The sequence below is a fragment of the Paramormyrops kingsleyae genome, chromosome 17 (assembly GCF_048594095.1).
Source record: "Paramormyrops kingsleyae isolate MSU_618 chromosome 17, PKINGS_0.4, whole genome shotgun sequence".
In the NCBI taxonomy this organism is placed as follows: domain Eukaryota; kingdom Metazoa; phylum Chordata; class Actinopteri; order Osteoglossiformes; family Mormyridae; genus Paramormyrops; species Paramormyrops kingsleyae.
In genome coordinates this window covers 6515932-6656585 of record NC_132813.1, presented here as the reverse complement: position 1 = coordinate 6656585, position 140654 = coordinate 6515932, and the positions used below count along the sequence as shown (strand labels likewise).

The following is a 140654-nucleotide window of genomic DNA, read 5'->3' as shown; positions in this document are numbered from 1 at the left end:
CACTGAGTGCCCTTCTAATGGACAAAATGTGAGGGAGTGTCTCACTGAGTGCCCATCTAATGGAGATAATGTGAGGGAGTGTCTCACTGAGTGCCCTTCTAATGGACAAAATGTGAGGGAGTGTCTCACTGAGTGCCCTTCTAATGGACAAAATGTGAGGGAGTGTCTCACTGAGTGCCCATCTAATGGAGATAATGTGAGGGAGTGTCTCACTGAGTGCCCTTCTAATGGACAAAACGTGAGGGAGTGTCTCACTGAGTGCCCTTCTAATGGACAAAATGTGAGGGAGTGTCTCACTGAGTGCCCATCTAATGGAGATAATGTGAGGGAGTGTCTCACTGAGTGCCCTTCTAATGGACAAAACGTGAGGGAGTGTGTCACTGAGTGCCCTTCTAATGGATATAATGAGAGGGAATGTCTCACTGAGTGCCCGTTTAATGGAGAAAACGTGAGGGAGTGTCTCAGTGAGTGCCCTTCTAATGGACAAAGCATTAGGGAGTGTCTCACTGAGTGCCCTTCTAATGGAGAAAACGTGAGGAAGTGTCTCACTGAGTGCCCTTCTAATGGAAAAAATGTGAGGGAGTGTCTCACTGAGTCCTCTTCTAATGGACAAAACGTGAGGGAGTGTCTCACTGAGTGCCCTTCTAATGGAAAAAATGTGAGGGAGTGTCTCACTGAGTCCTCTTCTAATGGACAAAACGTGAGGGAGTGTCTCACTGACTCCTCTTCTAATGGACAAAACGTGAGGGAGTGACTCACTGAGTCCTCTTCTAATGGACAATACGTGAGGGAGTGTCTCACTGAGTGCCCTTCTAATGGAAAAAAGTGAGGGAGTGTCTCACTGAGTCCTCTTCTAATGGACAAAACGTGAGGGAGTGTCTCACTGAGTGCCCTTCTAATAGAGAAAATGTGAGGGAGTTTCTCAGTGAGTGCCCTTCTAATGGAGAAAATGTGAGGGAGTGTCTCACTGAGTGCCCTTCTAATGGAGACAACGTGAGGGAGTGTCTCACTAAGTGCCGTTCTAATGGACAAAATGTGAGGGAGTGTCTCACTGAGTGCCCTTCAAATAGAGAAAATATGAGGTAGTGTCTCACTGAGTCCTCTTCTAATGGACAAAACGTGAGGGAGTGTCTGAATGAGTGCTCTTCAAATGGAGAAACTGTGAGGGAGTGTCTCACTGAGTGCCCTTCTAATGGAGAAAATGTGAGGGAGCGTCTCACTGAGTGCCCTTCAAATGGAGAAACTGTGAGGGAGTGTCTCACTGAGTGCCCTTCTAATGGAGAAAATGTGAGGGAGTGTGTCACTGAGTGCCCTTCTAATGGAGAAAATGTGAGGGAGTGTGTTACTGAGTGCCCTTTTAATGGAGATAATGTGAGGGAGTGTCTCACTGAGTGCCCTTCTAATGGAGAAAATGTGAGGGAGTGTCTCACTGAGTGCCCTTCTAATGGAGAAAATGTGAGGGAGTGTGTCACTGAGTGCCCATCTAATAGAGAAAATGTGAGGGAGTGTCTCACTGAGTGCCCATCTAATGTAGAAAATGTGAGGGAGTGTCTCACTGAGTGCCCTTCTAATGGAGAAAATGTGAGGGAGTGTCTCACTGAGTGCCCGTTTAATGGAGAAAACGTGAGGGAGTGTCTCAGTGAGTGCCCTTCTAATGGACAAAATGTGAGGGAGTGTCTCACTGAGTGCCTGTTTAATGGAGAAAACGTGAGGGAGTGTCTCAGTGAGTGCCCTTCTAATGGAGAAAATGTAAGGAAGTGTCTCACTGAGTGCCCTTCTAATGGAAAAAATGAGAGGGAGTGTCTCACTGAGTCCTCTTCTAATGGACAAAACGTGAGGGAGTGTCTCATTGAGTGCCCTTCTAATGAAAAAAATGTGAGGGAGTGTCTCACTGAGTCCTCTTCTAATGGACAAAACGTGAGGGTGTGTCTCACTGAGTGCCCTTCTAATGGAGAAAATGTGAGGAAGTGTCTCACTGAGTGTCCTTCTAATGGAGAAAATGTGAGGGAGTGTCTCACTGAGTGCCCGTCTAATGGAGAAAATGTGAGGGAGTATCTCACTGAGTGCCCTTCTAATGGAAAAAACGTGAGGAAGTGTCTCACTGAGTGCCTATCTACTGGACAAAACGTGAGGGAGTGTCTCACTGAGTGCCCTTCTAATGGAGAAAATGTGAGGAAGTGTCTCACTGAGTGCCCTTCTAATGGAAAAAATGAGAGGGAGTGTCTCACTGAGTCCTCTTCTAATGGACAAAACGTGAGGGAGTGTCTCATTGAGTGCCCTTCTAATGGAAAAAATGTGAGGGAGTGTCTCACTGAGTCCTCTTCTAATGGACAAAACGTGAGGGTGTGTCTCACTGAGTCCTCTTCTAATGGACAAAACGTGAGGGAGTGACTCACTGAGTGCCCTTCTAATGGAGAAAATGTGAGGAAGTGTCTCACTGAGTGTCCTTCTAATGGAGAAAATGTGAGGGAGTGTCTCAGTGAGTGCCCGTCTAATGGAGAAAATGTGAGGGAGTATCTCACTGAGTGCCCTTCTAATGGACAAAACGTGAGGAAGTGTCTCACTGAATGCCCTTCTAATGGAGAAAACGTGAGGGAGTGTCTCACTGAGTGCCTATCTACTGGACAAAACGTGAGGGAGTGTCTCACTGAGTGCCCTTCTAATGGAGAAAATGTGAGGAAGTGTCTCACTGAGTGCCCTTCTAATGGAAAAAATGAGAGGGAGTGTCTCACTGAGTCCTCTTCTAATGGACAAAACGTGAGGGAGTGTCTCATTGAGTGCCCTTCTAATGGAAAAAATGTGAGGGAGTGTCTCACTGAGTCCTCTTCTAATGGACAAAACGTAAGGGTGTGTCTCACTGAGTCCTCTTCTAATGGACAAAACGTGAGGGAGTGACTCACTGAGTGCCCTTCTAATGGAGAAAATGTGAGGAAGTGTCTCACTGAGTGTCCTTCTAATGGAGAAAATGTGAGGGAGTGTCTCAGTGAGTGCCCGTCTAATGGAGAAAATGTGAGGGAGTATCTCACTGAGTGCCCTTCTAATGGACAAAACGTGAGGAAGTGTCTCACTGAATGCCCTTCTAATGGAGAAAACGTGAGGGAGTGTCTCACTGAGTGCCTATCTACTGGACAAAACGTGAGGGAGTGTCTCACTCAGTGCACTTCTAATGGAGAAAACGTGAGGTAGTGTCTCACTGAGTTCCCTTCTAATGGAGAAAACGTGACGGAGTATCTCACTGAGTGCCTATCTGCTGGACAAAACGTGAGGAAGTGTCTCACTGAGTGCACTTCTAATGGAGAAAACGTGAGGTAGTGTCTCACTGAGTGCCCTTCTAATGGAGAAAACGTGACGGAGTATCTCACTGAGTGCCTATCTACTGGACAAAACGTGACGGAGTATCTCACTGAGTGCCTATCTACTGGACAAAACGTGAGGGAGTGTCTCACTCAGTGCACTTCTAATGGACAAAACGTGAGGGAGTGTCTCACTCAGTGCACTTCTAATGGACAAAACGTGAGGGAGTGTCTCACTGAGTGCCTATCTACTGGACAAAACGTGAGGGAGTGTCTCACTCAGTGCACTTCAAATAGAGAAAATATGAGGTAGTGTCTCACTGAGTCCTCTTCTAATGGACAAAACGTGAGGGAGTGTCTGAATGAGTACCCATCTAATGGAGAAAACGTGAGGGAGTGTCACACTGAGTGCCCTTCAAATTGAGAAACTGTGAGGGAGTGTCTCACTGAGTGCCCTTCTAATGGAGAAAATGTGAGGGAGTGTCTCACTGAGTGCCCTTCTAATGGTGAAAATGTGAGGGAGTGTCTCACTGAGTGCCCTTCTAATGGAGAAAATGTGAGGGAGTGTCTCACTGAGTGCCCATCTAATGGAGAAAATGTGAGGGAGTGTCTCACTGAGTGCCCTTCTAATGGAGAAAATGTGAGGGAGTGTCTCACTGAGTGCCCTTATAATGGAGAAAAGTGTGAGGGAGTGTCTCACTGAGTGCCCATCTAATGTAGAAAATGTGAGGGAGTGTGTCACTGAGTGCCCTTCTAATGGAGAAAATGTGAAGGAGTGTCTCACTGAGTGCCCTTCTAATGGAGAAAAGTGTGAGGGAGTGTCTCACTGAGTGCTCATCTAATGTAGAAAATGTGAGGGAGTGTCTCACTGAGTGCCCTTTTAATGGAGATAATGTGAGGGAGTGTCTCACTGAGTGCCCTTCTAATGGAGAAAATGTGAGGGAGTGTCTCACTGAGTGCCCTTCTAATGGAGAAAATGTGAGGGAGTGTCTCACTGAGTGCCCATCTAATGTAGAAAATGTGACGGAGTATCTCACTGAGTGCCTATCTGCTGGACAAAACGTGAGGGAGTGTCTCACTGAGTGCCCTTCTAATGGAGAAAACGTGACGGAGTATCTCACTGAGTGCCTATCTGCTGGACAAAACGTGAGGGAGTGTCTCACTGAGTGCACTTCTAATGGAGAAAACATGAGGTAGTGTCTCACTGAGTGCCCTTCTAATGGAGAAAACGTGACGGAGTATCTCACTGAGTGCCTATCTACTGGACAAAACGTGAGGGATTGTCTCACTGAGTGCCCTTCTAATGGAGAAAACGTGAGGGAGTGTCTCACTGAGTGCCCTTCTAATGGAGAAAAGTGTGAGGGAGTGTCTCACTGAGTGCTCATCTAATGTAGAAAATGTGAGGGAGTGTCTCACTGAGTGCCCTTTTAATGGAGATAATGTGAGGGAGTGTCTCACTGAGTGCCCTTCTAATGGAGAAAATGTGAGGGAGTGTCTCACTGAGTGCCTTTCTAATGGAGAAAATGTGAGGGAGTGTCTCACTGAGTGCCCATCTAATTGAGAAAATGTGAGGGAGTGTCTCACTGAGTGCCCTTCTAATGGAGAAAATGTGAGGGAGTGTCTCACTGAGTGCACTTTTAATGGAGATAATGTGAGGGAGTGACTCACTGAGTGCCCATCTAATGGACAAAACGTGAGGGAGTATCTCACTGAGTCCCTATCTAATGGACAAAAAGTGAGAGAGTGTCTCAGTAAGTGCCCTCCTAATGAAGAAAACGTGAGGGAGTGTCTCACTCAGTGCACTTCTAATGGACAATACATGAGGGAGTGTCTCACTCAGTGCACCTCTAATGGAGGAAACGTGAGGTAGTGTCTCACTGAGTGCTCTTCTAATGGAGAAAACATGAGAGAGTGTCTTACTGAGTGCCAATATAATGGAGAAAAAGTGAGGGAGTGTCACACTGAGTGCCCTTCTATTGGGGAAAACGTAAGGGAGTGACTCACTGAGTGCACGTCTAATGGAGAAAATGTGAGGGAGTGTCCCACTGAGTGCCCTTCTAATGGACAAAACTTGAGGGATTGTCTCACTGAGTGTCCTTCTAATGGAGAAAACGTGAGGGAGTGTCTTACTGAGTGCCCTTCTAATGGAGAAAATGTGAGGGAGTGACTCACTGAGTGCCCTTCTAATGGACAAAACTTGAGGGAGTGTCTCACTGAGTGCCCTTCTAATGGAAAAAAAGTGAGGGATTGTCACACTGAGTGCCCTTCTAATGGGCAAAACGTGAGGGAATGTCTCACTCAGTGCACTTCTACTGGAGAAAATGTGAGGTAGTGTCTCACTGAGTGCCCTTCTAATGGACAGAACTTGATAGAGTGTCTTACTGAGTGCCCTTCCAATGGAGAAAACGTGAGGGAGTGTCTCAGTGAGTGCCCTTCTAATGGACAAAACGTGAGGGAGTGACTCACTGAGTGCCCTTCTAATGGACAAAATGTGAGATTGACTGGCAGTCTCACGTTTTTCATTTTTTTTGCAGATGCGAACATGGATGGTTCACAAAAAATTCAAAATATTTGAAAAATTGGAAATTAAGCAACCCCTCCTCAAAACCCCAACTTTCTGTGGCCCCGTGGAATACTGGGCAAGAATCAGTACCGGTCTACGATCTGGGAGCTGGGATCCCTACTATAAAGGGTACGCATAGTCTCAAACGAGACAAGAAAATGTGATGAAGTGCCCAAACAGCTGCCCCTCCAGGGGGTAAAGTGTAAATCATTGCTGTATAGGGTGTCCGTCCATGTGTGAGAATGTGGGGGATTGTCCTAAGGGAAGCACCTCCAGTGGATAGAATGTGATGCAGTGCCATATAAGGTAATATAACATTATGCAATAAGTGCCCCTTTTATTCTTTTTGCCCTTGCCTTACGAACAGCTTGATTCTGCCACTGGTCATACCTGTAAAATGGATTACAAATAAATAGAGATGCACCGACCGCCTGCCAGGGACCTGAATCCGCTGTTTTTCAGCGTCCTCTGCCCGGACCGGAGACCGTCTGATCAGTCTCATGTATTTCCAATACCGAACGGGTCCGTTTTACGCATGCGCCATACGCCATACGCACAGCGGCGCAGGCAGTAACCTCAGAGCCGCGAGCACGCTCAGGGCCACACAATATGGAAGTATGGAATTTCTTCTGTGTGAGTGAAGACAACGCAAAGCTTGCAACTTGTAATACATGTAAAGCCAAATTAAACCATGGGGAAAACATGGCGGAACATCGGAGGTAAACTTTAAATTAACTATTAAACATATGTTATATAATCTTGAAAACGAATAATCATTAAATTGCAAAACTGGCTAAGTTTTTTTTCCTATGACAGAGTAAAACCAATTTACCGAAACTTCTACCCTCTGCGCTATAATGTCTGTACAGTTCGAAGGTATGAAAAAGCCGGATCTTAATCTAGCTGACTAGCGATGTAAGCCTATAAGAACTGTATGTGCATAACATGCGATGTTGGTATTAATAATATTATCCTGCACATATTATTTGGAAGAGTAGTACAGTAAAATCCCGTAATAACTTCAAGGGACCTGGCAAAACAGTCAGTTATATCCAAAGTCCGTTATATCCAGAGTTGCTGTATGCCCAGAACACAACTACAGGACACCATTTACTCATGCCACACCCCAGCACACACACTTGTGGTACAGATTATTATATTGTACATGTAGTAACCCAACTTTTCCTGACCAGATGCGTGACTATTAATCATCCCGACTACGTATCTGCGCTGGATATCATCGGCACGCCACGCACCTTGTAGGCGGAGCCTGTATGTCCGTTATAGCCGAACAGAACTACAGCTAAAAGCGGTCCTGGGGACCGAATTGTTTGTCCATTATAAGCAAGATTCTGCTATATGCGAGTTTGCTATATCCGATGCTTTTTCTGCATGTTCGAAAAGGCGCACGGCCGGGACCAGCGGACCTCGTCCGTTATAGATGATATTCCGTTATAAAAGAGTCCACTATAACGGGATTTTACTGTATATAAACTTCAGTTTCGGGTTTGTAACCTATGGACATATTTTATTTAAATGGACTTAGTTTTATTTAAATGTGTTGCACCTGCTCTTGTTTGGTAAAGAAAATGTCAGATGAAGTTGGCAGTACAGCATCTAGCTTTCAGTAAATTGTTCTTTGTAACTCTTTCCAGTTACTTTATTTTGAGACCTGTTTAAGTGAGAGAAGATCCTGTAACTTAGTGGAGTTTGGAAATTGTGAAGTCTATTAATTTCTTATTATGAAAATAAAGTTTTGCATTGGAGAAAAATTTGTTTTTGTTTGTATACGCTGTGAATTATAGTTCTTAGAAAATCGGTATCGGAAAAAGTCGGTATCGGCAGGTCACACTTGCAAAAAAAATCGGAATCGGTCATAACGTTGTAGTCGGTGCATCTCTAATTACAAAAATTTAGTTTTATTATGCATGAAAAAATTTAGCCAAAGCCTTCCTGGTAAAGTCTGGTTAACAATGAAAAATTAGTATAATTTCAACATCAATTTATTCATGGACACAAACAGGTAAAGTTGGCAGAAGTAGGAATATATTAGATTGTTTTTTCATTTGTTTTATCATATAATCTGATAAACCGCCTGCCTTCGTCAGAACGTTACTGAGGTCAAGGTCAGATTTCCATCCACTTCCAAGATACTGATCTGCCGTAAGTTCCGGTGGCGGTGGTTGAAGGTGAATGCCTGTACGCCATTGACGATAATCCTGTACAAATGACTTTCACAAATGACAATCATCTGAAAAGAAAGAATGAGGCCTCAGAGAAGAAGCAGATATCTGAAGACATAGAAGCAAAGCATGACTAGTGACACGGCCTCCTGCATATCTGAGGTTACTTGAGTTTATTGTATTTAAATCATTGATAGCTTTAATATTCATAGTGACACTCATCTATTCCACCCATTTTTCCCACACGGGCTCTTCCTGTACTGGGTTATGTTGAGTCTGGAACCTATCCAATGAAAAACAGGACACAAGGGAGGAGACATCCTGGAAGGAGTGGCAGTGTATCACAGAGCACATGTACAATATTTGAGCCAAAAACTCCCTCTGGTGGTGGATGCAGCTAATACCGTGTGGTGATTTGGATAACGTGACATGCACTTGATTTAGGAGGCGGGAAGTTCGTGAATTCTACAGTTGGTCCAGAAGGCAGAAACATGAAATAAAATTTATTTATTTGTTGTACACTGTTATAGCTTTAATTTTTAAAGATCATTCTGTGACTGTGACTCTTTATACTCAACTGGTTCGTTGAAACAAAATTTTGGTCTGGATTTGTACTCTCTGGACCTGAAATCTTCACCTCTGCTTGGAACACCATGAAAACAAAGTTTCAAATACAAATAGTCCAAGATACACTAACCAAAGAATAAATACTTTGCAAACACCAGCATCAAGCATGGACTCGTTATGTGACCATTGCAGTTAAAGTGGGGAGTAGAGAACCTGGAGGAAATCCACAGTGACACAAGGAAAACATAGAAACTGACACATGTAGAGTAAGTGTATGATTCTGTGTGCCCTGCGATCACATCCAGGATGTACCCCTGCATTGTGCCCTATGCTGCCTAGGACAGGCTCCAAACTCCCCACGAACCTGTACTGGAGAAGCAGTTGGAAGATGCTTCAGTATCCAACCACAGAACACATGTGACACAAGACCTCCAGCAAATTCAGTGGGAAAGGAGTAGAGGTGGCGCCCGTTACCGTGAACGTCTGGCCTCGGCTGAAGGGCATGCCTCCGGAACGTTCTTCCATGCCCCATCTGCCTTGCACCTGGTTGTTGCGCACCACTATATTCTCATCAAAGCGGGGGTTCAAATGCAAGGCGATCCCTGGGCCATAGCTCAGGTTGACGTGGAACCTGTGTATAGATGTCAAGAAGACATTATTTTTGTTATTTCTCCTGTCCTGTGTCTCCTTACCTCTAACCCCCAATGATCAACAAAGGGACAAAGCACATGATTCAGAGAACAAAACCTCTCTTATAAACTGATATAATGACCTCAGGCTGAAAAAATTGCTTTCAATGCATAAAGTGACTGTCATCACCATTGATGTGTGCAAATAGCTAATTAAATGCGTGAAGCTACATCCTGGTCTCACACACACCATGGGGCTGTGTGTGGTTCAGCGGGTTAGTATGCTGCGCCTGTGATCAGAAGGGGGTTGGTTCAAATCCCATGGTTGGCAGAGTGATTTCAGTGTTGGGCACCTGAGCAAGACCCTTAACCCTCAATTGCTCCAGGAACTGTCTGATCTGGTTTTCTCAATTGTATCTCACTTTCGATAAACGATCTGCTAAATAAATCAAATGTAATATAAATGATCTGTGTCACACAGGTGTGAGATCCTGCTCGCACCAGACCTTTTAGCGTCCGGATGGACCACGCCCTGGATGGTGATGTTCCTCCCTGCACGAAGTCCACCTCGTATGGTGGCCTTGTACGGAATGACCTGGGTGCACAAAAACAATTGGAGTCACCAGGACACTCTGGCCACGCCCACTGTGATGTGAGCACCATGGCAACGATGGTTATTGGATGGTAAATCGAGGGGGGTGTACTTACAAAGGAGGGAGAATATCTAGGCATGGCCTGTAAAATAAAGAGTTACGGCAACAATATTAAATTAAATCAGTCAGGTAGGAAGACAACTACATCCCTGTAAGGGAATATTTTCTTAGCCACCTCTTCAGATGATGTATAATGTCTGACAGAATAACAAAAACATATCTGATTGTGGCCTTTCTTCCCAAGAAGTAATCCTGACAAGCCACCTTTGCAAAAAAAAAAGTACCACTGAAAAGGGAATATGGGAAAGGTAAATGAAAAAAAGAAAAAATTCAAAACAAAGAAATTTCTTCAACTTTTAGTTCTATTGTCAGGCTATGAGAGCAGATTGGTAACTGAAGAGCAAATTTCTAAAAACTCACTGTTTAATAAGAGTTCTTCATTGGATTACAATGAGGACTGAGTGAGTTTTGGTTCTCAGTACTGTAACATACGATGATGAAGCCTGAGTTTAGGTCATTCACAGTCTCATCTCAAAAATCACAAAGAAAGGACTGAGGGAGTTCTGGAAATTTGCTCTTTAAATGGAAAGAAAAACGTAGAAGAGGTGAATTGAAAAAGACAAAATGCCCAAATAATTGTATCTACCAGCCCACAATATTTACTCATTTCATAGTCATGCACTAAGGCTGACATTCAGGATGTCCTAGTCCAGTGTTTCCCAATCTGCTCCTCAGGGGAATCACAGACAGGCCACATTTTTGCTCGGATGGGAGGTACATGCCTTAATTTTGCGTTGATGTAATTTTTACAGGCACGTTTCTCTGCTATTACAGCATGGAGTGGCTTGAAAGTGTCATGAAAGTGTACATTAAATATATGATCTGTGCAAAACATCTTTAATAAATCACTAACTTTTCACTCAATTTATTTTTTCAGAATTTGCATGGAAGATTAATGATGTGTCATGTCCTGCTTCCTCCCTGGTGTGACTCTAACAAGCTAAATAAACCTGGTGCTCGTTGGTCTCACCTCATGTTCCAGCCCTCATATTAACCACTCCCAGCTGCCTCTTGTCTGTTCCCTCATTAGTCCTGTATTTAAGTGCTTCCCGATCCTGTGTTGCCCAGTTCCATCATTGCCATTCTGCCCCGCTGTTGTCTGCGCTCTGTCTTGATTCTCAGGTTGCCTGTTGTTTTCCCTGCTTGGTTCTTTTGAGTTTGAATAAAGCCCCTTTTGTTGTGCTCCCCACCTCACCTGCTCCACTGTCCTTCGTCCTGGTCTCACAACATGATGTGCACTTTGACAACATTTCCATGCCATGAATGTCTGATATTAACCCCGTCTAATCCCCTCATTTCCCCTCAGACGTGGCTTTAAACAGCTGCCTTGTGTTTGCTCCTTTGTTAGTCAGGTACATTAGCCATATTTCCCTTGCATAGGTGCACTTACGATACATGGAATCAATACAGAAAATGCGTAGCGACCATGACGTGTACACATACGCGTTGTGAGTGTCGAGTATAAATCGGCTGTAACCTGTCAACGTGTGTGAACCCGACCTGTTTGTCTTAATAAACACCCCCTATGTACGGTTTTGTTTGAACGCAGTCTGCATTTGGGTCGTGCCTTGTTTGATGAGGCGACAAGAATCTGCGTTCAACAGCCTTGATAATGGATATGTTAATGGAAACAGTGTCAGAAATCACGGTCAGAAATTCAGTCCCACTCCGGCCCTGACTACTTTGCTCCTATTACTTCACTTGCTCCAAATCAGACATATAATTCAGCATATCAGACAACACAGTGAACCTCTTCGTTTCAGTGGTTATTATTAAAAGCCAAAATATCATATAGGAACCAGTATATTGCATTGCAGACTGAACCCTTTAACCCTTAAACAGAGAAGTATTAGCCTGCCCTTGGTATAGCTTAGTACTGAAAACCCTTTAACACGGACATTTGTCCCGTGTTGATGCAGAAAAATGCATGTTTACACTTTATGGTGCCTAAAAACAGGTATTTTTACCGTGTCTAGAGCAAGGTTCTAGCTATGGAATAATCACTGGGGGAGACCAAGGCTGTAATTATAATATATATTGAGGGGGACAATGTTAGCACATCTGAATACTGGGGGGGACGTGCCATCTCCATCTCCGACCTCTCATTTCTTTTATGAGAAATGAATACAACAAAAAAACAATCCCCTATGTGACAGATGACAACTCAGACAAAAAAATAGTAAGCTAACTGTCATCCTTTGGTAATTAAATTCAATTAAACCTGCAGCTAAAACAGTAAGAGAACACCTTTCAAATTAGCCGTTTCATTTCTGTGTGTTAAATAGTAAAGCTAAATTCTGGTACCTACCGGAAATGCACCATACTGTGACTGAAATAGTAAAGAAGGTCATTTTGTTAATAATACAGTTATTCATATTCATTAGAAGCAAACACAATTGTAGTGTTTCTTTAGTTCACTTTTTTGTATTTGCCTCTCCAATATGATTTCCCTTGTTGTAAATGGTTCATTTTGTTTTTCATAGAGTTCTCTTCCCAGTTGCCCTAAGGCGTCTCATGACATCTAACGACAGCACTGCAGAGCGCCACTGCACTCCTTCAGTTAGCATTGCTAGCGTGTGAATACTTACAGGAAAAGCTTGTGGAGGAGGACAGTAAGACTAAAAGAGAGGGACCAAAGAAACACGACTTTTAGTAAGTCTGGTCAATGACCCAACACATAAACTCTGAAAATAAAACTGTTTTAACAATAGCATGGCCAAAAAAAGTTTCAAATTTCAGAAAAAGGCAGCAGTGAGCAGAACCAAAATGGTAATTTTTTTAAATTAAAAAATTATGAAAGCATGATACACCAGTTTTGTCTGCACACTGCCATACGTGAAATTGCCCTTAAGTTTATACATTTGAGAATTATTAAAGTGCAAAAGTGTCAGGTGATCCACGACAACCAAAGCATTGACACTAAGTCAGGGAAGCCCAAATCCAGTCCTAGAAGGCCGGAGCCCTGTGTAGCTTAGTTCTTTCTCTGTTCCACCACAAATGATTCAGCTCAAGAGCTGTATGATAATTAGCAGAAGGAGTTGAATCAGGTGTATTAAACGATTCAAAAAATGTGCAGAGTTTGACACCTCTGCTTTAAGTCAATCCTGACAATGCAGTATAAGTCATTTTCATTTTCTTGGGCAACATAAGTTAATCATTTTGATCATGTGCGTTTTCGGTAAACTCATTCCAAGTTGAAACATACAGGAAATGCTTGCTGTGGTGGCATATATGGAGCCTGCAGAGGGAAAAAACACCATTAGCATTTAATGTTACGCAACATTTCTTTTCAGATCCTACAAATTCATTCAATGTGCAGCTAGTCTTGTTCAGTAATTTTCAGGTTGCCACTTGCCTGTTGGCTCACCATGGGATTTTGGAAGCTGATGGAGGCCAGCTCAACTCCACCATCCACTGCGATGGTGTCCACTTGACCGAAGAGGATACGGTGATTAAATTCCATGAAGTGGTTCCCATTGGCCATCAACTGAGGATGAAGTAATTACACTAATTACAGTTGACCTTGAGGTCTATTTATTTGATTTCATGAAATAAAACCAAGTAATATCAGTACTTTAAGGCATTTTTGATGGGGCATGAAATGTGCATATAATATACTCTTGACTCCCCCAATAGCAATTAAAATCGGCAATAACACAGTAAATAGAATAATAATTATATGATCTATTCTATATGTGATGGTAATGACATATAGGCATGGACTGATGTTGTAATGGGTTTCATTCTTCTGACCTTGTATTTGTCAGGACTGACCATGATAGTCAGTGTGAACGTGGAGCCCCGAGGGAAAGGAGCCTCGTACTTTCGCTCCTCTGCGCCCCACGCTGAGCTCCTGCAGGTGTTCAGGACCACGTATCCGGGATAATTATCAAACCTCGGGTTGAAGTGAAGCGCTACGTCCGCTCCGGCCCTCGACCCGCACTGCAAGTTCACATGGAACCTGGAGCAAAGTACGAGATACAGAAATGAGATTTCACTCGCATTTCAGCTGACAATCCCTTTTCTCCCCATGACTTTACGACTTGTGTTAGTACAGGGTTTCTGCAGGTTTCAACAAGTTAAATTGAAGACTTAAGACCATTTTGAAACCATTGTGATCGCAATTTAAGACATATTTCACATCCATGCTGGCAAAAAAGTACGAAGGATGCGAAGGAAGATAAGAGTCCCGGAAATACTGGCAAAGTAAATTAATTTATTCACATTCATCATGAACAAACATTAATTAATTAATTGTTGTTGTTGTTGTTATTATTATTATTGCTGAGAGGAGACGGCCACAGTAGCCCACACACCATATCGCAAAACTAACTGGGCATGCTCCGATAAAACTGGGCTACACAGTTAATGGTTAGCAGGTAGTAATTATTGGTTCCATGTTGGTTTGGTTTTGTCGATTCGTTAAAGCGTAATAATTTTTTCTCCCAAAGCAAATTTAAAAGCGAGACTTCAGTTAATGCAGCTTTATAAAAGTACAGTAGCCTCCCCGTAGACACGGGTGATGCGATCTTAAGACAACGGATAACAACAAACCACCCGCGGACCCCATACACAGCGTGATTTCCGTGTAGCCTTCATGCGTATGGTAAAGTTGAACTGATAAATTACGCACAGTAAGACATTACCACACAGTAATAATAAAGTACATTGTATATTATTATATAGTGCTGTACAGTGCGGTACTCGTTCGAATGAAAGGCATACTGACGTGTTAGACTAATTCACAAGAGACAATAATGCAGTACAAATAACATGTATCCAAGTAGTGACGGAGCAATGAAAATCATGCTTTTTACACTCCCCAAAGGACAAAATAACAATGAAAAACGTAGGCAACTTAAACATTATGCAAAGAAAAATAATGTATCAGGTAATTACCCATACATAACTTGTAATATGAAAAAATGTTTAATAATGTCTTATCTCATTCCGGGGTAGCCTACTCAGCGGTTTACAGGCTGAACTCGCGTGGAGCGCGATTTTAAACTTGTGAAGCCTGCTGTAAACTTTTTTCCGACAGCAGTAAACTGCAGACAGTTATAATTGGATTCGTGATTTTAGTTAATAATCCAGTCAATTTCTAAGACCTGTCAAAATCGTTGGCCTCTGTCATTTTAAGGGCTAAAATTCAGATTATTGAATTTCAGACTTTTTAACGACTTTAAAGATAGCGGAAACCCTGTACTAGTAGAACCCGGTTTAGACTTAAATCAAGTCAAATTAAGTCCTGAACCTCTTCGCATTTAGTTTAACTTTTCCGGTAATGGTGATCGTTTTCCCATCTTGAAGTCCACCTTGAATAGAACCGGTGAAGGGGACAGTCTGTGGAAATACGTGATGATATATTTAGTATGATACGTTAAGGATGACATATGATATGTTTAACATCGGATTGTGTAATTGGCATAGTCATACTGTAAAGTCAAAAGCTGGGAATTCACATTGTCTAACATTAAAATACTGAATTAAATGCAAAGTGAAAATTACGGAGATCATATTTTGCCCATCACTATAAATCCGTTAAATAGCATGTTTACTAAAGCCATATGTAATTTTACTTACCGGGTTAAAAAACGGTTGCTGGTTGCGATACGCCATCGTTTGTATAACAGCTGCTCAAGTGATACAGGTTTAAACGCAACTTATCCTAAGGCTATACCTCACTTCTGCTTCCCGAAGTTTCGTTTTCCTGGGCTTACCTGCGTAGTGGTGTCGTGACGTAAAGAACTAAGGACTGGAGGGCAGGCGTGGTGGTGAAACAAAGAGGAAAGGTTTATTGCTGTAAATGGACAGAGACTGGAAACGAAAGGATCACGAAGGATCACAGACGGGTGGACTTCCAACCAAGAAAGGCAAAAGTAAAAGGCAGGCACGATGTCAATGACCGGACTGGGGCTGACGAGACAAACAGGTACTTAAATACAAGGACCTACGAGAAGTAACAAGCAACAGGCGTGGCTCAGCAGGGCCGTGTTAGGGAGGAGACAGGAGGGTCCGCATACCCTACCGCAAATAAATGCTTACCTTCGTGTGAGAAAGTAACAGAGCAATTTTACTTTAAATAATAATATCATTGTATAACCATGACGCTGTTTCTTACACAACTGCACACATAGTTAATGTTAATGAGTTACTCTGGTTCCGCTTTACGTTTTTGCTGGCATATCTTACTTCTTTAAAAAAATATAGGCCTACTCAGTAGCAAAAAAAGTTAAGTACCCAGATGGAGGGGTTGGAAAAGTAATGCATCTGCACGTGGTAAAAGGTCATGTGACTGTATCACAATCATTATAATATCAGATTAAATGGACAAAAGATTTGCCAGTATTGGCACACTGTTGGCCCCATGTCAGTAGGGTTTGGCACCCCCCCCTCCCCGGGCCTATTCTCTCCTGCGTAAAGTCGGCCCACAGCTGTTGTAACTGGCCCTTGAGATCCTGCAGATTGGCACTGGGTCTAAGTTGACATCTGAGCTGATGCCACACATGTTTGACTGGGGAAAGATCGGGGGACCTGGTTGGGCACCGGAGGACCTCAACATGACGCAGGCAGTCCATAGACAGAGGTGCCATGTTTGGATGGGCTTTGTCCTGTTGAAGGACTGTACCAGGGTGCTGTCTCAGGAGGGGTTAGACATTCGGACACAGGATGTCACTGACGTGGCGCCGTGTTGTCAGGGTCCCCCAAATCAGTACTAGAGATGACCTGAAGTCACCTTACAGTATGTCTCTCCACACCATGATGCCAGGAGTAACTCCGGTGTGTCTCTCCACAACATTGGTAGGATTGGTCCTCTCTCCTCAGCACCACCATACGCACACACAATGGTCATCCGGGGTAATGCAGAACCAAGATTCATCGCTGAACATGGTACGACGCCACTCGACATCAGTCCATGCCTCCCAATCACGGCAGACTATGCATGGAAAGGTGAACCCATAGTCATGCATGTTATAGAGACACAGTGCAGGATGACATATGGTGTTGTAGAGAGTCCAATACCTGTGTTCAGATGGCTTGCGCAGATGTCGTGGGGTTCTGTAATGCTTGGCGCCACCTCCTGTAGTGCCAGGCAATTGCACGATACAACCACCCAACCTCATGCAAACCCACAATGCAACCCCTATCAAACTCCACCAAGTGCTGGTAATGCTGTCTAATGCATCTGTAAGGCATCTTCTGTGTCTGGTGACTAGACGTGCCAGCTCCTTGCAAATTGAATCATTTACATACCTATCGCTGATCTGCAAGCGTAGTAAATTATATCCAAATTGGACCATTACAACTTTTTTGTCACTGAGTGTATACTGTATCCACCACTATGGGGCGTCATGTGACAGGCACTCATTTTCGTGTACAAAAATACAATTTGTGCCACAAAACACATTATTTAATGACAAAATCAAATAGTGCCTTGCTGCATTCTGTCCACAAAAGTAAAAAGACTTCACTTTCTTTTGTGTACAGAAATGAAAAGGAATGTTTCATTTTGTGTACAGAATTGATATCAGCACTGCATTTTGTGAATGAAATACATTTTGTGAATTAAAGTCATTTTGTGGACGAAAAGCATTTTGTGAATGATAGAAAGTCATTTTATAAGTGCTGATATTTGGTATTTAAGGAGGGCTCTACAAGACAGTCAGGGGGATGTTCCATAGCCAGTAAGCTGCACATTGCAGGTGGGATTAGTTTTCTCAGCATGTGTAGCCTTTACTGAGGATACCCTCTGTAATCAGAGCTCCTGCGTGGTACTGGGTGCTGATCAGTAGCCAGATTTGTATCACAGCTACTATGAGTATCTTCTTCTGGGGTTATGTAACTATGGTCTATTGTCTATCGTCCCAACCGCTCCACGGACGATGCCATCGCAACCACCCTTCACCTGGCCCTCACCCACCTGGACAAAAAGGACACATATGTTCGAATGCTGTTCATAGACTTCAGTTCAGCATTCAACACAATCATTCCTCAGCACCTGACAGAAAAGCTAAGCCTGTTGGGCCTGAACACCTCCCTCTGTAACTGGATCCTGGACTTCCTGACTGATAGACCTCAGACAGTCCGGATCGGGGACAGCGTCTCCAGCACCACCACACTGAGCACTGGGGCCCCTCAGGGCTGTGTTCTCAGCCCGCTGCTGTTCACTCTGCTGACTCACGACTGTGCAGCAATGTACAGTTCAAACCACATCATCAAGTTCGCTGATGACACGACCGTGGTGGGTCTCATCAGCAAGAACGACGAGTCAGCATACAGGGAGGAGGTGAAACGGCTAACGGACTGGTGCAAAGTCAACAACCTGTCTCTGAATGTGGACAAAACAAAAGAGATGAATGTTGACTTCAGGAGACCACGGAGCGTCCACTCACCGCTGAACATAGACGGATCCTCTGTGGAGATCTTCAAGAGCATCAAATTCCTCGTTGTTCACCTGGTGGAGAACCTCTCCTGGTCCCTCAACACCAGCTCCATAGCCAAGAAAGCCCAACAGCGTCTCTACTTTCTGCGGAGGCTGAGGAAAGCCCCTCTGCCACCCCCCATCCTCACCACTTTCTAAAAGGGGACGATCGAGAGCATCCTGAGCAGCTGTATCACTGTCTGGTATGGGAATTGCACTGTAACAGACCGCAAGACCCTACAACGGATAGTGAGAACGGCTGAGAAGATCATCGGCGTCTCTCTCCCCTCCATAACCGACATTCATTAAACACGCTGCATCCGCAAAGCTACCAGCATTGTGGATGACCCCACGCACCCTCCTGCCATCTGGTAAGAGGTACCGAAGCATTCGGGCCCTCACTACCAGACTCTGCAACAGCTTCTTCCCGTAAGCCATCAGGCTTCTAAACACACAGAGACTGGACTGAGTCACACACACACACTGTTGCACTTGTCTCGTGTTTGTTTACCTGCTGTTTTTGCTGTTTTGTCTGCACACGTGCACTTTACCTTACATACGTGCAATTTACATTTTTTTTCATTTTCCCAGTCCTTTTATGCAGCACCATGGTTCCGGGGAACGTTATTTCATTTCACTTTGTACTGTACCACGTATATTGTTGAAATGACAATAAAAAGCAATCTTGAAGTGATCACTCAGATTAGGTTTAGTTTGTACTCTGCAGTAACTTGCACCAGCTCTTGGCCGGGGGGGGGGGGGGGGGGCGGGGGCGGGTGGCCAACCCGTATATGATAGCGTGAGCTTTTGCAATGTGCTGTTGGGTCATTTGTACATGGCTTTGGAAAATAGCATCTGCTAAATATTTCAAATCTAAACAAACACATACACATCAACCCATTTCTTCATACTTTATTTTACTCTGTAAAATTATGAGTACTTTAATCAGCTCGACATTTTCCTTATATATATAACACATAAAGAAAGCATGTGAAATCTGTAGCTCACCCAGTAGAAGGTTGTGCGGCCAATAAAAAGTTGTGGGTTCAAAATCCAGTGAGTACACTTAAATTTTAACCTTTCCAAGTCACTTTGGATAAAAGCATTAGGTAATGTAATGTATAGGCTGGGGTACATCTTGAATGAGGTCGGTCCATTGCAGGGGACCGAGAGATACCAAATAACCAAACTGCATGTCTTTGTTCCGCAGGAGAACATGCAAACTCAACAAGGTGTGAGAGAAAAAGCACAGACAAGATTCGAACCCCCAGCCTTGAAGGTGTGGAGCACAGTTCAAGCACCAGTGTGCCACACTGAGTCATATGACACTTGAAATGAAATAGCACTTTATTCATCATGAGTATGTAAGAACATAAGAAATTTACAAACGAGAGGAGGCCATTCGGCCCATCAAGCTCGTTTGGGGAGAACTTAACTAATAGCTCAGAGTTGTTAAAATCTTATCTAGCTCTGATTTAAAGGAACTCGGGGTTTTACCTTCCGCTACACTAGCAGGAAGACTATTCCATACTCTAACTACACGCTGTGTAAAGAAGTGCTTCCTCAAATTTGTTTTAAAATGTTCTTTAATTAACTAGGGATGGAAGAAATGGCTTGATAGTTGCCAATGTGGACTGTCACTGCCCTCTGGAGGTGAACTTTTGCAACAGCACTAGCGAATCAACACCGGGACAGGAGTATGAGTACTTGGGCTAGCAGATCGTACAGCAGAATCTCCTCACCAGTATGATCACCAGTAACGTGGGTATAATGGTTTGGTAGATGAAATCCTTTACAGGCAAAACCAATTATGCAGGAAAGATGAATTGTAGATATTTAATGGAGCTGGACCTTAAAGGGTCAAATGAAATGACAGGTCACAGTTTGAACATGGCAGATAGTAAAGTCATATAAAAACATTTACCAACAAATGAGAGGTGTATACATACTGTATAAAAGCAGCATAAATGAAGTGTTCTTGGATCTTGCAGCAAGCAAATGTTTAACAAATCTTTATATAAATGGTAAAATGCAAATAAAATTCTAAAATGTAGATTAAAAATGTCTAGCACATTGCATCTACGAAATAGATTACAAATATATTGTATTATGTATGAAAGAAAACGTAGTCAAAGCCTCTGGCAAAAATGGAAGGATAATTTCAATTACTTTTGAATTTATTTCAACTTTGACTTGCAGATGCAGGTCTGTCTTCCTCAGAACATTACTGAGGTCAAGGTGACATTTCCATCCACCTCCATGGTGTCATTTGGCTCTGAGGTCCCATGGCGGTGGTTGAAGGTGAATGCCTGTACGCCATTGACCATAATCCTGAAGAACTGATTTTCATACATGATCATCATCTGAAAAAGAAGAAACAGACCTCAGAGAAGAAGCAGATATCTGAAGACAGAGAAGCAAAGCGTGACTAGTAACACGGCTTCCTGTTTATCTGAGGTTACTTGAGTTTATCACATTTAAATCATTGGTAGCTTTTAATATCCATAGTGGCAGTAATGTTTTCTGCTCATCCATTCATAAGGGCTCCACAGGACTGGGAGAAGCCTGGAGCTTAACGAAAAACAGAACAAGGCAGGAAACACCAGTCACTTTCCGACCTAAGTTCATGAGCTTAGTTCCTGGGTCAACTTGACTGGGAACTTTTGTATTTCTTGGCGACTGTCCTTTGCTGCTTTCCCAGTTTTATGCTAAATGAGCATGGGAGATACTCATAGGTTAAACTTCACACTTGCTCAGTTTTTGCTCCACTACTTATTTTCCTCACACCTCCAGGTGACAACCAATCAGCAAAGTTTATTAGCATAAGCCACACCCAGTAGTTCTTGGTCAAGCAAAAAGTACCTACTCCAGAGCAGAGACCAAAAAAAGATCCCAAAATGACCTCAGTCAAAAGTTTGGACATACCAAGCAGCCGGCAGAGTAATAATCTGTCACATCGCATGACCTGGTCACTTGACCTAAACATGGTAGAAATGGTTTTGGAGCCGTTTGACCAGAGAGTGAAGGAAAAGCAGCCAATGAGTGCCCAGCATGTGTGGGAGCTCCTTCAGGACAGCTGGAAAAGCATCCCAGGAGGCCACCTCATTGAACTGGTGTAGCAGAGGAAGTAGGGCCAGCCAGTCCCTGGAGAGATAGGGGTTAAGAGTCTTGCTCAAGGGCCCAATGGTGGAATCACTCTGTTGACCCAGGGGTTTGAACCAGTGACCTTCTGAGTCCCAACCCACAGAGCTGCCTCCCCCGTCAACAAATTGATTTTTTTAAAATACATTTTTGTTCAGTGCATAATTTATAGTTTTGATGTCTTTATAATTACTCTAAAATGTAGAGAACAGTACAAATAAATCTCTCTGTGGGTACGTGTGTCCAAACCTTTGACTGCCATTGTATAAGTGTAAATAATCTTTGGTCTAGGGAGTTGTAAATTAAATGATCATCCCTGCCAAATATCCCCTCATTGCCTTACTTGTATGTTCCTGCTAATGAAACGACAGACCTTCCAGTCTAACCGCTGTTTGGTTCCCCCATTCTGCACTGCATTAAAAACAGACGTGATTCTATAGTGGAACTCACTGCATGGGCCTCAGGAACACTTCCAAAAACCACTGACTGTGAACACAGTTCGTTGCTTCATCCACAAATGCAGGATGAAACTCTACCATACAAAGAAGACACCATATCTAATCACGATCCAGGAACACCTCCGACGTCTCTGGGCCCGAGCTCATTTAAGTTGGGACTGAGGCGAAATGGAAAACTGTCCTGTGATCTGATGAATCAAAATTTCTAATTCTTTTTGGAAATCATGGACGCTGCGTCCTCTGGGCTAAAGAGAAGCTTGTTATCAGCAGACAGTTCAAAAGCCAGCATCCGTGATGATATGGGGGTACATTAGTGCCCATGGCCTGGGTAGCCTGCACATCTGGGAAGGCACCATTAATGCTGAATGATATATACAGGCTTTGGAACAACACATGCTGCCATCCAGACGACGTCTCTTTCAGAGAAGGCCTTGCATATTTCAGCAGGACGATGCCAAACCGCATTCAGCGTGTATTACAATTAAATATGGGTTTATATGATTTGTAAATCACTGCATACTGTTTTTATTTACATTTTACACAGCGTCCCAACTGGGGTTGCATTCAGTATAACTATTTATTCTGTCTTGTGGGGGTGGCACATGTACCCCTGCATTGTGCCCTATGCTGCCTAGGACAGGCTCCAGACTCCCCACGAACCTGTACTGGAGAAGCAGTTGGAAGATGCTTCAGTATCCAACCACAGTACACTTGTGACACAAGACCTCCAGCAAATTCAATGGGAAAGGAGTAGAGGTGGCGCCCGTTACCATGAACGTCTGGCCTCGGCTGAAGGGCATGCCTCCGGAACGTTCCTCCGTGCCCCATCTGCCTTGCACAAGGTTGTTGCGCACCACTAAATTCTCATCAAAGCGGGGGTTAAAATGCAGGGCGATCCCAGATTGGGAGCGCAGGTTGACGTGGAACCTGAGCAGAGATGTCAACAAGGCATTAATTTTTATTTCTCCCGTCCTTTGTGTCCTTACCTCTAACCTACAATCACCTGTTCGAGGACGAAACACTATGATTCAGAGAAGGAAGCCTTTCTTATGAACTGATGCAATGACATCAGGCTGAAAAAACTGCTTCCAGTGCATAAAGTGAAAAGTGACTCGTCAATGTCACGGGAGATTAACTACTTAAACTTGTGAAACTGCATTCTGACAGCCCTATCCTGTGTCACACAGGTGTGAGATCCTGCTCGCACCAGACCTTTTAGCTTCAGCATGGACCATGCCCTGGATGGTGATGTTCCTCCCTGCATAAAGTCCACCAGGTATGGTGGCCTTGTACGGAATGACCTGGGTACACAAAAAACAACTGGTGTCACCAGGACACTCTGGCCACGCCCACTGTGATGTGAGCACCATGGCAACGATGGTTATTGGATGGTAAATCGAGGGGGGTGTACTTACAAAGGAGGGAGAATATCCAGGCATGGCCTGTAAAATAGTTACGGGAACAATATTAAATTAAATCACAGTCAGGTACAAAGTCAACTACATCTCTGTAAGGGGATATTTTCTTAGCCACCTCTTCAAATGATGTGTAATGTCTGACAGAATAACAAAAACATATCTGATTGTGACCTTTCTTTATGTTTCCCATGAATTAATCTTGACAAGCTTTTGGGATAAAAGAAAGAAAATTTCTACCTTCACCTTTAAAATATATATATGTGCAAAAAAAGTAGCCCTGAAAAAGGAATATGCAGAAAGATGAATTTAAAAAAAAAAAACTTTCAGTTCTAGTCTATGAGAGCAGATTGGTAACTGAAGAGCAAAATTTCCAAAACTCACTCTTTAATAAAAGTTCTTCATTGGATTGCATGAGGACTCAGTGAGTTTTGGTTTTCAGTACTGTAACATACGACGAGGAAGCCTGACTTTAGGTCATTTGCAGTCTTGTCTCAAAAAAACACCAAAAATGGACTGGGTGAGTTTTGAAAATTTGCTCATTTGGGGAGAGGGAGGAAGGAAGGGAGGGAGAGAGAGGGGCCAAATAATTTTCTACCAGCCCACAATATTTACTCATTTCATCGTGATGCACTTTGGCTGCCATTCAGGATGTCCTAGTCCAGTGCTTCCCAATACTATCCTCAGGGACTCACAGACAGTCCATGTTTTATCTTGGGAGGGAGCAAAAATGTGGACTGTCTGTGGTTCCCCGAGGACCGTTTTGGGAAACACTGTCCTAGTCACTTAAGACCAAACGCTGAGGATTTAGCTGCTTTTCTGACAGCAATATCTGATACATAGCATGTGCCAGCAAAAATCAGTATCGTTTCCTGGTTACACTGAAAGAAACAGCTAAATACATGCAATGGTATAAAGCGAAAAAAGTTTAGAAAAGCCCTATCTTGGCTTATAAAGATTAAATAAGGTACCAAATTTATTTGTTGCCTAACTGACTTACAGGAATTTATGAAACATAGTCTATATTATGTGGGCACGACTCCGGCTGCGAATTAAAGATGTCTTTTATATAAGGGTTTTCCACAAAAAAATACAACCAACAACGTTTCTAACTAGGCTACAGACCAGAATTAAAAAATATCTAAACAGTCTCAATAGAAACATTTCACCGTCAAAATGAGAGAAATATAGGGAAACATTGAAATTTGTGGCGCGGCTCTGCATTTATTCCAACCTCAGTCAGAGCACTCATTGCGCTTCCATTCTGCCGGCGTCCCAAATAGAGGTCTGTGCGGGACTGATTTTTCATCCCGCTCCCACAAATTTCTGTCCCGCTCCCGCAAGAAACTCTCAAATGCAGACCCGCGCCGCAAGCTTTTGTGCCGCGTCCCGTGAGCGTCCTGCCCTGTTGCAGACCTCTAGTCTGAAGCTATAGCGCCACCTGCTGACCTGCCATGCCGACATTAAAACAAACATGCGCAATCATGATTATATGCATTGCATTTCATCAGAAAATAGGAAATGCACCATGACCCAGAAGCCAGACTGTCAGGGTCTGGACCGTCCAACCCCACCCTCTATGACCCTTCCCCATTTGGCCAGCAGGCATTGCTGGTCATGCTACCTTTACCCCTCTCTGTCTTGGTTCCTAGTCTTCCTGATGCATTTTCCCTGTTTCCTGGACTATGATGTGTGGTTCACTCTGTAAACCCCAGGGGTCACGGGTTCGAGGCTGGCCTATGGCTAGCCTCATCTGATATTTAGTGTTTATTTGGGTTTCCATTTCTCCAGTGTTTATATTCTGTTTCGGTTTCCTTGGTCTTAGGTTTTCTCTGTGTGTATTTTTTGTCCCGAGTTAAGTTTCCTAATGTAGTAATTCCTAGTGTATGGTTAGTGTTCCTAGCTTCAGTGTTTTCTATGTCTCTTTGTTTCATGTTTAGTGTTACTGTTTGCAACTGTTAATTGTTCCTTGTTTGCTCCTGATTTCTAGGTGTATTTAATTTCTTGCCTAAGTTCATTTACCCAGTTGGCCATTATATTAGGTCTGTGCTAATGTTGCTGTGTGTTAGTCTGTTTCTTCCTAGTGTTGCCTGTTTCCCTTTGCATGTTAGTTTAGTGGTTTTCTTTTCATGTTTTTTCTCAAGTTTAGTTCTGACCCCTTGTGCTCCCTTTTATTTTGTGATTTCCCCGCGTGTCCTATTATTGTTTAAATAAGACCCCTTTAGCCTCTGAGCTGCAAGTGTATCGTCACCCTCATTTCTGCCTGCGCCACGACAAACTGAGCCTATCATTTCATTTATGAAAAATCTATATAAAAATACATCTCCATTGTCAAACCTGTGTGACAGATGACAACTCAAACACATAAAAAATAGAAAGCCGACTGTCATCATTTTGTAAATAAATTAAATCTGCTGCAAAAATGGTAAGAAAACATCTTTCAAATTAGCGGTGTCTTTTCTGTGTGTTAAATAGTAAAGCTAAATTGTGGTACCTACCGGAAATGCACCATACTGTGGCTGAAATAGTAAAGAAAGTCATTTTGTTAATAATTTACCAAAAGGTCTGCATACGTTAACACACTAAACACTTCACTGAAATAATATTTATGTAACACACCGTTATTTGCATTCATTAGAAGCGAACACAATTGTACAGTATCTTTAGTTCACTTTTTAGTATTTGTCTCTCCAATATGATTTCCCTTGTTGTAAATGGTTAATTTCATTTTGTTTTTCATAGAGTTCTCTTCCCAGTTGCCCTAAGGCGTCTCACGACATCTAACGACAGCACTGCAGAGCGCCACTGCACTCCTTCAGTTAGCATTGCTAGCGTGTGAATACTTACAGGAAAAGCTTGTGGAGGAGGACAGTAAGACTAAAAGAGAGGGAGAATAAAATACAACTATTAAATGTCTGGTCAGTGACACAACACATGAACTCTTTTAACAATAACGTGAAGAAGAAAAAAAGTTGTGCTGCAAGTCAAAATGTAAAATTTCAGAAATGGCTGTTGTGAGCTGAACCCAAGATGAATGTCACGGATAAAATTTGGTATCAGGGATCAGTGATAAATTAAAGACTGACCCACCGTGCCAACACTAAGACAGTCATACGTGCAATCATGATCACATGATCAGAAACTGGACGATGCACCATGAACCAGAAGCCATGATGATCATTTCATTTATGAGAAATCACTATAAAAAATATTCATTGTAACACTAATGTGACAGATGACAACTCAAATAAATGGAAAAAAAAACTGAAGCTGACTGTCATGCTTCGGTAATGAAATTCAATTAAACCAGCAGCTAAAATTGTTAGAATTAAACACCCTTCAAATTAGCGACATCTTTTCTGTGTGTTTGATAGCCAAGTATTGCAGAGCGCCACTGCACTCCTTCAGTTAGCATTGTTAGCGTGTGAATACTTACAGGAAAAGCTTGTGTGGGAGCACAGTAAGACTAAAGAAAGCAAGAAAAAAAAAAAACAACTATTCAGTATGTCTTGTCAATGACAACACATGAGCTCGGAAAATAAAACCGTTTTTACAATAACACACCAAAAAAAAAAAACATTTAAAATTTTAGAGAAAGCAGTGGTGAGCAGACAGCTTATTTATGATCCAAATCATAGTTTTGAAAATAAAAAAAAAAGCTTGTGAAATCATGCGAGTATTGCATGAAACCACTGCCTTTGCATGATACACCAGTTTTACTCACACGCTGCCATATGTGAAATTGCCCTTAAGTTTACACATTTGGAAATTACTGAAGCGCAAATGTGTCAGGCGATTGGCAACAATTAAAGCATTGAAACTTTATGTCAATTCTGACATTGATTTGATCATCTGTGCATTTTCGGTAAAATCATTCCAAGTAGATACATACAGGAAATGCTTGCTGTGGTGGCATATGTGGAGCCTGCAGAGGGAAAAAAAACGCCATTAGCGTTTAATGTCACGCGACAAAACTCATTTCTTTTCAGATCTTACAAATGAATGCAATGCGCAGCGAGTCCCATTTCGCAGGTTTCAGGTTGCCGCCTGTCACAGTGGGGATCCACGGAGCAGCTCAGAGACAAAGGGGTTTAATAACACTAAGCACACCAGGGAAAAGCACAAAAAAGGGACCGCAAGCACTTAAATACACAAAGAGAATCAGGGCAAACAAGGGACAGGTGTAAATCATAATCAAATAAAATAATCAAAAGGACTACGGTCAACAAAGGTGGGATGGATTGCAATTAACAAGCATGGAACTGTGAAACATTAACAAACACTAAAGGCCAACAACAATAGGAAGCACTAGACTGGGAACAGTTGCGCATGCAGAACATAATAAAACAGGGCACAAGCAGGATAACTTAAAATGGGGAAACAAAGATAAGTAATAACAGACACTAGGAAACAAGACCAGAAAAATATGTGAAATAACAGATGAGGCAGTCCTCCAGCCAGCCTCGAACCCATGACTGGAGGGTACAGTCTCTGAGCCGCACGCTCATCCCTTAATGGCTGCCAGGGAAACAGGGAGACACACTAGGGCTAAGGGCTATAAGGCAGAGGAGGAAACTGGATGGCCAGCAGCACCTGCTGGCCAAACGGGGACAAAACATGTAAGAGAGGGATGGATAGATGCCGACACTGACAGCCACCTGCCCGTTAGCTCACCGTGGGATTTTGGAAGCTGATGGAGGCCAGCTCAACTCCACCATCCACTGCGATGGTGTCCACTTGACCGAAGGGGATGCGGTGCTTATATTCCATGAAGTGGTTCCCATTGGTCATCAACTGAGGATGAAGTAATTACACTAATTACAGTTAACCTCTAGGTCTATTTATTTAATATCATAAAATCAAACCAAGTAATATCAGTACTTTACGGAATTTTTGATGGGGCATGAAATGTGCATATAATACAAACAACAAACAAATTTATTTTTGTATAGCGCATTATCACAACATTACATCGTCTCAAACCGCTTTACAGCATCCCCACCACAAAAAAAATAGGAATGACCCTTTACTACCCCAACCCCCCCGTATAAATTAAAATCGGCTGTAACACAGTAAACAGATTAATAATTATATGATCTATTCTATATATGATGGTAATGAGAGCGTGTTTTATTCTTCTTACCTTGTATTTTTCACGACTGACCATGATAGTCAGTGTGAATGTGGAGCCCCGAGGGAAAGGAGCCTCGTACTTTCGCTGCTCGGTGCCCCACGCTGAGCTCCTGTAGGTGTTCAGGACCACGTATTCGGGATAATCATCAAACCTCGGGTTGAAGTGAAGCGCTACGTCCGCTCCGGCCCTCGACCCGCACTGCAAGTTCACATGGAACCTGGCGTAAAGTACAAGATACAGAAATGAGATTTTATGCGCATTTCAGAGGACACGATCCCTTCCCCCATATACCTTTACAACTAGTTCCAACACTTGCACCCGTTTTAGACTTCAATCAAGTCAATTTCAGTACTGAACCTCTGCGTATTTTCTTTAACTTTTCCGGTAATGGTGATTGTTTTCCCGTCTTGAAGTCCACCTTGAATAGAACCGGTGAAGGGGACAGTCTGTGAAAAAACGGGCGCATAACGTCAGATGGTGTAACTGGCAATCGTACTGTAAAGTCAAAAGGAGCGAAATCACGTAGTCTAACATTGAAATACTGAATTAAATGCAAAGTGAAACTATGGAGATCGTATGACAAGACAGAAGAAAATAATTTCGATTGTTCTCGCCTTTTTTTGCTCACCACCATATATCCTTCAAACAGAATGCTTTCTAAAGCCATATTTAATTTTACTTACTGGGTTAAAAAACGGTTGCTGGTTGTAATGTGCCATACTCCTGAGTTGCTTAAGTCCGAGGATGTGGAAACAACTAGTTCAGTATCTAAAGTTTCCAAACGGCATGGCTTACGCCCACTTCCGTTTCGTTTCTCTGTTCAGCATGAAAGTGAAACACTATTTACATGTGTACGTTTTAAGTAATTCCGACAGCATTTAAATAAATTAATTTAAATAAATTCCGGCAAAATTCTTTATCTCAGATATTTAAGAAATGCTTAATTTCCTCTGGGAACCTGATCATGAAATTATGATTTGGGACATAACCAGAGTGGAGGTGTGGCGCTATAACGGCATACAATGTGTCTGAGAAAAAGTTGTGACGAATGAGTGGAAAAAAAATCCAAAAAACAGGGGGATCGTCAACTTAAAAAAAAACGGAGTAATTTCTCAATGCCACGTCTGTGGTAAAAGTTCATTTTTTGATCACATTGCCCGCCAGAATTCGTCATGGTGTTGACCCAGGATGCCAGTTACAATTTTTAAACTAATAGCACCACAGTTAATAAAAAACGTACATTTAATAATTGTCTCTGATCACTTATCAGTCTTTCACAGAGGGGATGTAATCCATAGTAGGCTACCCTCCCTAAGGTGGGTAAAGCATAACCCTTATTAATAATTGGGAGCATTTTTGGAAGCAATTTGGCTTTCATAACCGGGAGGGTCTTCATCCTAATAGGAGTGGGCATCTTTCCTGCTATCGCCAAAACATGGCAAATGATTTGCCTGTCTGACTTCTACGGGCACCACCCAGGCCTCAACTTGCGATTGTAAATCTATGGCTGTTTATATTCTAGCCTTTAGTTTGCATCTTGCATTGACCCAGGTGCTCCATGACACGGCCTCCCCTAAATCTAACAACTAATACTGTACATTCAGAAGGAGTTTGACACTGGGGGGCAGGTTATAGACAGACACATTTTGGACAATGTTGTGCTTCTAGGAACAGTTTGGGAAAAGCCCTTTTCTGTTTCAGCATGACTGGGCCCGAGGGCACAAACCAAGGTCCACAAAGACACAGGTGAGTTTGGTGAGGAAGAACTTGACTGACCCCCACAGATCCCTGACCTCAACCCCATGGAACACCTTTGGGATGGACTAGAATGGCGATTGTGAGCCAGGCCTTCATGTCCAACACCAGTGCATGACCTCAGAAATGCTCTCCTGGATGAATGGGCAAAAATTCCCAGACATTTCAAAATCTTGCAGAAAGCCTTCCCAGAAGAGTGTACAAAGTGCAGAACTGGTATAATGAATGCATCTGTGTTCAGGCAATGTGTGTGACCAGCTTCACATAGCAGTCATCAGACCTCAACTAAAAAAAGCCAAGTTTGGATCCACAAGAATTTACAGCCCTGTGTCTTTCTGTAGTAAACGAATACATGCTTTTGTATACAGCAGGTTAGAGTACTGTAACACATACACCTCATTAATTAAACACCATTGTTTAATCCATACATGCTGGTGGGTGCAGCCTATGCATACTTACTTGTTACAGAAGCATAGCATGGGGCAAGCAGGAAAAGAGGTAACAATCCACTGGCAGCTCAAACACAAGGGGGTTCATTACAGAAACTAAAACACAAGGAAGAACTATAAAGCAAAAGGACCACGAGGGGTCAAAAAGCAAAATGGGGGGAAAAAAACCAACCAACTACAAGGAAACAAGGTCCAGGAACAAAGCAACACAGGGAGCAAGAACAAGCAAGGGAACAAAGCAACACAGGGAGCAAGAACAAGCAAGGGAACAAAGCAACACAGGGAGCAAGAACAAACAAGGGAACAAAGCAACACAGGGAGCAAGAACAAACAAGGGAGCAAGAACAAACAAGGGAACAAAGCACAAACTCATACCACAGAACAGCATAACATCTAAACTTCCAACACAATGACCAACTCAGCAATTGAACTAAAGCAGAAACATAAATACACAAACCGAACCAAGTAACGACGCAGGATGAGTGAGACATGAAACAATTAACCAATCAGGGAGGGTGTGGGACAACGAGCAATCAGGTAGAACACACAAAGACTGGCGCAAGAAAACAGCCAACAGGTGAAACTAATAATTAAAGCAAGGAACTGAGAGACCAACAGGGAAACTAAGAAACAGTAGAATATACCAAAGACAAGTAATACATAATCACAGGCACCAAGCAAAACCCAGAACAGAACGCAAACCACAAAACTCAGGAAGTAGAAAAACTAATACAAAGGAAACAAAATCTACCAAAGACAGAAACAGCAGGATTTGAACACACGACTACAGGGTTTAGTAACCACATGCTCAGCCCATAGAGCCATGTGGCGGTGCAGGGAGCAGGGGAAACACACTAAGGACATCAGGGAGGACAGGATGGCCAGTGACACCTGCTGGTCAAATGGGGAGGAGGCACGAAAGGCTGGGACAGACAGGTGCTGACCCTGACACATGCCAAATTATACCTCAGGCAATAAACTAAGTTGTGTTCGATTTTGAATGCGTGAAGATGCTGGAATCTTTTGCACGGGGTCAGAACTGTGTGATGGACAGAAATGCAGCTGAGAATTAAGAAGTATCTACTTTGCCCAGAGAACATAAAATTATTTACCAACCATGAACACAGCACCAGAGACTTCATATTGCCAAATCACGCACCAGGCAAGGTGGTAGTGGTGGCCAACACCCTGTCATAAACTAAAAGGCAACTGATACAAACATGGCATTCTACATGTGTGATCAATAGTATTCCCACAACCCCACAAACAATAGAGGTCATTAGGGCAGTTATTACTTGTTTATGGTGGGGGTGGGTATCAGCATTGTTTCAAAAAGCAATAGCCATAGGGAGGTAACCTTGCTGTGTCAGACCCCTGAGATACCTGACATACAGACAACCACAGATTCACTGGTTGTTTTTAGTCATTTCAGAGCTGGGTCTTCAGTGTATGGGCTCCGACTTCCAACACGGCTTCCTTTGGTCACAAACTGATGCTACCACCCATAACAGAGGAAGACGGAGTCACATGAGGAGGCTTTATTGTCTTTCAAGAACGGAAACAAAACCTGTGTGTACAATATGGCTGCCACATGCAATACAAAAATATGAATTCTTACATGACATAAAAAAACATATTGACCCATTCTAAAAAATGTATAATTTATGTTTAACCATTTTGTACATGGAAAAAATACATAAAGATCTGTACACTGCTGGGGAAGTTGTACCTATTTAAAAATGTTATGATGTTGCAGTGAAATATAAAATGTTTATACAAATATTAAAAGAATTATGTTAGCTGTACATTAAATAAAACAATATTTATATATTTATAGATCTTCTCCAAAACTGCAAGAATTAACCCCTAGTTATCCCAAACAGTACATTCAACCACGTGGTAGCCATTGGGTAATTGTAACAATCATGTGCCGAAACGCACGCACGCGCGCGCACACACACACACACACACACGCACACACAACACTAGTGCACAAGAGGTAATGATTTAAAAATTAAAAAAACACTGTCATGCCAACGAGTTGTAGTTGTTTCTTCCCACTTGCTATTAGTTTTTTTTTAATGATTTTTAAATTGTGTATCTTAAAACACGTGCGGTCAGTGGCCTCCCATCATCTAACAGGGAGAGAACTCGATCCACAGTCTCAAAAACAACAGTCCTGTAGACAAAACGCTGCAAAACCAGACAGACCTCTTGGCACTGCGCTACACGTCCGCCAACCGCCTCGCTGCGCTGGCGACTCCAAAACAGGAAGAAACAGGAAGACAGGAAGTGCGCCCACCCCCATAACACGTGACCAGGGTGGCAGTATGCGGCGGAGCGGGGTTTGGTCAAAAATCGCCACGAAAATAGTTCTATTGCCAAAAGCTTTTCAGGAAGCCAGGGTTCCACTGGAGCCGGCCCAGGAAGTAAAAAACAAAGAAACAAGATAAGCACAGACAATTGCTACAATTGCCAAAGTGAAGGCAGGATACAGAGGTAGGCTTGCAGCGGCTGAGAAAAGGAACATTAAACAGAACATTTATATGAATAAAGTGGCCGGTGTCAGCAGCTGAGAAGAAACCTAGCAGGAAAGACTAATATAAAAACAAATGAACCAAACAAGTACTTAAAAACAAAAACCATCTTTGCCAGTAAGGGGCTGAGACAAGGTTTCCCAGAATCCCCCTCCCCCCATGTAGATTCTCATCGGAAGCACTGCCTCTCTCTGCCAGCGATGCACAAGTCAGGTTCACAGCTTGAGTGGCATGCCAGGCTCTGCCTGCGATTCGCGCTGCCGGCTACAACCTACATCGGGGCGGGATCGGAGACGGGGGAGGACAAAGACGGGAAGAGGAGAGAGAGAAGAAAAGAGAAGCAAAGGCGGAGGTTAGTGGGAGAGAATCAGGAAGTTAGTGACGGAGCGTTCAGAGGAACTGCACGTGACGAGTTAACAGAAAGTTAGGGGGAAAATATGAAAAGTCAGAGGAAGGTCTTAAGTTGAAACTTTATCTGATTAAGCGCCCGATCAGGGGAATCAGAAGAGGAGTGTAACCAACATACAGTAAAACGAGGAAAAGAAAAACCCAGAATCACACACTGTCCCGTCACAGTACGTGCGCTTCACTGCACAGAAACGGTGCCTTTCACACGCACTGCCCCCACTACTCGCCGCACACTGGGGGGTTTTAAATTAAGACTTTCTGTGAAAACAGGAAACCACATCCAGAACCTTCGGGTTCCGCCCGACTGTTCTTTCCCATCTCATTTTCTTTAGTGCTGGTTCTGGTGCCACCGGCCAGTCTGGCAAGAACTTCTCTTGGCATCCAGCCGCCCCGCCGCGTGTGTGAAGCCGCGAAGAGGTGGCCTCCGGGAACGGCAGGTCTGAAGCAGACGCTGGGCCAGCGTAAGTCGATTCACACATTCGTGGGTGTAACAGCACTGGGACACAGTGGTTTATGTGGCACCAAACCCAATCTTAATAATAACAACAACAACAACTATAACTAAAAAGGTTTCACAGCTGTGTTTAAAAGTACAGTCGATTCCATTGCAGACTATCCATGGTACAAAAGACAAGAAAAACAGCACATGATAAAAGTTTCGGTTAAGTTTTAGTTGTCCCCACCCCCAAAAAAAATTAAAACTCAGCAGAATGCAGCAGGACCTTTAATCAGTCTGTTACACGGTATCCGTCCGTTCAAAGAAAGACCATCTCTGTCCGTTCCTGGCGTAGAGTCGAGCACATCATCAGCACTAAAGGCTTCAGGTACTGTACACCATATGACATTCAGTGGGGGTGCCCACTTGGGATTTGGGGGTGGGGGGTGTTGGGGCATCCCAGTTTTTTCACAAGGAGCGGCCCCCACCCCAATCACCAATGGTGCAAACATATATGTGGTGATTCCCTGCTTCCGGTCCTGTATGGGCCGTGCATCCAAGGCTAGAGCACAACTGGGAGGGGGGGAGGGGGGTGGGGCACTGCATTCAGTGTCCAGTGCGTTGCCATCCCGCCTCTAGGATACGTACTCTGCAGACTTCCAGAAGTGTCCCGGGTGCGAGAGCCGGCGGTTGAGTTTGGGCAGCCTCTCCAGCATGTCGGCCAGATGGGTGAAGCTGGGTCTGTCGTTATACTCGTAGGCCCAACAGGCAGAAAGGATCTCCTGGTGGGGGGACGGGGGACGGGGGGGGGGACAGAACAGGTGGGCCGTCATTTAACACAGTTCGTTTTCACACCCGTATGTACGTGTGAAATGCATCTTCTGGCGGTGTGCTTCTTTCGCACGTCTGACGGCTGCGAAATCGCGACCTGCCGTTGGAGACGCCGCCATCACACACTAGCCGCTTCCCAGGAACCTGCTTAACACCAGTTATTCAGAGCTGAAGCCTCCTGCTCCATGCTGCTACTCTCCCGGCTCAGACGCCCGACCCGACCTCTTGACCGGAGCTCTCACCGTGACTTCCTTGCCCATGCTGATCTCGGCCAACACCTTTTTGATGCCCTTTCCGCTGCCAACCAGCCAGATGGTGGCCTCCGCGGGCTGCTTGGTAATGGGCCAGTCCCGGGCCTGTAGCTCGTACCAGATGGTGCTAGAAGACGCAAGCAGAGAGCCGGTCATCTCATTTTATTAAAGACAGAGCCTGCTGGATATGAAGTCCTTAACATTATCTCAGAAACTATGGGCATCGGCTCATACCCGAAGGCATAGACGTCGGCGGCGTTGGAAAACGGGAGACGATCCTCGTCATTCCCTGGGCCCATCCGCTGCACAATCTCCGGGGCCAGGTAACAGATCCATCCATTGGGCAGTTTCAGCTCGTTTTCCCGCCTAGACATACGGACGCACGGACAAACACATGGACCACCCTCTATAGGAACGATGCATTTCTGCAACCATTAGCCAGGGATGCTACGGTAAAACACGATTTGCCACCTGTGGGTAGTGGATACCATTTAGCGCAGTGGTTCAGAACCAAACAGGCCCAAAGCGAGTCCTCACCTTCCTTCCTGGACGACTCCCGATATCCCGAAGAGCCCAAAGTCAGTGATGACCACCTTGTTAGTGTCATAAAACACATTCTTGGACTTGAGGTCCTTGTGGACGATTCCCTTGGCGTGAAGATAGCCCATTCCCTTAGGAAAAAAAAATACCGTCAGATGTCCTCCTTACGGAAATGAAAGGAGATAAGAAAAGTTCTATCCGTTACTATATGGGCCAGTTGCTCACTTTCACAATTTCCTGAGCGATCTGCCTGGTCTTATTGATGTCCAGTGTGTTTTTGGCGTCTCTCACGACAGAGTACAGTGTCCGTCCTTTACAGAAGCTGAGGAATAATCAGGGAGACAGTTTCGGTGACCAGAGAGGCACGCCAAACCACTTCAGATGTCCATACTTGCCCACATTAAAAGGAGGTTTTTATGTTGCGTAATCATCAGTTTTTAATTGTTACTTTGCTTTGATGCTTGGCAGACATTTTTATTTATTATGAATCATTCCAAGCTGGCTACAATCCTAGCTATTCTTCCCACAAGAATAACATCAGGAAAAGCCACATCCCTCAATCCCTCCCTCACCTGGTAATGATGGCCAGATGTGGAGGCACCATGCAGGCCCCCATGAAGAGCACCACGTTCTCGTGCCGTGTCTGCCGGTAGTTCATCACCTCCTTCTTGAAGAGCTTCAGGTGGTCCTGGTTGTTGCCGTCGATCTCCAGCAGTCGGATGGCCACCTCGCCATGCCAGCGGCCCCGGTGTACCTTGCCCCAGCGCCCCTTGCCAATGAGCTCGCCCAGTTCCAGCTGCTCAAACGGGATGTCCCACTCCTGCAGGTACGCGCTGGTCTGACTGGGCTTGCGCGAGATGGGGCCTTTCCAATGGCCGCCCCGTGAGCTGGGCAGGTCGTCCAGTTCATCTCCTTCACCTTCGCCCTCCGAGCTCACTTTGTCCTGCCCCTCCCCCTCCCCATCCTCTCCTGGGTCTTCCTCCTCGTCTGCCCCTTCCTCCCCCTGCGAGACAAGCACACCCGGCTCATACTGACGTACAGGCACTCTGCTATGGTTCTTCTGAAGCGTTTTCAGGCTGGATACCTTTATATAAGTCCACGACGAGGGTGTATTATGAACAAGATAATGTTTTCCAGCTTTCCACTGATTCAGCTACATAGTTTGGCTACAAACAAAGCTGCTAGGGATTCTTAGAAAAAACTCTCTGGCAAGAGATTCAGTCGGATTTGATTCTCGTTAAAACCTCAGCATTAATGCACTGAGCCCCCCTCCCCCACTTTTTCCTGTGGCTTTATATCCTCCCAGGTCCACAAGGGTCTAAAAACCCAACCTCACCCAAACTCCACTGAATCACTCAATACATACATACACCCCTCCCACACACACACACATCCACCTACCCCTGCCATGGCTTGTTCATGCTGCAGTCCATGCTCATCTCCCTGCTTCTCCGTCTCCCTGAGGAGGCAGGCCACAGGGTTTACAACAAGGCCTTCCAGCGCAGGTGTAATCACATGACCCACAATTGAATGCATGGGGATTTTTCAGAAGAAAAGAATGTCTGAGGATTCCAATGAAAGACCAGACCAACAACACGAGGAGTCATGACTTACCCAGAGTCCAGACATCCCTCACAATTTAAAGCTGCAGATTGTGGTAAACTGGAGACATCTGTAGGAGGATAAAGGTGTGTTTTTGTAAATAAAACACATGTCAGTTATTCTACAAATATGCTGGCAGAATTTGCTTTAGCTTAGAGTGTGGAAAACACTGTACACCAGGCAAGACACAGGGTCAGACCGGGGCTGTTGCTCATTTTCACTACTAGGGCGAGAGCCCAGCTATGCAAGCTGAACACGCAGACCACACAGTGACAAGAACGTGTCAAACCATGCCAGTGACTTTTCAGGAAAGCAAGCTCTGGTTTTATAAATCGCCAACAAGCAGGAGAGGGGCAAGCCTTCATATCTGGCGAGAGCAATAAAAATATGTACTTTACATGGGCAGGACATGAAACTCACCGGGGAAGACAAACTGCTGTCTGTGCTGAAAGTAGCAGGCGGCTTGAAAATAGATGGAGGTAAAAAAAGAAAAAAGAAAAAAAAAACACCATAGGGAAAGATAGAAAGAATGAGAGAGAGCAAGAGAAAATCAGAGATACCAGGTTAGAGAGGCAGTTAGTGACTCAGATTCCCACATTCCAGCAGCCCACGGTCTGGTTTATGTTAGTGCTGTTAAAGAGGATCAAGTGACAGAGCAGACACTCACTCGAGCTCAGCAAGGCACCCCCTACAGGAGGAGAGCATACAAAACATGGATGGGGGTGCTGGCGAGGACTCACCGGGAAAGTGGAAGCGGTTGTCACGGGAACCCTTGGGTGAGGGGTTGGGGGGAGGCGTGGCACTGGGGGGGTTGCTCTGCTGAAAGGCGGCAGGGGAAGAGGGCGTGGAGGAAGTGGTGGAGGAGGGGTTACTGCTGGAGTCCAGCTGGTTGGGAACTGGAGGGTGATCCTGAGGGAGAGAGAGACACTTACGAGCTGATAACGGAACACCCGAACGGTCACATGGCCATTCTGTAAAGCAAAAAAAAAAAAAAAAACGCTTCTTATGTGTACCCAGTAGAGGGCGCTACCAGAAAGGTACAGGATAAAATCAAGGGGGCATGAACGTAATGTTCAGAAACGACTACACAACAGTTATCAAACACCTTACGGATGATGAAATCTGAGGCTTTATGACATTTCCTTCGTGGAGTTACGGAGACCCAGTCTGTCATATGGGGCTGGTAAACATAGGCGTTTACCTTTTTAAGCGTCTTTGGTAACGTTCCAAACTGCGGGGAGTCGGCAGGTCGGTCCGTAGGGTTGTTGATGTCCGACGGTACAGACTCTGTCCTCCGGATCCTTCGGACTAAATTGCGGACTAAATTATTAGCAAATCGGGCGATATTATTAAAATTCCTCTCTTTATTGATTTGTTTAACAGTTATTGAAGAATTGAATTACTGCATCCAATGCAGCTTCTTTAAATTGCAGCTTTAACCCATTCAGACATCTCCTCACCAATTCATGAATCAATCAATTACATTACAAATATGCATTAATTAATGGGTGCTTATATTTTTTTTTATTTCTCAGGGCTTGAAATTATGGTCAAGAAGAGAGGTTTTTGACTTACATGAAATAATCGATATCTTGCAGGGAAGAGCATCTTTTGTGCATTTGTTGTGGCACTTTAACCTGCAGAGATAGGAGCACCAATTAAGACACGCAATGCTAGGACTGATGTGCATGCCATCCAATCAGGGCCAACTAAGAATGGCACCGCCCACACTCTACCTGCAGTGTTTGCACTTGACGCCGAACATCATGTTCTTGTGGCAGACCTCACACACCTTGGACAACCAGGACTTTGTGGAAAACCTTGAAAAGCAAGAAGGAGTTCAGGAGAACGCAAGTGTGAGAGGGCAGCACTGAAAGGAAAAGCCCCAACAGTCTCTGTGGCGAAACCTTCAGCTCGTCCTCACCTGTGGGTCACAGGCAGATCTATGTCTCTCCTCACAGGCTGCTGGGAACTCCTGTGTAGCAGCAGGTTATCTGGGGGGTGGATGAGGAAGATACAGGGTAGAAGGTCAGAGGTCAGGGGTGAATGGCCCACGACAGGAGGTCCAGAGAAGCCAAGCAACTTGCTTGAAGAACCCCAAAGCCCATGCTGCTTATTTTGGAAGAATTTTTTCCTTGCACGACGAATATAAAACTCAGTCTTTCTTCGGTTGCCAATTATAATAACATTAATGTTTATATACGGTATTTCAGTTTCCCACACTGGGGACTGTCCTCAGGGTGTGATAGAATGCGTGTGTCCCCATAATGTGATAAGTATCCATTATTCTTTCCCTTATGGGGACCGGTTTCCTAATCCTTATAAGAGGAAAACACTATTTTGTAAAAATCAGTGACTGCTATGAAAAAAGTAAAAACTCTTGTATCTTGCTTGGTTACCTATGGTTATGGTTAGGGCTGGGTGGGGTTAAGGTTGTCATAGTTAGCGTTAGCATTTTTCCCATAGAAGTGAATGAGTGGTCCCCATAAGGATAGGTATACCCGACATGTGTGTGTGTGTGTGTGCCCTGCGATGCACTGCCATCCCATTTATGGGGCCCCCTGCCTTGTGCCCTGTGCTTACTTGGTAGGGAGCTGAACTGCAGCTATGAAGGATGGAATACTGTAACTGTATAACACAGAATACAGCGGTGATATGCACAGACTTGGAGGGGCAGGTGATGTGGCTGACCATGGGGGGGTAGGGGGGGGGTTCCCCTGCACGGTATACAGTAATCAACCCTAATATCGTGATAACAGATGGACAAAGGAGGCGACGACTTTGGTCATTTTCATCAACGGTGTCTATTGAAAGGCACACGTGTCCCTTTCGAACTAAAGACAAGCGAATCGAATCTCTTTCACGCGGGACCAGCTGTTCGGTGAGGCCGGATGGGGCCGGCCCCCACGGCGCTGTGGACGGGCACCCTGCCATTTCCTAAGCAATGTTTGGCCTCCAAACTTACAAGTACATAGGCAACGCCAATCCACATGACTACACAAACCTGAGATCACGACATCCTCCCAATCACCCTGTGATAACACAGGCATACACTGCATTGGTATTTGCATGCTTTTGCATTTGATTAAAGAGCCTGCTTAGCACCAAAATGAAAGATCACGTAGGACAAGAGAAAGGGGGCGGGGCAACAACACGGGCAGTGCAGTTCTATGTAGCAATCAACATATGGTAGCGAATAGGGACACAGTGGGGGCGTGTCCTGGATGGAAAGCAGCAGCTATTTTAAGGAAGCACTCACTTTTAACGACGAGGCGCTCCTCCAGGAGCGTGGGCGTGGCGGGCAGGGTGTAGGAGGCTGTATTAGGGGTGGAGACAGCGCCCGGGGTGCGGACAGAGAGCAGCGGCGAACGCGACGGGGAGTCTTCGACCACAATGCCACTGCCATTGATCTGCACCTTCAGCAACAGCTTGTTCTTCTTCGTGCACCTGCTGAAAGGGAGATGGCACCATTTAAGCCCGAACGAACCGCAGTGTCTCCATCTCAGCCAGACTGACCGTGTCTGCCAGCTTTCAATCAGAGCACCTGAACAGTCACAGGGTCGTTTCGTAAAGCAAAATACAGCTTGTTATGTGCACCCAGTAGGGGGTTCTACCAGAATAGTATAGGGTCATTACTCAGTTTTTTTTTCTTTTTCCATTACCATTACCCAGTTAAGTTTCAGAGGTCCAGAATCTCTGGAAGGACATGGGGCAGTGTACAGTCCAAACAGGACAACAGCTCGCTACAACACACACACACACACACACACACACACACACACACACACACACACACTCCATGGGCTGAATCTGAACCCATGACTGTCAAAGGTAATGTCAATACAAACAGCACCAATAAGGAGACCATCTATTGACAGTGTAAGTTCTGGAAATATCCATGTTGACACGGGTGGGGGGGGGGGGATCAAACAGTTACTCCGGCTCAAATGGGTCCAGTCTGTAATTGGGAGACGCCAGACTTCTAGGCGACCTACCTGTTAGCGACCGGCTCCTCGATGCGGTTCCCCAGCTGTGACTCGTGACTCCGGCTACGCGTGAGCGTGATGTTTGGCAGCAAGTGCAGCAGCTTACGGGACGGGGCCGGTGGCGTGCGGGGGGGCTTCAGCTGGGGCCGCCTCTTGGATGGAGGGGTGATGGGCGGCGTGGCGGCTTGGCTGAAGGCACGGGGCATTCTGGGGGAGGGCGGGAAGGCGTCGAGCTGGCCGTCGGCAAAGATTTGAGGACCCAGGCTGTCGGACACAGAGCGGAGCTGGAGGCCGGGATTGAAGGGCGGGGAGGGGGTGGAGGTGGAGCCGGCGGGGCGAGCCAGGGGGGAGGGGCTATGGGGCCGTAGGGACCCCATGGGGCACAACAGTTGGTCGGTGGGAACCGAGGAGCCGCTGTCTCTCCGCACGGACTCTGAAATCCACAGACCATCTTCTCTAAGTTCCCCTCCTGTGGGAGGCAAGCGAACAAGTCACGCTCGGAACCACACAATGCCTCACTGCGACCTGTCACTGCACGCGTAATACAACTTTACCTCATGACACGGCTTCCTGCAAACAGCACTGGTCACATTTCCTGCAGGAACTGACTCAGGCACAGATCATAGCCTAGCAGAGACCCCCAAGCACAGACCTGTTTCAGCGGCGCTCTTCAGACAGGAGAGGGCAGCAGTGAGCCGGGAGCACTCCTCCGAGCTGGAGCCTAGCTTCCTCATTGTGTCACGCACCTGGGATCCGGACATCTGTAGCAGTGTATCCAGGGACAGTTTCCCTGACACAGCCTTAGGGGAGAGGAAGGGGGAAGTTTTAGGCAAGATGAGGTCAGAGTATGAATCCACAGTTGGCCGACTAAAGGAGTAACTGGCAAAGGCTACACCGATAAACACCACAAACTTACATGATTAATTACAGACTGTTGAAGTGTCACAAGCAGCATGTTGTAGATTTCCTTTTAAACGTTACTTATTTGAACAAAATCAAGAAGACCTGAGGTCTGATATTCACATGCAAGCAGGATAGCTGGTCAAGGGAATGCGTTTGGACTGGGGAAGGGGATCAGAGCACTGGGGAGAACTCAGATCCCAGCTACAAGTTGAGTAAGGGTGGAGCACCAATGTTACCTGTCCGACCTCCACCTCCCCAAAGACAGGAAACACCCCCAAACCTCACACTTATGTCCATAAATCTTTTCCAGAGCATTTATTTTAAAGAGTCATTTATTAAATACACACTGGAAGCTGTTGTTGTTATTCGTGCATAGTTCATATGCAGAGAGCTATGACGACAGCAAGTCAGCACAGGTACACCCAGCTCAGCCCGGCCCAGACCAGCTGGGCCGCTCCAACACCCAGCGCTGAGCAGCACGAAATTACATCAGCGTGACGGGGGAAGAGACGGCAAAGGAGCTGCCGCTTCAGCGGGATCCTTAACTGCCCATTGGACCATTGAGGAAATGATGAAAATGAGGGTCTAAAACACATGACTCAAACAGGAGTTTAAGATTTACAATTACAGAACCTGATTGATTTCTTCCTCTCTCTGGCCCACAAAGCACTCATCATCATCATCACCACCACCACTATCACCGCAGTAATGTTTTTAAGTACTGTAACTGTAATCGTAATTTTGTAATGTATTTAAGTACAGTTAATGTCATATACTTAAATATATCTACTATACTTAAAATATATGTATACTGTATAGAAAGGTATACTATTGCTTAAACATATACTCACTGTATGTTTTCTATATCTTCTATATATGCACAGTTTTATGGGCACCCAGAGGTACAGTTCACTACATGTTGTACTTGTATAACTATGTACGTGACAAAGGCATAAATCTTAAGTCTTGCTTGGTAATAATAATCCAATAACGAAGCACCCACTTATCTGGGCCTGGATCACAGTACAGCCCGGAAGCCCATCCCGCATAATAATAATAATAGATACTTTATTGATCCTGCCTCAACTTGCTCTTTGTAGAGTAAGTTGTCTGCGAAGGGCAGCCACCTGCTGGGGCACCAGGGGACTGGGGGTTAAGGGCTTTGACCCACAGAGGCACTGAGGCTGGGTTTGAACCGGTGACCTTCTGATTACAGGCACACAGAGTTAGCCCACTGAGCCACACGCTGCCCCCATACAGCACAAGGCAGGGAGAGACCCCCGTCCTCCGTCACTCACGCACACCCCCCCATACTCGGCAACACACATCAGGGACGACGGTTAACAGAGCGAATTTGGGGGAATCCTGTGCATCTGGGGGAAGCCCGCGTGACCCAGGACACAGAAATGCCCCGCGTTGACAGAGGGGGGTTACGGCCCCCAAACCTGCCGGTAAGTGACACCAGCGATTTCCTCCCCCCCCCCCCCAGCCACCACGCAACAATGTAACCATAATAATCTTATTAATAATGCAACAATACGACATATTAATATTTCACAAGAAACACACTGAGTCATAAACTCGGCATGTCAGCAACAAGCAACAGCCGAGCGAAAAAAGCCAGTTGGAACAGTTATGTGTCATCATGGGGTGGGGGGGGGGTGACGTCTCGCTGCTGTGCGCTTCTTGGAATTCGCACCCAGGGGGTCACCATCCCCACTGGCCATGAAAAGCAGGTTTGGAGTGGAGACACTGGTCACCCACACCCCCCCCCACCCCCGCACACACAACCACAAATTTAATGCATGACCCAGTTATTCAGCCCGCCGGACCGGCCGGTGACGCTGTTCTGGGCCGCCGGCGCCTCCCGCGCAAGACGCTGCCGGCTCGGGTGCGACACCAGCCCGTGCATCAGATGGCCTGTCTGCATCACATCGCTCTGCCCACATTGCCAGAATGCTTTGCCACCAGCTCTGCCGATTCCAACCTATATCCAGAGCTATAACAGGGTGAGAATCAGCGCAATGAAAGGGAGTCATCCAGGGTCACGGTGGGGACAGAAGTAATAAATGCATACCGCCTTGGCACCAGACACAACCTTCTTTCACGAGTGCTCTCCCTCTCCCCTACTGCAAAGACCACTTATTTTAACCCACAAACGAAACAGCTGCGGGGTGGGGAAGGGATGGGGGGGAATGAATGATAACGACGAAACCCCAAACTACACGACCCGAATGGAGATCATGCTCGACTAAGAAGCAGAGGCCGGCCGCAGAGTCTGTGCCGCCGAACCAATGTTGCCACGGCTTCTTCTGGCTCCCAGCGAAGCAGGAATTTGCCGGAATTGCCAGTATGAACACCTACCCAAAGCCCACACCAAAAGCACTGGTGTTGGACCACAATCCGCACCACTGGCTTCAAACAAAAACATCTCCAAAGCAACATAATAATATATTCATGCATAATGAACAAACTGCTCTTAGAAAAGCAGGCCTATCGTTGTGGACACTTGCTGGGAGACACTGCAGGGGAAACAGTAAAGGTTTGATTTGGAAGGGGGGGTGGAGGAATGTGGAGATACATACTGGGTGGGGGGGTGCAGTTGGCACGATCCTAGACACTGTTATTGTCTCTCTGGTTTTTCTGGTAATCCCTTTTGTGAGGCAGCTAAAAATAGTCCTGGTTAAGCTGGCGCATAATGTGGCGTTGGGGTGGGGGGGGGAGACAGGCAGCAGCATAACTTCACAGGCACCGACGCGGGGGTGTGCCGAGCCGGGGACGAGAGGGGCAGCTGTCGGAGACGCGCGCGGCCGCACACACGCACACACACACACACACGCACACGCTGCATCTGATACTGCTCAGATATGCCACTGCTGACCGGCCAGCCAATGAGAGATTTTTATTTATAACCAGGGTGGGTCGGGGGGGTGGGGGGGGGACCAGTGGCGATAAAACCCTGATAAAGGCCCATCCCGTTAGACTTTATTACAGGAACCGAGCTAGCCGGGGGGGCACACCCTCTGGCCCTGTGGACCGGCCCAGACAAACCCCCAGTCCCCAAAGGGCGCGTTTTCCCACCCGGCACGCGATCCGGCACCACAAAGGCGGCGTGTGCCAGCGGCGCCGTCTCAGGGTACCAGCTGATTATTCTGTTCTGCTACCGGGGGCTCAGTCCGAGAGAGAAACCTGGCACGAGAGAATCAGCGTCCTGGCAGAGTGACAAACGGCCCAAACTGACTCTCGAATCATCGAACCAATGGCAGAAGTGTCTGACCACGAGATCCCCCCCCCACCCCCCCACCCCCGCTCTCAAAAAGGCTGTGTCTGGACAACGTGGAGCCAGAGGACGCGGCGGGCCGTGATGGACGGCGACACATGCGGAGAGGAGCACAAACATCGACACCTCCCTCATTCACACACACACACACACAAGCTTGCACGCACATGTATGCGTGTCTCAGACGCAAACCTTGAACGCAAATGTTTGAAGTGCGGTTCCCATGGAGCATACCCTGGTGGACTCACGTGTGTGTGTGTGTGTGTGTGTGTGGGAGGGGGGGCATGTATGCGCACGTGTGTGACCACCGTCTTGTGTTAGGGGGTGGGGGTTCGGAGACAGGTTAGGACCGAACTGACAGCGTAAAATGGCTGACACATACCGATACCACAGGGATAGTGCCTGGACATGTCCCAACTAATAAGGCTGAACAAGCAAGGGAGGTGCTGAGGAGCCAAGGGAGAGCCAGGGAGGAATATTTACACCAACGTCACAAGCACCGCCGATAACCCATCCAGCAAACGAACCAGCCAACAAATAAACAAACAAGCAAACAAACAAAAAACTTTATACGCAGGCTGGAAAAAGTCAGCCAAAATGAAACTGTCTGACAGTGTGTAAAAGCCAAGAGCACAGTGTAACCTACACTGACACACTGGGCGGCTGGGGGCTGGGGGGGGGGGGGGGAGTCAACACAATGGCTTCCGCGCTCCCATTGAGAAGCGGGGAGAAGGAAAAAAATAAATAAAGTCGGTGTCCCACCTCAGAGGACCAGAGTTATTTACGTGACGGGCTCCGCACACCCAGCCCCGTAAAAACCGAGCGGTGCAGGACGGCAAACCCCAAACCGGAAAAAAGAAGTTGCGGCGAGAGAGAAAGAGGTGGCAGGAAGCCAACAGAGCTACCGCCGCCGCCGCCGCCGCCGGGCCATGCGGCCGTTTACATACCATCAGGGCGCCGCAGACATGAATGGCGTGACCGGCTCTCGCATGTCCTGCAGATGCGGCCGCCGTGCTCCTTGCTCCCAGTCGCAGTCGCACTGTGAGGGCTGCTTTCCTGGTTCCACACACACACAGACACAGTCCCTCCCCCTGCCCCGCCCCCCCCTACCCAGCAGCTGGCCCCGCCCCTTTCCTACTCCTCTCTGCCCCCGTCTTCCCCACACATGTACGTACACACACACGCACACAGCTTGTGGACTGTTGTGTCGTCATCTTGCCAGTGCTGGTGTGACCTGACCTAGCCCCCACCCCCCACCCCTTCCCCCACCATTCACAGCACTGCTGAGCTCACCCTCTTCCTTTCTTACAAAACAAAATGAAATGGAAAAAAAAGAAAGTCATGAATCTAGTTCGTTCCTGACAAGTCTGGCCCACAAAGCACCCAGCTCACAAGTATCGGGAACAATCCAGTTCACGGCACTTGAGATTCTCAGCTTGGGAGACGTGGCCTGATGAAAGGGGGGCATTAGTCACGGAGGTGGGGTGCGGGTTCAGTGCCGTTTCAGTCATCCTCAGTGACACACCGGGCAGATACGAGGACCCAAACACAGAGACCCAAAGACACAAAAATACTGCTGTAGTCCCTGTAACTCAACAAGCGCCAACAACACAAAGGCTGTAGGTTCAAATCCCACAGACCACACATAAACCGTAAGCCTTCCTTCCACTGTAAGTCGCTTTGGACAAAAGCGTCAGATAGATGAATTAATGTAAATGTAGCAACGATGTCAAACTGAACGCTAATGAGAGCCAGCTGGTCGCACCCCAATCCATGAGCCTGTGTCCACTTAGGCTCACGGCTTATGGGAGAAAATGGGACGTATAAATTTAATCCTAAGGCCAGGAATGGCCCCGTCCTGTCTGTACCTAGCGGATTCCTAACTGCCTACACCATAAACAATGCTGTAAGGATGATTAAAACCATGCTATTGGCACTTATAATGCCACGGCGCTGCCAGCGACACAGTCACGGAGACGCATTGCCTGCGCCGCTTTGAACTGCGATGGGGGGGGGGGGGGGATGCGTCAGCTGGCATAGGAAGGAACCAGAAAGCACGTCTGGACCAGCAAGGGAGAGACGCCCACGTAGGTCACGTGACCAGAAAGGGGGTGAGATGGGTGACGGATGGGCCTGCTCACTTGGGTGGGGGTGGGGGTGTAAAAATGGTGGGGTTTGTGGAGGAGGGGCTTAGGCGTCAGGCTGACTTGACAAATTCTCTCGGAATAGAAGTGCTTCCGTGTTGGGGGAGTGGCCTACAGCATGAGGAATGTGACCACACTGTGGAATATGATTGGGGGGGCGGGGGGGGACAATGCACCCAAAGTCAAACCCCTCGGTGGGTGCAAATTCAGAATGCGGGAGGTACTTCAGAACATTGAAGAAACAGGGATGCAACGCTGTAAGAAGATCTGCTACATTCATCTTTTCCCTTTCACCATCACGCGTTAATGCACCAGCTAAAGGGACATCACTCCTGTTAGTCTGGGGAGGGGTGATGCATTGGGACGCATTAGCCCCGACGTCACGCCCCTTTGACAACGTTCCATTAACACGAAGTGCTGCAGTAAAACACAAGACAATAACGACGGTGGTGACCCAAGGTGGAGAAGCTGGCCTTGCACCCCAGCCACCTCCCTCTTATCAGATTCCTGCAGTCTCTCACTTTCTTACCTTCCTTCCACCCCACCCGTCCTCCCCCGGGGTCGGCCCCCTCCTGTGCCCCACCTGAGCCTCTCTCATTCACTTAAATCCACCCCTCCCTCCCTGCAGAGCTGACCCGAAAAACCATGAAGGTGGAGCGAGGTGTGAAGGGGCCCACGAAGGCGCTTGCCGCGTGCATCTAACAGTGGAAACACAACTGCTTATGTGACAACAAACATCGTCGCTCCTTCCAAAACGCGCTCGTGTTCCAACACACCGAAAAAGCACGAGCGTGCCGCCTCAAAAGGTCTACAGTGTGAATGGTTCATGGTTCACACGCACGGGGAAAACGGTAATTCGCTTTAAGCTGAAGTCAAACTGGCATAACGGCTGAATGGTGACCGGCAGAAGGACTTGGAGAGGTGGAGTGGTGGTGGTGGGGGGGGGGGGGGGACAACAACTCCTCCTGTGACTCAGTCAGAGCCACACAAATACCCAGTTTTCCACACAGTCATTTCCTGTGCTGGGAAGCAGCTCCGAATTACCCCCCCCCCCACCCCACCCCGTCCCGTCCCAAGGGAATCGGCCAATGCTCACCATAATTAGACTGTCTGTAGAGAGGATCTCAAAGAGTATTCGACATTACAATTACTATATCGCTACAGTATATCACCTCTTTAATCCAACACAACACACAATGGTCCCAAATATACAGATAAATGATTGACCGCTGCAGTGTACTGTAGATCAACAACTGACACCAAGTTGGAGCGAAAACCTTTGTGGGAATCTCAAATCGGGCAGCTCAGGATCCCGGATCCCTGTGCGTGTCACTAATGTTAATGTTAGTGATATATGCCTCCAGCAGGAGATTGGCACAGGCCCCGTCAAACTGTCACGCTCATTTTGTAATCCCAGAAAGACCGGTTGCTGTCAGTAAGGCAGGGAGCAGCGTGAGTCAGAGTTACAGAACTCCTACCAGGCACTGGGTGTTAAAAGAAGCCCTTTAAAAGTTATCGTCCCACTTTCACCAGCGCTACTAGCAAGCCAGTAATTAAAGAGCCACTTCAGCCCATCAAACAATAGATGGATTTTACGTCCAAATGATACAATTTTTAAATTAAAACCATCACAAAGCTGCGGCCTCATTAACGTTTGTTCAGTAGCAACGGCCATCTATAGGCAAAATTAGACTTTTCTCTGCTTAGATAAACTCTCCTTAGACAAGTATGAATATTTGGTAAACAGAATTGAAACTACAGTATAAATAAAGCCTATGAACATTTGCCATAGACAATGCAATGGACAGAGGACAAGATGGTTGGCGCAGAGTCTGTTAGCACAAAGACAACCTTTGTCAGTGAAGTCAGAATTCCTTTGTGGAAGTCAGAAGAGCCACGGAACTCTGACGAGAGCACCGCAGAGGCCATGGGCATGGGGTTAGAACCAACCACCCAGCACCTGCTGACACCCTTACAGGCCCACTGGCTTACTGCCGGGTGACCTTTGACCTCATGATGACTCATCCGCCATGCTACAAATTCTCTGCTAACTGTCTTTGCACCAGTAAGCGGTTGATCTGCCCGGACCCCCCGCCCCCCCAGCAGTACCTCTATGACCTCAGGTCGCAGGTTGACAGTCCGCAGCCAGTCAGTCAGCCGGGGGTAGCTTCCCAGACCCTGGGGTCTCTCGCTGTCCGGCACTTTCTGTTTACACTGTAGCTGCTTGCTGATGTACTTCATCAGTTTCACCTGCAGGCGGCGACATGTCACAAAACAGAAATGGGGGGGGGGGGATCAGTTAGCAGATAGGAGTGAGGTTTTCAGCTGCGAGGCCTGCGGTGCTTTGCACGCTGCGGGGATCCTGTACCAGACTTGGACAGACAGACGAGAATTTCAGTTATGATAAACTCAGGAATCTGGACAGTTACAGTGTGGCCAAGAACAACTGAATATGAAACCAATCGCTCAAACAAATTAGAGCAAAGCAAGGAGAGGGACCAACTTCCTCAAGGTCAGAAACATCCTGAAGGGGCAACCTTTTCCTTTTCCCCAAGCTGATCTCGTTCAGAAAAATACAAATCAGTTGTAGATACTTACCATGAAACACTCAAAAGCCTGCTAATGGTTCAAAGTGTCTAACAGTCATTTTCAGCTTGAACTTTCACCCAGATGCCTGGTGAGATTTGCACCTTCAGTCAAAAGAGAATGATCCGCCCCCCCCGTTATAAAAATAATAAAATAAAAAAAAAACAGGAGGGGAAAAGAAACGGCAGGTAAGCAAGGCAATTGCAGGCCTGCTTGACACTGGGGAGACGCAAGCTGCTGGCATTTCAGAGCAAAGGCTCTTCCTCAGAACAGTCAGGGCGTATCGCGCGAACCCGTCAGCGAAAGGAACAACCTCCGCTGTTTGTTGAGGAAATCCCCCCCCCTCCCCCCGCACAGCTGCAATGCACTATGGGTGGACAGTGTAAGCCACAAGATGGGCCACTACTGCCAGATGGATAAAAACACAAACCATATTTACATTATTTTATATTGATTCAAAAAATTAAATAAACAATAAACACTTCAAAACCGGACACCATTTATAGTCCAGGTCTTTATATACAATATACTATTTTATAGAACTGTACAGATACCATATAAAAAGTGGGTCAATGTAATTTCATATAGGCTGAAGCCTACAGGTTCTAAACAAAAGGATCGAAAGAACGAAAGCAAAACAGATTAGCTCAGCAAGCTTAGCTCGCATGTCTGATAAACCAGATAAGCAATTTGTAAACATAGACAAGTAACTAGCGGTTATTTGATGAGAACAGTGTATATGTTCCCAAAAAACATGTGGGAGGACACATTGATCTAGGGCAGGATTTGTAAACTACCATTTCAATAAAAAAAAACCTGAATTTCACTTAAGCACAGAGTTCTTGCTGTGTGCTGATTGGTCAGTCTCCTGTAATCAAGCAGGTGTCACTAATGTTAATGTGCATCCGCTGGACGTGTCTTTCAATCCAAGAAACAAACCAGTCAAATGACAAAAGAACATATAACTATTTAGGCAAACACAGAAGCCTTTCGGTTTTAAAGTATCCCGTAAAACCTGAAGTAGCTCAAAGTGTCCTCCCTGACATGGATTATCTGGTCACCCTATACAAGCCAGCATGGGGGCAGCGTGTGGCTCACTGGGTTCAAATTGCACGGCTGTAACCGGAAGGTTGCTGGATCGAATCCTGGGGCTGGCAAACCGATGGCACTGTTGGGCACTTGAGTAAGGCCCTTCGCTGCGATCGCTCCAACGACTGGCTGACCAAACTCTGTCAATCGTGCGTCGCTCTGGATAAAAGCGTCCTCTGAATAAATGAAACGTTAGGCTCTTAGGTTGCGCCCCCCCCCCCCGGCCCAACGTCACGGCTGGTGCAGACCTGGTCACCCTTGGGGTTGTCTTCATGCTATAGTGTTGGGTATACACCAGCAGAAATAAAAAACAAACAATGAAAGACATGTCCGTCGCCACCAGTCTCGGCCTGATCCATTCTGTACGTGGGAGACATGTTGTCTCCGTAATTCTGAAACCATGCCAGTCCTCTACACCGCCACTGGTCACGGACATACGTCTCCCTTCCTGGTTTTCTGGTACGTTTCCCATAACACCGCACCCCCTCATCACCCCAAGCAGGTGCACCCGCCCAGCGCAGGACAGGCCTATCCCCAACGCCGAGAAAGGCGCAAAAAAATTAAAAATCACCCATTTCCTTGAAATCTGCGCAGCTGTCTGGATAACGCCCCTGGGATTGTCTTGTTACATTAAAGAAATGTGGGGGGGGGGTACAAACCTAACCACAAACAAGGACAATTACCCCCCACCCATCCACTGCCCTCAAATGCAGAAATTAAATACGCCAAAAAAACAATTAACAAACTGAGACTGCTAATTAAATAAATAAACATGTGGAATTTGTGGCTCACAGAGTAAAGAATCAGGCTGGATTTTCTAACCCCCCCCCCATGTCTTTGCCTTCCCCTCCGGCAAACAGGGCTGTCTATAAATAGCTGTTATTATATGGAGGAGAACAGCGAGTTACCCTTCTCTCGGGGGCGTCCGTACCGCTGCCATGGCAACCAAGTGTCATCAGAGCGCTCTGGCCATGGATGGGGGGAAGGGTGGGGCTTAGTGACATCACAGGGCTACTGAGCACACAGTTCACAGTGAGGTTAAACTAACCACTCCTCTCTGGAGTCACATGCTGTTTCCAATCCCCATCTGTCTACTCGCTCAAGGCAAAGACCTACAAGTAAACGATTCCCAGGAATCAAACTCATTAATCGCTTCTACTATTGTCTTCATCTACGCGACCACACCTATGCATATGTCACCGCTGTTAATTAAATTCTGTCCTGCATGTGAATTTTCCCTAAAATGACATCAGCATCCATAAGAAATGCCCAAATCATCTCTAGGGGACAACAGGAACACCTCAGTCCTTTATGGGGTGGGACAGTGTTCAGGAGGACCTTGCCCCCCCAGGCGCCCTGCGGCAGCTTCAGTCCACCCCGTGACAGGTCGTCGTGGGGACGGTTCCCAATCCTAAACGTGGGCGAGCTGAGGTCACGGGTTCCAAATCAACTTGACAGTGACCTGACTGCCTTCTGGAAAATTCCACTTTAATTCACAAGAAGCAAAAAGACGTGGCTAATTAAAGTAAAACAGGCTGTAGTGACCGTCAGGCTTGGTGACACTGTGGGCAGACACTGTGGACTGAGTAATCACACTAACATAATCCACACAAAGCGGCCCCCTCCCCAAACACACCAGACAGAAGAAAATAGGAGGAGGTGCTCAGCATGCATGAGAAAAACACCACATTAGTTTTTTCTTCTGTAATTTGGTTCTGGGGGGGGGTAGAACATCTTTTTCCTTTTCCTCCTTAATATGCTAATGGGATTCCAGCTCCAGAGAGAGGGGGGTGGTGGTGGGGGGGGTTTGCACTGAAACAGCAGGACCTGGTGAGGTTCATTAAGTCTGAGCTGCACTTTCAACACCTGAATGGAGGCCTCCTTCCCAGCATGCCCTGGGGCCGATATTATGTACACAAGGGCTATGAATAAACCTCAAAACAAGAGGGTGTTGGTTTGCACCAGACAAGGGCAACCTTCGTTCTGCTAAAGTGCTCCGGGATTCGGTGTCTTTTATCATTCTCCTCATCTGCTGGCTCTGTTACACCGAGCTCCCATGAACAGGTGAGGGTGCTGGGTTGTTGGGGGGGGTTGGGCGGGGCTAGTCAGAAACATTCTCGACACCGGCTGGGGTGCATGTGACTCGAGTGCCTACACCAAACCAAGGCGTGAACAGAGGTGGCCGTTTATCAGCTAACACACACACACACACACACACACACACACACACATACACACTCATGAACACCCCCTCACCACCACCAGGTGGGATTTGACACTGGGAGGCCACGATGGGGTCCATTCCTGAACTCCCCACAAACACAGAGGGCCGCAAACAAGGGAGGGGGGTGCAAAGGGTTCAGTTTAGTTCCTGGACCACTTCTATTTAGAGCAGGACTTCGTAAACTGGCACGCGGCAACCTACCAACGAGCTAAACTAATTTAAATCTTTATTATTCTAGGTAGGGAGGTGGTTACGGACAAAAGACTAACACGCCAATTCCAGGCAGCGGGTGTGGTTGTACCTCAGCATAATTAACCAGAACTGCCTTGGCCCGGTGCGGTTTTATTAAAGAACAATGACAATAAAGTGTGCCAGCTAATGGGCGACGCGATCGCGCCGTGCGTAATGTTCCCCGCCGCCGTCATCACTGTGGCCCTGCAGCGCGGCATGTTCTCACGACGGGTGACAGGCACCGTGACACAAAAAAAAACAGACTCAACAGAAAGCCTTCGACCCACTGGTGGTGGGGGGGGGCATAGCTCTGGGATATGGAAACTAGAGGAGTCTTATCTTAGCTCTGTGACCTGGGGACCCAGATTCACCGCCCCCCCCCCCCCCCCCCCCCAACCTAATCTGATTCAGTCACTTTTTCCTTCACGGAAACATGGAAAGAGGGGATTAGGGACTTCCTCAGGATTCGGACAAACTCTGCCTTGTAGCACCCGGAGACCCCAGGTCAGCCTGTTCCAGCATCGTCAAACCCCAACCCCAAACAATTGAAGCCTGTAGCATCTACAAATAGGATCCATTTGCTGAGAACACATCACAAAACTCTAGTGTTTGGGGGGGTGGGAAAAAAATGGATCTCAAACCACTGAGGGAAAAAAAAAAACACCATATAGATGGAAACTATTGAAGTTTGTTCTTTTTTTTTCAATGAACGAACGCCCATTTTTTTCCCCCTGCAAATGTGGAACCGAAACGAGGATGAGGGTGCAGAAGCTGTACCATTCTGCTCCAGGTCAAACCAGGTCAGAACCAGGACCAGGACCCTCCCCTGCCCCCCATGGCACCAAACAGAACAGATTCAAAAAACTTCTTCGGTGGTGCTTGCTGGAATGTCATCATTAATGTGGAAAATATTCAAAAGTCCGTCTTTTTTGTTTACGTAAGAAAAGGGGCTATTTATAGCACCGAGGGCGAAGAGGAAAAAGAAAACATCACATTTATATATATATGTATGTGTGTGTGTGTGTGTGTGTGTGTGTGTGTGTGTGTGTGTGTGTGTGTGTGTGTGTGTATTTTCGCGCGCACACACACACACACACACACACACACACACACACACACACACAATAGGGTGATGGAGCAGAGAGAGATAAAGCAAGATGGAGCGCAATTCTTGGGAGGGGGGGCATTCTGAAGAATGACGCTAAACCACACGGGGATTTCCTGACACGAGTGATCACTCTTAAAGGCCCATTGGTTCCTGTAGCTTACATGCCTGAAATAGCAGGGCTCTATGCTATCGCTAACAAAAAGACGTTGTGAGCGATGGCTGTGTGGGTCCCGGCGACCTGAGGCCCCGCCCCTATCGGCTGTTCCACCCCGGGGGGGGGTCCGGGACAGATATGATTAATCCGGTCAAGTGATGGCGAGGTCTTTCGCCACAGCAAATGCGTCATCGATTTGACAGAAGCTTCCGTCACTAAGGAGCGTCCCCCCAGAATAACCCTTCGAAGACTCGAAGAAACAACAGAGGCGAAACCACAGGCTACAAGGACACCCGCGTTTATGTAACTAGTGCCCAGTCCGGCCAGGCCTTCGAGCATTGCTGCACCTCCTGTTGGAATGGAAGCTTCTGGAAGAAACTGCTGCATATTTCAAGAATCCCCCACATTTGCTTACTCATTTGCACACATCAGGTCAACTTTGAAGGACTCTAACCTCCCTGGGGCAGGAGAACCCTGTGCTGATGGGTAGGGAACCCCGTATCTGTGTATCAAATACTCTCAATACTCAGAGTGAAGCCCCAGTACTGAGAGTAACATCCCAGCACAATCAGTAAGTCCTCTTAACCAGACCCACTAACCTTATAGCGGAAACCAAGCCTGTTAACCAGGTAAGAACATGGCAACCACCCCCCCCCCTCCCAACAATATACAAGGACCGTAGCATGGCCGTCTAAAACGGCTGATGGGGGCACAAATACACCAAGAGAGGCCACTCTCCTGTTTCACCACTATCACCATCTTTCGCCTGTCCTCCGTTCACCAGTCAGGCCATTACAGCGGTCAGGGAGGGGACTGCAGAAAGTGTCTGTGTGTGGGGGGTAAAATACCTCGTTGGCATGTGGACAACGCCGAGTCCTGGACCCGTTGTAAGGTCCCAGCCTGTGTCACTCATAGTCTGTTACCTACAAGGTGCTAACAGAACCCAGACCCAACTGGGACCACTGTCCTCACTACATTAAGCCCCTTAATGCGACACACCAAACCGCAGCCGTCGCATTCATTCAAAGGCTCACAGAAAAGGATCCAAAGGACTAAACAAGACATATAATTCACTTACAAATCATCCTCGAGTAACAACAATTGACCACAGAGCCAATCTTTCCATTTCAACCCCACCCCTAGATTTTTTTTGTGCCTACAATGGTTTTGATGTCCCAAAACCTTTCAAAAGCAGAAAATTAGCTAGAAAAGAACTGAAACACTCTCACTGTATAATATGCAGCTTACTTAAAGAAAGGTGCCCAACCGCCCTTCCGTCCCCTCAGCGCCTGTGGGATTTCAGGCTGCCAAACCTGTGATTCTGCAGCTCTCATCTCAGAATCAAACAAATGAAGTATATATGTATTTAACTAAATGTTGCTGGTGTCCATGAGAGCAGATAAAAATCTCGGGAGCTCAGTTCATCGGACTCACTGTAAATTTCAGCGTTTATATGTATACGTGACCTCCGGGTCAAACTGAAGTCGCATTCGGGCAGGATTATTCAATACGGGCTCAGGCTCGGAACGCAACATGTCGCATCCACTTAGCAACGTGCAACTTTTAATCAACAGACTGAAACCAACACCCACTGCAGCCATGTGTGAAGCTGATGGTGTAATGGAGGATGCGCCGAGGGAGCCCTGGATCGGGGCGGGCCCCAGGACGACGGAGGAGCGCTCGGGGCAACCTCAGGCTGCGGGACGGGTCCCTGACCTTCACGGACAAGGTCCACCACTGCTTAGCCCAGCGAGCTACGGCAAACAGCCATGACAGCGGCGTAAACATGCAGCCCCCCTCCCCCCACCCCCTGGTGCCATGAACAATGATTAACTGATAAAGTAAAAACACATAAGCCCACATGTGTTCTTGGTGAAAGCTCTCTCAGAGAAACGTTCACACCCACGCAGGCGGGACTTCTGCGACTCGTCAGCTCACGGGACCAATTCTCCGAATCGCGACCAGAATGTGGACAGACACCTTTTTCGGGCTGCTAATGGCAGGGCTTTTCCGTGATGTTACATCTACCATCTTTTGACATGAGCAGAGAGCGGCACCAAACAGTGAGCGGAACAATTGAGACACAGGGACCCCACGCACAGCAACGGAGAACAAAGCTGATAAAATGACACGACAGGCATAGATGGGCCACTTGACCTTGTTAGGAGGCAGAGCGACGTCTACAGCCCTTTCACTTTTGGCCTGGTGGAACCTTTTGACCTTTTGGCCTACCATGCCCCACCTCTGGGTCATTTTGTTAGTGCAAAAATTAATTCCACTGTTTCTGGTAAAAACAAATGACAGGCAAAGTAGCACATCAACCCTGAGGGGGGGGGGTGGGGGTCTGTTTACTCAGAGATCAGAATTTTCCTGGCATCCCCCACCCTCCAACACCAAACCCCATTTTCCCCTTCACTCATTCCAGTCTCGATTTGACGCGAGTGGTCAGAATGCAGACCTTTCCCCTTTAACACAGAGGTGCACATTTCCAGAAAGTACCACGTGAGCAAAACAAACAGTCGATTCCATTGGCTGACACCCTGGCCCGCATTCCACACCCCGGCGTGAGAATGGAGAATTAAGGAACGCTACAGAGCTTTCAACTGAAATCCTAAATACAAGTTTCTGCCCTCATGTATAAAACATACTTCTGATGGTCCTTCTTTAATCATGATCTCAAGAGAAGTTTTATTATAGACAACGGCTCTTTCAGTGCCTCAGGAGGCACCGCCTACTTTTAGTGTATGGGTCAGTGATTGGACAGCATAGAATGGGCAGAAAAATTTGTCAAACGTCATTGGTCACCTGACAGATCAATCTTATTTACTGCCGCCACAGTAGCTCTGTGTGCACCTCCTTGTAAGAACAAGCCTGCAGTCCTATTCACACAACCAAGATAGTATGATACATCTCCTTATCTAGCAAGAGAAAACGTACGGATACCTGTAAACTAACCTAACTAAACGAACTAAACCTAAATCTGTGGGAGGCCCAGAAATATCACGTTAAATCATACTATACAAATTACACAGTCACTCGCAGACTTACATCATATTCATATAATCACTTTCAGTCAGTTTTCTAACCCCCCACGTTCACCAAAATACCAAACAAATGTTTCCAAAGACCTATTCATTTAAGATGCAATGACAGCGATAAAAGAGATAGAAATAAATGCCGACATTTCATTATGTGGAACACTCTCCCAGTGCTGTTAAATAATTTATACATGTATACATTTAATTAGAAGCCGCTTTTATCCAAAGCCGCAGCACGGCTTATTTTTGCGAAGACTAATCGACACTTTCGATCCGCGTTCCACTTCGCACAAACCTGTGAGTTCTAGGCCTACCACAAATCGACCTACAATTAATACGCAGAACCCGATGACGGCGGCACGTGGGAAGCCGCCACCCACCCCGGCAAGAAAAGCCAGCTGACGGGGGGGGGGGACAAAAGACGGCGTGACGTGCAGGTCCGTCGCTAGCTGAGACTCCGGCGACCTTCTGGCTAGACTCGGACGACATTAGAACGCTTTGCGGTGCTATGAGGTGTCAAAGTTTACCCAAAATTTACGGCTTACTTTTCTTCCAAACTTGTGGAAACTATGACACTGCTGTCCCATTTTTGAGTACTATCTTTTTATGCATCTGCTAATGACAGAGATACATGGAAATTACACCTAAAATAAATTTACATGACTAATATGTCTCAAATGAATTTACCCCTTTTTAGGGATCATCAATATTTTAAGTCTGCAGATACATTTCCAGCTTAAAGGCATTCCTGTTTAGCATATGCAATAATTGCTTCATGAATTTATTTATCAAGTTAACATAACCAGCTATCAGCAAGGTGTATGAACCATATGCTTAAAACCTCACTTATATGCATTTCTTTAAGCCTATATTCAGGGTTGAGTGTTTCGTTAAAGGGGCGGCGCAGTGATTAACACTGGCTCTCAGCTGTAGGAGCGTTGTTCCGAGTCTCTGACCCAGATCCATGTTCTCCCGGTGTCATTGTCAGGTTTCCTCCTAGGACTCCAGTTTTCCCCCCAACAGTCAAAAACATACTAAGGTTAAATGCCATCCATCCATCCATCCATCCATCCATCATCTGCCGCTTATCTGGGGTCGGGTTGCAGGGGCAGCAGTCTAAGCAGGGATGCCCAGACCTCCCTCTCCCCAGCCACCTCCTCCAGCTCCTCCGGGGGAGTACCAAGGCGTTCCCAGGGCAACCGAGAGATACAAGGTGGGTATAGAAAATGGATGGATCCTTCTTTAAATAGCCTTTAATGGGAACCACTCAGAAGTATTTAACCTCTCAGTGCGTTCTGGCGAAAAAAAAAAAAAAAAAAACTGTGGAATGTATCGTGTATGGTCAAAAAGTTTCACTGACTGGTTGTCAGAGACATATCTTGTTCCCAAACTTCTGGGGTGCCAGGAGATCAACACCGGTTCCTTCACATTGATGCAGAAGGCAGAGGAATCACTTCACGGAAGCTATGCACTGACCCACTCATGAACCGTGACGGCCCGCTTAGGCTGATTAAGCAGATTAAGCGGATTAAGTCTGGGAAAGTCTTGTAATGCACCTAAATAATAACAATTGACTGTAATAAAGTGTTTCAGCAGCTCTGCTTAATGGAACAAGGGGCCTTTGAAGCCAGCAGACCTATTCTTCAGGTCTGTATATGCACTCTCGCGTTTGTGTGCGTTAGTGAGACACGTGACCCCCCCCCTCCCCCCCACCCCGGAGCACGCTAACAGTTAAATATCGGGCAAATCCTCTGGCCTTGAGGTGCCCGGCACCGTACCATGGTTTCATGCCCCCGCTGGGGCACGCACCACAGAAAACAGCTGACACCTCACAGAGGTTCATTAAAACCGAATTAAGCTCCGAGTTCAACATTTTATATAATCTGATGGCAGGACACGGAAGGGAGTGGAAGAGAGGGAGGGAAATGGAGGCCACCAATAACACAAGGCTTATTTACAAACAAACCAGGTAAACAAACCAAACAAACGAATAAACCAAGCAAAAATCAGACAGCCTACCGAGCGAGGTTTTAACTTAAGGTTAAGGAGCACAAGTTAGGACACGTTTGCAGGTTATAATGAGATGCCAGCCTGTGGTTTCACTTTATACACGTGAATCACCTTTCAGTTTGATGACACAGAAGCCCAAACGAAGCAGCGACGCCCTTTAATTGGAGAAGGCAATTAACCAGCAATATAAGAAGTGATGAAAGTGTAGCATGCAAATTGCTGCAAGACCGGCTGCTTCGGAGCAACAGTAACGCAGGAATGACGACTGTAACTCCTGCCTGGCAGCCCGACTTACTAACACTGGGAAGAAAACTAATATTCAAAAAAGTAAAATAAGCTAACATTAATTAGGAGTCTTAACTGGGCATTATTAGAATGACTTTTCAGTCAGATATCGTTAACCTAATAACTGACTGATACTTGCTGCAAGGAAGAAAATGGTTTATTATAGGTTATTTTGGTTGATGGGGGGGGGGATGAATTCACATAATAGTTCAGAAATATGTGTTTTAAATGCTTTCATAAATACATATCATTCCTAGCATTACTGTACAAAACCTCTTTAATGTTAGTATATTTTTCAGTACATTCACATATATACACTATCAACATTTTTGAAATTCAAAATCCAAAAATGCCAGGTGGGGGCAATTGTCCGAATAAATGAGAAGAGGAAGAAAACTATTAAAATTGGTATTTAAGTAATTTAATCATTAGTATTATATAGTATTATAATTTAATTAAACATTTAATATAGCTTGGCAAAACCTTTAAACCTATAAAGAGCTGCAAAATACTGTGGTTTAAAACCATTAAAATAACACATAAACATTTGTCTGCAAATTTACATTACCTCAAATGCCAGGCAACACAACCAGGAAGAGGGGGCTTTTATTTAAGTCATTTTAGAAAGCAGTGGACCAGACGTTACATCATAAACAAGACCCAAGTGATCTTCTCGGTGCAGAAAAGAGTTAGTAGATCTAACTTAAATATTGACAAAAATTACCATTATCAACCCACGGATAGATTTTTCATTGTTTGCATGTCAGGTGGTACAAACTATAAAAACACTGAAATACGATAAACTCTTTGTTTTTGAAATTGTATGCATAAGCCTGAGACCAAGCACAAAAGTTTGCGCAGGTGTCCAAGCAGACTGCCTGTTTGATTTGAAATGGGGCACAATCGTAATTAATACTAATAGTCACGAATGCAAAAAACAAATAGGAAACAGCATTATTTGATGAGCTGTGTACACTTAAATAGTTTCTTTATTAATTTAGGCAAATATAATACTTTGTTTGTGCCACCTGACATTTATTGTTTAGTGACTTATTGTTTGTTATTCACCCGGAAGGGAGCTGGTCAACACACTGCAAGTCAACGGAACAAATGAATCTGGTTTTTTGGGTTTTAACGAAAAGTGTTGCAAAACTACATCCTGTGTCTGTTAGTGACACAAGAGAGGAAGCAGCACTGGAGAGGATAGAATGAGCAGCTGTAGGGGGGGTTGGGAGAGGTGGAAAGGGGCGTCAGCGCACAAGTACAAGCAAACACGGGACAAGGCACTGAGAAGCCATACCAAGCCAGTACATGCCTATTCGCCCAGGGTGGATCGGGTGAAATACCGACGAACAGTAGGGGGCACTCTTGAGACCCAGGAACCTGCATGACGGGAAACTGTAGGAGGGCCAATCCATGTGCCAACTGCTGCGGCACCGCAAAGGAAGGGGGGGGCGGCACTGACACGGTAACAGACACGTCCCCATGGTGATCAGGCTTGCCTTGGCATGATTGGCTGGCCCGTTCTAGGCATCTATAGCTACAACATATGAGCCCGGTGGCCACGCCCATCAGCGGCCCTCGCACGGTTCTGCTAACACGCACCATCGTCGCGCACGTACCACTAACCCGTGGCCACCAGCGTGCACGAGGATTCGGTAATCTGTCACAGCTGCCGCGATCCCACACTCCCTCCACCCCTCCGCAAGGCAGAAGACGCAGGAAAGAGAGAGGGACTTTTCAGGCCTTATAAATAGACCTAAGGACCGAAACTGATAGTCACGGGGTCACCAAGCCTTAAACCTCGTGGTGGCAGAATTCATGCTTGGAAATGAACAGACTGAAACACAACATTACAGAGCCAAAGGGGACAAACTTAAATGACGGCTAACTACCAGTACACCATCTCACCTAATGAACTTTTCAGCAAGGATTCCCAATGTTCAGGGAGCCAATCCACCAACAGGACTGACTAATGGTCTACGTTCATATTCTCCAGCTCCAAACAAGATGGTTAAGGCTCCAGGTTCTGGGCTAAAGAAGCTTCCAGCTCCATCTTACCCTTGAATTTCAGCAAAAAAAAAACCCATCACAGATACACTCACCTAAAGGATTATTAGGAACACCTGTTCAATTTCTCATTAATGCAATTATCTAATCAACCAATCACATGGCAGTTGCTTCAATGCATTTAGGGGTGTGGTCCTGGTCAAGACAATCTCCTGAACTCCAAACTGAATGTCAGAATGGGAAAGAAAGGTGATTTAAGCAATTTTGAGCGTGGCATGGTTGTTGGTGCCAGACGGGCCGGTCTGAGTATTTCACAATCTGCTCAGTTACTGGGATTTTCACGCATAACCATTTCTAGGGTTTACAAAGAATGGTGTGCAAAGGGAAAAACATCCAGTATGCGGCAGTCCTGTGGGCGAAAATGCCTTGTTGATGCTAGAGGTCAGAGGAGAATGGGCCGACTGATTCAAGCTGATAGAAGTGCAACTTTGACTGAAATAACCACTCGTTACAACCGAGGTATGCAGCAAAGCATTTGTGAAGCCACAACACGCACAACCTTGAGGCGGATGGGCTACAACAGCAGAAGACCCCACCGGGTACCAGTCATCTCCACTACAAATAGGAAAAAGAGGCTACAATTTGCACGAGCTCACCAAAATTGGACAGTTGAAGACTGGAAAAATGTTGCCTGGTCTGATGAGTCTCGATTTCTGTTGAGACATTCAAATGGTAGAGTCAGAATTTGGCGTAAACAGAATGAGAAGATGGATCCATCATGCCTTGTTACCATTGTGCAGGCTGGTGGTGGTGGTGTAATGGTGTGGGGGATGTTTTCTTGGCACACTTTAGGCCCCTTAGTGCCAATTAGGCATCATTTAAATGCCACGGCCTACCTGAGCATTGTTTCTGACCATGTCCATCCCTTTATGACCACCATGTACCCATCCTCTGATGGCTACTTCCAGCAGGATAATGCACCATGTCACAAAGCTCGAATCATTTCAAATTGGTTTCTTGAACATGAGAATGAGTTCACTGTACTACAATGGCCCCCACAGTCACCAGATCTCAACCCAATAGAGCATCTTTGGGATGTGGTGGAACGGGAGCTTTGTGCCCTGGATGTGCATCCCACAAATCTCCATCAACTGCAAGATGCTATCCTATCAATATGGGCCAACATTTCTAAAGAATGCTTTCAGCACCTTGTTGAATCAATGCCACGTAGAATTAAGGCAGTTCTGAAGGCGAAAGGGGGTCAAACACCGTATTAGTATGGTGTTCCTAATAATCCTTTAGGTGAGTGTATAAATGCTAACTGAGATGCGAGGCAGATTATTCCTGAGTCTGCAAAAGATGCACTCAACTTCTGAAGACAATTAACACAGACTCGTGGAGACCAGAACAGCTAAGAAACCCAACACCAGCAAGTTCCTCCCTGTCTCACCTTTATTAAATTGGTTTCCAGGACAGTACCTACAGCTTAGCGGTATTGTCTTCAGCCTGACACTTGGATAACACAATACCCGGAGCCACACGGCGCGTCCTCATCTCTCCGCAACACTGAAGGGAGCCAATGATTGTAATGTGTGGGCCTAGTCTTCTCCGATGACCATGAAAATACAATCCGGGGAATGTACTCTGTTGCTGTAACCTAACCCCGCACAATTCACCCAGACAAGCACACTAAACAGACGGGCCCCTTACAGGGATAAAAACACAGAAGCAAAAAAAGAGAGAGACACAGAGAAAGAGAGGCCGACTCTCGGGGCTTTTTGGGGCTTGCTTTTGTTCATCAATGGTGATTACAAGGCCCCTAGGGGCTGCCAAACCACTTGCCTGTTTAGCGACAGTCTTCTCTCTCTCTATTTTCCCTCCCTCACTCCCTCCATCTCCTCCTGTCTCCCTCTGAGCGTCATTTGATTTTTTTTTTTCTTATTTAACAAACAGCTCCGAAAATGCGTAGGAAGAGCGACGTCTAAAAATAGAAGCAGCCACAATAGCACTCTGCGAAGCATCCAGCAACCCCCCCCCCCCCCACCGGAGCAGACCGGGGTGACGCGCAGAGAAAGATGCGTTATCATCTGTGCCGGGTCTGTTACATCTTCATGAGAAAAAAAGCCCTGGGATCATAAACCAAGAACGCCGTGTGCTCTGCCAGCCGCAAGCTGCCCTCACAGCCAGAGATGTGAATAGAACAGGCAAACGATGCCATATCGCCTTTCTCCATCAAAGAACGTTTTTTAGGCTCTAAAAACGAAAGAAAAGTGCCGACAGTCCAAAAAATAAACCTCTGTGACCCAGCTTGTTGGCAGTTTCAATATTTAAAGAAATTCACACACAAAAAAAATCCAACAGGCCTGAATCCACAAATGGATGCGTTTTTGGAAATGTCTGCCAGTCATTACATTTAATCAAGCACGGTCAACTATTGAGAAACAGACAGGCATTCATCCAAAACTGGGACCAGTCCAAACGTCCAGTAGGCCATCCTGTACTTCTGACCTCATAAAAGACACATCAGGGGCGACTGGGAGAAAGTGACCAGACCACCGAAATGCCCAGAACGGCCAAAGACCCGGCCTGGCCCAAAAAACGGGCAATAACTACGAATCCTTCTCAAAAGCAGCCCCTGCTCCCCAAAGGTCATGATCTAGAGGTCAAACTCAGGAGCGACCTGCTCTTGGAACAAGGCACTTCAGCCGTAGAGAGGGAGAGTCCTTTTCTCGTGAAGCGCTCTTCCTGGGCTCTCCAGCGGGAACTCAAGCTGCTCTCGGAGCCTAAGGGCAGGCCCTCATGAGAGAGCCCGGCCGGATCACGGCAGGAGAAAGGCAGGGCCACGGCAAGCGCTCGGCCAATCGCACGGACCAATTACGATGCAGTTAAGCTCTTGGTGTGTGCTGCCAATCCAGTCTTTCAGCACATGACAATCGTTAGTTTTCCCTTGCAAGACGGGGCCTAACAGGAAAGTTATTTAGCTCAGGTGACAGAGCCGACCTCTCTTAGCAGCCGCTGCCCCTGTGCGGGTCGAGATCAGGCCTCTGGGGTGCGTGTCTCCCCTGCTGCTACCCTTATCTGTTTAACACCTGTGCCAGCTGCAAGAGCTGCAAGAGCTGCACAGTGGCGTTCTTAAATCTGCAGACGCGAGAGCAGCCGAGCCGAACTGCCTTGCTGAAAAAAAAAATAAAAAACAGCCCGCCAAGCGAAGGCAAGAGTCATCCACATCCTTTATAAGCCCCGCCCCTTCATTTCCTATCCCCCCCCAAGTGCATAGGTTTTGAGGGGGGGGGGGGTCCCTGAGGGGTGGGCTACAGAGAGCAGGTAGGGGACAGACTTCCTGTACGAAGACAAAGCAGAAATGAAAGCGGCAGCTTTTAGGAGAAGGGGTCTCTGATGTGTGCATGGGGGGCGATCACAAGCCTTAGGCGTCAGAGAAGCCAAATCACCACTAATTGTCAAATTACCCATCATACAACAGCAAACAAGGACACGAAATGGTTCCGTATCGACTTTTGGTCTTGGCAAAAGTGTTCAAGACGAAGTTCAACTGCCCACAGAAGAGCCTCATCTTTGCAGAGACTTAAGAATTTTTTTCTTAATCCTGAATAAAGATTAGATTGATGTCTTACACTTTAAGATTGCATAGACACAACTGACACATACCGTAACAACAGTAAATTGTCTCCGTTATTTTTATTTTTTTGGCTATTTGTAAATTTGACAATCCATTTTTTAGACAAAAAGTACCGTCTAATGTTCTCTAAAGCAAAAGGGATTTTAAAGGGGATTTCGAGAGCAATCTCAATAGTGCTCTATTCAAATCCCAGTATGGGGATAGTTGCAGCCGGGTTATACTAGAAGACAATTTATTTTATAGCACAACGCTAGAACATTATGTTTCTAAGACTTGTGCCAAATCACTCCCATAACAAGCATATTTTAACTCACATGTCCAAAACCGCACTCTGCTCAAGTTTGGGAGTTTTTTTTCCAAAATCGTTTTGATAAAATAAAAGGCCAACATTGTATAATATAACATTATTTCCGTGTTTGTATTTCTGTATTTCAATCGGGAAAAATGATACAGTAATAAGAAATGCAAGACGGCGCAAATGAAAACCAATGTGTCAGCACCGAAACTATCACGGTATCCGCCTGCAAACTCACGCCGACCGTGATTAAAAATACCTTTCATTTCCTATAAATAGAGCACGTTTTGCAAACATGGATGCACATAGTGCTGACACGGGTGCAGAGGCGTCCGTAGTGTTTTAAGGTCAGCTCAAAGAAACGGCCCATCGTGGGACTTGCGGGATCGACCTCCCCGCTCACGGGTCTCAAGCAGTCCTCCCGGTGTTTCGGTGCACCTGTTCGCCAGCAATACCGAAAGACTCCGCGCAGCAAGTTTTTGCCAGTACAGACTTGTTCGACCACTGACCCCCATTCTTTCAGCACCCCCTCCCCCCCCGCCCCCACCCGAGACTCCACTGCAGAAAAAGACAGGGAGGATAGAAACGATAAACCGAGAGTCAACCTCTAATATACACAACTGTCGCCGCTGCTGAATGAAATCCACAGCCCGGATCACCACTGCATAGGGCAACCGGGGTTACGATCAAAGATCCAGCCACTGCAGACGCCGGTTTATTATAATGTGCAATGCAACGCCGAAAAAGGGCTGAGTAATCACGAACATCAGCCATACACCTCTCTTCGGACAAATCACCAGCATCGTCGGAAATGTCACCGTTGAACACACCTACACCCCCATACCAAAAGCTAAGGGTTATGAGAAGCTTGACAATCAACCTGAAGGACGCTGCAGTCATCATATCTCTTTATTTTTTATTTAGCAATTAAACAGCAACCGCCCCACATATTATGTATGTGCCTGATGCGCATTTACACACTTACCAAATATTAATGCTATATGTATACGGGGCCATCAACAATTTGTTTCTTTGCCTTTTAATTATCACGTCTGCTTGACGCAAATGGCATGCAGGTTGGTCTGCGGTACATACCTATGACCCCTCCCAGATCACACGTTTAAACGTTGAACTTTATCGCCGTAATCCTAACCAGCACATACAACTCGAACAAGCAATATCATCGCATTACAGCCCTAAGAGATAGAATGTCATGCCACACACACCTCGCATACAAACCGCCACAAGGTGCAGAAATTGCAGGGGGGTACTTTTAACGGAGTTTGGAGGCTGCTAACTCCATAAGGTTTTTTTTTTAAATATATATATATATATATATGTAATAAAACATTTACTTTCGCAAGCGTTCGTCTAGTCTTATAGCCCCTGATATTTTAGGGTCTCGGCTAATTGCGGATACACGGAAACCTGATGCACAAACGCTATTCTATGGAAATATACGGCGATCTCGGCCGGAGGTGTCCCACGAAATAAACGGGACACCCGGAACATTTTACTGGGGACAACAGGATTTGACATGAGCGATAACAGCGAATCGTTACCAGAAGAACAATGACTGTACACTTATTTGAACCAGCTGCACAAAGAGGTCAAAATAACAGGCTGGCCCGTCTCTTCCTGACAGACAGAAACCCGCCTGTATCCCTTATTTGGTCGACAGCATGTTGTGATTACTTATAATATGGTAGAAACCACACACATGTCTAGGTACAGAAGTACAGTGGACGATCCCACGGTTTTAAGAGTGCCCTTTGCTAGAAATGAAACGCGATAAGCTGTCGCTATCAAATAAAGATGCACCCCACAGCAAAAAGAAAGCGCATATGCATGACACTGCACATAATTGCGTTTGAAATGTCTCCGCTGTCGTCCGTCTGTTACCTCCAAGGTGCGTATCTCTTGCTGTGTGAGATCGTTGGAAGCCGCGCATTTCGTCCGGAGCCCCTGTAAGCTGGAGATGGAGATCTCGATCATGTTCTGGATGAGTTCGCACTGGTGTAGTGCGGCCATCCCTGCGCCACCGCAGCTCGCCCTCTCCGGCTGTTCATCACTTTCAACCATCTTTCCACCTTTGCCAGACACGCTATCCATTCCTCGGCATTGGGCACTGCTTGGGGGGGTGCGCTTAAACTATAAATACTAAAAGCAGCAAACACATTAGAGATGCGGCAAAGCTCAATAACGATGTCCGCTTTGCAACTTGTGCCAGTAAAACACAAAACATAGATTTCTCTTCAGTCAAAAGTGGAGAGTTCAAAAGCGACCCCAGCTGCTGCCGTGCCAACTAGTCTGACATTACGATTAGACCTCCTTGTCTGCTCGTCGCGCCGAAAGATCCTTCCTCTCGATCACTGGCAGATTTCACATCGGCTTTTACCGTCTGTCAGCTGTTGGTAACATCATGCGAAGTGCATCATGGGAGATGTAGTCCTTTGCGCGGATCCTCTTTAGCGTAGGCAGAGTCCAACAGGTAATATTCCGCTCATCATCCGCCAGATAGAATTCACTTTATAATTTCTATATGCCGGTGAGTGAGCCAAAAACATAATAACGCGTGGCAGAAGTCACATGAAAGCCTCAACGTAAATGTTTGTTAGTAAAGTGACTCATCATTTGCAGAATACTGGAAAGCACCTTAAATCTTGCCCCTACCGTTTTGCATTTCAATTACTTCATGTTCGGTTTCTGATTTATTGCAGTACTGTCTTTTTCTTTACCATATATGTTGTTTATTTGAGGTTTGTCTCCTTCCAATGACAATTATGTTACGTTCCTGTCTGTGTGCTTTAATTTATCAAATTATAGAATGAGGAACAATACAATCCACTGCTTGCGTGTGCTTCAGTCACATGAAGAAATTGCTCATAGGCCTATTACCACCAAGTGTCCACCAGTCATTCACAATATTTCCAAACTATCCCAGGTAAGGAAGAAAGTAAATTACTTAAATATTTCACAGTAGTACAGAGAACACAATCAGACTGCGATCCCGGCATCGCAGGATTTGAGTCCTTTGAAATCCCTCTGAGAAGGAGACCTCTGCAAGGACTATATTGGAGTGGCAGGAAAATCCTGTTGTCTGAAAATAAATTCTTCAAATAACAAAGCCCTTCCTTTCATCGGCTTTCTGAAATGATTGCTGTCGTCTTTTACGCTTGTTTTTTCACTCACTCCATGTTTTCCATATTTGTCACTTGTCTTACATGTGCTTGCTATATATACACCGGTCCATAAAATGGATCCCTCTCTCTCTCACACACACACCAGCACATGCTGTTACTGGGTGGGACACCAGCCTACCTGCATATCCGCGGGCAGTGGCAGGCAACCCACAGAAACAGGGAAGACGTGCAATGTCCATATACCCAGATCTGGGGCCAGACTTCAGGTTTTGAACCCTTGAGCTCACAGCACTATTTCCTGACTGACGATGCAACCTACTTGTAATTATACGTTATACATAGTAGTATGCTGCAGGCACAGGTGGGAGGCGGGGCTGGGGGGTGCCAGAACACTCTTTTGCTGTAACAGTTGAAAGTGTCCCTGTTTGATGACCGAATATCATGAAAAATCTACCCTAAGCCCCCCCCCCAACCCTGTATGAGGTCCTACCTCTGGAAAAGTAGGAGTGCTGTCACATGAAATTTGCTTAGAATGTGTTTTAAAAAAACATAAACTTGAATAGTCAGCAAGCTATCTTTTAAATATCAGTTTTTGTTAAATAGGCTGTACAGTAGAAGTTTACTGGGCACAGATCAATCTTTAAAGTACATCCGTTAACAGTTTCACATCCCATAAAATATATTAAATTGAGTAGAAAAAATACTTGGCTGGCAAAGTGTAATTTTGATTGGTGATTGTGCCTTTGTGGGTGGAGACAAGCAGTTTGCTCAACCAATGAGGGGTCAGCATACCGATCACACTGTTCTACTCATAGGAGGAAGACACAATGATCAGAACGCAGACACATAGGCAGCAACTAACACACTGGTTACGGACACAGACTTTTCACCTGAAACTTGTGGGCTCGACACCCTGAACAGGTCTGGCTATTGTATCCCCCCGTTGAAATGTATAAAGGCGTGAAATTGCATGTTGCTTTGGGTCAGAGGAGAATCTGCAGTACAGAATGTGTTTTTTTGGTATTTCGTTCTTTCTAGTGTCCCATTAAGGCAGTATGTGGGCAGCGAGAGTCAATGCAAAGATAGATGTCAGCTTGGGGGGGGGGGGGGGGGGTGGTCACTGAAGAGTGCTCTTCTCCCACCTCCCACAGCCTTGTCTGTTTTGATAGCCTCGTCTCTCATGGTTTCCTGCTTGCACCGGGCCGAGTGGCTCGCGCACTGCAGGAAGTGCTGAGGCAGGAAAAGCAGGACCTCAGGAAACGTGGAGGGATACTGCTATTCACGGTGGGGGGGGGGGCAGCACTCATCCCAGTCCCACTCCAGAGATCAGTGTCCAGTATCTCCAGTATCGCACCAGTGGCTCAACTCCTGTAACGCTGCTGTATCCTACATACTGTACAGTCAGCATGTGTGCTTTGGAAATAGCCTAGTGGGCTCAGGCTCCGCATTTGAGGAAATCTCCATCACGCTCTAGGAGCAGATACTGTGGCTTGGATGAGTGCTTGGTGGATGGATGGATGGATGGATGGAGAGGCAATCTGTGGTCTTCCTGATGAAGCCCTTTGGTAAATGACATTTAAAATCTTCACCAGTGTAAAACCTGTACTGAGTCTGTATATTCAGCAGCAGAGGTGGAAAGTTCCGGTTCAGAAAGTGCACATCCAGGCCAAGATTGTTCCAACCAACCAGTTGAGAATAAATCAGGGCTGTTCAAATCTGGCCCTCGATTACAAATCCAGGCCTTGTTTTCAGTTCTCACAGGTAGTTAGTTTATTAATTACTGATTCTGATTGGCTGGAGGCTCCACACCTGGCTCACAGGTGGACGAAGCTTGGGAAATCAGCAGGACTTGTACCGCGATTTGCAGTAGCCCTGGTATAAACAGTCACAGTCACAGAGGACTCAACTGGTTGGTTGAAACAAAATGTTGGTCTGGATTTGCATTTTCTAAAGCTGAATTTTCCACCTCTGTTCAGCAGAATATCTCCTTCTAGATACGTCGCCCTGAATAGAGTTGCAGTGAAAATGACGCTATTATTGTCGCACATTAAGAGGCCGCGTGTGTCAGCAGGTGTTAAGTGTTCCTTTGTGCAGATAATATAAAAGCTGATTTTCTTTTCCTCTCTGTGCGGTAAGTATTTATGAGAAAGCTTGTGTGCCGTGGTTCATCCTCTGTGCTTGTGATGAAAGGTTTTTGTTGTACAACCAGTGCGGTTCCCTCCTCTGCTTGGTTACCCAGCTTCTGCACAGCATTTAAGTCTCTTTACTTTTCATATTTTTGATTCAGTTTATATTTCAGCTTTTTATTCCAATTTCATTTCAGTTGTAACTAGTCTGGACATTTTCATTGAACCTGTAGCATTTTACACCCATTTATTCTTCATAATTTATAGGGTATGTTTAGTTTAGGTTATGATTTAATATATGTACTTACTATTAATAGTGGTTTATAAACTGGTTCTAGTTTTTACATTTGTGGTTCTTTTGTAACAACACACTGTGGGGGGTTCTCTAAATGGTGTTGATCCTTTATTTGCACTGGAGTACACTGGAATGCTTATTGTCAGATATCCCACCTTACTCTCCTTTGAGGCGTACACACACACACAGCTGAGAATGAGGCTTGGGATCTGTGGGCCCCTGTGGCATTTTTTTTGGGGGGGGGGGCTTGGTCAGGGGCTCAGGGGCTCAGCAGAGATGTGGCTATTCTGCTGAGGCCAAGGCTTGAACAGGTGACCTTGTGATGACAGGCTCCAGTGGCACAGAGGCTTTGTCTCCTGAGCCATACATCCCACATTGTTCTCTGTTTATGTTTGGTCACACTTCTTCCTATGGCACAAACATACACTGCTGTCAAGGAGTCGACTAGCCAAAGTACAGCTAGGCTGAGCTTCCATTGAATGCCCAGATATGAGAGTAATCAGTATTGGATCTACACAACAATGTCTAACAAAGCAAGGACCTAATAGGACTATTCAAGGACCTGAAGTGCAGCACAAGAACCTTCCAGGAACATAAAGAGGCATGAGGTTGGTAGAGGAGTACACCCCAGCCTGTGTACCCTAAGTGACCCGTGACCAGGAGAGGCAACGATGGATGAGTGAGTCTGTAAGGGCAGTCCATGGCCTGCTCACAGCACCCCAAGTATCATGTCTACTGAGGAGATGACTTCAGAAAATGTTGCTATGGAAGATTACTCAAACTCAACCTGGGTGTCTTGTCATGTGACCTGTCGACCGACAGAGGCGTCAGTGGAAAATGAGACTCCAGATTGCTTGGGCTTCAGCTTGTGGTTTTTTGGTTTCGGAAGACGCCACCGTGAAGATCGTTTTAATGCACAATAAAGCAATAAAAGAGTTCACAGTTTATATTATTGTTCAGGGCAGATCATTTAACAAACGTAGATTTATATATTGTGTCGTGTGCAAATGTGCACATACAATAAACACGCAAACATCGAAACTCATCAGAATCGTCGCCATAGATGATGTCAAATCATCGTGATAAAACAGGCTTAAAAAAGCTTTTAAAAAATCATTCTGTCATCCTTCAGAGATTAACATGACTCAGACAATCACATTAACGTCGGTTAAAATAATTCAGGTGTGTCCATTACATCGTAGGTGAAATGACAGCATTTTTTTGGCATTAAAATAATAATTATAATTATATGAGATGATTAGGATTATGATGACATTTGCTGTGGCTTAGCTGCATTATTAGTGAAACATTACGCATGTAAGCATGTATCTTTTTTAGCGTGGGACTTGCTCGCACTCTTCCTCCCTCCCTCTCTCCTTTCCTCCCTCCCTCTCTCCTTTCCTCCCTCCCTCTGCAGATCGTTTTTCTAGCACCTCGTGCATCAGCCACGCGCCACTTGCCGCTTTTGTTTACTGCCGTGCGGCTTTTTCCCCATGATGTCACCAGTCCTGCATCTGGATCGCGAGCAGGTGGAGGCAGTCGGAGCCGTCCTTCCCCGTGAGGGCGCCAGCGCACCGCCTGCTTCCGCGGCGCTGGGGTTCGAGGCTGATTCTCCTGCACCACCACCTTTTCCTCCGCCTCACACCCTTTTTGTGACGTGCCGGTGTCATAAATTTGGGCCTGCTCGTCGCATTTTCTGACATGCTTTATCAGTACCACAGGGTGTGTGATGCATGCCGCTTCCTGTGTGCCTGGGCATGCAGATGTCTGCTGTACCTCCCTCCCAAGGGCAGCCTTGTACTAACCATGGAGAAACCCAAGGGAGGGTCACTAAAATCCCTGAGGTGTCACCTTCCTCTTATTTCAGAGTTGTCATAGGAGGTGCAGTCTAACCCTTTTCGTGTCAGGGAACAGAAATGAAACGTTATGTGATATTTGCATGAGTACAACTACCGGTACGTTGGACTGCTTCTTTTCATGTATTCCCACCTTGCTCTCCTTTGAGACAAATAGACCGCTAACACACACACACACACTACCATCTGCTTTCATCAAAGAGTCCTCCATTTGCAGCAATTACAGCCGTGTAAACCTTGGGCATTCTAGATGTAGTTTTTAGGTAATCTGACTAGATTTCACCCCGTGCTTCCTTAAGCATCTCCCACAAGTTGGATTGGCTTGATGGGCACTTCATATGTACCATTCGGTCAAGCTGCTTCCATAACAGCTCAGTAGGTGACTGTGTTGGCCACTCCATTATACACAGAACACCAGCCGACTGCTTCTTCCCTAAATAGTCCCTGCATAGTTTGGAGCTGTGTTTCGGTCACTGTCTTGTTGTAGGATGAAATTGGCTCCAATTAAGTGCCGTCCACAGGGTATGGGATGGCGTTGCAGAATGGAGTGACAGCCTTCCTTCTTCAAGATCCCTTGTACAAATCTCCCACTTTACCATCACCAAAGCAGCCCCAAACCATCACATTGCCTCCACCATGCTTGACAGACGCCATCAAGCAGTCCTCCAGCGTCAATTCATTTGATCTGCGTCTCACAAATGTTCTTCTTAGGATCCGAACACCTCAAACTTAGATTCGTCTATCCATAGCATTTTTTCCCAATCTTCCTCTGTCCAGCGTCTGTGTTCATTTGTCCATCTCAGTCTTTTCTTTTGATTGGCCATTCTGAGATGCGGCTTTTTCTTTGTAATTCTGCCCAGCAGTCCAGCATCCACACAGTTGCTGGTGACACTGGTCTTTTGCAGGTACTATTTAAGGATGTTGAAGACCTATGAGGCGCCTGTTTCTCAAACTACACACTGTAATATATTTATCCTCTCGCTCAGTTGCGCACCAAGGCCTCCCTCTGCTCCTTCATTGTGGTTAGAGCCAGTTTGCACTGCTCTGTGAAGGCAGTACTACACAGCATTGTACCAGGTCTTCAGTTCTGATCGACCTTCTGATCTGAGGCACAGAGCCACTCCCCCCCCCCACCCGTGGAAAAGAAGGGGGTCTTTTACCCATACAGTCTTTGATACTACAACATTTGTGTATGTTTTTCCCCTAAATGCTGAGGTTACTTGGATCACACAGAGCTGAATTACATAATGGTGAAGCACACAGCTCTACCCCCCCCCCACCCCCTCCCCAGCACGAGTGTCATGGCTGAACAGGCCCTGCTGAATCAGACATGCCTCAGGCTGGAGGGCATGCAGAGGTTTGACCAGCTGCCTGGTCCAATCTGTCCTCTCACCTCAGTCTGATGACCTGCTCACACGTTAATGACGCACTGTACCTCTGTTGTGGTTCAAGTCCACCTGTGAAGTCACCATCCACCCCCCGCCACCCCTACCCCCCCCCCCCCCCCCACGTCTGGCTGGTGCTCAACCCTTGAAACAATCGCTTTGAACAAGCAGCACTTTCCAGCCAGGCCTGCATACTTGGCAGGTTCTCCTCCATCGGCTGTTAATCTCGTTAAGGATGATCTGAGCGCTTAATGGAATACTTTCCAAAAGGAGGTACAGGGACTCTCCAGTCCTTTTGGCATTCTAGCATACAGACAGGTCTAGCACACAAATCCTAAGGAGATCATCACCTCCCTGCAAGGAGATGCAGAACTTGGCTTTCACCTCCATCTGGGCTCCAGACCGGAGGATTGCATCAGATGGCCAGTCCTGCCATTAAGCATCCGGGATCCTGGAACTGGACTGCTTCAGAATTCTTTGATGTTCCTGTGCTTCTGGGGGAGGGAGAGAGTACTGCAGGGCATATATGCCAACACATCCAGCTAGAAAGATATGAGGCAGAGGGACATACAGAAGGTCTTGGCAATGCTCAGATGTCTTCACTTACCTAAGAACATACAAGCCCTCCTCACTTAGGTCTTTAGGCAAGACCTGGCAGAGGACACCAGGGAACTGCCACGGTGGTTTCATATCATGAAGAGTTCCGCGGTCCATCTGCCGCCTCCTGGGCTTGATGTAGAGGGGAATGGGGGGGGGGGGGGGCACAAACAAAGCCAGCCTTGGACCAGTGGCGTCTGGCGACGGGTTCAAATGGCTGGAGACGGCAAAGCAGCAGCACGGCTATGAGGTTGGGGTGTGGATTGCAGGCCATCTGGAAGGCAGGTGTGAGGAAGGACCAGCAGACAACCAGCGGCAGCAGGAGAGTCACGTGGCGGCTGAAGAGGCGGAAAACCACTGTGGTCGGGATGATCGCACCTTCCCAGCCACCATGTGACTCAGTCTCATGGAAACCGAGGTAGTAACCACTGGGATGTGGGTTCAAACTGTTGGTGACTGGCAGCGCCCAGTAAACCCAGCAGCTTTGGCTTTCATAACCGCGTTTCGGAAAATGTGACTTTTGATATCCAGTCCTACATGACTGAGAACTACGGACGACAGAGGACGCTAAACAGGATCAGAATCAGTCAGGAATTTGTGGTGTCTGCGTTTCTCCAATGCTAACTGGTCATAATCAATGTGCCCAGCGTTAATGGTTTGTTTTATATGAACATTGTGCCCTCTGGTGTTGATAATATGAATTTACCAATTGGCAAAGAGTCAGATTCCATTAGATAAATCGCTGCATAGATGTACTAGATAAATTACTTTTCCCAGAATTAGTGAGATGATTATTTAATTTCTACAAAAAGAGTAAGAGCAGTGAGACATGTAGACAAATCTGCTAATATCTTTAACACCTTCACAAATTAGTTTCTTTAGCGCTGATGCTGAAGATGTTTTTCTGTTTTGACTCAGATACCCAGATAACTTTCAGAGTTAATCTAATGAGAGCATCCAGAGGGCTTCAGCAGGGGGGAGCCGCTAAGCTGTTCCCGATGAGACCCCCCCCCCCCTTGTGAACAGGAGGGGTTGTGTCTGGTGGCTGAGAGTGCAAGGACTGATCCGGGGTAGGGGTGTGACAGGAAGTGACTCAACAGCAGTGGGTCAATGGGCCAAGTGACAGGAAGTTTCCACAATTGGAGGAAGGATAGGAATGTGGAGAATGGCCACGAGCTGATTTAGATGAAACTGGATGGGCTGTCTTTCCATATGCCAGTCAATCAGAACAGAAAACGCACATAGTCTCTTCTTCACCATCAGTTATCTGAAAACTCTGGTATTATTTCCTAGTGGGAAAATATTCCAAAATTGCTATTTACAGGCTAACAATGTCATTTATTAGTACACAGGTACGGAGTGGGTTTTTATAATTGTGAAACGGGGGATCATGGTAATATATTGCAATTTAGCAGTAAAAATATGACCAAAGCAGAAAAGTGTCTTAAATTCAAAACAGGTAGATGAATCTTTTCCTAATTAACGCGGTAGTTTAGAAATCAGTTCCTAGTCCAAAGTGTCCTCCTTGACATGGATTATCTGGTTACCATAAATTATAAGGTTGAAATCATTGTTATTATTTATTTGGTTATATGCGCACTTTCAAAATATAATCGTCAATTACGTGAAATTAGTTCACTGATCGCTGCTCATTTCCTGTTCTTAACTGTTTCCGTCCAGTCGGTTAATATCAAGTGTTTAAGGCACACTGTGCTATCTTTGTTTAATACAGCTATCATCTTGTACAACAAGCTTTACAGACACGCATCTTATTCCAATTAATTTCAAACTACGATAAGCAGATAAGGACACGTATCAGCCAACTGTGTTTGTACAATGAGTAGCAGTGCAAATAGTTTATAGGCTAGCGACCCGCACTGACTAAACTGAGTATCCTACTTGCGTACAGCGGCGCTATTGAGCTCCGATTACATTTTTTGACGATGACGCCCCCTTCCGGTATGTTTATGTAAATGGTTGTCTTGCAGACAGCGAGGCGGCCTGTTTTGCAGACTGTGCACGGGACGATAGTGCAGTGGCAGAGATACGGCTGCTTCTCGGGCGGACTCTGAACGCCCTTCCTCGCAATTTTATGACGCCAGCCACGTGTCTCTGTCTACCGCTTGTTACGTTACTGAAAGCAATGATGCATTTATATAAACTGCATCCGCTTGGTGTTTTACTGTTTGTGTATTTACCGAAGCTGTTCGGGGAGTAGTCAGTTAAGCTGGTCCCTCAAGGGTACAACAGCAAACCTCCCCCATCACTGAGCTGTCACTTTTTCTCACAGACTGTAAATATTCACCCCTCGTTATTTCGTCATGGAAAACACAGCAGGCAAGTACAGGTAGTGCCAGTCAGGTGGAACCCAGGGACGCCTGACATCCGCTTTCTGGCCATGCTGGGAAAAAAAGCAAAGACTGATTTTTTTCTGTTCCTGGGAAAACAGTAATTACTAAGCCACATGACTAGTGAGATAAGATCTGAGACGGGAGCCAATTAAACAGCAAACTGCACTATATGGACAAAGGTATTGGGGCACCTGGCCATTACACCCACAGGAACTTTTATGACATCCTATCCAAAATCCATAGGGATCAATATGGAGTCGGTCCTCCCTTTGCAGCCATAACAGCTGCCAATCTTCTGGGAAGGCTTTCCACAAGAATTTGGACTGAGTCTTTGGGAATTTTTGTCCATTCATCTAGAAGAGCATTTGTGAGGTCAGGCACTGATATTGGACATGAAGGCCTGGCTCACAATCTCCATCCTAGCTCATCCCAAAGGTGATTGAAGGGGCTGAGGTCATGGCTCTGTGCAGACCGGTTAAGTTCTTCCACGCCAAACTCAACAAACCATGTCTTTATAGACCTTTATGGAACTTGCTTTGTGCACTGGAGCACAGTCATGCTGGGACAGAAAAGGGTCTTCCCCAAACTGTTCCTACAAAGTTGGAAGCATAGAAATTGTCTTGGTATGCAGGAGCATTAAGAGTTCCCTTCCCTGGAACTAAGGGGCTTAGCCCAACTCCTGACAAGCACCTTCATACCATTATCCCTCCTCCACCAAACTATACCGTTGGCACAATTCAGTCAGGCAGATAACGTTCTCCTGGCATCCGCCAAACCCAGACTCCATCAGACTGACAGACAGAAAAGTGTGATTCTTCACTCCACAGAACGCGTTTCCACTGCTCCAGAGCCCAGCGTCAGCATGCTTTACACCACTCCCATCTCACGCTTGGCATTGTGCTTGGTGATGTGAAGCTTGCATGCTGCTGTTCAGTTATGGAAGTCCATTCCATGAAGCTCCCGGTTTGCTGGGCTTAATACCAGAGGAAGTTTGGAACTCTGCAGTTATTGAGTCAAGAGTGTCGGCGACTTTCATGCACTGCGCAGCTCAGAACTCAGTAATTCCGCTGTTACTTTACGTGGTCTACCACCTCATTGCTGAGTGTGTGGTTTCTAAACGCTTACCACTTACCCCCCTCGGCCCCCCCAGGCCGACATGTGGTCCAGTCCCACCCATTGGAAAAAACCCTCTATCTGCTGCAGACAGGTGTTATGTGGGCGTCCCCTCGGCCTGGTCCAGCCGCCTGGGACCTCAGCAATGAGGACCCTGTGAGCCGGATCACCCTCAGGGAAACGCGCCACATGGCCGTAGTGCCGTAACTGACTCTCCCTCACAACGTATGTAATGTGCCTCATACCCATTATCATCCAAACTGACACAGTACCATGCCATGCTTAGATGCTTGGTTTTTACACCTGTGGCAATAAGTCTGAATGAAACACCTTAATTCAGTGACTCAGAGGTGTGTCCCAATAGTCTTGTCCATTTGGTGCATCTTCATTACCTGAATAAATATGCTTTACTATATGGCATCTCCAACAAGCTGAGCTCTTTAATTGGGATATGAAAATGAAATATTAGCAAAGGTTTGTGCCCAGCGTGACCCTTCTGTGGCCCTTAAGGGTAAAGGTTCACAGCGGTATTCCAAAGTCACGATTCACGCTCGACAAATGACTCACATTCTTGTGACCTTTTCCTGTCTAACTTAATCATTTGACTCCTTAATATTTAACCTGACTGCACAAACTGTTCTTCAATAACAAACCTGGCTGTAAATGATTTTTTTTAACCTTTGTGGGGGAGGGGTGGGGTGAGCTTCTCCAAAGGAAAATCCGATTTCCAGAATTACTTCATTTCACAGTACGAAGTCGGTTTTATTCATGAGCGGAAAATCAGCCCTCGGAAATGACAGCACAGATGTCTCATCGGCAGCTGTGACGGTCGTATGCTCGAGGTTTGAGACAGCCACTGGGCCGGCGTTATCTCCGCACAATCTGAGCTGGTTACAGCAAGTCCAAGGCATTACGCTCCTACAGCTGACAAGATGTTTGATCTGTGCAGTGTTGTAGTAGATAAGGGGGTGGAAGGTGATCAGGCTGCAGCCTCAAGAGCCCAGCATAGACCCCCCAACCTCAGCAAGAGGGAAAATACAGACGATCCTCTACTTACGAATGAGTTACGTTCCGAACGGCCGTTCGTAACTAGAAATGTCCTTAAGTCATTCAACATTATTTTAAGGGTATACGCAAGTACAAAGAGCTAGGATGCTGGGAGTACGAACGCTACGGAGTAGCGGCCAAAAGTCGCACTAGGAGGGATTGGTACGCAGAAAAAAAATTCATGTTGCGGACAGGAAACGGGAGGCCAAGGAACACAATTTGGATTTACGGTCCTCTTCGTTCGTACGTCTGAAAGTTCATAAGTTGAAAGTTCGTAAGTAGAGGAGTGTCTATTTAAAAAGTGAAGTGGTTTGAGAGGATTTGAGAGCCAGTGCCTGAAAATAATATGACATTGTGAAATCAAACAAGGAAAAACAAACCCACCTAAACCAACCAGCAATGCATGGATGTGAAATCCTTGTATATCTCTTGCTCCAGCTGATTACACTGTACCTGGGCCTCCCCAGGTAGAATCGATGAAAAATAATTTGTGACTGCAAGCTTAGTAAGAACCCATGGAGGACACTGGGATTTATGGGCAGAATTTTATTAAGACTAAATGCAAAAATACGTAAGTAAATGGAAAAAAAATATACATTCATTTAATTTTGATTATCTGCAACAGTTACTGCTGCATACAGAATGATTTGAGTACTTTTCGTTGAAATGTTCATAATATTCACACTAAAATTTGTTTGGCAACAAAAGTCCAGCAGTTTTCTAGTATCAAACCAACAAAAAATATTAACAAAAATAAAGTTTGTACTTTTGCCCCACGCTTCATTTTAGCAACGCCTTACTAATGATGCTGTTTGTTAAATGTTTACACCAAAGAATTTCAAGTTTTAATGTTTTAAACCTGAATGAACACAAAATCACTGTCACATAGGTCTTGCAGGTAAGAGCAGCTTTGGAATCAGCTCTAAGAATAGTGACATGCTTATTGCCAAAATGAGTCAGCTAAACTCCTCCAACTACTGTGCCATTTCACATTTAATTTCCCTAAGCCCTTGTCCAGCATCTACTAACATCATAACTGCATATCCAATTGCCCTTTCAGAAACTCTCCCAAGACCAAAACCATACATCGCGCTCGAACAAAAAAAATGACTAGTGCATTGACGTCTGAACATAAACATGCACGTCAACATACTTCAGTGACTTCCGGAGGTAGCTTTTAACACACAAACAAGCAAAGGCCCAAAGGCTCCCCCAAGAACTCCCTTTAGGATCTGTGCGAAACCAAACATGTTCCCGGCCCACCTGTGCATTAAAAAAAAAAAACAACAAAAAAAAACACATTTTATATGTATATACAAACAAAAACAATAAAAAACAAAAAGCAGAAAACAGGATGAGCAATGTTACTGCAATCTGAGCAATGTCAAAAACAAAACAAACAAAAACCTGATGTCTGTCATTCACCTGCCGTTCTTACACGCATGTCACATTAAGGAAACATTGATATGCAAACATTTGTACAAACAAGGATAACTCTATACAATTGACTTAAAAATACTACAGCAGTGTAACATGAAAAGCTTTGATATACGACTATATACAAATTGAATGGATACAATTGTCTTTACAGAGTTCTATACAGGTATAAAAAAAATATATATAAACCGAAGATCCCTCCATTTCTCCCTGACTGGGCGGGCAGGCGATCGAACATCAGTGAAGCAGGGGGGCAGCAAATTAAGAGCTGTAAGAGGTTTTAAGGGGCAACTGAACGGAGTGGGTGTGCAGGCATCAGATGGGGGGGGGGCTAGGCAGTGCTCCGGGGTGCAGCTGGGCAATCCAGTGACCCCTCCAAAAACTCACACCCATTCCTTCCACAAGCGCCCGCATATTCCTGCACCTCTGGAAGGAGATTCCCACCGCATGTCAGTCCAGTAAGCCATTGTGGATCACTTGTAATCTGGTGTTTTATGAACAAGGTTCGTCTTGCTCAGGGTTGTGTTTGGGGTGATGGGAGACTGCGGACGAGGACGCCACCCCAAGGGTGACACGCACCTCTGAAACAACTTACAGCAACCGACATCTCCGGAAGAACCGTAAGGATGCACACGGACACGCCCAGGATCATACAACAAACCCCAATAAATAAATACAAAACAGATGAAAAAGGTCAACAAGTACTGCATGGGAATCGAGCGAACAGAAAGGAAAAAAAAAAAAAAAACCTTCCATGAGGAGGTTAACCGGTCTGAAGCACGCAGGCAGCGTCAGATGATCCTGTAAGATAGGAAGTCCACCATGCGTGCAGGCATGGGCAGAGTCTGCACCTGCGGGGTCGCCATCACCCGTCGCAGGGCCATCCGGCACAGGTGCTGCAGGCTGGCGATTCGCCGGGGCGACGCCCAGAAGTGCAGGCTGCCGTCGCGGGTGCTGCGGGGGAAATGCGTGACGGTTCAGCAGAGCGTTTCGCCATTCTGCGATTTTATATGCGGCCTATTTCATGTATAACAGTATTTGTATTTCAGTTTATTTACTTCATAAATAGATGCAGCCTTTTTGTACAATAAATGGCGTTTTCCTACAATTCCCAGTAAACTTTTCCTTGCGTGCGTTAAAGATGGCCAGTGAGAAGTCACATGCATGGTTTGGGCAACTGGTATTAGCACATGGGGTAAATGTGTCCCCGCCCCCCCATTAAATCTTGTTCTAAAGGTCATCTGTGCACTATGACGATCTACTCAACCTGAATTACCAGTACGCATGCTGCTGGTCTGCCTCACTGCCATGCCTGACAAGCAGAAACCTGCTCATACCTCGCAGCCCTGTGTTTTGGACTCCCGGCCCTGATAACCGGGTTGTGATGAAAAATGATCGCATGCTGCAGCAGCGTGCAGCTCGCTCAGGACTCACCCTGCAGCGAGCACGCTGCCGTCCGTGGAGAAGGCGCAGCAGAGGCCATTGGTGAGCGGGGAAATAGCCTGGGGAGATGCTTCAGCAATGTTCCAGAACCGGACCAGCCTGCGGGGGGAGGCACGTAAAATTATGGCACGCATCTGAGAAGGCAGCGGAGTCACATTCTCACTAATGGACAACAACGATGATGAAAATAAACGACAAACAACGGCAACATGCAAACACATCAGTCAGCAGTTATGCAACAAGTGAGCCGTAGGGCTTCAACCTCAAAACCGCAACACTGCTTTTCCCTCCTGTTCTCGCAAAAGGGGGAGGAGAGTTGGCAACGGGGGGGGGGGGTTTAAAAACTCAAAAAAAAAAAAAAAAAAAAAAACATTCCTTCAGCCATTTTATGAAAAACACACGCTGCCTGCGGCAAGGTTCCCACCCAGGCAACCCCGCAGCCCACCAATCAGGAGACGGGGCCGGATCGAGGAGGGCGGAAAGGGGACATTGATAAACGGCCATCACGAGAGAGGCATATGACCGGCCGGAGCGGGGGCCCAGCAACAGCTGACACATGCGCATGTGCACACACACGCTCGCTCACACACCATCTTACATGTCTAACTGACAAAAGCAAGTCAGAGAACCAGGATTTACAATTTATAACAGTACAAAGTGGCCATTTTTTAGAAACATACTTTGCAGGGCAATGCTACATTTCTTTGCAGTAATAGCATGCGCGCATGCAGAAACGCAAACACTGACAGTGCATTTCACCCAGTCACCGTCTCAACGCTGCCCCCCCCCACCTCAACTGACTCCTCCTGCACTCACATACAAGAACAGCTGGGTGACTCTACGAGGCCAGAAATCTAGACTGTTCTACGTGGAAGCGGATGGGACCCGAAAAGGGAGGGAGTGGAAAAACAGCCGATAGGATTTAGAAAAGCTGCAAAACATGAGGATTTTACAGCCTACATGGGACACAGAATGCATGTAGAAAGAATTAAAATGTGAGCTACCTTAAAACCATTAAGGCATGTAAAATGTTTTGACTAATTTTCGCCCAACCAGGTACAATCTCCGTGGTTGGGGGGTCGGTTACATCAGGCAGACGGGCTGCGGATCAGTACCTGTCGTCAGTGACGCTGGCCACATGCAGGCCGTCGTGGCAGAACGCGACGGAGCGCACCCACTGGTCGTTTGCACCCCCCGCGAATATGGGTGAGGGGGGGGGGAACAGGTGTCTGGAGGGAGAGACACAGAGGCAAGGTTTCCGTCAAACACCAAAAGCCCCTACAGGTGACAAATGTGAACTCAACACACAGATAAACATCTGAGTCGCGCTGCAGTTTGAGTCGCAGGTGGCTGCGGAGCACAAACAAGGTTTGGTCGGGGGGGGCGGAAGGGGATGCCCCACGGTGACTCACCCGAATTCCAGCAGCACGCAGCCCACGTGGGGGTCCCACACTATGACGCGCGTGTCGTAGGAGGCCGTGGCCAGCAGGGCCCCATCGGGAGAGAACTCGCAGGACACCACGTCATTATGGTGACCCTCCAGCTTACGAATCAGGACGTACTTATCCATGTCCCAGAGGAAGACCTGCGGGCAAGAACAGCCCAGGTTATAGGCCACGGCGGAGCCTCGGCTGGGGGGCGGGGGTTATTTTAACTAATTACAACAAAGGCACAATTAAAATACCATGGTTTCAATTACGAGTATGGTAAGCCAATGAGAATTAAACATGTAATTACGCATGAAATTAGAAAAAAATAAGTGCTCAGTGTCATTTAATATTACAAGTAGTCTTTAACCAACTAAAACATAAATGCAACTAAAGCAAAGATATACTAAAGCAGTAGAACAGTGTTAAAAAAACATGTAAACTACAGTGAACATAAAGCAGCCCGCTAACAGGTTCTCAGGCTTTATGCTAAGATCAGAAGTCAACTTTGCCCCCCAGATAACTTGACTAGTCTTCTAAACATATTAATTCTACAAAAACACCCCACTAAACAAAGCGCAGTGCATTGAATCTTACAAGAACAAGTCTAGAGATATATGCCAGTACATACTACAGAAAAAATAAAGGAATATATAAATTAAAAAAAGATGTATATACAAACAAGTAGTAACTTATGGTAACATATTGTTACTCCACTGGTTTCCCCCTTTGAGTTTTAGTTCACTTTACAATAGGCTTGGCCGGCCGGGGAGGTCTACAAAGAGAAACAGATACTGCAAGAGAAAAGAACATTTGATGGCCAAAAGACACGCTTCTGGCAACACACACAACTGCAACACACACACGCGTGACATCGCAGCCCAACACGGGCTCCCGCCACACCGTTTGCTCCAGCGCGCTGCGCATGTGCACGGCCGCATCGGGTCTCACGCCACAGAGTTAGCCTCTCTGAACTGCGGTCGTGGAATAATTGTGACATTTTTGACCTCTCGTTCAAGGAGAGGTTAATGGGGAGGGGGTGGGGGGGACGACACCCTGCACACGGCGCACTCGAGCAAAGGATTCCCGATTAAGCTTACAGATAAATGCTACTTAATGTTACACAACCTGCATCAAGCAGGGCACTAGAACCTTCCAAGTCCTCCTGATGGTACCGAAGGTCCCCGCGCTCCGTGCGACTGCCTGCATTCCAAGGGCAAGGCGCCCTGGCAAAAGCTTGTGCTCACTCACGCACCTCCTCTGAAAGTGACGCAGTTTCGTGCGCTCGTTGCGTCAAGATTTGTGCATTCCTACGGCCGTCTCTCAGGGAGATCAGATTTGTTAGGTCTCCTGGTCTTGTTTGCCTTCACTCAGCCTTGGAGATACCTTTTAATCACCGCAAAAATATGTGAGGGAGTGTCGTACCGCCCTCCGTACAGGCCAACGCCTCCAACAAAGCAAATTTTGGAACTGTAACTCCAGCAACATCCTAACATCTTTCTTGCAAGCAGTCAACCAGAGCACGGAGAACCTTTAATTTCATTTGTGAAGAATGTACCCCACCCCCCCATGTTACTGACCCAGGTACAGAATGAGCTAAGCTAGGCTATTATAACACAGCACTGTAGAGCTAAGACTAAGATGGCACGGGATGGACTGGCCGCAGGTTCGAACCAAAGTGGAGGCTAGTCAGTATATTCTACAGGAGGGGGGGGATCAAATGAAAAATTTTAATCTACTGAGCAATTCAGTTAAAAATTACCAAGGTGGGGGGGGGGGGGGGGGGTGGGTGGAACTGACAGCAAGCCAGGCAATTAATATTAAGTAAAAAAAAAAAAAAAAAAATATGTGGATGGGGGGGGGGGGGTTAGGGGTGTGGGTTTCAGGGAGGAGGTACTATCAACTGGATTCCTGTTCTAGCCTGCAGAGGAAGCAACTGAGAGCATTTGGTAGACAGACATGGAGCAGCACCTACGTACGGGAGGCCTTGCGGTGGGTGCAAGGCTGCCCCCTGGGGAGCGGGCAGTGCGCGTCCCCTGGCACGGTCCGCACCGGCTGCGCTAAGCCAGCGCGGCGCTCGCCTCGCTACCAACCACACACAGTGCTGCCACCACCTGGGACAGGGAGAGCAAGACACTTATAGACACACACAGCCTAACAGAGTGCGCTCTGCCAGTACATGGGGGTGCCCATGGAGCCCACCTCATGATGGGGGGGGGGCAAAGCTTACAGAGATGTTTTGCTGAGCTCCCAGGAACCATAAAAGGCTCACATGACTACATTAGCAGCCCACCCCAAATCGTTCGAGCATTTTTACACTTAAGGTGTAATAAATCCTAAATGGAAGGATTTTGTCAAAAAAAATACTTGCTCACTTTTCAGTTTTAGTGGATTTTTTCGTTTTTTTTTTTTTGGTCAAACATGGTTCTGGATTATTTATTGCCGTTTATCTCTAGGAATGATTACATGAATAAAGGAGTAAGACACATCATTGGCCTTGGAAACACGTGCGGCAGAGTCTCTGGGCTACATGCCAGTGTGATTAAACAGCTTCTCGAAAAGCAAAAAATTAACGCTTTTTTTTTTTTTAATCTTAAAAAAGCAAAACTTCAAGCAAGGCAAAATTGCGCAATTCATGACACCGTGCACAACGTTACTTTGGGGGGGGGGGGGGGGGGGGGGAGAAAACACGACAGGTTTCATTCGGGCTCTCATTGGCAAGACAGATCTAGCACTGTAAAATGGAGTTACTCTGGGGATGGGGGGGGGGGAGCAGACAGAGGAGGAAGAGAAGAGGAACCGTGGTACGTACCGATTTACTGGCCCCCACTGAGCACAGCACAGCGGAATCGGGGGAGAAGGCACTGCAATACACCCAACTCTGGTGGCCTCTCAGTACTTTCACCATATTCCCTGAAAGACAAGACCTGGCTTATTAAAACTTTTAAATAATAAAAACTGCAGGCGATTCAAATACTGAGAACAAAGAAAAATTCTCCCTGCAGCCACCTTTATGGAATTAAGGCTTTTCTATGCAAGGCTTGCGTTTTGTGACTATTTATACTCAACTGGTTGGTTGAAACAAAATCTTGGTCTGGATTTGTACTTTCTGGACCTGAACTTTCCACCTCTGTCGGTAATGGATTACTTTTGTGAGTAACTTCCCCAACACTGTACACTGTACCCCCACTGCAACATCCAGTCACTGAATTAAGTGCAGGACTGCCTGGGATGTAGCATTTTCCATAATACTACACTGCAAACTAGGGGGGGGGGGGTCCTATGCTGTGACACTTCACCAATTTCTCCCTGAGCTGCAGCGTAAGCTGCTCAGCATCTGCGATATTCCAGTGCAGGTGGCCCAGCTCCGACGGCCCCTACCGTCGTCTTTCAGGTCCCAGACGCGGAGCGTTTTGTCCCTGGAGGCAGACACCAGCATCAGGCTGCCGTCGGGAGCGAAGGTCAGGTCTCGTACAATGTCAGTGTGATCCATCAAGTTCAGCAGCAGTTTGCCTGCCCAGGAAAAAATAAAAGTGGGGGGGGGGGGGCAATTATTACAGAAAATACGGCTGAACTTCCAGAACAATGACCCTGGGGTTATGGTGAGGCGCAGTGGGCCCCTCCCACACCAACACGGTCTCTGGCTGCACGTAAAAATGTACCTGACCTAGGGAGATGCAGGAACACGACAACAGCAATTTGTCTTGTCAAAGCTAATCCCCGATAATCCTCTTTTTTTTTTTACCGCTGTGCCAATTGCAGCAAGATTATATCTACTCAGTTTTCATCAGGAGAAGCAGCTTGGCGATGTTGCCACCAATGCCACCCTGAAATCTCAAAGGAACTGAGGATCAAGCCGACTTTCCAAACAACAAACCACACACAGGGAATGAAACACACTGCCGTGATTAATGTGATGACGCCTATGCATGCAAAAAAACAATAAAAATATCTGAATCGGTTACAAGGCCTTACGGGGAATTTCCAGAGCTAAGGATCACAGCACAGACCGTGATCTGGATGCCAGATAGAGGTGATAAGCGCCAGACTTGAAACATGTTGGCAGAGATCGCGTGACAACTGCAACCCACTTGCTGGAGTCTCAACAGCCAATAGGACAGCTGTGCAAGGACCTGCCCCTTAAGGGAGAACTCAGGGCAAATAATACCTAGGCCTCTGACCAATCAGAGATGGATTCCAGTGCCGGCCCACTTGCACAAAACTAGGGCTGTTCTGTTCGCCTTGAAAATGACGGCACAAGTTGAAAAATAACCAATCCTCAGATTGGAATTTACCCGGAGGGGGTATAAAACGGCACCAAACAGGAGAGTGTGGGCGGGACATGGGTTTCTGGTTCGGAGCTACAGCGAGGGATCATAATTGGAAGCGCCTGTGGTCTCTGTCTATACACCCGTTGGATGGTGACCAAGGGAGTCACGTGGCACTGCACCCTACACCCAGGGGAGACGGGATACGGGCCAGGAGAGAGGTGTCAAGAAGCCGTGTCAATCCAAGCTCCCGCCCGAAGGAGTCTTCAGTTTGGAAAGAACGTTCGTTTCCTCTCTTTTGCAAGGAACCCAGCCACATCCGAGGCCAATTAACCGGGGGAATCCATTCCTCATTGTGACTAGTGCTGCAAACAACCCATAGTGTACAGCACTGGCCACGAACGGGGGGTTGGTCGGCTTTTGGACCTAAAGCCCCACGGCTCGTCTGCGGAAGGGCACGAGGCTCACCAGTGTAGACGTCCCAGATCTTGATGCGCCCGTTGTTGAGGCCCGTAGCGAGCAGCAGTTGGTCCTGGCCGAACTTGAAGCGGTGCCACTCGATGTTGACGCAGCGGCTCTGCTTCTCGGGCACGGAGGATCCGAAGGCCAGGCCCCAGACGATGTCGCCGCAGTCGATGGTCTGCTCGCAGGGCATGCTGCGACCCAGCTGCCCGTCGCTGTGCTGCCGCGACAGGCGCTGGGGCCCCGCGACCACCTTGGACAGGTCTGCACTGCCGACGGTGCTGTGGAGACAGTCGGGGAGGGGTGGGGGGGGGGGGGCGTAATGCTTCCCGTTACTTCTGCAGTTTTTTTTATTTTGAATTTCTTACTGTCTTTAATATGAAAACTTTTGGCACTGCACAGCAAGCCTCTCTCTTCCTCCAAAGCTAATGCCATATACTGAAAATCAATCCATCCAAATGCCAGGTTCCCCACCGTGCTGATTACCCACAATTCATCAGGCAGGTGGTTAATACCTGTAAAAATGCAGGGTACAGAGCTGCCACCCAATAAAAAGCGTGAAACAGACGGTCTCCGCCAGAAACAGTCCATGGCGACCTTCAACACCCACAGAAAAATGCCAGGAGGTCGCTGGGGAACATTCCTAACTTCCTGCACAGGAACTGAGGCCGTTAGACATCGAGATCCTAAAGACCTACAAATGAAGGAGGTGCTCAGTGCCAGAAGGCGCGGGGAGCATCTGCGATGGCTAGGTGACGGTCCAGTTTCTATGGGATGCCCCCTTCCCTGGACAGAACTTGTGGTGCCCCTCAGCACCCAACCAAAACTAAAACCACTCCCCAACTCAAGTCTGCAGTCTCACAAGGGGCACTTGTTCCCCCTCCTGGGGGCTCAACACCAAGGGCCAGGAAGAGCTAACTGTGGATGGGCTCAGCCATGGCCCGCAGACTAGCAGATAATACTGACCACGTGGCCCTGGCAGCCTCCCCACAGCACAGCAGCTTCTTTATGGTTCCATGTTCTCCAGGAGGAACAAAAAAAAAAAGCTAGACTGGCAGTAAACAACTTGGGAGCAGTAACACAGAAATGTCAGAGTTACATCAGCCATAACTGAAAGGCACAGTCGAAGGGGCGGGGAAAAGCCCCCCAGAAGCGGCGTGACTTGTAATCATTAACCCGAGGAGGGAATTGGGAAATGCTATCCTGCTATTTTACATGTGAAACTAGTTTAAACCTCAGCCCATGACACAGCTGTAGTACAGACACTCGCTTTCTTGTTTAACTGTCAAGCTGAGTCATAACACCAATTGAAAACGTGCGTCTTTCTGACTGCATGTCATGCAATGGCAGCATTTCAAAATGCACATTTTTTTTTTTTTTTTAACAATACCTTTTTACAAATCCTTTCAAGATAAGCCAGAAAAACCTGTAACTAACTCTCATGCGCTGTCCGACCTGTATTGCAATGTGGAGAAAGCAAGTGGCAAAGAAAAAAACCACACAACACAGATTATTTTTTGGTTTGCACAACCAGATCAATCTTTTAGACTACAGTCAAACTACAGCCAAAGCATCATACCAAACAAAAACATACAAATCTGGCAAACAGACCGCAGGGATCTGAAGATGAAGGGTGCATTCTCTTCGGACAGAATGCTACTTTACATTCTCTAGATTCTGCTAGGGGTCTACAAAAAAAAATCCCATTACACAACTCAACAGGGTGTGCTTCTTAACAGATATCTAAATGGACAAATCCCGGACACTTAAAGCAAATAACTACTTACAGAGACACACTAGAACACAAAGTGGCCAAACCAGCCCTTGATACAACATACTAAGCATACGGCACATTCTGAACATCGTGCACTATAATCCGTCTCTATCTGGGTTAACGTTCTTGAGCAAACAGCTCCGAGACACAATGGATGGCTGCAACAGTACAAAAAATCAAGTGACCTCTGATGGACAAAACCTGATTCTCAGACAAGGCTGATCAACCACTGAAAAGTGGTACCCAATCCCAGTGTGCAAGACTGTTTGGGAGCATGACCTGGCTTCCCAAAGTGAATGCAGCCCTGCAACCGTGGGAGACGCAACAGCGCATTGCCAGGAGGGGACCGAAAACCTGCTGGAAAACAGCACGGGCAACAAGAGAGTAGCCAGGGGCTCCCAGTCAACTTGGCGGCACATACCGCGACTGTAAGCCATGCCAGCAGTGACATTCCTGCCACCTCACTGACATCTGAGCCAAAACTATTACTTATTCTCTACTTTCATCCGGTTAAATGCAACCATTAAGATCAAGATTAGGATTTCAATCGATCCCATTAGGAAAATCTGGTGCATATAACAGCTAGAATATAGTGCACAGATAAACTTGTATATGGGGTAAAATAGACGAAGTGCAAAGACAAACATAGTGCAGACAAACAAGTGTGGCTAATAGAATGTCCTGAAAACTGAATCTTGTAGTATTACAGAAAAATATTTACAGATCAGAATTGCACATTACGAACTGCACTAAGGAAAACCTGCTAAAATGACCAAACCCTCATAGAGAGAGAAAGAAAATAAACACACACATTAAATAAACTGTGACTGGCTGAGTGTTCTGGGGTGGTGGCTTCGCTTCCCATTCCATCGTTAAATACGTGTGCCTCCGGGGCCGTGCGACATACTCACAAGTCGTTCAGGCATTTCGACCAGGGTAGGAGCCTCACGATACGGTGCCCCTGGGACCAAGCCAAGTAGGAGCCATCGGGAGCAAAGGCTACAGCCCACGTCTCCCTTCCAGACTTCTGGTCGAAAGGAGCCGCGGACACTAGGAGTTCCCCGATGAGCTTAGCCTTCCCTGAGGACAGATACAAGCCGTTATGCACATTGTCACACTGTCACCCCAACACAAGTCCTCCCCCATAAATAAACATGTTGTTTTCATACTACATTCAGAAACAAACCATAAAGTCACACCCTCTTCAATATACACCCATAATAAAACTTTATTACTGTACAGGACATTTGTGCCTTGTATCTATTTCTCTTTTTATGCCTTAATTGTTAGTTTTTAATTGTCGTCTCTAAGAATGGCAGACTTTGCCAACAAAAATTCCAATCGGCATTGGTCGTGCAGCAATAAAGATTCTGATGCAACACTCCGATAAACTGATTCATTTCAATAACAGTCATGAGGCGTCAGCACACAGCACGTGACGATTCCTATATAAATCACCTTGGTTTTATACGCATCGCCTCTGTGACAGAAAAGTATAAATGGAGCTACAATACTACACAGCACTGACTAGTAGGTAATAAAATTCAAAGCGGCGACTCGCGCTTACACTTCGCTCCCTCGAGGACCCCGCACGCGCCAGCCCAGTTGGAATAAAACGTGCCGTCGTCTCGCGCTAAGTCACGTCCCCATCTTCAGTCGATCGAAAGTCGCGAGCTTCGTTCTTCCCTACGTTTGCTCAAGCCGCGCATGTGAGTCACGCTGCAGCAAAGCTATCGCGGAGGCTGCGGCGATGAGCAGCGAGAGGATGGGGGAGGGGAATGGGACGTGGTCTATGCATGCATGAGAAAATGCTCGTCGCGACTGTGCGCGAAAACACACTCAAGTAGGAAAAAAAACTCGCGCACACAAACGGGAATATAATACTACTTCGGTTTTAATTAAATCTTTGGATACAGTTTTACAGGGTTGTACGTGCAGCTTCCACATCATTGTCAGTCATACAGCGCATGCTAAAAAATGGATAAGCCTTTTCCGAGCACTGTCAGTCAAATTAAACATTATCAGAATGTTTGACGTTTTAACTTACCTATTTCGTTTTCATTTACAAACTCTGGGAAGCTTGCCATCTAAATAGAAACGGGATTCTTAAGAAAAATAAAAATTCTTCAGGCAAAAAAAAAAAAAAAAAAAAAGATTTTCCTCTCAGGCGTCTGGATCGCCGATGCACTACGTAATCCTAGCTAGCTAGGTATCGTTAGTTTGGGAAATAATCGCCAGGAGGGAAAAGAAAAACAAACTGATGCTTCAAAAATTTTGGTAAGAAAAATGTCCCTAGCCGTTCTACTAACAACACTTTTCTCCAATCAGAAATATACGACAAGTATGAGAAAGAATATTCTATATTTTAAGGCTGCTTCCAACCTTCCGCACACGGTCTCCCTTTCCAACCTAGGAATACGACACTCCGCCGACTACGTTTGAATACACAGAGATGTAATGGCTGATGGCTGGACAGCTAAGAATTTTGCACCGCCTGTGGGCGGAGTTATCATTCACGTCACCCGAGTTGTCAAGACGACGCCGAAGACCCGCACTTTCATTGGCATATGAGTTTAGAAAGAAGGCGGATCCGAACCAAAGATAGCAAAAAAGTGTAATTATTGCCTTTACGGAGGGTTTAGGGAGGGTACGGCGGCTGTCGGATAGTGTGCATTGGCACTGCTTACAACAAATTTACAATTAACGCGTGTAGACAAGTTGGAATCATGAAATAATATGTTCTACAATATTTGCGGAATATTCTGTAATGTTAACTTACTGATGACTAAACAGTTTCGTACAATACCATTCTTGGGTTGTGCTGCACATGAGTAAATATTTTGGTATGTCATTGTTCTAGCTGTCTTATAGGAGCCTAAACGTATTCTTAAACTGGAATTTCGACGATGTGAGGTGATGAAAACTCTCTCGACTAAACTATTATCAACCATATTGCCACAGTGAAGTGTATAAAACAATATGCCGCATGTCAAACGTCATGTGATAAACTTTTTTTTTTATAGAGAGCTGTTTAATGCAGCCTGTGTTTTTGTGATTGCGCGGTTGGAAAGCAACCCTATCCTACTGCCGCCTCCCAGTCGTTGTGCTAAACACTCTGGTGAAATAGTCTTGCCAAAAACACGTAATACGTACGTAATTTAATACGTGACAAAATACCATGCAGTTCCTTCTCATTAAAGAAGCATTAGTTAACTCTCAGCTCCATATAGCCTAGCTGTATTTCTCAAAATCTGATACAAGTCTGGTTACTTCAAAATAAAATTTTATGAATGAAAAATGATTTTTTTATCAACATAATTGGAATATCGTAAATGCCAAATACACCGACCCCATTATATATCGATGTATAAACATCATGCTTTATTTATACAAATTACATTAATTGCAATGAGTAATTTGTGAACGCGAAGATTGCAAACAAATCTCAGAATAAATTAACTGTTGTAGCCTAAATGTATTCGCCGTTGTTACTGTTCTGCGTTTTCAGTCAGGCTAATATTCTTGAGTTGTCGAAAGTTTTCAGTTAATTCGTTGACTAAAGTATTACTGCCTTTTTACACAAGTTGATTTTTAATGATAGGTTTTTAATGGTTACTTTGTTTCCTTAAGCGTTATCTTGGAATATTACGGACCAATGTTTTTCACAACAATCGGTAAACGGTAATCAAATATACAACATAACAACTAGTCAAAACGTTTAGGAATTTTGTCTTTGGTTTTAGAGAAAGGACCGGAATTTATACTTAAGACAAGGAAAGCACATCTCCCAAAAGCATAAGGATTGTCTGAAAAACACCACACCGATAAATGTTAAATCGTGCAAATCATAGACACTCATGAAAGATTTCAACGTAAGCAAGCAAAGCGACATATAACAAAATAAATGAAATAAAAAACACCTGAAGGTAAAGAACATAGAAAATATGAATACACAGCTCACCACAAATGCCAGCAATGAATGTTATGCTGACGAACATTGTTTCAGAAGTAAAGTAATTTTATTAATTGCGCTTCTAGTAATGCGTATCACCCGACTACACATTAACAGGATAGAAACAAGAGATGCAAAGAAATCACTAGCAAAGCAAGAAACTGAAATTTCTTAAAGCACACGTCCACATTCACCTCTTCCCCAGTTACTACATCACGCTGTAACAAGAGTTTTGTTTTCCTTTTTCCTTTCTCGAGCAGAAAAGGCGCTACCACTAGAATTACTTCGTCATTACTCCATTAATCACATTTAACAGGGAAACAGAAATATATTCTATAAAATATATGAAGGGTTAAAATATAGACATATATAGACAGTTTATTTTATATATATATATATATATATATATATATATATATATATACACACATATATATATATATATATATATATACACATATATATACACATATATATATATATATATATATATATATATATATACACATATATATACACACACACACACACACACACACACACACAGAGAGAGGAAATAAAGTGTTTTTCTATAATCTTTAATCTAAAAATTAATAAATTCTTGGCATAAATATAGATGTTTTGTTTGAAAAAAATCTATAAGAATTTTAAGGCATCATTGGGTATTAGGACAAATACATTAATTTACAACCGACATTATTTTTAAAAGGTCACAAGAAGCAGTCTGAAAATTGATTAATTTGGCGTGGCGGCTAACGTGCGCAGCTGTGTTTCTCCTGTCTTCAGCTAGTACTCTGGACACGTACGTGTCTGTTAAGACGAAGAAAATGAAAATGTGGCACTCGGCGATTGAGTAATCCGAACCGCTTGTTCTGGGCCGACGTTGCTCTGGCTCGTTTATGGCATCCAGTCAGCTTCAGCCACCCAGACGTGGCGGACAGCCTTCTGATAGAAGCAAATCCCGAGTAACAAAACAGTCCCAACGTGTTGAAAGATAATCCATCATTAATCACAACTGCTACACTAATGAGGTTAAAAGTCAATACGCTCATCGAGCCCCCCAGAGTTGCAGTTTAAACTCTGCTCTTCTAACCGTTGTCCTACACATCGCTTTTAAATAACCGTTTATTTGATATTTCCTCTTTGTCATGGATACAGACACTGCCGATGTCGATTATTCTGCTTTGATCGTGCAACTTGCTTGTCAGTTAATTCCAGTGAAAGTTTCTTTCCGTCAGCATTATGCCTCTGGGTGTAAACTGTGGTCCATCTTGTCCTTTATTACGTTTGTTACACTGCTCTCGAATTGAATTCTAGTGCCACCTTATGGTCTGACTGTGTAAAAGCAAACAATATGTCATATCCAGCGTTGAGCATAAGATCTTTAAGTCGCAAAGACTTAATAATAAAGAAGCTACGAGTTGGTATGGCTAGTAGATAATGTATTAATCATTCATGGAAAAAATACAAATAAAATGGGGTACAACACATTTTTTATTTCAATAGCTAATAAACATCTTTGAAGTGTAAGAAATCTCAAATCTGGAAATAATCTTGAAATTATGACATTTACAGAGCCTTCACACATTATTAGGGGAGGCTGGAGCACACAAATTTCATCCACCCGCCGATTTGTGCTCCATTTCCCCCTGCAAATAAAAACGCAATTCTGAATTATAAACGGGATTTCATTTTAATGATATAAACTCCAGTTAATAGCTTGTTTCCGGAAGTAACCTGTCAGTCATCGAGTAAATACATATTACGCTTCGTTAAATACAAAGTCATGACTCGTCATTTTTTGCCTTAACATTTTCTCACCCACACATATAGCATACATTCTTACGAAAGGGTTATGAGCCCACGTGTAAATTGGTGCACCGTCAAATCGTAACTCCTTTCCGTACATTCGTTACTTCTGGGGAGGGATCATGTCTAAGACTTTACTTGGTGTATATACAAGAAGATCCAGGTATGAATATGGCTAAAAATGTCGGAATCGATTACCGTACCACACCGGTTGGGCTGGTACGTCGGCTCCCCAGTTTGCCTATGAAAAATATGCCAGATACGGCAGCTATAAAATCGGTCAGTGGCTAATAACTCGGATTTACAGCGCTTTGTGAACCTGTCAACGCAGGACAGATTTTTTTAAGATGCGGTTTCTGTTTAGTCTGAATGAATCCGTAGAACATTTGTATGTATGTGTCCAGAAAATTACATTTCAAAATAGATTTTTTTTAAACAAACTTCTGGGTAAAAATGAATGAGCAAATCTCGCCCAGCCAAAGTTAATCTATTGTGCTTGCACCAGATAGAGCATAAAGGTTTGCGGACGTTCCCTGAGAGGTCTATGCACCTACTAGTATGTATATGGTTGTTACAACACATACTGTCAAAATGGCTACCCTCTTCCACTTCAGTTCAGGAACAATTCATCTTTGCAAGCGGGCATGACTCTTGACTTTGCCCCCAAAAGAAATCTTTTTGTATACAAACGTCTGTCGGAAGCTTGCACGCAAAACTGTTAATCTGACATTTTTCCCTCAAGAACGATAAAACGGAATTTGTTCCCGGCACTTAGCAATTGATGTTAAGCAACGTGCAAAGGAATGCGAATGTTTTGACAGATTTATCAGCGAATGAATGGCTTTTGTTCGCTGCAGTTACGGCTGACTGGCGCGCTGATACAGATAAGTGGGGGTTTAATATCAGTCTGTATTAAACATTTCTAATAATTCTCTCAGACCAAATGCTTTTTGAAGTGGTGAGACAGGCCGGCAGCCTCATTCCTGGTCAGGTCGGATGCATCACTGAAAACATGGAGGCTACATCAGACAGACAAACATAAGCTAAGTTGCAACATATGTTAATGCAAAGAAATGCGTGTCTTTAACGACAAGAGCATCCAGTAATGAGTAAAGGGGAGCCAAAGGGGGAAGGAAGATGGGTGAATGGTTAAAATCAGTGGTGCTGCTGGGAAATGCAGAAATGTTTGAACAGCACAATGACCATCGCTGGAGTGGTGACTACGGCTGTCATACCAAGATAACAGCACCCAGCGGCAGCCCTCTGATTGGCTGCCACACAGGACGGCCCACCGTGGACCCAGCCTTCCTTCAAGCTGCCTGCAATGCAGCTGTACCCTGGGGTCCACACAGACCCATGCCGCCTGCTGCTGTACAGTTTTTAGAACTTCAAATATATTTCAGATTAATGGTATGTGCGGGTGAGACTACAAAGCCCCCCTGCTCTACAGCCTGTTCCAGGCACCTGACTCCTTCCCAATATAGCCGAGCTCTAAACCCCTGGTCAGGTTGGCGGCAACAAGGTTATTTCCGAGCCATCAGCCACGGCTGACAGTTAAAGGCGACTGCTCTCCAATCAGCTGGAGGACAGGGTCGCCGTATGGCTCCCTAGATTCCCGTGACCTGTAGCAAGCACTGCCACCGGTGCGACTGGGACTGTGCGACTGGGACTGTGCTCTTAAGCTGAACCTGTCTGTTCCCCCCCCCCCGACATTACTATACAAAACTGACCTGCATCGCTGAGAATGCCACAAGGAAGGAAACATTAGTGGCACTCCATTCAACAGCTCTGAAGGCAGAAAAAAAACACACACAGGATCTCCCATATCTATCCACAGTCTCAGTCCTCCCTGAGCTCAAATAAGGACCTGCGACAGCCACTGATCAACTAATTCACCACTGGTACTGAGACCTAGACAAAACTCTCAACTCAAATTTTCCTTATATTTGGCCAAACATTAATTTCAAAGTGATTCAATAAGGTTCTACCATTACATCCAAAGACTCTCTTAAGATTAATGCCAGTCCTCATAGAGGCATCACTTGAAAAGCCTTTCGTTTACAACAAAACACAACCATCAATAACGGGTAAATAAAACTTCTCTACATCAAAAACTCCTAGTAATTACATCAATAAGAATGTTAATACTGGTCCTATGTATAGCTTCACCCCTTTTAGATGAAAGCTTCACATAAAACTGGAAAAAAAAATTGTAAGATATGGCAGTGTAGATTTGAGGGACAGTTCGTGTAGTTCATTTTTTCCCCCCTCGCAAAGAGCTTTTTGTAGGTGCTTCTGACGGATCACCTGTCAAAACGTGGAATCCCCATAGGCTGAGATACAGTGGAATTTGGCATCGGAAAAATGAGATGCAGCTGTGAATGAACGAGGGAGGACGCAAAATACGGGTGACTTTCGGGAATACCCTCGGGCAAGGGGGGGGGGCAGGGGGATGTGCGAGCAATCAGTTCCTGGGTCCCTCCTCCCCCACTTTCTGCCAACCCCCCAGTGTTGACCGGCTCCCGGCGGCTAGGTGGTGCGAGGGGTTGGTGCCGGTCGATCTTGATCGGGCAGCTCAATGCTGCAGACATTCTACCAGTGGTTCAGATGCCCTGGCTTTGAGCTTAGTGACCCACAAAGAGGCTCTCGGTGGGGCGGGACCGAGCAGAATCGGATCGGCTGGGCTGCCGCAGCTTGCCTCTATCGGGGGCATCTGCGGAAGAGACCAGCTGGACACCAGCTTGCATGTGATGTGTTGAGTAGCATAATGCCTGACCCAAATTGTAACTACAGCCTCTACTCCCATCGGTTATGACCACAGAGTGGGGGGAGCATTAGCCTGAAGCAAATATACATATAGATAACCTAACAAATAGAATGAATAGCAAAATTTATATGGTTAAATCATATGGACAATGGCTGATAGATAATCGGGGGTGGGGGGGCAAAATAATATCAGATCTGATAACTGCATTAGTTCAGTTCTTTCAGGCGCAAAGTTCCATAAGCACTCCAAGTCTAATGCAGTTACGAAGGGGAGGGGCTCAGGCTGAGGTGGGTGGGGTCTCAGGCGGCCTCGGCTCCTCACTGGCTGGGCGGGGTAGGAGGAGATGCTTCCCGGGTCACTGGCACCGCGTGCAATTGGCTGGTCTAAGTCAGGAGGGAGGAGTCAGAGCTGCCAATAGTCACAGGGTCATTCTGCGGACACCGTGGAAACCTCGAAGTGGCAGGTCTGGACAGATCTAGATGTGAAGGGGGAGAGAAAGGATGTTAGTTAGGGGGGGGAAGGGGGGAAAGCCAATCTGACTTAAACAGATATATATTCTTAGCAAATGAATCAAGCAGTCTTGTAATAGTGATACAAATGTAAACACATTCAATTTATAAATTGCTGCAGAATGCTTTTGCTTACTTATCAAATTACCAGTGTTCATACTCCCATCATAATGAGGGTATGGAAGGAGTTAACATATGGAATTTGGGGTCAGGGGAGGGGGGGTCTGGGTGAGGGGTGGTCCCTCACCATGACAACACTTCCTTGTGGGGCTCCTCCTCTTCCTGAGCAGCTGGTCTCCTGAGCTGACCCTCCTCATCTGCAAGAGCACAAAAAAAAAAAAAGTGGTCATTGCCACAGCTTGCAGCAGCTCTAGGGTCTGAACACATGGGGGCGCCAGATGAACTCGGCAGCAGCAGAAAGTTCAGCATGTGTTGGCGGATGGACCGCAAGGACTGGCACGTCTCTTACCGCACGGGTTCCCCTCCACATCATCCAGCAGGTTGGCTGTAGAGGCAGCGATTCCCAGTCTGTGTGTGGCGGGGGCAGGATCAAGGAAAAAAAATAAAATACACCAGGGACCTATTGCCACGCTCGGCACCAAGCCCCATCTGCTAGAGGGCGAGACTCTGATCTGCTGCTATGATCCCAATCTGTGGGGCAAAGCCACACGCTCCAATTGCGGCAGGACAACAGAAGACTACTGCAATCACAGGACAGGAAGTACCGTGCGATTCCTTCCTGCGAACTGACGTTTTACAAGGTACGCAGCCTCAGCTCAGGTACCCGGGAAATGACAGAAGCGGGAGGATACGACTGGTGCTTCAGCAGCATCCTCCTCTTCCTCTTTCTCCTCCTCGTCTTCTCGGAGAAGGCTCGGGCGATCTCGAACAGCTTCTTCCTCGTCGCTGTGCATGAACACGGTCAGTGTGAGGGCTGGGCGACAATCGGCATACGTGACGGTGATTATGCTGAACCCGGAGGCTGGCTCACTCTGCCAGTCTCAGCATGGGGGGGGGTCTTTTTACAATCCACTGCAGTGTCTCCCAATTGAGTCCTTGGGGACCTAGAGACAGTCCACGTTTTTGCTGTACCAGGAGCTGGGTCCCTGAGGGCGGGTTGGGAAACACTGCTCTACTCCTCCGCACACCCAAGCAATATGAACTGTGGGTGATGCCTACGATTAACCTGGACATCCTGTCGTCTCCGTATGAACAGATCAAAGCACAGAACAACAGATTTCCGCCTTTCTACCCCTCCCGACTGCTTTGGTGTGAGAGGGAAGCCAAGCCGCAAATGTTTTATTTATTAAATACGTGACGGGAATAGGATCTCTTACATTTTCCCATGTGCTTGAGTTTGTCCCGAAACAAGGCATCTTCGGAGACAGGCGAGCAGGCTTCTCCAGAGCCGGAGGGGCAGTGCTCTCCTAGAACAAAGACAGGTGGCATGACCTACAGACACATGGACTCACGGACGCACGCAAGCAGAGCCTCCTGCCAGTTAGGACCAGCTCTCCCTGGCTCGAGCGGCTCATTTGTGGCACACGCGGGTGCAACAGGTTTGTGGGAAGTCCTGGTGGCATAGAAACCTTCAGGAAATTAGTTCAGGCGGACTTAATTCAGCCCAGCCGGTGACACCCAGAGTCGATCTGGCCCTCAGCACAGCACGACTTTCATCCCGACGGCTTGGAAGCGAGTTGCCATGGCAACCCAGAGGCAGACACACACACAGACACACAAAACCACTCCACCTCTCCAGAGGCCTGTAATCATCCCAAGCCCGACCCTGACGTATGCGCACGTCGCTCTGCGAGGTTCCCTGCCTGGTAGGCAGGCACGCGTGAAGGTTACAGACAACTGACGCAGATGGTATGAGGCGTCCTGGCACATTCTGAAGCTGCAAAATGGGCCAGAACTAAGCACACGATGTGGGAAGCTGCTGAATTGGGGAAACTGAAATAATAAAAAAAAAAAAACACGGAGCAGCAAGAAGGCACATGCATCCTCAGCCAAGGTAGGGGGCGCTGAGGGGATCAAAGACTCACCTGCAGCGCTGTACACCACGCCGCTGTCCGTCTCGACAACGGGTGCATGCACGGTCACGCACATTGGGCGTGCAGACGCAGATGCACATGCGCAGACAGGAATGATATCTACCTGCTGTGGAACTCTCCATGCTAGCGGATGAATGAGCGGACCCAGATTTCTTTGATTCATACTTCAGCCGATCTAAAACAGAGAGAGCGGATGTTACGACAGCAGATGAGAGAAACAGACAGCGCGGTCCTGGTCTTGGTGGCACCGGGGGGTGGCTTTCGTGGACTGACAGACAGCAGTGGGAACCAGACGGAGGCAATTGCTATGGGCCAGGGGCAATTAGGGGCGATCTCATACACCTAGATTAGGGTTAAGTGCGATAATGAGCCTTCATCTAAAGATGTAAAACACGTGCTGCCTTTGCCCAAAGCCAGGGGGTGCTATAAAACCCCAAATGAAAACACAATGTGCCTTTGGAATCCAAGCCTGGCATCCAATTTCATTTGGCTGGATTATGTGCGCAAATATCAAAGGCAGGGGGAGCTTTGTGGGGGATATCCAACAACTTCACCGCTGAAAGTCTGGGCCGATAGCGAGCAGGACCCCTAATTAAACAGGCTCTTGCCTGAATGAGCGGGTGAACAGCAAGCCACAGTGGGGGGGGGGGGAACCCCATTGTACTGACAGCGGCTGGCGAGAGGGGGAGTGAGCAGGCAGCTCTCGGTGGGGCTCCTGCGGGTCGGGCGACAGATGGACAAAGCAGACGGGACAGGCAGACAGACGGGGGCCGGGGGGGCCTGAGATCACGCACCTCTCTCCAGCGCCATGAGGAACTCTCGGTTGCGCTGCAGTTCCTTCATGAACTCCTCGTTCTGCAGGAAGAGGGCGATGCGCTCGTCCTCCAGGTACTGCTTCAGCTTTCGCTCCTGCTCCGTCACCGCGCCGACCGGCCCCGTCCCGGCGCCAGGTGTTGGTCGCTGGCTCACAGACGAAAGCGAGGACGACGACGATGACGACGGCTGAGACAGGCTGCTCTGGGACCCCTGAAGTAAGGTGGGGGGATGGGAGTCAGGTGACGCTGCAAGCATGTGATGAATGTAGCGTCGATGACAACAGGTGACGGCCGGTTAAATGCGAGCATCGCCGGTACCTGCATGCTGTCCAGCTGCTGAGGCAGGATGCGCAGGAAGTCGTCGGGCAGATTTCCGAGCAGCGGCGGGTTCCAGTTCCTGTAGTTGCGCACCTGCCGGGGTCCGGGGGCAGGCTGCGCCTCGAACCTGTGCCGCCAAGCAACATCATCGGCATGACAACCGCACACGCTGGGCACAACTTCACAAAGTTACTCTGGACCAGATAGAGCAGAGTCATGTGACACTTTGGGAGATTTCCCTGTGTCACTCTCACTCACACACAAACACACACAGTAGCACTATTGGGCACGAGATATTACCCGCAGTTCCCTAAACAAACACCAGATGGTGCTTTAGGAGGGCAGTGGAGTTAAAAGCTCTCTTTTTCAAGATTCAAGAAGTTTATTGTCATATACACAGTTGATTCCAATAAAAAAATTGATAAATAATGGATATCTTGCTTGAATATCCCTAAAGAGGCAAAGTGGAAGGCAGAGCAGCAAACATCCAAGCCCCCGGGGACTGAAATGCCCAGCGGAGACTCAGCACACATGGCCTGTCTCACATTTCTCCTTTTATACTTCCTTAAACAACATGTACACGTTAGAACCATGTAATGAAATTCTTACTTTGCTTGCTCACCTTCGAAAAAGTTATAAAATAGAATAGACAGTAATTAAAAAATTATAAAAATATAAGAATCATTCGATAAAGCGCACAGTGCTGAATGACATACAGTAAGAGTTGGATACGAGTATAGAGGTGGGGTTAGATTAACCTGAGCTTTTAGCATTGTTCAAGAGTCTGATTGCCTGAGGGAAAAAGCTTTTTTGCCCTTCCTTCACACATTTGAGTTAACAGACAGCCCAGCCATTACACCAGGCCCCTCTTGCTGACCTGTGATGATCATTTATGCGAAGCTCCCTAACCCTAATGCTCACATTTGACGCTACGTTCCACCGTGTGGCATCATCTTAAATTGGCATCTGAAGGTCGCTTCTACGACACCGTCCCCTTACCTGGGCGGCGGGGTGGGTGGGGGCTCAGGGTACTTCCTGTCGTAGATGTGCATGGCATAGGCTGGTGGGGAGTACACAGGTGGGGGCTCCTCGTCAGAACTGTCTGGCTCCAGTGTTCGTTCTAAAATCTGTGGGGGGGGGGGGGGGAATACAAGAAAAAAAATACATTTGGTGATAAAAGTGTAAATGTTAATTTACAAAGTTAACAGATTTAATTATCCGAGGCTGACAAATATGATTATTTATGCTTTTCCCCTCTTATTTCTCAGAGTGAGTCACCGCGGTCAGTCAGTCACAGTACCTGGGGGGCGAAGGCAGCCAGTGAAAGACAGAGTGTGGTCAGCTATTACTCACCCACTCCGCATCTGTCTGTCTAATTACTCAGAAACCCGTTACAGCTGGATAAACGGGCCGCCTGCAGACGCCGGGCCAGGACAGTATTAACGGAAAGGTTAAATGAAGCAGTCGCCTGAGGCAACAGCCATGTCAGCCCCATGAACTAGCTGTGGCGGGGGCTGCCATCTCCATGAGAGCGTGGGCGGGGGGGGCGGGGGGGGGACGACGACAGTGGCGTCCTTTCATTGGGGAGACAGGAAAGTAAACAATCACGCAAATCAGATGAGCAAACCAGGCACGGATGGGACGGGGTGGGGGGGGCGTATTCATTACTTTTCGTGTGTAGCGGCAGCCCCAGTGCCTCATGGGAAAACCATCATCGGGGGGTGTGTGGATTATTAAGGTGTCCCTACAGGAGCTTCCGGGATCTTTAACACCCTGAAGGAAAAAATCGATTGGATTCTTTCCTAGGGAGGGGGGCGTGGTGAGCGCACACAGAAAGGGGACTGTACGTGCTGACCTCCCGTCCCAGAAGAATACAAAGTGCCACTTCAAACCCATCCACTCCCACCCTGGCGCCAATGCCCTTGAAAGGATCGGGCAGAGGAAGGGGAAGCGTGCAATATAAAACAATGGAAACACGTGCATCTGGCCAGACTCTAAAGCACTGATCGACTGTTTCCACACTGAGACGAGCATAGCAAATGCAACGCGTCTCATTGTTAATGGATGATGAAAGTAGCCCCGCCCCCAACCCAAAGCCCCGCCCCCCAACCTCTGGAGGGATGCTGTCGTCCGAGTCAGAGCTGTCATCGGAGCCCTGGCCGTCGATGCTCATCTGCAGCAGCTGGTCGATGGTGGCGTCCACGGCACCGTTGTTGGAGCGCAGGACGCACTCGATGACTTCGTAGTCCATGCTGGGGAACATGGTCTTGAAGTCCTCCATGGCCTTGTTGAACTCCAGGCGCCGCACCTGCCGGGCGGGCCGGCTGTTGTTGAGCTCCCCCGCGGCCGAGCCGCCTCCCCGCGACCCACCGTTACTGCTGCTGCGCCGGAACAGACTGGTCATCCTCCGCAGCGTCGCCGACCGCCACGCCGCACGGCTCCGCCTTGCTGGCAACGTTGCCTGGGAAACTGAGGCTCTGTGTCAGGCGCCGGAACCCCCCCCTCCCTGCTTTACTTTCGCTCTTCCGTTCCCACCCCCCAAATTCACCTTCTTCTTTGCTCCGTATCTCCCGCTCGAGCTACTCCTCCATCAGGCCGACGGCATGTCAAGTCCACGGCTGTCAGAGGGCAGGCAAGCGGTGAGCCGGGGAGTCGCGCAAGTCCTTCCTTCCTCCTTTGCTGCCACGTTCTCAGTCGCATCCGACACCGTGCCGATGTGGTGGGGCTAGCAGGGTGAGCTCCACCACAGCAGGACCTTCAGACCAGAGCAGTCCCTGGCCTGAGAGACACCATTTCCAGCCTGCGCCCTCAGCACCTGCCAGTCAACAGTTATAGTGCATTTGATCTCCTCTGTTTTTGCTTATTTTAGTAACACTTGCTCCTGATCTTCAAAAAAAATCTGTATAAAACAAGACAAACTGTAAACACAACATACAGCTTTTAAATGATTGATTAATTGAAGGAAAGAAGTTCCCCAATCCCTGTATCACCCATGTGAAAAAAATAACTGCCAAAAATTACCAATAAACCAATGAACCAAATTTAAATTGATAATGTGTTAAATTAGAGTACACCAACTCGGGCCTGAATGCTGCCAGCCCCATTGAATCTACATATCCCTTAAAAAACATTTTCAGCAATATGAAGGTGGCTAAAAAGTTCCAACAAACAGCAGACCATGCCTCAAATCAAAGGAAATTCCAGAAGACATGAAAAAACGAAAGAAAATTACAGAAATAGATCAGTTTGGGAAAGGGTTAAAAAGGCAATTTCTCAACCTCTGGGACTGCACCGAACCACAGTGAGAGCAGAACTTCACTTTCAGCATTTGCGTGCCTTTCTAGCTGAGCTCTGCTAAAACGTTTAGCTGGACACGGAGAATAAATAAAGATGAAGGGAGACGCTCATGTATGCAACGAGAGGTGGCTAATCTTTGCAAGGATTTCCTTACATGTGAGAGCATGAGAATTTGCGGAGTTTAATTTCGATGACCCTAATGCCAATGACCCTCCCCAACGTAGAAGCACTGGGCGTTCACCCAAGCGACAGGGTAGTCAGCTGGGAGGCCTTATGGCACCAGGGGGACCAGCACTGCAACATGGACCAAGCAGCCCCTCACAGACTCATCTGGTCAACACCTGCAGAAGGCGCATCGATGACTCAACGCACTCATCGCAGTAAAAATACAGAAGTGAAGAGGCATGCATCCCAGATGCTATGACCCACTGCTGTGAGCCACGTTCCCGCCGACGGGCTGACACCCGTGGGATGTGCTCGCGAGCGACGGCGGAACAAATGCTCGAAAACTGCTGCCTCTACATATTGCGTGCACTTGTTCAACACGGGGACCCTGTCCAGCAGTGCTGTGTGTCACGCAACTACGAAGTAAACAAGACTAACCGGAGCCAGGAGACACATTAGGAAAATGCTGCCCACCACATTCTACATATTCACTGAACACTATGCAATAGACACCCCCAATAGACAAAAATATCTAATTTCCGCACTTCAGTTTCCACACTTGCACTGAACCGTATCAATTTGAACAAAATTCCCCAAATTCCTAAACTTTCAGCAAACTCCCGGGATACGGGGGAGGGGGCAAAGACAGAAATAACAGACCAATGAAGGAAGAGCGGCCAACGCCATCTGCTGAGGGAAGCCTTCCCTGAAACTCAGAAGCAGAGTCACGGCGATATCACGTGTGGCGCAGCACGTCTACACGGAACTCCCCCACCGACTCCATGAGGCAGCCTCCTCTCCATATAGTTAACTCTTACTTGCACAACAGATGAGTCAGCTTTTGAAGGCAGGAGCCTCTAGCACCGATCCAAGTATTTTTTTCCACCGTTAAGAGTTAGAGGCACCCTAAGAGTCCTAGGGTGTTGGCTGCAAGCTTCCATTAACAGGAAGACTGGAATGTGGAGAAGGCGCCCCCCCCGGCCCCCGCTCCATCCCCCATCCCATCTGCCCGTGCCAGGGAGAGAGCTCCCTGCGGTCAGGGACTGCTCCTAGGGGTGCCAAGCCCCGAGGCGTCTGCGTAGACGCAGTCACAACTGCCTGGGCATCAGGTCTGCACACAGAGGTTCATTAAGTGTAAACACCGAACTCTGCAGCCTGTGCTGTTCAATCTGACAGTGTACCAAGGTGGAGTCTAATTGGAGGATTATCCATCCATGTTAAATCTTTCACTTCTTGGTCATCTCAAGCAAGGCAACATTATGTTTTTAACATCCAGTTATAGCATCTCTTCCGGAGAATCTGGAGTGGAAACCGGGCAACCCTGCATCTGTCCATTCGCTCCCCCTCCCCCGATCAGACATGCTGGATTAAAAGGCAGCTGCAGAGCGGCCAAGGAGAGAGACAGCGACCACGATGACAGGAACCCACCCCTGATGAGACAAGGAGCTCACAGCGGGTGAGCCGGGCACCGCTCAGCCCCCCCGGGGCCAACGCTGGTACACGGGGTGGGGGGGCATGGCCACGACGGCGCCTCCGAGGCAGCACCTCCGAGGCAGCACCTCCGAGGCAGCCAACTGCTTTGACACGCTGCAGGGTGTCCGACACTGGGACTCACCTCCCTAGACAAGGGAGCGCGAATCTTTAGGAAGTAGGAGGAAAATGACCCCTCATCAGCTAATGGAGTAGTATTAACTCTCTCTGTGTGCAAACAGGGAGGAAATTCATACTTATTCCTCCGGCCTTGATCAAACAGACTCTAATCAGCACAATTCCACAAACAGTTAATTGATTTTTCAAACCATGCAAGCAGCTAGGGCTATATTTATGGAGAAACCTAAGATATATAAAAAGCTCATTATTATAAAAAAATACCTGAACTACACATCAATAACGAGATTATCTATAAAGTTAATATAAAAATCCTAAAAAAGGTGCATCACAATATCACAAATAAATGGCACAGGAAAGAATCGGGCCTGAATCTAAAAAGGGATTGATGGATAACAGGAAGGCTTGTTGCCTGTTTCAGCTCACAGACAAAGGGCTGTGATTGGCGGCTCGGCGCTCCATCAGGAGTCTGAGGACCCAGTCACCCCTCCCCCCCCCCGGTCTTTTCCTCAGTTTCGATTGCTCCATACCTGCCTCCCACCATCCCCGATCGCTAAGCCAGATCAAAAGCTTGCAGGCATCCCCACGCGATGACCCCAAAGTCAGCGTTCAGTAGTTAAATCCGGCCTCTTGGCATGGACCTCATTATATGTCCTGGAGCCGTCCAGGACCGAGCCACGCTCCAGGAGCTCGAAACCTTCTCTCCACAGTCGAGAGGAGCCAAGCTGCAGCCTCCGTCGGTGCTGGAGGTCATTCGCCCCTTCCGGGGACACACAGGATGGAGCACTGGGGGACGGAGAGGCGCCGAGGGAGAGTGTGGCCCAGGTGAAGGGAAGAGCAACCAAAGACACGAAGAACAGCGTGGTGTTACCGCGCAAGGAGAACTGCCAGACGGCGCTAACGGGCCGCCGTTCACATCATACCCTCTGCCCGTCTCTGCGGAGTGCCCAGCAGGACGACAGCGGGCCTCCCATCCTGCTTTGCGGCAAAAAGAAAGGCACGGAAATGGGATTTCTAATGCTGACCTGGTTTGGCGTGGAGAGAGGGGGGAAAAAAAAAAAAAAAAAAAAAAAACAGGACGTTGCATGATAATGGAAGACTTAATAATTGCGGCGCCTCTTCCGCGAGGTGCCCGGGGGGCTCGGTGCGCCGCGTCCTTATCAGCTGCCCACTGGGGGGGGCAGCGTAACTAGGTTTCTCAAAAACACAACAGCGATTTGCCCTTGGATGGAGCACGACTGCTCCTCTCCGTTCATATATTTAACCAGGTGAGGCCGCTGGGGCATTAAACCCCCACCTTCACCGTCCCCCCTCCCATTTTACTGTAAGGAGACGCCACACGCTGTTCGCCTACAGCCTCCCGGTCAAATCGAAACGATGATGGACCGCCGTGTCAAACCGCTGTGGGGGTGGAACAGATAGCGGATTTAAGACGGGCCGCCCCCACATCAATTACGCCGTGCCACACGAGAGTCAACAGTGCCGGGGTTGGGGGTGGGGGTGGGGGTGGGGGCGGGGGGTGCACTCCATTCTTGAGTCTCCTCCTACACACAAGTGCTTCCCTGTCTGAAAACATCACTTCCTGTTCTCAAATCCATCGCACGCTGAGCTGGTGGGGTACTGCCTCCCTCCCCCTCCCCCAACGAGTACTCCTTTATTCGCACAGTGCTGTATTAATCTGCACCTAAGACCCAGCTAAATTTAGCCTGTAGATCAGTGGCTCTTTGTCCCCTTCCCCCTGCACAGAGGCTGCCCTGGCGAGCAATTTTTGTCACACTGAGGCTAATAGGAGGAGGAAACACAAAGTAAATTCAAATCTACTATCCAGCCTTGATAGGACCACAGAGAACGGCTAAAAGAAGCAGGGGCCTTATTTAGACGCACACAGGAACTACTAATATGTCTTATTTTCGCCCCTCTTTAGAACATAGCCGTAGAATTTGTGCACACCGGAAATCCCCACGCACACATCACCCATTAAAACTTTACAGATTGGCTTTGAATCATTTTGTCAAGAAACTAAATTGAACAGACACATAAATGCCACAACTGCAGGAAAAGCAAAAAAGTAATAATGTTTCACGGCTTGTGGCTCACGCCCCTGTAAGCCAGACGATCGTTACCATATTATTACAGAGCCCGCCTGCCGCATGCGTTGCTCCCAGTGCAGCTAATTCATGAACGCTCCGTCCCCATGGTTACGGGGCCCAGCTCACTGTCTTGCGCCAACATGGCCGCCGTTGACCCTGGATGGCAACTTATGGGTGGGATGACCTTCCCGCACTTCCACCCATGACCAGAGCAGGCACACCATCTCTGAGGATTTGAGGTGCAACTCGTATGCCAGAGTTTGACCACAATGTGGTGGCGGCCATCTACTTTCCAAGCAAAACTTTAGAACTTTAACAAAATACAAGGTACTCTTTTTTAACAAAAGCTGATTTTCATTAGTTACTGGAGGGAAACAAAAAAAAAAAAAAAAGATCACTGACACGGATGAAAATTCCAGGATGGCTCTCTGTGGCTGACTGTATGTTCAGGGTCCCACAAGAGAGCTGCAGATCCAGGCTCTATCAAGCGCAGCTTCTTCGCTCTCGAGTGAAATGCCAGGCAAGCAAAACACATGCAATTACCGCGAGCGAAACGTGAATTGACAGCCAGTGGACCACAGTGCCAACGTCAACACAGGCAGCCCTGGTCTCAGGCTTCCTGTTGACCCCCCCCCCCCCATAGGCACATTTATCACCCCCCGCGCATTTACCGAAACAACATCATGCATTTTCCGGAACATTTTAACGATCCCCCAAAACTCATAGCATCCGGTAAGCTTCCTGCTTAAACTACTCTGACCTAAATGCATACAGCAATCTCGGGGGGTTTTGTAAGCGATCTACGCCCAGAGGATTGACGCCTTGCTGAAGTTGTGGCTGTCCCAGCATTAGCGGCCCGCTAACAGCTCACACCTAGCAGGGCCGATATCACGGCAAAGACGTCACCTGCCTCAAGTCAGGATTTCACTGACCTCAAGGACGGGTTCATGTCTATCCTACACAAAGAATCTCCGCAGGACTGTTGCATCCACAACTGATTACACACCTCAGAGAAGCCATTTCCTCCTCCTGAACAGTTTCTTTACCCAAAGCGTCACACATCTTCAGAGTCAGACGGTGCCTGAAGCAACTGGGATTAAGGGCCTTGCTCAGGAGCCCAACGGTGACAGCACTTCGTGACCTTCTCATCACAGGTGCAGCATCCAAACCCATCGAGACACCGCCACCTCACCTCCTGAGTATACATTTTTTTTAGTAGATGGTTAAAATAACAACGAATAATTAGTATGTCAGACATACCATACATCTTACATCACCCTTAAACTGAGCACCGCTTCAGACATGAATGTAGTCACCCTGATCCTGTAACGTACAAATTTTCAGCATCAGGAATCTGGTTCTGTGGTTTTTGACTCACTGCTTTGAAGTTCAAACGAAGGCAAACAATCACTCCTGGGGTTTACAGTTTTATGCTCAGTCAGCGAAAGGTCACGTTGATGAAATAATTATTCGCAAATGGCGAAGATCAGGATCGGGGAGATGCAAACATTGCCAAAAAGAACCCAGATGAAAGCAACCGGCGGGAGATCTTTTCAGATCGGGTGACCGTGAAGGCAGAGTTAACACTCCACTCACCCCCTGCAGAACCTCAAAGGGTTCATGATCTCCTATCATCAACACAGAGGAGCAGGAGTCAAGCCTGACCCTCCAAATCAATCACCAATATCACATCCAATGTTGGAAAAAAGGCAACAGTTTTGACACGGTCTTTGACATTGCCTCAAAAAAATTCTCAGCACCATCTATTTTTAAAAAGTTTTTAATGAGGTGTTGGGGAATATACCTAGCACCCATAACACTAAGCCCCTCCCCCCCCCCACCAAACCACTGCCACACACGGAGCGCTCTGAGCTTCACCACGATACATATCATAAAAAATTAACGACTTAATCAAAACTCACATCCTGCCTGCAATGTGGCGGAGAGCCAAGAGGCAGCCAGCTGTCATAAGGCAGGGACGAGGCCACCCGCAAAACATAACTGAACACAAAGCCGGCACCTGACTCATCAGAATGGGGGAGTCGGGGGGGGGGGAGAAACGTCAGTCATCTAGATCATGATTTTCAGACAGAGAGATGCATGCTCGGATAAAGGCCGACATCATCGCAAATTAACGTTTCGCTGACACACTGGGATGGTCGCAGTTATTGAAAATGGAAGAGCTTGGATTGGATCATGAGCACAACCTTGTGTATCAAAGGCAAAAAAAACTGAGGATTCAACAGCGACGGCTGTGATCAATCACATTTTTTTATGGTTCACATCAGGCCATTCGGCGCTAAAGAAGTTTTTCCGGAACAAGCGATCACATCAGCACCTGCAAGCTCTCCACAGGTCACTACATTTCTGCTAAACTGCTGGTCGCCATTAGTGTAATATTGCCCAAATGGACATGTGCAGCAAGCACTAGCTGGTCACTGAGGCAACAACAAAGGAGCACTTTTTATAAAAGTGTAAGAACGACACAAACTGGCACCTCGGTCTTAGGGGGGACCACAATATCGATCCTGTAGACACCTGTAGACTTCTTAGAAATCAACCATGAGACGGCACAGATGTCCCAAAACCCACTCAAAATGACAAGGGGCATTCAGATGACACAGGCGTTTCACCCCCCCTAACATAAACAGCATGTAGTGTGAAAACGTGATACAGGCGAGTGATCTAGGCAGTGATTCTGTGATTCAATGGGTCAGATTTCCAATAATATCTCACCAAGGCTGCTGCGATTTCTCAGATGCCCGGTAAAAAGGGACTCTGATGGTAACGGAGGACAATACGGCCTTTATTGTTCTGGGAAACAGGTGCTCAGGAAAGAACAGCAGTAGATAACTAGAAATGTCATCTGCCAAAACCAAAAAAAAAAAAAAAAAAAAAAAAAAAAAAACTCTATACAGAGTTGCAATTTGCTGTACCACAAAAATGTTACTTTCAACTATGTATCGATAACTAGTTTTACATTGTAAATGTAACCCATTATTAGGGAAAACATAAATGCAATGCCAACTGTCAGCAATAAAAGATACATTTATAGATCATTCATGCACGCTATGCTACATTAAACAGGATATGTGGAATAACCTTACACGGCATATTGCAAATATTCTGATTAGAGACATTACGTGGGAGTTCACCATCTGAATCCAGTCGACAGTTCAACAGGCCATTTTCAAAAGAGGAATTTCAAGGGTGGTAGCATTCAAGTGAGTGATCACCAATTAAAGCTGCTCTCAGAAATATTAATGGAATCCCCCTATGAACCATCAAACATCTCTCTCATCAAGCTAGTTTTTAAGTAAAGGCTCACAGAAGTGATGCAGGGGAAGGACTGAATGTGAAAAATAGAGTATACAGATTGTTCAGCAAACAAGGAATACGGTCAACCATAACCGCTCTTATTCATGGGTCACCTTGGCAGCCAGGGGGCTTCCGGGTCAACTGAGAAAACAGAGCGGGGGGGGCCTTGGCCATTGCTTTCTGTACAGGTTGGAATATGGTTGGGGGAAATTTCGCAGTTCTGTTTCTGCCGAAGGCGTCAACTTCGCAGGTCCTATAACATACAGCACTCTGCATTACTAAATTTAGATTGAGACAGACTTTATTGATCACGGGGGAAATTCTGGTGCATACAGCAGCAAGAACATAGCACACAGAGGAACATACATGTAGTGCCAAACAGACACGGAATAAAGACACAAATAATGCAAACAAATAAATATGTTGCAAACAAATTAAACAAAAATAGACAAATACCCTGATAAACAGAATATTGTGATACTAGCCATATGTTTAAATAAGAATAAATTCTGTTCAAATAAATTACGTGCAATTACAACAGAAATGCCTTTTAAAATGTCAGCCTGGCCATGATTTTGCAATAATTTGGTATGAGCTGGAGTTAAAAAATACTGTGGTAAGACAGCCATGCTGTACTTATGCTCCTGCCAGGGAAAAAAAGAAATCAAATTCTTACAAAATTAAGGCAAAAAGTTCAGGCAAAATTTATTTTTTTAACCCAGTGCATTATCACAACACAGGTGTTGGCAACTCCTCGTCCGGCTATAAAAGCACCAGATCTTTCTAACGCCTGTTCGACACTCGCCTTAATGCACATAAAGACCAGATGACAACAGATTACTGGAGGGTTTATTATCCAGGTTTATAACACAAGATAAACAAGAACGGGCATTAGGTAACAGCTGCTAGTGAAGAGAGGCACAAACATCAAAGACATGCAAGAGCAAAAGGAAGGAATAAAGTCCTATTTAGGAAGATTCACAAGCACTGCAGCTTCTACACACTTAACCCCAATAAAAAAGAGAGAGCAGGGGAAAAAAAACCTTAACAGTCAGTCAATGATAAGACGCAAATAAACAACCGTAAAGACAAAAGGGTTTGACAATTTTTAGGTTGAAAATAAACACTGCACTCTCAAGCAATATTCACTAAGGATTGAAATAGACCTATTTATTTTCTGCCTTGCTAATGATTCTACAAGCTTTGTGCCTTTCCACTAAATTTCAAACAAATGGCAAAGAAAAAAAAAAAAAAAAAAAACAGCAAGAGAGGATGTCATTTACCGGTGATCTGGAGCACGTGGCTGGTGTTTTGTCAACAGTGGAGGGATTGTTGACAAACAGCCGTAAACAAGCACATTTGGGTGAAATCGGAGGGGGAGGGTGGCTCCTGCAAGACTCTCGCTGCCAGACATCCTAGGGGGCCAGGCCAACCAAGCCGCCTCGGCAACGGAGCCAGGAGAGTGTAATCCATTGCATCGACGCTTCTGCGGCATCAGGCCACCACCCCCATATCGGCAGAAGGGCCAGGGGTGGGTGACGGCAGAGATGGTCTATGTGAGGGGCACTTGCAGGGGCCCATGTGATAGGGCTACCGCCCAGGGGGAATAGGAGGTTGAACGCGGCAGGACTTTGGTACACCGTTGGGGGGGGGGGGGTCACACGTCACATAAACTCATTAAGCGACCGAAAAAGTTGCCCCCCTGCTGAGCCACACAAGATCTACACTGAGCCAACAGAACCTTGGTCCCACCCAGGACCCCGTGGGAGGGCATTTACTGGGGAACCTGTTTGCGGAATTGCACTGAACTGTGCAGAAACGCCATGGCTAAAATCGCAAAGACAAATAAATAAATTTAAATCTGCCCCCGTTGCACAAACACAGCGATCTTTTGTGGCCCATGGTGAGGGGAGAGACAAAGCGGGCAGTCAGGCACGCTCCAGATCAAAACAGGGCACAATCCTGACATCCCACAATCCCACTGTTCAGCGGCTGCTCTCAGCAGCCAGATAGAGGCGCAATGGGCAGCAAATCATCAGAGGAAAATCAAACCCCCCCCCCCCCCCCCGGCATTTGCCTTCTCCCATCCTGTGGCCTGCTTTTGTCTGTTACACATTCTGTAAAAACTAATGATGACAATAATGATTTTAATAGAGTCAGTGTGGGCCATCTGTCATCCTTCACCCCAACTCCCAAGAAAGGCGGGGGGGGGGGGGGGGGGGCGAGACTAAAGAGATTCCTTAGGTCTATGCCAAACAAAATGACAAACATACCCTACTCCGTCTAAGACAGTGAGAGCGGACCCCTCACTACCCTGTGGCCATGTGTCCCCCCCTCCCTGGGGGGGTGCTTCCAAACCACTCAGCACTCCCAAATTTGGGCCCAAAATGGATAATCGTGCTCCAAATACAGCAACTGGCGTTTATAAAAACAACAGCAGCCTCTGCCAACAGTAATAATCCGTAGTACACTACAAAAACAGGGCAGGACGAGGGCAACGATGTAGGACATACAGAGGTAGAACATCATCCCGGGATGACTTACACCCATTCCAGTGTCGCATGACTGAGGAAGATTTGGATGGACAATGAATTTGTTTCTGCCCAAGACATGAATGAGTTATCCATCAGTCTTCTTACTACTTATAAAGTAAAGGGTCACCGAGAGCCAAGCACCTATACTAGGAAGCTGAGGACAAGGCAGATGGACGCCCCAGATGGGACGTTAGTCTACTGAAGGGTAGACACACGTGCACAATGGGTAACTTGTACTCTGTCTTTTGGCTGCCAGGGGCAAAAACCTGCACAAAGGAGAAGCCACAAAGCAAGCAAGGGATTTGAAATGCCAACCTTCGAGGGCACAGTGCTACCAGCTGAATGACGTGTTAACAGCAGGGGAAAAACAAAAAGTCATGGAATATACATCGGACACCAGATCTCGCTTATGGTCGGAGAAAGAGAGCTTCTCTGCAGCGTGACCTTCAGATGTGGACACCCCTGAGAGCGACCTCATTTTCACTGCCAGTGTGGAAAATAAATAAGAAAGAAAATAAAAAGAAATCGTTAGCAAGAAGACAATTAGCGGAATTTCACTGAACAGCAGCCATTGGTGAGGCAGCACTGGCAACTGCTCAATCCTTGCTAACAAACTACTGCCAATTGGGTGGGGGGAGGGCAAGGAAATAAGCATGAAACAAAGCAGGGTCAAATCAAGCATTTACACAGGACACCTATGGGGACAGGAAGGGGATCTCGGCTATCAGGACCGGGGAAGTCAGCAGGGAAAAAGCCCCCCTTCTAGCCTTCCTCTCATTTTCTTCCTTCCTCTTACTGCAGACCTTCACAATAAGAGAGGAAATTCCCTAGAGGTGTCACATGACTGTCAATTGCCAGTGGGAGGGGCTCCGACCAGATGGGGCACAGTGGGTTTTTTACCTTCCCATCATCCTGTGGGAGTGCAAACGCAGCAGATCACTGAGCAAACAAGGAAGGGTATCTGCTGTCCAAGACAAGCAGCGGCGGAGAATCAATCGTCAACGCAAATGACCACGTCTCTGCTACTGTATATAGCTTACAGAGTAATACTTTGCTACGGGGCTGAATGATTTATCAATTTAAAATCGAAATTGCGATTTGAAACTACGTGATTTAGGATATGCATTATACAGCATGTCTGACCCAGGGTTTAAATATGTATATGCTGGGTCACTAAATACTCCAGGTATGTACACATGGGTTATAAAAGTAAACACTGGTTGGAAGCAATTCATATCTTCTCCTCCTTGCATTAGAATATAGACCAGTTAATATTTTGATGGTATCTCATGTGGTAATGCTGCGTCACATGTTTTAAATCTGCTGAACTCTGAATATTGAACTGAAGCTGGACTTTTAAAAAATGATTTGTCAGAAAAATCACTATTATATATTTTTCCAAATCATTCAGCCCTGCTCTCCTTACCAAACATGCATTGCGGCTCTGCACCAAAACTTGCCAATCACAGAGAGGCTCTTTAGCAGCGCCTTACGGAAGGGCGAACGCGCCAAGCTGCTCTGGAGAAAAAGCGCCTGGCAGGTAAAGTGGATGGAGCCTTGAACCGGCAGCTGAAAAGGCCGATTTCTATTCATCCGATAGCATTAGCATTCACACTGGCTGCTCGCGTAGGGCAGAGGGCGGAAGGACAGCTCTCTCTGCGCCAACACTGCCAGACAGACTGGGCCTGGGACTCAAGGAAAAACAAGCCCGCAATTGGCAGCGGGTTTCTGTTCTTAATCCAGTCTTGTGTGGCATGGAGAATTTAAAAAAAAAATAAAAAAAATGGAGGCTCATCTCAGTTGAGAAACCGACAGCGTGGGAGGACGAATTATGGGCCTTGATCTCAAAGTGGCATCTTCACAGGTATGGTGGCCTCTTATGACGGCTGTGTGGGCAGGCGTGAAGCGGTCGGGTGCCTCCCACAGTCCCCACCCCCATCCCGGACCCCGTCCACTGAATCTTGGCACCCGCTGGCCTCCCAGACCTTCTGCCGCATGCTCTGCATTTCTCGGGGGCCCTTCTGCCTCTGCGCTCTTTCGGAAAATGGCAGCATCTCCGCAGACATGGAAATTCCCCCCCTCCCCTTAAGTATAAGATACTACACAGTGAATTAGTTTAAAGGGACCAGACTCTTCTCAGGTACAGCATTTACACAAACACTTGGACCTCACTATCCCTTCCTGAAGAAACACCAAACCCAATGTATAGCCAACACTGGCCAACGGCCAAAGGTGTGTGCAGGATAGGTCCTAGACACGAAAAGTTTTTTTGCTTTGGTTTCCTTTTCTGACATCTGTCCAAAACATTTAGTAAATGTATAACATTAATCTCCACTATTAACTGTTACTGTCATATTCATGATTATAGCCGTTATTCTTTCCTTGTTAAATGTTCGTCAAACACTGTGATTCCTCTACCACGCAAGCCAGCACTGAAGTATAACTACAAATGACAGAGCTCTTCTAGGGGAGGGACGACCAAATGTTTGAATGACCACATCCGCTTAGGGACATTCGCAAAACATTCATCTGTTCCCTATACAACCCACTTGTGCAATACTACTTATTTTTGAGCAGTTACTTCAGAATTCCATGCAATACTTTCCCTGACATTCTTTGCATTGTCACCGTTTATTGTCATCTGTTACTGTACATTAATGTCTAAATGTCTTTTTATTGTCTAAATGTGTGTATTGTGCTACTGTGAACCTGTAGTTTCCTTCAAGATAAATAAAGTACCTATCTTTATCCAAAGGAGTCACATGTTCCAGTTCGGGTTAGTGGCATCTGTCCTGCGGGGTGGGGGGGGTGGGGGGGGGCAGGGTACGGCACGTCGCCCAAATAGCAGCAGGTGACGCCGGTGAACCCTGACAGACGTAGGTTTATTAATAGTCGACACCAGGAAAAGAGGGGGAACAAGGCAGCCTGTGGCAAAGGGGCAGGGGTTGGCTAGCCTAGCATGTCCTACCTGTTCCCTCACTGCCAAACTAACAGTGAGGACAGGGATAACCTGGGGCATGCGGCCTTCGCCAATCAGACAGTACAAAGGACACCCATAACACAACTGCCTAAGCAGGCACCAAGCGCAGACCTCAAGGAGTACTGACCAAAATGCATTTCATATGTTCTGGCAGGTAGGTGGGCAAACTGACAGTCAAATCCAGTCACCAAGTCTCCACCTGTGGACCCGTGCAAAATACCACCCCCCTCCCACTTCGGCGACAACATAACCAGCTAAATAGAGTTGGTTCTCACGCTCAACCCCGGGAGGGCTCCTTGTGTTTACTTGTTTCTGTCCCAGCCAATCTGTTAATTAACTGGGTCTGATTTCTTATGATTAAACTCAGTCCATATTTTTTCTTGACATCTTTGTTTCAATAAACCTTAAAAACATAACATAACAATTAAAATGGCGCAGCTCGATAGTTCACTCCCCTTTAAATACCAAGTAACAGATTTTCTCATAATTAAATAATTTTTTCTATTGCTTGAGGTACAAAAACATATCAGACCAACAAATGATTTTTAAATTTACAAAAACAGCCTCATTACTGAAGCCCACTCATGATATCATGGCCACACAAACGTTCTTCCTAGGACTTGCCTGAGAAACATCACTTTGTATGAAAAACAAAAGTGAAGAGCAAGAAATCACCAGTGCGTCTATTCCTCAGGTTAACCATAGATTTAAAAAAAAAAAAAAAACACACACTCATTTTATAGTTGTGTCTACTCAGCTTTGGGTTATGCTCTCTGATAGGCCAAATACTCCCCAGGCTAAATACTTCAGAGCATCTTCCAGATGCAGTTAGAGAGTATTCTACAGCAATGCCTTTAACGCATCAGAGCAGAGGCTAAACGTGGATAACAGAGTGTCTGCATTAAGAAACTGCTGACAGGGTAAACGGCACAGAGACCGATGCATCACTATCTGGTCCTACAGGTACGACTCCTGTTGCCCCAGAAATGCGGCCAAGCCAAACATTTGCAAAGTTTCTCACCACACCAGTAACAACGGAAACGGGGCGAACTTAAACATGGCAGTCGTCAAAGGGGATGCCACAGATGCTTAAAGAAAATATGAACTGCAGCAGAATCAACAGAAGTGTTCTATTATCTGAAGAGAAATAAAAACAGAAATTAAATTTATTATGCTTTTGAGAAATCCAGATTCCTCTATAAGACCATCATCCCCTAGGACTACACCTGAACCACTTCTTTTAGTAATATTATAACGATAACACTGCAAGTTGGACTTCTTCCATAAACCCTGCAGAGTCAACGAAACTTTGACAGGAAAAGTCTTTGCGGCCACGAACAGCCACGTTGGCTATTCTCTTGGTTGTACAGCCATGATTTATGAGAAAGTATCTAAGCGGGGTATTTGAGGAAAGGGTGCTGGTTATTTCCCCTCCTCCGCCCCCACACCATATCCCTTTGTAGATGTACATAAATACTGCTGTGTGAAACTATCATTCTGATAGCAGCGGCATCACATTCGTCCATGAATTGAATGCAACCCCAGTCCCCGGTACAGCCCTACCGTCCATTTAAAAAAAATGCAGCTTTACAATAAGACGTTAACAAATGCGTATTTCTTTAATTAAAAAACTGAGAATAAGTGAATTGTGACCTAAAACGAAGCTGTCCATATACGACACGCAAACCTAATTAAATGCCCAATAAGATTACATACACCAAACCAGGAAAAGCACGACAACAATTTCATATTAAAGGCTAGCAGGTCGCATAAGCTGGCACACCGCTATGGGGAGATGTCACCCGACAGGGCTGCAAGTTAACGGGAACAATTAGACCGAGTCGCGATGAACATGTTTAAGGCCGTAGGGAAGAAGAAAAGGAAAAACGGGACAGCCTAAAGCCCGCGGCCGGACTGGGAGCGCTGGTCAGGGCTGTACTCTCACAGGACACGCCGCTGGGTGGGGAGATGAACACCGAGGCCTTTTTTTGTTCACCTAACACTCGGTACTTTGCAGGTAAACACACATACACACACGGCCCGACCTCGTTTGTTTATTAATTATTATTATTTTATTTTTTTTTACTGGGCTACGCTCACCAAACAGCCGCTTCCGAGGGAGTCGCCTCGAGTCGAAAGTGGCCGGACCCGTTTAACTTACTGGGCGCCCGCTTCGCGGCGCAGTCAGCAAGCCGCCGAGATAACCGGTAACCACCGGGAGACGAGCGGCTAGTTAGCGGAGCAGCCCGCGACCCCACGAAATCCCCGAGTGCAGCGAAAATAAAAGAAATAAAATTAGGAAAATGAAGCGAATGACTGCAGACCGACAAGCCCACTTACCAGAGGGGACATCAAAAGAGCAGCTTCCCAGAAAGGCACGGCGTCCCCGTTTGCAAGAGCATTATATTAGGCGGTTAGCACCGACGAGCGGCTGCTGCTGGCCGGTGGTCTCCGGCGTCTCTCTCTCGGTCGAGCGGCAGTGAGTTCGGGCTGGTTTTTTAAACCTCTTCCCCCCCCCCAGACCCCACGAGGCTCCGGTCGCCTCTCCTGCTCCTGCTAGACAGGATAGTTAAAAATGCTCAAAAAAAAAAACACCATGGAGGTGGGGGGCAAAAAGTGCTGTTCTGTTTTTTTCTGTTACCGCTGCGAAGAAAAAAAATATAAAAAATAAAAACAAAAGAACCAGACAGCATCCTAGTGGTGAATGAGGGGAATTGCAAGTGATGCGGAGGGGGCGCGGGGATTACGGATAAAGACGGGAATGAAGCCGTCCCACACAAAGACGCCCGCTATGAATGGCACTGAAAACCGCTTTAACGAGTTCCCCATTATTTCACTTTCTGGCAGAATTTTGTAACCTCTTTGCCTTCACGTAAGTAGTCTTAACGTAATGGTCATATTAAAAGGATACTTCGTCTGAAAATAAGTACATCGATTGGGTATCATGGCAATTAACATAAAATGGGCTTATTTTATGTAGGCTAATAAAAGTGCCGTCATTTGTCTGTTGACTTTATTTGTTGTGCTTTTCCAAATTTTTGTTTCTCAGAGTCAGATAAATTAAATCATGATGGAGCAACCGAAGAAGCTGGTCATGGACTGAAAACTATTAATGGTAACAGTATTTTTGTCCGTTTTTAAGTGATTAACCTTTGTGGCCCCCTTACTGAAAGCGAGCTCCCATAGTTAACATCTAATGATGCATAAAATTTGTATTTATTAAATGCAGCTATTGTTGTGTAATGCATGAGACAAATATCATCTTCGTTAACTGGCAAGCACATTCTTTTTTCCATGCAATTAATGTAAATTGCAATAGTTTAACACACACCACAATCTATAACATGGCTTTGATTTTTTTCTTCTTCAAAGAGCGACTAATTTAAAAGAACTATCGTGCCATGCTAAATAGGCTAAACTTGTTTTCATTGCATAGCATAAATGTTTTCAACAGATACTAAAGAATAAATGAGCATTTTCTGTTGTAAACTCCAATTCTTAATGTATCCTTTTAGTCTGAACATTAAAAGATCTATAGAAGCTAGTCGTGTGCTTTTTGAAAGGAACCTAATTGCATCACACATGAAAATATCAATAGCCTACACCTTTTAGCTTGTGTAAATATGGTTAAACTTTAGGATGTAGTTCTGTTAATGGCAGAAGATTGTCTATGAATGAATACATGTGTATGAAGTTGATTAGTTCTTGCGTATCACACACACGAGCATCAGTATTTTGCATGTGAATGTTTACTTGCGTTGAGCACTCGAATTGTGATTGCTAACTTGCACTCAGCTCCGTGTGCCCCTGGTGCAGGGGGAGTAGGTCGGCTGCGGGTCGTGATGAATGGCACCATTATACGGCACATTGCACGGCTGTGGTGCGGCTGACACGGGGAAGAGCAGCTGGCAGCCCCCCGCATTCCTGAGCGGGAGAGACTGAGGGCTGTCGGCCTGGTGAGTCCCAACAGCTGCGGTGGCGAGCGGCACGCAGTTGCTCAACATGCGCTTTTCCGTGCTCCTTTGGTACCCGCATTGATCACCCTCTCGAAATGGTTTTACATCTCAACTTCCAGTTCTACACCCCAACCGGACTCCCCCTAGTGCCATGTTCATCGACATTCCAAATAAGGTACCATTTAAAGATTACCAGTACTTACCAAAACGGCTCTGGGAAACGCTTAAGACGACCCGATCCACAACAGAACAGCGAACACCTGTGAAATGCTCGGTGTAAATAAGCGGAATGGTTTGCTAAGCAGATGGTGAACATGGGGGGAACAGAAGCCAAAAATCACAGACAACCCCCCCCCCTCCATCATGTTTTATAGTTCTCTTTTATTCAGACAACCCAAATAAAAGGCACATAAAACATTGCGCATGTGTTTACATAATTATTCTGGACAGACATACATTTAAAAAAAATGTAGGAATGTTTTACCTTTCTGCTACTCAGAAAGTCTAGTCTTCATATATACAAAAATTACCATTGTTAATGTTCTAATACAAAAGATTTATAAAAGGTTATTTTACTTTTTTTCGTCTTGCACATATCTATCATGACTACCACGTCCTCAAAACTAAAATGGTTTTATACAAAGATATACATTCATTAGCCTACACAGGGTTTTTAAACCTGCCAATCCATCCATACTGGTAATATGTAAAAGAGCAAATCCATCAATTCTTCCCCATTCCCAGTTAAACATTATAAACCACAGCTTTTAGTTCAACTCAAATAAAAAGCACTTAAAAAGGAAACCAACGGCGCATAAAACAAATCAGTCCAGCCGTTATTTTTTTTCTTAAATGACAAACATCACTCAATGGTTTCGCATCTTTCCTTGACAAAACTAGACAATGCCTTAGAAATTCATATTCATTATGGCAATGTGGATCATTCTCCATACTCACAAAAAGCTTCGGTTTGCTAAAATAAAGTCTCGCACTTGACAGAGCGGGTGAAGGTCACTTCCACAAAACTAATAATCCACTTTATGTCCGTCAGCAATAACCGCACAGCATTTACTCGGCGTGGCAAATGTTTGGAAGTAATTCAGGCACATAAATCTTTTCACTGTGAATGACGACCAACTGCACACATTAACTTCACCTTCCCAACTAATGCTGGGCTGATTTAGTGTTCTCTTTCCACAATGTTAATCTCCCTTGTCATTTCATTACTGTTTTTTTTTTTTGAATGTTTAACCAACATGGATTTGATGTTCCCATAATGCTAGGGAGCAAATTATAGGTGTCCAGCGCATTTGGTCTTTCATCCCAGGTGGTGAATGCCGCATGCCTCGTACCTTGGCACGGAATACTACAGTAGGTCACAAATGACTATCTGTAACCATGACAAACGGCGGCAGGCCAGGCTTCACAGACATGACATACTGACTATATATGCTGCCTTACTTTAGACAAGAGGCATTTTCGGCCTGCGCACTGCACGCTCATTGGCCTACAAGTGCTTTTTTAAGTCCACAGTAAAGACAAGATCAAATGTCCGGGGTGACACTAAAGGATTCTGGGAAGGCGCACACACGACCTCAACAAAACCCTAAGCAACCGTCAGGGCACCCGTTCAGCCTTCTTATCACATGTTCCGGTCTGCAAGAGTACATCTGAACCCTGAAGATGGCAGTTTGAGTTATGAATGTGAAATAAGCAACTCGAAAAATAGTCCTTTTTTCACCATATTTCCTCAATGGATGGCCACAAAGAAAAATCGATTTGTGGATCCCTGATCTCTGAAGGGAGTTTATGTTCGAGTTAAAATCCAGTACAATACGGTGCATTAATATTTACAAAGTAACATTAAAAATCTAGGATGCATGTAAAACAAAAACTAATAGTTTACATAAACCAGACTGCTGGGTCACTCAGAATTCTTGAGTGGAGGATTCTTACTAAGGTTCTTCAACTTTAAGAGTAATAAGATCAAGGGTATATTTAAAAACCCTACAAAAACTAACCAACATGATAATCATAAAACTTGAACATTTTCAGGACCTTTCTCGGCATGGCATCTGCTGACCACTAGATGGCCCCAAATCTACATAAAAAAGGTTCATTACCTAACACTTAAAATCTGATCTTTGATAATACTGATGTTTTCGGAACATTACACATGGGATATGCGTTTAGTGCAAGACACAACTTTCAATTTCCCATAAAATGGCTGGCAACCACCGATTTCCACGTAAGAAGCACATTCCCAGCTATCCCAAAACAAGGGAAAAAAAAAAACCTGCAAAAAAAAAGTAATCTAATAGCAGAAGTGCCCAAACCTGGCCCTCAAAAGCCCTGGGGAGCGTGTGTGCTGCTTTTCACTCCACCTCAGCTCTTAATTGCTTCATTGAAGTTATTACTGGGAAATAAACCAACTTAGCTGGCACTTCAGGAGTCAGCGAGGCGCTAATTTAAAGCATATTCCAAAACCTGCTGGATTCCAGCATTTCAGTACCAGGGTTGGGCACCACTAGTCAAAAGGGACCATGGAGAATTATTCTGAAAAGCAAACAAGGTTGAGCTGGTTGACGCTGAGGATGAACATCATCCGCTCCAAATGCACAGTCTGAGACTGACACGCCTCTCTTCCTCAATACAGTTTTTCCCCCCATGCATGATATTTTAAACATTTTCCCTTCCCAGCGGAAGCCTTTGTCCCTTTTGCTATATTTCTTAAAATATGTAAAACTATTAAATACTGTTTAGCAGGCTATAAAACAAAAAACAAAAACACTAAAACCCACCACTCTGTAAGAGAACTTTGAAACATTAACACCTGCAACACACTGTTGCTGCTCATCTTTTCTACCAACTCCCACCCCAGCGACGCAAGGCTCTTCCGTACTCAAGAGCACAGCCTTACATGCAAAACCCACCTGCCCCCATCTGTGTCATAACACACTGCTCATTAACAGTGTAATTTCATTACTTCACAGAGGGAACTCAGGGGGGGGTCAGGTGTGTCTATGAGAATTAAGAGGGTGGGATGAGAGAGAAAGGGGGGGGGGGCTGCTGATGTCTACCATAACTCCTAACTGGATCTCCTACTGCTCACACTGAAACTCTTGTTCACGCAGCCAGGCCAGAAAAATGCAGATTCCTAAGTTACTTCCAGCAGAGTAAAACTTTACTATATGGGCTGAAATGGGAAGCCCTGTTGGGGGGGGGTGGGGGGGGGGTAGAGAAGGGAAGGAGTGTTTTCTTAGGTAAGAGAGTTAGGGGAGTGGGTGTGGATGACTTGGGGAAGTGGGGGTTTACCAGGGAGGGGAAGAAGGCAAGACTTGGGACAGAAAAGGCATGCTCTCCATGGATCTCATGGCGATGTTGAGGGGGGTGGTGATGTTCATGGGCATTGGCGTGGTGATGGCTACCGGGTGGGCGATGTTCATGGGCGTGGTGGCGGGGATGTTGACCGAGGCGATGTTGACCGGAGCCGTGATGGTCACCGGGTGCTGCAGGTTCATTGGCGACGTGATGTTGACAGTGTTGGTGGCGATGTTCATCTGCGCCGCGATGGTGACGGGGTTGCTGGCATTGCCGCGGTTCATCGCCGTGCTGATGGCCGCCGAGTCTGTGACAGGCGTGGCCGCTGCAGAGTTGCACACATCGTTCGAATCTGGATGAGAGAGACACACACAGAGTGAACACGCCTCACTGCGTTGAAGCCAGAACACGTTCCTCACGGCTAAGTGCATGAAAGCGATGAACTACACAGGGCTTTCAGCAGGCAGGCCATTAAAGGGATGTGTGAGCCTCACACTCCGCAATCGAGGCTACTGTGCAGGTTTGCCGCTGCACTGGATCGCCAGTGTGCCCACGGCTGAGGGTGCTCAGCCTGGGCTTTCACATTCAGCCACAGTATTACCTTTTGCTGGCCCTGATGAGCTCCATTTCCAGTCTCCTAGGCCTATTCAGAAACAGACACACAGGGTTATAGGTGGTGGGCCCCCCCCACATCTCATGGGAGGCTGGAGGGGAATGAATGACACACCCGAATGACAGACCCCTCTCAAGCACCCCTCGAAGCCTCTAGATGCTTGCAGGTAGGACCATCACGACTCATCTATCTTCCACAGTGTGGCGGATGCCCAAGCTTTATGCTCTCGTCCATTTCGAATGGATGGAAACAGCAGGGGGCAGCTTGGACCAAGAACGACGCCCTCAAAAGGACAGTAAATGATAAAACTACCAACGCCACAGCTCACAAATAAGCCCGAGGGGGAATGACACTCCAAGGTGACAGACCCGCAGTACCAACATACCTCAGCAGGTGAGTTATAGTGAACCTAAATCAATCCTCGCCTTTAAAGGCCGCCGCAAAAACACCCTAATTAAAGAACTATATAATGCCATCAAAATAATAATAAAAAAAGACTAAAAAGACTAGCCATATTTTACTATACTGAATTGCAAAATGCCTTCAATCACTGTGCAGACACTGGCTCAGGCACTGACCACAAGTAGAAGCCAGCATATAGATTTACTTCTGGATCGCACGACTGAGGCCTTGCAACTTAGCTGTTGGACTCAAAGCTAAACCAGAAGGGCCTTGCTCAACAGGGGGGGCCGGGGGTGGGGAGTTAGCATTTCAAACAAACAAAAGCTCCTCCAAGCCACAAACAGAATCTTTTGGGATAATAGAGGCCACTTTAATTTAGCTATTAGACAGACTAATCAAAAGGCGTCATCTGCTCTGTGAGGAGGTATCTTGCCAATTAGCATCTCGCAGAAGCCCTGTCAGAGTCGTCCGTGCCAAACCAGGCTGAATCGTGCCAAATCAGTGTGCTCCTTGGCAAGGAGACAGACCTTCCTCACAAGGTTTTCTTCTAAAAGGAACACAAACACGGGCGTGCTCGAGAGCCGTGCCGTCCATTAACAGAGGGAGCCTGGAGAGGAGGAGGAGGGGCAGGAGGAAGGGGCCGGCGTCGTTTCCGCTAGGTCATCCTTCCTATTCGGATGACTACACTCAAAAAGATGTTGCAGTGGGGGAAGCCCAAGTTTACAAACGAGGGGAAGTCATGCATCATGAAATGACAGGAAGCATATAGTCATTGGATTACTCATGTACTTCATATGGAAGTCAAAGGTGTCAGGTTACCCCCCCCCCCCCCCCCCACAATCTTGCAGTGGCAGGTAACTGTAGAGTGTAAAAAAAAACATGGTTTTAAACCTGCATCTTCACATTCCTTCTGGGAAAAGTGACACAATCGTTTGGTGCAACACCTAAAACCTCACTTCTGCCATTTCCCAGCATCCTTCAGTGTTGTGCAATGTTTCCCCCACACGCGTCGGGAAACATGGAGACACACTCGTTCATTACCTTTGGAGCAGCCCAAATTTATCTGCCAGCTGCCGACAGCTTCTATTGGGATACAAACGTGGATGAATTACAGAGAAAGCCAAGGGGCGGGGCAAATTTCTGCACCCCCGGCAAATGAGGCATCACGCTAGAGATATGGGCAGACAGGCTGGCTGAACGGCCATTCACAGACATGCCTGGAACAGAAGCCTAAAAGCTGTTCTCTCTCCTCACAGCCATTTGCTCCAGAGACATAAATGCTGACTAAGGTTTCAGTATCTTTCTATGCAATCATGCTAATTGGAATCTCTAGTTTGTCTAAAGAGTACAATTACACACGTGCCCTGCAAAGGACTGGCATCCTGTCCAGGGAGCACCTCAGCCTAGTGGCCTGCGCTGCCTGGGTCAGGTTCCCTGTGACCCAGCTCAGTAGGCCATCTGATGGTTCTACAGCATCTGGTACGTTCAACAGATATCACCACAGGTGAGTCACTGTGGCTTTGATAGTCGTGTTAAAGCAGAATGTGTGGGCAGGGCTAGGTGAGAGTAGAATGAGAGAGAACCACATCGCTTTGGCACTGTGATATGTAGAAATGGTGGCTCACTGGGGTTTTCTAAGATTTATTTATTTATTTTAAGGTGGGTTGCATGTGGGGCCAACTTTAACATTAGCCAATGATACGTTCTGAATCGGGAAAGGGCCCAATCACCTTTGAGCTGGTGCCCCAGTCAGCAGCTGGTCGGGGGGTAGCACTGACTCAACATTCCCGCTGGACTGACTCAGCATCCTGTCAGAGTGGGCCAGCGACAGCAGCGTCCGGCATTCCTCAGACTCAGGAGATGAGGACTCCCATCATAAGACACGTGTGTCACTGTGTCACGTGTGTCACTGTGTCACTGCCTGACAGCTGGGATGGCAACAGCTCTGCTCTGCAGTTTGTCCAGATATCACATATAAGCCGATTTCCTCGGCCACGCACACGATCGGGAAGGGCTAATAGAAAAAAGGCGCTAGATCGAGCGGGGGGCTGACGACCTTACCCCCCCCCCCCCTTAGAGTGGGATGGGGGCACGCCTCGGCGAAATACCTTTGTTACAGGAGACGTTGAAGCCGGTCTGGCCGTGCGTCTTCAGGTGGCTGGTGATGTAGGCGGCGCTCAGCATCTTGCCGCAGACGTTGCATGTGACCTTGCCCTCGTGCCGGATCATGTGAGAGCGCAGGCGGTCTTTGGTGGCGAACGCAGCCGTGCAGGCCTGCGACGCGGACGGGAGAGAGGTGTTAAAACGGCGGGCCAATGCAATCGCTACGCCTGACCATACGCGGCGAGCCGGGGGAGGGGCTTCAAACCTCGGTTTAGCTCAGTGGCCGCCACCTTCCCCTCAGCCGCACCGCAGACAGAACGACGGGTGGTTAAACCACGGTTTAGGCGGATAACTCCACACATTAAAGGGTGAGATGAAACCACACTATGAACTAAGCCTAACTTTAGGTACTGAGCGTTACCAGATATTTTCTGCTTACAAAAATGAATCTCAACTGTTTCCAGCAGGAGATTTGCTAGTGACAAAGACTCCAAAGAGAAGCTTCTTTGTTCAGACTTCAGACTGCTTCTTAAGCTCTTTCTGCCCCACATCAAGGGGTGGTGAATTAGCTGATCTTGCTTACAGTTTAACCCATTTAGACTTAGCTACTGCTTGGGGACCAAGACATTGGATTGGCTGGTCCCACCGCCTGTAGTGGCTTGGACCCACCTCCTCTACAATCTGATTGGTTATTTTTCTTTTTGCCCTCTGAACATTTTTGTGTAGGTAAAGGTCCCACGAGCCTAGATCACACTCTACATAGATATGAACACATTGCGCAAGAGCCATCATATGGCAACACAAACCGGACCACCGAACGCGTCGTCTTACCGTTACTTGGCATCTGAAGGGTCTTTCTGTAGAATGAACGTGCTTCACATGACAGCTGAGATGATCCGGCCTGAAGGAGACGGGTGGGGGGTGAGGGTGGGGGTGGGGAGGTGCCAGATCAACACTACTAGGACAGGAGACAACTGCTTCATTCATGCCATCCACTCACTCATTCATTCACTCCCTCGATCACTCGCTCATTCACACACTACCTCATTCCAACTCTCAGTCCAAGTCACAAGTGTCACTCAAGCAGTTTTCCAGGGTTCAGAACTCTACGCAGGCATGTAGGAGCCAAACCCTGTACTTCCACTAAAGTTCCCACAATTCAGCAGACCGGTGAACATGTTCCTTTAAATCCAAAGCCATCGTTTACCTATTTATTAGTATGATTATTACAAATCAAGGCCGGTGTTGTGATGCTCATGACCACTCTGCATCAGACAAGGTGCCTGGCTGAGGTCACATGGGTGGGGAGCTGTGTTGCTGTCCCAAAGCAGGTGGTCAATTGTAGGGTGGGGCATCTGAGCAGCACCCACACATTTGTCAGAAAGGCGGGCATGTTTAGGATTAAAAGCGACCAAATGAAAATGCTTCAAATGTCATACATGCTGACAAATGTCACTTTTCTACAGTATCATGGGGGAAAACATGGAGAAGGATGATGAGTATGAAGCAGAGAAGTATCACCTTGCTTCTTGGGGAGCTTCACTGCTGCACTATTTCAGAGCATATTAAAGGTCTAACTTTAAACATCAATCTGTCTGAATTGTGGGACTGTTTCAGGCTTCATTGCAGTCAAATATGCACAAGAGATACGTTCAGCAGGGGACGGGATTCTCAAAGCGCAGACCGCACTGGCTCACGCTCCCGGCCCACTCCTCTCCTCGCTGTATCTGCTATGGCGCCTCGGCGGCCATGGGCTACACAGCCAATCAATGTATAACGTAACCGAAACTGTGCCATCAAATTTGAGAAGAATGTTAAGCGCCCCTCCCCCACCCACCCCACCCCCAAAGACTTGGGGAAGGGGGGGGCTGAGGGTACGAGGGCCGCTTGGCGAGATCGAGAAGTCTGACACGCGTTTGACCTAACGAGGCAGACGAGGCCGGCAGCGGGCACGCACCTGGAGAAGCCCTTCCCACACACGGAGCAGACGTACGGCTTGTTGACGTCGCCGTCGTGCGAGCGCACGTGGTACGTCATGCGGTCCTTCCGCTTGAAGCGCTGCTGGCAGATGGGGCACTCGAAGGGCTTCTCGTCGGAGTGTGACAGCTTGTGGCGGTTCAGGTGGTAGACGTCACGGAAGGCCTTGCCGCACATGTCGCAACCGTGGTTCTTCTTCACCGGCTTCGGCGGCTTCTTCGGGGCACTCTGCTGCGGCACGCCAGACAGGGCGGCGGCGGACATGATGCCGGGGCCGGCCGAGGCGGACGAAGAGGAGGTGGTGGCCGTGGTGAGGATGCCGGCGATTGTGGAGATGTAGGAAGAATTGGCAGCGCCCTCGCGGGACACTGTGGACACCAGGGGCACCATGGTGGGCGCGGTCTGCACCTTCTTGGGCCGTGACACCATCTTGACGCCCGTGTGGCAGGACTCATGACGCCGAAGGTGGTAGCTATCTCGGAAGGCCTTGTTACAGTATCCGCAGATGAACGGCGTCTTGCTCTTGGGTTCCTTCTTCACCACTGCGACAGGACCCACGTGAGCCCCGCCCCCAGTCCCGCTGGCCACGTTGTCCTTCAGCAGTTCGGCGATGCTGACTGGAGGCTTCTGGTCCAGGGGGATGGGCAGCACGGGCTTCTGGTCCGGCGGGTCGGCACCGGAGTTGAGAAGAGGGAGAAGGCTGTTTTGAGCCACCTGGTGCTGGTGGTGCAGAGCCTCGTTGGCCTGCTGGGGGGCGGCAGAGAGACAAGAGCAACACCCGGGGGACGTGAGCGCTGGCTGCTTTTACAACAGTGGACGCAGCTCTTAGACAATACATCGACACGGCGGGTCTCTTACGCAATTCTGACACTGCTAGCCGAACCCGACCATCTGAACCCTTTATCTCAAGCTTATGAGAGATCACAAACCACCAGAAGAAATATCCATCTGGCTAAGAACTCATATGGAGGTCAAACACACCAAGTCAGTCACCGTCTCTCCCGTGGTAACCTAATAATGAGTTTAAGGGCTCACATATGTGATCAATCAGAGAAAAGAAAAAAACCCACACGAAACAAAGCCCTCCTGAGAGACAGAAGGGACAGACACAGACCACAGCTCTCGAAAGAAGAAACTGATTCATTATGAAAATCACCCACATCGTCTAAATGAAGACGGAGTCCTCCCAAGAAATGGCACATTAGCGAGAGTGTCCAACCAGATGCTTGAAATTCACCGGCTGCCTAACCAGGCGAGACTAGCCCCAACACTGCGTTTAGCACAGCTCAGCAGTTAGCACAGCTCAAAGCTCCTGCTTTGAAGGAACCACACAGGACATTCGCAAATGTCTGACCACCGTTGGACATGCTGAAACCTGGACTTACTACCGCTTCACAGATCTGCGTACAAAGAACGGCTGACTGCCAGTCGAGGATCTAAAAGGGTTTAGTGTAAAAATGACTGTCCACAGCAATGGGGTCGACTTGACCTTTAGCGAGAGGCTAGCAGTGGAGCATGACATCCCAGCACACGTACGCACCAATAAGCCCATCAGGACGGTCCGGTCGCGGCAGGCTGGCTTCATGCGAGGCGTGAGAGGCAACCAGCCAGTTTGGCAGCATCAGGACACGGTAGCCTGACTCAGCGTGAGCTCGCAGGAAACCAACTCAGTTTCCCCAGACACCCCCTGTGACACAAAGGTGTTTACAAGCACCCCCTGACCGGAAACGTGCAGCAAAGTCAGCCCTGCAGACTGTCAACTCATTGCCTCAGCAAGAGCCGTGTCCACTTGCAGTCTCTCTCTCTCTCTCACACACACACACACACACACACACACACAGAGGATTAAAATGAAACCTAGCACTGTTAAGTATTAAAATGATTCTCTCTGCCTCTTCCCAGTAACATCCCACCTGTACTTCACACGCAACAAAGGAATGAGATAGAAGTAACAAAGGTCACCAGACACTTGACATCCATGCAGTCAAAGCACCGCAAGGCTTTGAGATGTGCCGGCATTTTCAGTACTTCCTTCTGCCACAAAACGACTGGCCTCGGGGGGGGGGGGGGGGGGGGGGTTTTGAACCACTAATGACCTCTCACTGTGTTTGGTGGAGAAGCCAACCAGCCTCATGCCTCAATAAGATGTAAATATTTTGAGAGAAAAATTGCTATCTTTGCAGGCTAGTCAGAGCCAAGAGGAATATTCTCTTTCACAGACGTTGGCACTCTGATAGAGAATCCCTGTGTGGCTCATGCACGCACGCGCACACAGCATAAATTCTGCAAAACTTGTCTGAGGAGGAAAAAAAAAAAAAAAGAACCTTCTGCAACTTAATTCGTCCCTCACAAATGCAGTTTCTCCTCACAAGCGGCGCTGACACAAGCCTGATCGCATGTCGATCTTTGCTCAGGGCTGCTTGTGCTGTGGCTGTAACCTTAACACTGACTCACCGCACACTCCCAAAATAAGCACTGCCTCAAACCCAAGCCCTTTGAGTCGCGGTAACCCTACCTCCCGAAGCGCAACAACGAGCGAAAGGCAACGCCAGCACTCGCGGCACGTATCCTACGAAGCAACTAAAAATAAACCCCTTTGAGACTTGTTTTTCGCAGATTTCACGTGGGTTTTTTAGGAAACCTGAGACAGACTCGTGTGACACGGTCTTGGCTCACAGGCCGGCTCGGTGAACTTGGGAGAACATCCATCTCGATGGATGTCTAGGAAGCATTCGGGCCCTCGGGCCCTCGTCCTGGACGCCAGCCAAGATCGAGCTGAAAGGAACTACAGGCCTGGCAAAAACGGGGCTTCCATCCAAAAGGGCAAAAGCAAGACGACACCAATTTGCAGGAATCAACAACAGCCCCGCATAAACACCTCTGAAAGAAGTGGTTTCAAAACACTGGTGATGTCATTTCCTCCCTGAGGAAGGGGAAAAAATGCTGGCTCTGTGGAATTCTCTCAAAACAAAAGGCTGATATACTTCTAGGAAATGCAGTTTCATAAATTAGCCTCCTTATGAAAGAGACAGAGAAAAATAGATTGTGACCGTGGAAGATTTTGGTTTAGCAGAGAGAGCCAAGATAAGATCAAGAGTGCAGCAAGATGGTCAAATTGAGAAGAGTCCTGATTCGCCAGTCGTCCACGGGGAGAGTCCTCTTGCTTTACTGACATTTTGGGGGCTTAAAAAAATGTCTCTCACTGCTAACAGGCCAAATATGGGGGGCACACCGAATCTGACCCCTTGCTTTCAGGCTCAGCCATCCATCCAAGCATTGCAGCAGAACAAGGAACAGGGTGAAAGAAGGGGGGGGGGGTGAATTCCAAATTCTATCCCTTATGCTATCTGCTCCATTGTGGGGGACAAAAATCCAGGCAGCAAGGCACTTAAAGCCCCGTGTGGGGGGTGCAGCTTTGTGAGAGCGTCCTCGCCGATTAGGACGCACCATTCATATGGGGGCGAGGGGAGGTTCCTTCCTCAGGCTCACCACAGGCGGGTCGGCATCCCCCAAACCTCGACCGTTTACCGACATATTTAGGATCCAGATCAGATTGTCAAGTTAGCTGCAGTTTCTAGTCATGTTATTAGGGTTCGGATACACGTATCTATAAGCCCATATATGTGTGTGTGTGTGTGTGTGTGTGTATATAGAGGAGGGGGAGTGCCTGGACAACTATGATGCAAATCTAGTCTGACCCCGAGGGTCACCACAGCAAAGAACACAGATCCTGGAAAACTAACACTTGGGGGGGGGGGGGGTTCAAAACTTCAGAAGTATGCCACTTGACGATAAACCTTAAAGACTCTCCCCCCATCACACAGTGCACAGAGTAATACCCCAGGAGAAATGACACCAGCGTATGGAATGACCCCTTTAGGCCCAGGATCCATGCTGGGTCTTGCGCAACTGCAAAAGCAAAACCGGAAGACCATTTCATAACATTGCAGAAGCGCCAAAAATTCCAGCCCCCCCCCCACCCCCACCTTTGAGTCAGAGACCACACATGCCTTCACAAAGCCCTCGAAACCACGTTTTCACCCATTCCGCAGCACGTGCCCGCGATGACTCGGAGTGGAGGTAATGAAAGGGCCAGCTACGATGCAGGCACACTGCCAAAACCCTCAGTGGGTTAAAAAAAAAAAAAAAGAGGGCGGGGCTTAGTCAGAGCTGAGACACGAGTGGGATGAGTCATGAGAGCGCGCAACTGACATCTCTACAGGAGCAGGGACATGGTGGCCATTCCTGAGCTTGCCTGGTGCCAAGTACTTTTAGTGCCCACTGGATGCTAATTAAAACAAAACATTTAAAAAAAAAAAAAAATTTTTTTTTTTTTTTAAAACACATAAATACTACCACAAGAGCAATACAAATTAAGTACCTTGCTATGGAATATAACTGTGGCTTCCCCTGCCCGCTACCCTCCACTGAAGAACACGAAATCAGTAACCTCCAGGTTGCGGATTTGCGTTCATCGTATTACTTGTGATCTGGAATAAGGTGGGCGGCTTGATGGGCTGCTTTCATCAAAGGGACTGGAAGGAAATCTGGTCACCCCAACAGCCAGGCCCCCCATCTACTAAAGTTGAGTCGGGTTTGTAACACCACTAGAAAGTGGACTATGCCTGATTAGAGACATGAGTGAACATCCTGGATCTTCTGCAAACCCTACACTGAAATTTATGAGCTTAACTTTAAGCGTAGCATGTTGATATAATGGAGGGGACGGTAAACTCATCAAAGAACCAAACCACATGGCACAATGATTGCACTGAGCTCCAAACTTCATCTGGAAAAAACAGGACCCCCCCCCCCCCCCTCCCCTCACTCCCATGAATCAGTGATGTCTGAGAGGCTCAATAACAGCTCCATGTTCCAGGTGAGGGACACAGAACAAGTGACACCCTGTGTCACACAGCCTCATGTTGGAGGCCGGTGGGAGGGGGGGACACATGCAGTGCTCAAACATGATTCAGAAACACGGTGTCCAATTACGTGCACCTCACCACAGTCCTAAATGCGCCAATGCGGTCAATGCAAGACTGACTGAGGACCATCTCACTGTGCACCTGAGCCCCGAACTGACTCGCGCCGAATAAACACAAGGTGGGGAGACTATGGCTGCTACTGGCAGGGGTTCTCCTCCACCCGCTCTGCTCCAAGGCCACCACATGGGGCCAACACCTCCCCTCCTCAACGAGTGCCACACACTCCCACACGGCAAAGAACAAAATCTAATAAAAGTATTAATGGGCTTAGTTTTTACGACACATTACTGAAAATGCACAATCCCAACACATTTCAGAGTAAACAAAAACGTAATATAACTTTCTCCCACAATAGGATCAATTTCCATGCTAGAAAAAAAAAATCCAAAAAGATTAAATTTAACTTTCACCATTCCAAATACTCTGTAATTTGCTCTGACTTAATATGAAATGTTATAACAGGAAGTTTAAAAAACAACAGAAACAAAATTCTTAAATATTCCAGCACTGAAAGTACTCCACATTTATAGGAAATTAAATTAAAAAGTAGTTTTGTCTCTACTTCTGCCTCACCAAGGGGATAACTGGGTTTGATAGAATAAATCAGATTCTTCACACAGGAACCTGACATGGGGTAAAAAAAAAACAGGACTTCATCCTAGTCAGTCCAGGGCAATAAAACTTCATCCTCAGCCCACATTTAGTCTAGACAACACTGAGTATCTGATTGCAAACTTGTACAGTGTGTTCTAAAGATGATTCATGTTCTTTATGTACTTATAGAAGTTTAATACATATTACTGTTTCAATAGCATACCACGGCAAGGAATAGCTTTGCCGTGTCCCATAAAACGCCGTCTACCCAGCATCATTAATATACAGAAATATTCCAGAAAAAAATGCAACTTCTTTAAGATCTATCGGTTGCAAATGTGTTCCTGACAAGTCCAGTGAGTCAGAGCTGTATCTGTGACTCACTTTCAGGAACGACTCGCTTTTTTTTTGGACTTTCTCAAACCGGAGAAGGAATTTTAATGGGCGACTAACATTTATACCAGACGCGAGCCGAATTTAATTATCCAGCTTAAAATAACGGCCATTACTATTTAAGAAAGTTTCAGGGACACAAACAGGCCGCAGACGTAAAATAAAGCAATAAATGGAAAGATTTAAGGGAGGTGCAGGGGGGGGGGAGGGAAAAGGCGCTCAAAGACCCACGCAAATCACTAAACAAACCGGGCAACTTAGCATTTCCACCACCCGGTTAGCCCTGTTCTACAGTCAAAACTAGAACAAAATAAAACAATTAAAATGCGATTTACCGCCCTTAAATGGACGGCTCTGCCACTCGGCGTTAAAGGTTAAACCAGACCCCAGTCATTTTGTATGATATACGGCCGAGCCTCCGTAAAACAAAAAAAAAAGTTAACCTGAGGTAAAATGTCACGCCTTTTCACTGGGCTCAAAGAGGGAGGGAAAAAAAACCTCCCCGAGTTGCATACGGCCGGTAGCCATGATGAGCAACTTCACTTTGTATCCCGAAGCGCTGCCCCGCGGCCGGGGCCTCAGCCTGCACAAATGCCGCCACCCAGATCACTCTCACTAACCAAGTTTGCTCCTAAGCCCAGAAATCACATTTCAGAATGAAATCTTATAAAAATAGAGAAAGGTGTAAAAAAAAAAAAAAAAATACAGGAGTGCACGCCCGCTTACTTTTCTAGAATCGCTGTACTGATTTTTAATGATTTTTTTGAATTGGAGAATTGCTGTTTCACACAGGTCGGTCTATTCAACGATATTAAAATGGACGTTTTGGGAAAGAAAAAGCAGCAGCAGCGAGCTGTGGGCACACACCGTGTGGCTGGCGCTGATGGTGGCGACGACTTATCTTTTATGTTTAGTTGGCCAGATCCCCCCATCCATACAATAAACCATCACCAGCATCTTTATTTAACCAGTGGTTTTCAATCCTCATAGCCGGCGAGTGCATTAAACTACCATTATTTCGAGAGCTAAGAAACTTCGCTGTTGTAAGCGCCCAGATTTTTTTTCCAAGCGGTTTTTCCTAGCCAGCCATACCTCACAGCTGGAAGTCTTGGACTGATGTAGCAGCTAGCTCGCTACCATTGTTTTGCCTGGATAGATTTATCTAAGATTAAAACCTCTTTATAAAACGAACTGGTCCCGTAGAATCGCACCGTTCTTCGATTCGCACCTCGCTTAAACAGTTAAATTGTTTTGCCCAGGGTAGCCCACTTACCTGAAATAAAAATGTACTCCAACTCGGTTCCATTGCAACACTTAAAAAAACCTGCAGGAAACCTACAAGAAATCTACAACAAAGCAGCTAAACATGGCAGCTGCTACAACTTCCTGTAACCCTTGGCCCGAACCATCTGACAGCGGTTTTGGGTGAAATACAGGCAGTTTATAATATACACTGTTGGAGTAGAGTACTGTGTCGATGCATATTATACAGAAAACATTCGTAGAGAAAATATAAAGTATATTTTCTCAATAATAAATTACTCTGTTTTAATATTTTCTGTTTGAAAGAATAGTTAAAATATAAAAATCCCCTATTAAATCATGTTTCACTAGTCCAACAGGGGGCATTCGAAAGATGGCATTGAGTAAATCATTTTCTCCCCTCTATTATAAAGCGGTTGTTAACTGTACTATTTTTTTTTTCAATTACCCAGTAATGTGGAATATTCTAGTGTACCGTTTGCGTGTTTATTAAAACTGCATACAAATCAGTAGTCTCGCCGATCCACTGCAGTTAACATTTTATAACATACGGTTCAAAAAAAAAACTGGAGTAAGATTACCTAGGAAGCCAACTGTTAAGGCGCGATTTGGCGGACTGCTCGCCCGGAGAGCTCGCAAACACTCATTCAAACCTTTTAGCTGTTTTCCTACACGCACCAGAGCTCGAAAGCAACGTGTGATACATTTTGTACACAGGATCATTGTTTTTCGCACATTTTTGTGTTTCCCGTATATAGTAACGTTCACTATGTTTTAAGCAATATTTCATAATTATAAACCGCTAAGGTGACGTAGCCGGCAAGTTATTTTACACTATCACGAGTTTAAAATACCAGTGCCTAATAATAAGATTACACATATTTGCAATTAAGAGCGTATTTTATATATTCTTAAAATAAAAAGATTATTAAAAGGGACTGCAACTTTATTTTTTTCTTGGGTATTTGATGTCATTCCAACTGTCATATTTGGTATCTGTGGTTTATTGAGGTGACTATTTTAAACTATTACGAAGGTATACCAACGAGTCACAAGTTCTTTAGTAATATATTTGAAAATGTAGTACAAAATCACAATATGAAGTTGAGGTTTATTAGTAGATGCTGTTCCACTTGCTCTTTAGAAATGTTTAAATTGTTGAAAATTCAAAGTTTCACATACTTCTCAGGCCATGGAGCATTCGTTCAGATTAACTGCACTGGACATATCTGTATCTGTGGGACGTGAAAGTATGTTCGAAGAGATTTGTTACTACTTTCCTTGAAGCAAGCACAATAACTATGCGAAATGCATGCAACATACGCGTACAATATCGACATAAATGCATTTACGATGTAGCATTCATTTCACAACTTGTGGATTAGAAAAAATAAATAACACTTTGCATGAAGCACAAGGGGCGAAATTTTGCATCATTAATTATTTGTAGTACATAGAAATCTGTTTACTTCAGGAGTTCTATGAACACACACATACTCTAACCAAAAATATATATAATGAATTTGTGATCAAAATTTATTAAAAGGTTGGGATAAGTGCAAAATAATCCAGACCAAATGCTATGTAAAGTTTCTATAAAGAACTATTATCTGACTTTTTAAAATAAATCTCTAAAATCCTGAGATCCAGTTAAATTAAACGTCTGAGTTTGATTTAAAAGCAACTTCTGTCTAGTATCTCGTTTGTTTAGCATTAAGTTGTAATATGTTCCAAAAGTTCAAAACTGAAATTTATCTTCACAGTGTTTATGTGAGAGTCATGTTGGAAATGGCTCAG

At 46.5% G+C, this 140654-nt stretch overlaps 5 protein-coding genes across 28 annotated transcripts; all 5 read right to left on the bottom strand.

The window, feature by feature from the left end:
- Positions 1-7843: 7843 nt before the first annotated feature.
- On the bottom strand, positions 7844-29518 carry LOC111849796 (galectin-9-like). 7 transcript variants are annotated; one of them, XM_023822986.2, is made up of 12 exons: positions 29202-29462; positions 28876-28964; positions 28528-28735; positions 28059-28178; positions 27277-27309; positions 26821-26850; positions 26232-26261; positions 25883-25903; positions 23385-23411; positions 23182-23270; positions 22740-22896; positions 20193-20733 (listed from the first exon to the last, which is right to left on the bottom strand). In XM_023822986.2, exons 1-12 carry the CDS (start codon positions 29235-29237, stop codon positions 20587-20589), a joined length of 987 nt encoding a protein of 328 aa, XP_023678754.2. In that variant the 5' UTR covers positions 29238-29462; the 3' UTR covers positions 20193-20586. The 7 variants fall into 7 exon arrangements, with proteins under 7 accessions (XP_072557559.1, XP_072557561.1, XP_072557560.1 ...); XM_072701458.1 differs by lacking the exons at positions 20193-20733; positions 22740-22896; positions 23182-23270; ... (6 more) ...; positions 28528-28735; positions 28876-28964 and adding exons at positions 7844-8107; positions 9081-9237; positions 9742-9830; ... (5 more) ...; positions 13702-13909; positions 15203-15291 and having other exon boundaries at positions 29202-29518; XM_072701460.1 differs by lacking the exons at positions 20193-20733; positions 22740-22896; positions 23182-23270; ... (6 more) ...; positions 28528-28735; positions 28876-28964 and adding exons at positions 7844-8107; positions 9081-9237; positions 9742-9830; ... (5 more) ...; positions 13702-13909; positions 15203-15291 and having other exon boundaries at positions 29202-29518.
- A 2727-nt stretch (positions 29519-32245) lies between these two features.
- On the bottom strand, positions 32246-68703 carry LOC111849919 (kinase suppressor of Ras 1-like). Of its 6 annotated transcripts, XM_023823227.2 has the most exons (20): positions 68210-68703; positions 49750-49890; positions 41966-42113; positions 41323-41782; positions 40587-40777; positions 39252-39321; positions 39064-39147; positions 38903-38964; positions 38529-38647; positions 38068-38236; positions 37748-37789; positions 37340-37397; positions 37127-37184; positions 36298-36728; positions 35951-36047; positions 35723-35856; positions 35420-35551; positions 35177-35312; positions 34752-34885; positions 32246-33530 (listed from the first exon to the last, which is right to left on the bottom strand). In XM_023823227.2, exons 1-20 carry the CDS (start codon positions 68417-68419, stop codon positions 33524-33526), a joined length of 2883 nt encoding a protein of 960 aa, XP_023678995.1. In that variant the 5' UTR covers positions 68420-68703; the 3' UTR covers positions 32246-33523. The 6 variants fall into 6 exon arrangements, with proteins under 6 accessions (XP_023678995.1, XP_023678994.1, XP_023678993.1 ...); XM_023823226.2 differs by having other exon boundaries at positions 32246-34885; positions 40587-40774; XM_023823225.2 differs by having other exon boundaries at positions 32246-34885; positions 68210-68702.
- A 12048-nt stretch (positions 68704-80751) lies between these two features.
- On the bottom strand, positions 80752-95331 carry wsb1 (WD repeat and SOCS box containing 1). 3 transcript variants are annotated; one of them, XM_023823205.2, is made up of 9 exons: positions 94993-95331; positions 91943-92111; positions 89264-89538; positions 87909-88040; positions 87340-87440; positions 84513-84685; positions 84216-84329; positions 83092-83199; positions 80752-82611 (listed from the first exon to the last, which is right to left on the bottom strand). In XM_023823205.2, the coding sequence occupies exons 1-9, from the start codon at positions 95027-95029 to the stop codon at positions 82449-82451; spliced, it is 1272 nt and encodes a 423-aa protein (XP_023678973.1). In that variant the 5' UTR covers positions 95030-95331; the 3' UTR covers positions 80752-82448. The 3 variants fall into 3 exon arrangements, with proteins under 3 accessions (XP_023678973.1, XP_023678972.1, XP_072557233.1); XM_023823204.2 differs by lacking the exon at positions 94993-95331 and adding an exon at positions 93079-94078; XM_072701132.1 differs by lacking the exon at positions 94993-95331 and adding an exon at positions 92599-93055.
- A 1128-nt stretch (positions 95332-96459) lies between these two features.
- cuedc1b (CUE domain containing 1b) lies at positions 96460-121992 on the bottom strand. Of its 3 annotated transcripts, none has more exons than XM_072701187.1 (11): positions 121588-121972; positions 105366-106070; positions 104255-104382; positions 103256-103382; positions 102917-103148; positions 102226-102297; positions 101406-101495; positions 100881-100974; positions 100538-100596; positions 100316-100385; positions 96460-100034 (listed from the first exon to the last, which is right to left on the bottom strand). In XM_072701187.1, coding segments are annotated over exons 2-11 (1167 nt in total). In that variant the 5' UTR covers positions 105660-106070; positions 121588-121972; the 3' UTR covers positions 96460-100033. The 3 variants fall into 3 exon arrangements, with proteins under 3 accessions (XP_072557288.1, XP_072557286.1, XP_072557287.1); XM_072701185.1 differs by lacking the exon at positions 96460-100034 and having other exon boundaries at positions 100312-100385; positions 105366-105724; positions 105804-106070; positions 121588-121992; XM_072701186.1 differs by lacking the exon at positions 96460-100034 and having other exon boundaries at positions 100312-100385; positions 105366-106154; positions 121588-121986.
- A 1572-nt stretch (positions 121993-123564) lies between these two features.
- On the bottom strand, positions 123565-139375 carry LOC111849882 (vascular endothelial zinc finger 1). Of its 9 annotated transcripts, none has more exons than XM_023823168.2 (7): positions 138868-139375; positions 131600-132363; positions 130474-130543; positions 129648-129813; positions 128581-128622; positions 127126-127167; positions 123565-126876 (listed from the first exon to the last, which is right to left on the bottom strand). In XM_023823168.2, exons 1-7 carry the CDS (start codon positions 138898-138900, stop codon positions 126515-126517), a joined length of 1479 nt encoding a protein of 492 aa, XP_023678936.2. In that variant the 5' UTR covers positions 138901-139375; the 3' UTR covers positions 123565-126514. The 9 variants fall into 9 exon arrangements, with proteins under 9 accessions (XP_023678936.2, XP_023678935.2, XP_023678933.2 ...); XM_023823167.2 differs by having other exon boundaries at positions 131600-132366; positions 138868-139374; XM_023823165.2 differs by lacking the exon at positions 138868-139375 and adding an exon at positions 133160-133670 and having other exon boundaries at positions 131600-132366.
- Between the last annotated feature and the right edge of the window lie 1279 nt (positions 139376-140654).

Coding starts and splice junctions, on each gene's coding strand:
- wsb1 (XM_023823204.2), bottom strand. CDS start 93,118: ATGGCAAGCTTCCCAGAGTTTGTAAATGAAAACGAAATAG. Junction 87,441..87,908: donor CTGGGACCTGAAAGACGACG/GTAGGGGCCGTC, acceptor CTTGTCTTTCAG/GGAATATGGTGAAAGTACTG. Junction 84,330..84,512: donor TGCGTGCTGCTGGAATTCGG/GTGAGTCACCGT, acceptor CTCTCCCTCCAG/ACACCTGTTCCCCCCCCCCT.
- LOC111849919 (XM_023823225.2), bottom strand. CDS start 68,419: ATGGATAGCGTGTCTGGCAAAGGTGGAAAGATGGTTGAAAGTGATGAA. Junction 38,965..39,063: donor GTCAAGTGCAAACACTGCAG/GTAGAGTGTGGG, acceptor CTATCTCTGCAG/GTTAAAGTGCCACAACAAAT. Junction 36,048..36,297: donor CATCTGGCCATCATTACCAG/GTGAGGGAGGGA, acceptor ATTATTCCTCAG/CTTCTGTAAAGGACGGACAC.
- LOC111849882 (XM_023823165.2), bottom strand. CDS start 133,204: ATGAAGCCAGCCTGCCGCGACCGGACCGTCCTGATGGGCTTATTG. Junction 132,367..133,159: donor CCGTCCTGATGGGCTTATTG/GTGCGTACGTGT, acceptor GCCGCCCCCCAG/CAGGCCAACGAGGCTCTGCA. Junction 130,544..131,599: donor TGTGGGAAGGGCTTCTCCAG/GTGCGTGCCCGC, acceptor CGTCTCCTTCAG/GCCGGATCATCTCAGCTGTC.
- LOC111849796 (XM_023822986.2), bottom strand. CDS start 29,237: ATGGCACATTACAACCAGCAACCGTTTTTTAACCCA. Junction 28,179..28,527: donor TCAGTCGTGAAAAATACAAG/GTAAGAAGAATA, acceptor CTTCATCCTCAG/TTGATGACCAATGGGAACCA. Junction 22,897..23,181: donor GTCCATGCTGAAGCTAAAAG/GTCTGGTGCGAG, acceptor ATCTCTGCTCAG/GTTCCACGTCAACCTGCGCT.
- cuedc1b (XM_072701185.1), bottom strand. CDS start 105,659: ATGACCAGTCTGTTCCGGCGCAGCAGCAGTAACGGTGGGTCGCGGGGA. Junction 101,496..102,225: donor CATGGAGAGTTCCACAGCAG/GTAGATATCATT, acceptor TCTTTGTTCTAG/GAGAGCACTGCCCCTCCGGC. Junction 100,597..100,880: donor ATGCTGCTGAAGCACCAGTC/GTATCCTCCCGC, acceptor CGCCACACACAG/ACTGGGAATCGCTGCCTCTA.